General features: G+C 38.6%; 1 long non-coding RNA gene across 1 annotated transcript; it reads right to left on the bottom strand.

Annotated features, from left to right (window-relative positions):
• Positions 1–2,029: 2,029 nt before the first annotated feature.
• LOC124113294 lies at positions 2,030–65,439 on the bottom strand. Its single transcript, XR_006857750.2, has 3 exons — positions 64,817–65,439; positions 18,920–18,998; positions 2,030–2,197 (listed from the first exon to the last, which is right to left on the bottom strand). It is a non-coding gene; the product is annotated as an uncharacterized LOC124113294 (long non-coding RNA).
• Positions 65,440–103,683: the final 38,244 nt, after the last annotated feature.

Here is a 103,683-nt window from a genome sequence, read left to right on the forward strand (position 1 = left end):
ATGTCTCAAAATCACGTTTTGCACGTTTTCAACAATGCATGATTTGGAGAGCTGCGTTCGAAAATCTGCGTTGTGGTTGTGGTCATGTTGCATTTGGGCGAATGTTTTCTGCGGGGGTTCAACCCTGTACCAGCTTTTTTGCTTTTTATACAACTATTTTTAAAGTGAAAACTTTCTTTTGCCCGGTAGTTTAGATAGATAGATAGATAGATAGATAGATAGATAGATAGATAGATACAAATTGCTTATCTCATTGGAAACCTAGAACATTATAGCTACATATTCAATAATGCATAACAGAGGTGTGGAGAAAAAAGATGTAATCACGTTTTGTGTTTTATTTTCGTTTCATGTAGTGCTGCGAAGTAATAATGTCTATATGTACATGGCTATTCATGCGTCTACCTTCAATCCGTGTTTGCTGTATTAGGTATTGAATTCCACGATCCACAGAATAGACCAACTGTATATAACACAGAAATAGATCATATATATATACACGGTTTCACGGGGGGAGAGAGGCCAACCCTTTAGTACTGTCCATATTTGTCGGATATATGTGCGATTGTGCCATTCCTTTGCTCACATATTGGTAAAATGACAGGTCTTAGTTAGTACTCTCTTACATGCAGTGTAACAAAGAAACAAACTGACATCACTTACGGCTTGATTAGATTTCCCCCACGCTCCAAGTTCACACTGCATTTCCTACGCTATCATTGATTGCATTAAAGGGAGCGTGTCGAATGATGTCATTACTTTATGAATACACCAGCAAGAAATGATCCCTTCATTGCAGGAAACAGCCCTATCGAAGACGCAACAGAGAAGCCTGTACAATATGCCATAACATTAAGTAATGTTATTGAGCTTTCAGTGTGAAGATAGGGATATAATCCCCGAAAAGCTAATCCCTGTAAGTTTCGGTTTATTCCAGACATAGTAAACATATTTTATACATTTTCCCTGAAATGAAAATCATTGGTATATTCTTTGTTGTTTTCTTCCTTCCTTCCTCAGTAAAAAAGAACGGAATTGAATTAAGAACGCTCTTTAGCATGTCTTCGCTAGGCGAAATTTGCTCCAGTTACCTTTCTCCATATCAATCAAATCATACAACTCATGACGATGCTTGTAAAAAAGCACAAACCAACATATTTGTCAAAGGATTTGTTTCTTCATGATTTACTTGATTGGCACTGAAAGGTGCATAACAACTTTCCTTTTGAACATTTACCTATATTGCGTCAACTCTATCTTACTGGTGATCACTGTTAGAAAGACTATGCAAAAGCGTTGAATCATTCATGGAATGCCAAATGTATCCCTGTAACATGTATAGTCCATAAATTACAGTATATAGCTACAGATGCGAAATGGGGATTACCTGATGTACCAGATGTCACAGATCATGCTTTGGCTCTGTGAACAATAGTCGGAAATGTCGTTACAGTGTTGATAGGTACATTAAACCTGTGTGTTTGATGCATAGCCTTGACACTTTCACAACGAGCAAGGCGTCCTGGAATGGATATTTCAAACTTAAATCGTGAAAGTTTAGAACAGTGAAGATGACTTGGAGAAGGTAGCTATGGTGTCATTACTGCGATAATTCAAATGTATTATCTAGGTCAGTAAGTTTGTAAAGAGTTTAAGGTATATAGAAATAGAGTACGATATATCTTCACCCCTCCTATATCTTTCATTTGACAATGAGAGAGCGGTGTGAATATTTACTTATTGTGTAGGGGTCTGTTTATACCTGTCTATGTTTTATAACGTATAGCTCTCATAGGCATATATATACACACACACACACACACACGCACACACGCACACACGCACGCACGCGCACGCGCACACACACACACACACACACACAAACACACAAACACACACACACAACCCTGGTTACACTGGTGTGTTCACTTCATCATCGCTCGAAGAAACGAACAAGGAGTTTATGTAAGACTCGACAAATTCTGCACCATGGTGAACCACATGTTGATCAACACTTCAATATTCCGAGAAACTATCTGTCCATGACAAAAGCTAGCAATAAGTCTAGAAATCTGAGTATATGTTTATTTTCAAGTAAGAATGAACGTATTTGTACTCACTCAATATAACATTTGAAAGAAAATATCTCGACTCCTGTAACCATGTATCCCCACTTTCCTCCTCCGAAATTCCTCATCTGATAATGGAATCAAAGTATACAACAAGCCATTACTAAACAACAACTAACGTTTTAACGTTAAGGTAATAGGCCGTGGGCTAGGTATGACCCACGAGCACCCCCCCCCCCCCCTATCCAAACCCAACCATTTTTTTTTAAAGCCCATAATGATACTAAAAATGATTTTGAATGTTAACAAGAAAAAAGTTGGGACGAACTTGTTGTTACAGCCTTTCAAAGTATGGTACCCTATATCGCGTTTTCGCCCGGTTTTGCCGTATATCACTTGGGGGTATGATTACGTTTTGGGTTGTCATCACACTAGTGATCCACTGATCTTCAAGTGTGATATACCACTGGAAGTCATATATAAGTACCTCTCCAATGAGGTTTCAATAGTTGGTATTGAGTGAATATGGACCAATCCATGGCAAATCGAACGTCATATATCCCGACAAAACCAAATTCTTCTCGCAGAAACCTTTAATCCGGTATATGTTCTAGGTACGTGTGCCTGATTCCACTTTAATCGTCTAACACGTGTTCCAGTACATCTCTTGAAGTACTTCTTAACATGTGATGTTACCAGGTGAAAATCTTTTGCACAATTTGGAACAAATTTACTCTTATAATATCAGAGTAGGATACCCAATATTGCATTCTCGGCTTAGCTACATCGGAACAACGCTTGGATGTATGCTCAGGATTTGGCTTGTCATCTTGTGTGTTATTCACCGATCTCGATGTGTTATATACCACAGGAAAACATATATAAACACCATAATTTGATGTAGGCTGATTATTGATCTACTTGTGGACAATCAAACAGAATACTTCTTGACAACTCTGATATCACTCACTTTTGTATGCATATAAGAGGTTCACAGTATAATGCTCGAGTCAATTTCAGAACTTTGAATGAAATGGACCTATGTGTAACATATCCAAGATGGCAACCATAAAGCTGTGCAAAAAACTGATCATAATGTTAATGTAATTTCAGCAAATATACAAATCAATTTCTTGGACGCTGGCTTGATATTTTGACAAATTTGGCCATATCAAGTTGAGTTTCAGATTCTTTAGTACAGCTACTAGTTAAGGTGAATTTGCAGGGGGAAGCACCGAAGGTGAAAGACGAATTCACTTACTAACATTTAATTCATACATAACTTAGCTACTTAAGTTTCCAATTTACAGAAAATGTCCAAATGCGAATCGTCCAAATCGTATATGAATGGCTTGAAATGAACAGGGACCATGCATTCACAGAAATAAAGGATATTCCAATTACATACTTAAGATTCTCTTACAGAATACCCAAGTTAATATATATGGAAATGTCCCACCTTGTAACAATGTCATCACCGTGATTATGTGTCTTTTGAGGTTGAACTGTTGTTACTGAGACCAACATCTTATACAACCGGGAACAACTCGAAGACAGCTTTGACATGTCAACCTAAAAGGAAACGTATCCCCAGTGATCCAGAGCCTGTGTGCATCATACATGTACCTGGCTTAAAGTATGGCCCAGTACAACGTCTGAGCAAAGCCATAGATCCCGACGAGAAGATCGAAAAGCTGAAGGAGAGATCAAACGTAGAAGGATGGCAGAACCTCCAGAAACGCCAAATCAAATGGAAGTGTCATGTTCAAGCCTGCCGGCAGTTCTGGAAGAAACCCATGGCTATCACAGAGAATATTATCAGCATTTTACAATGAACCTTGACCGTTTGAAACAACCTGAAATTGAATCTTTGGAACTAGCTGGCCGCCCAATTCGGCGTCCATCCTATGAGCCCATCATCTTCCAACCTGAGTGCATCTTTTGTACTTTGTATTCATGAAAAAAATTCAAGTCAAAAGGAAGCTGGACAACAGAAGGCCTCACAAACTTCAGTCGGGATGGATGGCAGCATGTCATCGAAGTAGCTCAACGTCAAAACGATGAGCCTCTCCTGCTGCGGATCAGATGGAAGGACCTATTTACCTGTAAAGCAAAATATCACAAGTCGTGCTGAACTTGTTACAAACAGATTCCTGAGAAATGGCGGAAGCTCACAATCGTCTGAAGTTATCAAAAGCAAGATACTGAAAGAGAAGAAGATCTACTAAAGATGCATACCGATAGTCTTCAGGACACTGCTCACCCAAACCCAGACTACAGGAGTACAAGGTTAAAGAAGAAAATTGAGAACTACGAGCCCTACCAAGACAAATTGGCATTTTGTCACATGGGACATTTCCAATCATTCATCGTGTACAACAGATTGATGTTGACTCAGCTGTACGAAACGCCTACCAATTAGGTTCGACTGACACGCTTGCACTTTTCTTCTTTAACTTGGTACTCCTGTAGTCTTCTCTTGCAGTTTCTTGCTGTTGATAACTCCAGACACTGATATCATGGCTTTCTTGTGTGCCTCTTCTATTTGATACTGTCTAAGTTGTTCCTACGGTTGAGAGCTCCGCCATTTCTCAGGAATCTGTATGTAACCAGATCGGGACGCCCTGTGATATTTTGCTTCACAGCCAAATGGGTCCTTCCCTCTGGTCCGCAGCAGGAGAGGCTCATAGTTTTGACGTTGAGCTACTTCGATGACATGCTGCCATCCATCCCGACTGAAGTTTGTGAGGCCTTCTGTTGTCCAGCTTCCTTTTAACTTGAATTTCTTTCATGAATACAAAGTACAAAAGATGCACTCAGGTTGGACATTTCTGGAGGTTCTGCCATCCTTCTACGCTTGATCTCTCCTTCAGCTTTTCGATCTTCTCATCGGGATCTATGGCTTTGCTCAGACGTTGTAGTGGGCCATACTTCAAGCCATGTCAAAGCTGTCTTCGAGTTGTTCCCGGTTGTATAAGATGTTGGTCTCAGTCACAACAGTTCAACCTCAAAAGACACATAATCACGGTGATGACATTGTTACAAGGTGGGACATTTCCATATATATTAACTTGGGTATTCTGTAAGAGAATCTTAAGTATGTAATTGGAATATCCTTTATTTCTGTGAATGCATGGTCCCTGTTCATTTCAAGCCATTCATATACGATTTGGACGATTCGCATTTGGACATTTTCTGTAAATTGGAAACTTAAGTAGCTAAGTTATGTATGAACTAAATGTTAGTAAGTGAATTCGTCTTTCACTTTCGGTGGTTCCCCCTGCAAATTCACCTTAACTAGTAGCTGTACTAAAGAATCTGAAACTCAACTTGAAATGGCCAAATTTGTCAAAATATCAAGCCAGCGTCCAAGAAATTGATTTGTATATTTGCTGAAATTACATTAACATTATGATCAGTTTTTTTGCACAGCTTTATGGTTGCCATCTTGGATATGTTACACATAGGTCCATTTTTATTCAAAGTTCTGAAATCGACTTGAACATTATACTGTGAACCTCTTATATGCATACAAAAGTGAGTGATATCAGAGTTGTCAAGAAGTATTCTGTTTGATTGTCCACAAGTAGATCAATAATCAGCCTACATCAAATTATGGTGTTTATATATGTTTTCCTGTGGTATATAACACATCGAGATCGGTGAATAACACACAAGATGACAAGCCAAATCCTGAGCATACATCCAAGCGTTGTTCCGATGTAGCTAAGCCGAGAATGCAATATTGGGTATTCTACTCTGATATTATAAGAGTAAATTTGTTCCAAATTGTGCAAAAGATTTTCACCTGGTAACATCACATGTTAAGAAGTAATTCAAGAGGTGTACTGGAACACATGTTAGACGATTAAAGTGGAATCAGGCACACGTACCTAGAACATATACCGGATTAAAGGTTTCTGCGAGAAGAATTTGGTTTTGTCGGGATATATGACGTTCGATTTGCCATGGATTGGTCCATATTCACTCAATACCAACCATTGAAACCTCATTGGAGAGGTACTTATATATGGCTTCCAGTGGTATATCACACTTGAAGATCAGTGGATCACTAGTGAGATGACAACCCAAAACGTAATCATACCCCCAAGTGATATACGGCAAAACCGGGCGAAAACGCGGGGGGGGGGGGGGGGGGGGGGGTGCTCGTGGGTCATACCTAGCCCACGGCCTAGTTGTCATCTGTTTCTGAACTGAATATTATGCTTATAAAGATAAGTAAAAAAAACATTAAAAAGGGACTCTGGTATTCTTTCAGGTTTGGAGAATCAATCAGTTCATTGTGAAAACATTTTTAATTTCTTACATAAGTTACTTTGATCTTGATAAGATCAAAATAGATCCAAATTAAATTGAGGAGGATTAAATTAAGCAGTCTTATTCATTTCAGCCAGTCTGTCTAAAATCAGGTCCAATTTTTCAGGCAATAATAAATGAATGAAAATTTAAGAAAAAATATGCCTTACCTGAGTGAATCAGTCAATATGCATAGATAAACTTTCATATTCATATAAATATACTTTATACTACAGGTGTCTTGAAGTACTGTTGAATGAAAATCAGGATACTTAGGATAGTGTGTGGGTTTGTATTGCAAATCGAGTAACTGAGTGCTCAATTGATGCATGGTAGATGTTCATTTGGCCTATTTCTAAAAAAAATAATGTAAATTTAAATATTCAGATGCAACTTTAATTTTGATATAAAAAGATACATTTAAAATCAGTTGTTTTATTATTGTGAACGTTATTTCTTCTTAAAATTTGTAGAGGCACGGATGTATACTTACTATATAGATCATTGGTAAAGGCCTGTCAAAGATGTCTCTGTGCTGCAAATGTTGGCGTATCACTAATTTTATTACATTGAAGTCCATGGTAGTATTTGTTGAGATTTGAATGCTTGAATTGTTGTGGGAAATAACACAAAGGCTGATAAATAAAATGAGTTTGCATTATTTCATCGATGCAATTTGTTAGCCCAGACCGACTAATGCCTCGCTGTTTTCTGACGTAGAAAATACCGTGGCAATATACCATTTTTCATGACGTTTTTCCCGCTATATTCCAAAGTGACAATTCGTCTTGTAGTTGAAGACTCAACAAATGTTCATATTATAAACTAATAATCACTACAAAATATGTGCTAGTTAAAAATATTCAGTTGTAAACGACCGTTTTTGAACGCAGGGGCAACAGGATAACTCTTTAGCTTGGCTCCGTCTCTACATGTCAGTAGTTGTCGCAGCGCGCATTGATCCGGGAACCAGACCGGAAGCGACAGTTTGGACCGTCGCTTATATCATTTCAAAAGGAGAGTTATTGCCCTTTGGAACAAAAAGATCGCCCATTAACGTCGTCAAACACACTGCGTTATAATGTTACAAGCGCACATGCGAATCATCAGAAATGAGGTCATGATAGATCCATGTTTAATCATATAATACACCCCGCTTCGTTATTAATTGATCTCAGCGATTAAACGCGTAGTCATCTATAGCGTAAGTGAGTGAGTTGGGCTAACAACGCTTTTGACGGTATTCCAGTTATATCACGGCGTGTCAGCTTAATGTGGGACGAAAGCCCGGGGTAATGCAGGTCTCGGACGTTTACCACTTCGATGAAACCCACGAGCACGGGTATGGTGCTGACAAACCTAGAAACATAATCGGGGCGGACCGGGATTCGAACCCACAATCATAGGTTTCTGGCGTGCCCAAGAGACGCAACTCTGCACAGAGAATCGCGGCGCCTTAGACGACTGGGCCACCCTAACGAGTGTTGATATATTTGATGACAGACCGCCGTCATATAGCTTGAGTGCGGCGTTAACAACAAACAAACAAACAAATCTTTCTGAAAAATACCATTAGGCATCACTGTTGGTTATTAAACTCTTAGTTGTCAGACAATGTTTGTCAAATTCACTCAGTTCACAGGCAAGAAACAGAGCGTGTTCTTGACTAAATTATGTTACTAGTTATATGTGTACAAATCTACATAAATGTTTCTGTATAATCAAAAGACTTCGAAAATCTGCATAGTGACATTGTCAAAAGTCACGTGATTTTGAAGCAGCCATTTTGAAAAACTGTGCAAGTAATTTACAAAGCAGAAATTTCTATGAACGTTGTGGTTCATCTCGACGTTTTGACGTCAAATTTTTAAAGACACGAGCGTGAGATTTTATTCATCATCCAACATCATTCTTCCAACTTTTTCAGTTTGTAGACAGTAACAAGTAGAGATTGCTGCAGAGCATCAATAGCTCCCCGCAATATAATGTTATGTGCAGAGGAAGGAAGTGTAAGCTATGGGAGGAGAGAATTTGTGTTAAGTACAAATTGGTTGTTATTAATGTACTTATCTTTGGAAAGCACAATAAAAGAAACAGTGTCTTTAATTGGCCAACACAAAGTAAACCCAGGCAAGAAAACTGGGCCTGTCAGGCAAAACTTGATATATACCCATTATTAGTACCAATAAATAAAAATAAAATCCTTTATAGATAACACAACAAATGTCATTCTAAAGCATGCTTTTGCAGCAAATATCAATATTTCTGGTCAAAATGTCGGTTGGGTTAAATAAAGCGAACTTTTAAAATAGTAAACACAAAAAAAATTAATGAATCCACTCTAAATATACTTCAATTCAAATGTAAAAATTCACGCAATCATTAATGGATTCCCATTTATCTAGCAGCAAGTTAGGAACATACAGTTTGGTCACGTTCTCTATAAATATTGAGAATTATCTTCCATATTGTAAACACAAAGGCCATAGGTCACTTTTCTCAAAACTTCGTTCAAGTAATCACAAACTAAAAATTGAAAAAATTGTAGATATACAAAAAACAACAACCCCATTTGAACAACGTCTCTGTGAAACATGTGATGTCTCAGAAGATGAACAACATTACGCACTGTCTTACATAATACAACCAAGAAAGAGAATCACAAATAATCCCCAATCATGATAAAGAATTTTGTACACTCTGTTAAAAGGAGCAGATTCTTAATAAGTTTACCAACAGTTATCCAGAAACAACTTCCAAGATCTGTTAACATATCAACAATTACAAACAAATTCCTTGTACATGTATGTACAACATTACCATAGTTTTGCTCAATTCTCATATTGTTTCCATATCATTATAATACACTTGTTTTAGAAATTAAATTGTTATAATGTACCTCTTTTGAATGTTGATCATGAATGTTCCTGTGTTTTTTAATTGTCGTTTATTGTGCATGTATTTTGTAGTTTGTGATTGTGTAATATCGCCACTGTTTCTTCATGGAATGTTCCGCAATACATATCTCATCTAAAACATCTTTGTTGTATAATAGTTTCTTACAGTTGTTTACGGAGGGCATGGTTGGCCCAGTCGCCGAAGGCGCTGCAATTCGCTATGCAGAGTTGTGTCCCTTGGGCACGCCAGAAACCTATGACAGTGTGTTTGAATCTCGGTTCGCCCCGATTTTGTTGTCAGCACAAACCCTTGCTCGTTGGTTTCACCAAAGTGGTGAACGTCTAAGACCTGCATCACTTCAGACTTTCCTCCCACATCAAGCTGACACGGAATACTATTCAAGACGGCGTTAATCCCAACTACCTCACTCACACTTGTGTATGGTTCCGTTTGGTTAACTGGGTTTGTGTTGTGATTGCTTCCGGCTAAGATTTGAAATTTGTTTAGAAGAATGTTACTATGTTCAACACAAGCATCGTGAAGATATCATGCAACCGTATTATCTTTTGGGAAAATAATTGCAAACTACAGACCAACCTGTTGATTTCCTATGTATCCAGAAGCAAAGAACATATACGGGTGTATGATCTCTGCTGAATGTTATTTTTTTTTTGCCAAAGCAATAAACCATGCACAAACGTAAACCGCCGCATGAAACGGTATGTACCATACATTACATACAGTGAAGTATTTAAAACAATGTTGTGCTCAACTATGCACAGCAAGCGCCATACATGTGATTATGAAGACAACTAATAAAAAAATTCTCATATCAAACCCGTTGTTTTACATGTGTTGTTTATTGAACAAAGTCATACTTTATAGAAGCCTGTTATTTAATCGTGTTGAACAATATGTTGCAATAGCAGTGTGAAAGTTGAGTGCGCGTGACAGGCTTGGCCTAAATTCCTTCCTGGAACGTTTCTCGATGGCTGCCTGAATAACATACGATACATTGCATAGGTAGTGCGCAATTGAGCTGTTCGGGTAAGGGAGATAATCACTCACTTTCAGTGATACAGCTTGAATAAGATACGATGTACAGCAATGCAAGGTCATTGCGTGAATTTATCACTTCTATACTACGCCTATAGCTAAAGGAGATAATCGCTCAATGCGCAATAGTTTATTCTTACAAAATATAGACCGGTTAACTTTAGCGAAATGGGATCATTTTTAGCTCTTTTAAAAACCAAGTGAACAAATTTCATGGGTTATCAGCATTACGAAAAGTGACTAAGTCTCAGAATAGCAAGACGATTTTGAAGTATCTCTTATTGCTGGAAAAGATAAACATCAACATTTCACGCACACTTCACATGATTTGTATGTTTCGTTTCGGTAACTGTGTGGCTTGAAATTTCAAAGAAACCAACATGTCGACTTACATGCTACAAAATTAAACTCTCCCGTATACTTCCCCGCCTTAAGGGCGGGGAAGAATAAGCATTGTCTTAAGTGTAAAAAGTACTACAAACAGCTTCAGTGGCAGAGCCATTGGTGATGTCATGTGATTGTGACGTCATGGTAAGCAATGACATCACAATGGCCCGCAAAGCATTGTGATGCCATTTCATTGCAGCCACATCTGCAATGTAGATATCGGTTGATCTCACCCAAGCGATATCTCATGTGGGAGCCAGTTTTGGATGATAAAACTTGATAATGCCCTCATATTGCTTAACCCTCTGGATGCCAGAGGGACATATATGTCCTTCCTCTACAACCCTCACTTTGAAGTCGAATAAAATTCAAAATACATCACCCACACAAATACACTTCACAGTTTTGAATAATTTTGGAAATTCCCTGTTCTGGGATATCATCCACTGGCATTTTAGGCCAAGCAACATTACTGAAAATGACCTCTGAAAATTAGGTACATCGTAAATGTCGCCATTTTTTACACATTACTAAATCATCACTCACGGCGTTATTTACAGCATGTTTTGAAATCTAAATTTAGGATATTTACTCGGAGAAATGAATTTCAAAAATATCATATTAGTGATCACGGGTATCTGTCTTTTATGAAATCACCAATGATCATTCCAAAACGTCTCCGATAACCCGAGAATCGTTTCGAATGTTTTGGAAAATACGCAAACACGAACGCCGAAGTGAACTTTTCGCCATATTGGATAGTGTTTACAAAATCACGTTTCAGGTACACCGGTTATGAGGCGCCTGTAACATCGCGTATATTTCAAACTTAGCTGCCATACACACATCCTTGAATTCCTCATACATTTTAGAATCAAATGACCAATGGTCTTTGTCATCAATACAAAGTGGCTGGATGAAATCAAGCAAAATATGTTAGGTGTGAAAACGAACGCTGTGCTCGAAAAACTGCACTTGTTTGAAATGTAAACAAAGCAAAATACAGATTTTACACAGTGTAGCATTTTCTCCTATTTTGAGCTATCCATTCGTCTATTCGTTCAAGACATTGGCTCAACATTTTCAGAATATGCACGGGAAGAGAATAGTAGGAAAAATTAGGGAATTTAAAATAGATACATTGCAATGATTTGATATTTTCAACAGAAATTGTCAAAGTTACCATCCCGTGTGACGCCATGACTGACGCAAAATCACGCACAACGACAACGGTATTTATCGGAATTTCTGCCTATTTCGGTTCTTTTCAATGAAAATTATAACAACAAGTAACAGTACATAGATTGTCAGAATGTTTCTGATTACTTACATGTCACATTTATGTATATGCGATCCCTGAATCAACGAAAGTCCCCTCGTAAAATCCCGCGTACTGTTGACAGTGAACACGCCATTTTGTAAAAGTCGGTCACAGGTAGTGATGTCATACGTCAACATTGTTGTACATATTTGGTAATTTCTTTGAGTTGAAGGTCCTTGAATGAGAGTGCACACGATCATTGTATCATGCTGTTTAGAGTTTCAGTTATGATGTAGATTTTGCATATGTTTTATACATTTTTCACATAATTAATTTCCCTTTGGATATTTGTCAATGTTCAAAATGATATCATACGCAGATATAAGCCACAACATGTATGAACGAACCTTTGATAATCTCCTGTTTGTTTGAACATTGTTTACATAACAATTGATAGGGTTTTAGTGTCGAATACGATATTTCTTTCCTTTGGACAAGTGTTACGAGATGAAGCGTAAAGGTAACTGCAGCATGTACGTATTTCTTGGGATGTGTAAAAGTCAATATCATAAGTCCATATAACCAATGTCTTTGAATAGCTGTTTCATTTTATTTTATAACTAAAACTGAATAGGTCTCTATTACTTTAACAAAATGGATAATATTTTTCGTAAAAAGATATGCACACATTTCTGAAAGAATTGTCTCGGTCTTGGAATTGTTTTTTTTCTGTCGTTTGATACACAGAGCCGTGATATCTAACGATTCGCCAGGTGCGTGTTTGCCACAAACAATTTACGCATTATTCCTCTCGTTTTGCATTATATAATCAATGGGTTCATTCTTTTTTTAATATTGTGATCACAGGATATTAAACTGTTCACTTTATTTCTCCAGGAATTGTAAAATGTATAAAAATAAAACCCATGCCAAGTACCCTAGCTGTTGGTTCAACCGTATACGATTATCCTGACAATTCTATACCAATAGAGCTTTCTTCGCATCTTTTAGTGTGTAATTCTGAGACGAGATGAAGAGAAATAATAACAATATCTGTCCAATATTGAATATAATTTGGTTGTTTTGAAATATTCTTTTGGGTATTTCATTACGTAAATTGATGCCAAACAGGTGCGTGTCTTGTCCAATTAAGACACACGATAAACTAGCTAATTGTTTCCATATTCAAGACATTATTTAATTGGTGAAAGCAGTCATTTTATGTTGTGTCGAAAAAGCGTGAAATTCCGTTTTACACATCGAGATTTTCCATATCTTGAACGAAAATTAGGGGAGATATATATTAATCAAAATACCAGAGTCATCTTTTTCCGACGTTATGAAAGTCATAAAACCAGTCATGACGTCAAATAGAACGGTGTTATTTCTTTGGATATTTCATTACATTTGATGATAAGGCTAGTGCTCCATTAATAATGGTGCAACATTAGTCAAATTACACTTACACATTCAGGAGAATGTTGGAATCTAAGGACTAAGTTATAATTTAGATAGGGCCATCCATTTCTCTATTACCTCTTTTTTTATGAAGCACGATTTCATCGTTTCTTATGGGTTTTTTTTACAACTAAACGTATACAGTTTCTTTATCGATATTTGTGTTGGAATAGTTTAGTTTCTCGTGAACAAAACACCACGAAAATAGATTATCCTTACCCACAGCTAATTCTCACCAAGTGACCTGAGTTACAATAAACTAGTGCTAAGCTTAGCGGAGTTATGCCCCCTTTTCTGTGTACGTGTGTAACCTCTCTGTCGCCTTTTGACGTCATAGAGAAAAATCAGTTTCCCTCATTTACGGCAATCTATTTTTGGCATTGCATGTTTGTCGTTATACATACGCATATAACTCCATTTGGTATATAGTTATGTCGTTCAGATATTAGGCAGTATTTTGTTCGCTCACAGATTCCGTAAAGCTTGTAAATATAAAAAATCGTCGCACAGTACTTTTATCGGTGTACGATAAAAAGCGGAGAAATTTACTGTTTTTCAAGGCAGAAAAAATTCTCGGGCAACACTTAGAAGTGTATTTTTTTAAAACCGGTTCAATATTTGCAGTTAACTTTACACCATCAAATAGGAAATTTAATATTCTCGACCTCTGCGTAATTTTATAGCCAGAGGTAGATCCAGTGCCGCGTGAGCGCAATTCTCGCACAACCTTCACTTTTCCGATCTTAGGAAAATGTGCGTCAGAAATAAAACTCGGCATCCAGAGGGTTAACGACGGGCCATTACTACGCCCGTTGTTAGTTGACGTCATTTGACGTTCAATAGTGACATCGTCTAGTTTGTTCTATGTCGTTTCCATATTTGTAAAAGTTGGTCAGTGACATTCGTTCTTCGTTAATTGCAGTAAATGTTTCAAAACCGATATTGCATAATTTAATTTGATAACAAATGCTATCCGTTTGAGCTATAATCACGCTAACGCTATTTTTTTTAGGGCATTATCATTTGCAGAAGGTCTTGGTCTTTTCAACTGCTCTCCTTCGTCGGGCAGTTAATGGAAGCCCTCGGTATTCTGTAGAAAAATAGTGTTACCCTAATACTATTGCCGCCAAGTTCCTGGAACTATACATACTTATTCATATCGCTATAATGTATGTGCCTACTTTCTTTGCTTGATGAAATACTCCAAACACGTAGCCCTACTGAACACGCATTATGCATGTGAATCGCACCCTTCGACAGTAAACAAACTCTAACTATTAATTTATTGCGGCCTTGCCATCTACATGCTGGGCAAGTGCGTGATTTTGGCTTATGGACACAAAAGCACGAGAATGCGAGATCGCGACTTTGGTCAAGTGTCGCGATCTCGCGTTCTCGTGTTTTTGTGTTAATTGCCTATACACTTATATGTAACTGTTTTCAAAAACGCGAGAACGCGAGATTGCGACATTGGTCAAGTGTCGCGATCTCACGTTCTCGTGCTTTTTTGCTAATTGTCTATACAGTTATATGTAACTATTTTCAAAAACACGAGATCGCGAAAACGCGAGATTGCGACATTGGTCAAGTGTCGCGATCTCGCGATGTCAGGCAAGTTTCAGGCAATTTTTTAAACGGCTAATATTCAGTTATTTTACAAATTGACAGAAAATCGGTCCATTTATGTTATTGTTATTACGAATTTCCAAAAAAAATTTATGTTTTAATTTCATCACCCAGTGACTGAAAATGATAGGATTAACAGAAAACGAAATTCAAAGTACGTTTCTATAGTTTTGGCTTCTAATACTAGAGGTGCGGTCGGGTAGCATAACATATACCCCTACAGGAACAAGAGGAACAAAAATGATTCTATCCAATGCAGCAGCAAATGAATGAAAACAAAATGCAAATATCATAATTACGACCCACCAAAGTTGTATGTATAAATTAGGGAGCTTCCTAGTTCGAGGAATGTATCCGTGAATATTCACATATAGGAACAATGTCCCATACGTCTTCAGCTGTACAAATAAACTTATTCGACGTTGCGTGGCTCTGCTACAATCAAATTTTTAAAAATATATGTATAGCGTTCCTGGATATTATAACCCGTGTTCGTTTCTCAACTGATCACTAAGTTTGTTTCAGATGTTTCGCAAAGGTGTCAAGTCTCATCGGCCAGCTAAGATAGCACATGTGACAATTATGTTCATGATGTCCATGGTTCTTTAAAAATATCCATGGAGTTATAAAGCAATGAACAATCAATAAACGTATTATCGGCTGACCCTTTGAACCAAGTATGTTGTTTTTTCATCGGCACTTCACGCCATGATATGAGTGTATTCCGTCTGCTTTAGTAAACATACACATGTAAACAATTACTTTTGACAAAGCCACTGTGCAAGATAACAGTGATTAATCAATGAACGTAATTTCTGTGGAACTTTTGATGGCGAGGAATGATCCGTTTACAATAAAGTAAATGAACTGATCAGTCCTCTTGCTGGGCTGCCACGTGAATATTACATAACATACATTTCACCTCACTTCAAACATGGATTCAGATGAAATAATTACCCCACAAGACATGCCAAATGGGAACCTTTGTCAGGCAAGCTGAGTGGTGCTTCCACTAACTATACCTGTAATAAGTTTATTCACTGAGCTTCAAGATAATGACAACAAAGACACAGGTGTAGGGTAATGCCAGAAAACGTTTATGACAACAAGAGATAGCAATAGTATTATCCGCGCAATCCAAAATCCGAAAATGCATCCACTGCTTGGATACAATTTTTTAACTATTAAACTATGACCATCTGGGGTATTTCCAAATAACGACATCCGATGAGCTTCCATCGTTCTTTTTGTCCGTTTGTTTAGGCTGAAAAAAATAATTAACATGCGCCCTTTGTCTGAGATTCATAGATTACAGGTAACCAATCAGTGTTCTTGAAGACGGTAGCCCAGTCTCTTGTCACGCTCAGTTGCGTCAGCGATCAAATCGACTCACGGCAGATAGTGACCCCAAGCTGGCAAGAATATTAGTGCCCCTTTAAACTGACAAGCCGGAATATAACTGAAATATAAATACTGTTCAACACGGTGTTAAGCCAAACTCACTCACTTATTCAGAGCCATGCCGGTCCCTCAGGCTAGATATTTGTGGGGTACTTTTCCAGTATAAGCATGCCTTTCATTTGGATGTTAAGGCCGCAATAAATTAATAGTTACAGTTTGACTGATTTTTTAAAAAACATGGGAGACGGGAGGCATTTTATTTTTAACGTTTTATTTTGTTCTTATCGACCTACTTAAGGCGTATGTGTACAACTGCTGTCGAGGGGTGCGATTCACATGCATCATGTGTGTTCATGAGGGCTACGTGTACGGAGTATTTCATCAGGTACAGAAAGTAGGAACACTCATATTAACGATACTTCTATTTCTAGGAATTTGAGGTGATTAGAATAATGTAAGGCAGGATGTTTTGTTGTAAGGCGGGAGCAAATGAAAATCTATTAATTAAAGTAGCGAATATGGTGTCGTATAAAAAAGCATCGGACAATATCATTTTATCCGAATGCTATAAATTCGTCTGTGAGAATTTTATTTTAATGAATATTCTAGCCGTGTATAAAATTGCCTCATTGAGAAACTCACTGGCTTGTGATTATTTCTGTAACTGACAGTGTAGCCGCGAATATCTGCAATACTGCTGATGCGGCTTTTAGCAATATTACTCACTCACTCACTGACGGTGATAGTTTTGTTACCAGCTTTCGGACACATTAATGTTTCCACTATCATTGGACATTCATGTACACAATTTCTTTTGTTAAATTATATTGAGCATGTTGAGGGTTTTAATATAAAGTACATAGGAAACTGTCACAACGGGAGATGACTCAGACTTTGTGTATGTAAATTACATAGCATTTTCAAGCTAAAGTCATAATTTTGATAAATGCTACTTTGAGAATGAAGAGAATGAAAGAAGCATGACCAAAGGACTACTAACTTGCGAATGCGTCTTGACCTATGATATTACGCATGCGCACGGACAGCGTCTAAAACGCGAGATCGCGAGAAAATGAAATGTCGCATTCTCGCGATTTCGTGTTATTGTGGTCTTATTTGACAAGTCGAGATTGCGAGATTTTGCATCATGTCCAAATGTTGTCGCGTTGTCGACTTTTGACAAAACGTGCTATGTACCAAAAACACGAGAACGCGAGATATTGGCCAAATCTCGCGTTCTCGCGATCTCGTGTTTTGGGCATATTTAGCTCGTTTCAATAAGTCGAGATCGCGGGAATGCGAGATCGCGAGAATGTCCCTTACAGTATTCCATAAGAATGCCAACGCTACTCGTCCAAATATTGAGTATTGTCCATCCTTGCTTTTATGTGGCTAACACCATGAAGAACCAGGTTTTGCTTCAGAAGTTTCACCAGTTTTTTCAACGTGAAATAATAAGTTAGTCGTTGTATGGCTGCTAGTTGTGAGCACGTGGAGGGATAGCGGAATTCCATTTGTGTATGCGTGTGAAATGAGTAAACACACACTCTCTCTCTCTCTCTCTCTCTCTCTCTCTCTCTCTCAGACCCGCTGTAGCCCGGATGTTTACCGTTGTGACCAAAGGAAATGGCAGCCGAGGGCCGCGATGCGTCCGACATTCAAGACGTAACCCTAAAAATAGCTACATCACAGCTGAGGGCACCACTGGCATTAATCTTATGCAGGTCGTGACCCCTCCTACGTGCGATTTTTAAACATTATTTCCCGTATATAATGCCTGTCGACACATGCTTTTCTGTAACAGGAGTGGCATTGTTAAAGCGTTTGCAAAAAAATGTGCATTCTTTGCGCTGAAATAGCGAAATAATTTTCTAAATGATGATCCAGATATTTATATAAAGGCATAGTTTTCTAAACCTTATTACGTTTTTAAATATAATATTAAATGTGTGTTTGTACATACAGCGCTCTTTTAAGCGATGTATTAAACTGCGGACGAATAAATCACAAACATGTATAGGTTCTGTCTGTTCGTGAAGTGTTCCTTCTTAGTAATTGTACAGTATTCATGTAATCAGAGATCATAAAAAGTGTGATTAGTTTTAATTTATTTTTCCAGCATGAATTTTGGCTGAATTAGTAAATCTTATAAGTAAGAGACAATTTCTTTATTCAGGCTTTTCTGCTGGGTGCGGTATGATTTGACACTTGTGAGTGCTTTTTGTAGGTATGTCTCCTGTTTGGCCATTTAGCTTTATTGGGTACTAACTGTTGGTGTAATGAAAGTTTGTTGATGGTGAATTTGCCTTTAAGCTGCAAAAATAGCTTATATTATGTAGGTAGGAGTAAGTGGACAAGGTACCCCAAGGACTTTTATAAGTGGACTTCTAAAAGGTATTTTTATGATGTTATTAATAAAAATGTAGGTTTATTGATTCTAACTTACTTAGGATTCTTCCCTCTTATGAGCAGGCCGCAAAACTGCTCTTCAATCTCTCCAGGAAAAAATGATGATAGGACTGGATCTGGAAAATTAAATAAAATGTATTGTAACACAATTGAAGAAGCTCGTTCTTTAACCTGTATTTTAACAAACTATCAGTTTGGTTTTATCAAAACATAGGTTTTCAATTCAACCAGTACCTATTATTACCAATAATTAAATACTTTTATACCAAGTTCAGATGTTGGGGGACCCTGCGAAATACGTACCCAAAGTGAAATGTTCGCTGAATAAATACTAGCACGTTGATTTTCAATTTTTCAAGGCAAAAATTAAGTTATGATCAAGACAGTAACTTTAAAGGGGCATTTGCTGTAGGAACGACCGCAACTCTTGTGGGCGGAGCTTATACGAGTGATCTGACAAGTCAATGTGACGTCATGATAACACAAATTTCATTTGTTAATGCGTAAACGGGTGACGACATCTAAACACACATCCACGTGGGCCGTTTGACAAGGGCGTTAGTTTTAAGGGTAATAAATATCCCTCAAACGATTCTCAGACTTTTCAACAAACGCGTCTTTGGTTTCAAAACCTACCTGCCACGTCGTCTTCACATCTTCATAAAATGTTACTGTGGAATGTCCACGATTTGCGTTTTCGTTCAAGTCCAACACGAACAAATTAGTCCTGCGTTTGTATTCTCTGGACGAGAACGAAACACGTTTGCAGTGATGAATAAGAGCAGTGCAAATGAAACATTCACCATAATATGTGTCACGGCACCAAACGTAATCCTGCGTCGTACCGTCGGTATATAAGCAGTTTCCGTCACATGATTTCATTGCCCAGTAGCAATCTGATTATTGTGTGGTATAACTGTTGAATGCAAGTGACCAAAACTAAACATATAAACTATCCAAATATATGTCTTTCTGATTGAACTGAAAGAATCTTGTCGCTAATACTTGTCCGAAAGCTCCTCGTGCCGAAGTCATTCTGTGCGTCCCCGTGACACAGATTTTTATTCCCTGTTGATTCCTTTTGTGACATGTCAAGTATCATTTGCATAAGGTCATCCATATTTGTATATGTGTGTTTCTCATCTCCGACCTCAGCTAACATGAGAACGGGCGGACGAAATCAAATATAAAATTTAACAAAAACAAATGTCTTTCAGTAATTGTGTAAGTTATTTTAAGGCATATTTTACAAACAATTTAAAACACTTGGAACTAGTCTATAGATTAAATTATGTATGACGAGAGCCGCTGTGCTTCGGAAACGAATGTTTACTAAACAGCTGACGAAAGATAAAGTTGACCTGGTTCTTTGCCTAGGTTTGAATATAGTCAATATTTCCGATGATAATTATACACGATAATGTATTTTCTTGTCTTTGAATGGCATTTAGAAGATATGCATGGTTTTTATTTTATTGCACTGTGTATTTCTACTTTCTAAACTTTTTTTTTGCCCCTATTCCGACAAAACATTTTCATGTGACGCTTAATATGTCTGAAACGTTGTTCGAGATGATCAGGGGGGCCTTGGTCATTTCAATTTTTACACAGATGAATTTATTGTGGATAAATTTCCAATTCAAGATGACATCAATCCGGCTGTCAACTCGAATATACAAGAGGGCGCCCCTCTTTCCGTCCTGCAAGTGCAACAGAAACTTTGACAAATTCATTGCCTATTCTAGGGATTAGTGGATCACTGTCACGGCCAGATTTCATTTTGAGACCAGATGAAGACGAAAACGTCTGTTCACACTGCTTTTGTCAACCATTCGAGGCAATCGTGGTTGGGAATGGTGCCCTGCGAAGTTGCAGAAATTCGTCGATTTGAAAACAGCGCTACAAATATTTCTGGACTGAGCTGAATAGACAAAGTGTTTGGAGAGATCCTAATTACTTGGACTTGAAGAAACGGATATTAAACGTAGCAGCAGATGAAGGATTGGTGTGGACAAACGGGAAGTGATGTCAGAGTGTGTTTTAAAACTTGTGCGCGAAGTGTATTCAAATCCACCGAACACAAAATACATGGGACACATGTGGATCTAATGATCAAACTCAGTTCAGTGTGTGTGTTATGTGAAAGAAGAAATCCATAATAAAAATTGTCTTGGAATATGTGTATATGAGTTTTCGTTTATCGTGAGTACAATATTATCTAGATAGGCCTAATGTAGGTCAAAACATCCAGTATATTTCGTTACTTATTTATCAGTTATGTGCATTGTTAGGCTGATATACGTGAAACATTCATATATTCTGAGTCAAATTAAAAACTTCACATTTTTAAAAGTAATCCCATATATGATATACAACGGACAAATGTATCAGAGAAGGTAATTTTTAATAATTAATGTCCAAAGAAGGATTTTAATTAACGGTGGTAACCATAATTTGTTCCAAGCACCTGCGGTATTCGGTAATAACATCAACAGTTTAAATCATAAGTCCCAAACACGAGAATCTGATGGCACACAAGTTCAGTAGCGTGTATGGCCACCATGTGCGTTGACAACTGCCACACGGCGCCTCCGCATGGACCTTGTGATGCTTGTGAACACATGATTGGGAAGACGACGCCATTGTTGCTGCAAAATAGTGCCAAGTTCTTGCAAATTCTGTGGTTGGTTCTGGAGAGTGTGCAGACTTCTGCCAAGAACATCCAAGTCGTGTTCGATGGGATTGAGGTCGGGAGACCTTGACGGCCAGTCCATGACGTTGATTTCCGTATTCTGAAGGAAATTCCTAGTCAAAATTGCTGTGTGGGGTCTGTCATTGTCGTGTTGGAAGATCAAACCGGGTCCATGTGCTGCCATAAAAGGCAGAAGTTCTGGTGCCAGTACCTGGTCGCGGTAAGCAGCAGCATTGAGGTTGCCACGGATGACAAGAAGCCTGGAACGTGCATTGCCACAGAAAGCACCCCACACCATGACACTTCCGCCTCGAAATCTGTCAACTTCCTGTACACAACACTGGGCGTAACGTTCATGACGGCGCCTCCACACCCTCGCCCTACCATCAGCAAATCGAAGATTAAATCGGGATTCATCACTGAAGACGACTTGATTCCAATTCCTCTGAATCCATCGTAAGTGTCGCTGCGCCCACAATTGACGTTGATGTCTGTAATTGAGTCAGAATTGGCCCGCAGTATGACCGTCGTGCTTGAAGGTGAGCAGTTCTCAGACGGTTTCGAAAAGTTGCGCACTCAGTCTACCCCTAAACAGTTCATTTCTGGTTGATGTAGCCGTCAAAAATCGGTTACGGAGGTGACGTAAGACAATCTGACGATCCTCTGCATGTGACGTCACACGTGGTCGACCTGGCCGAGGGCGATCAACGGTGGCACTCGTTTGCTTGAAGACGCGTCTGTAAATCATTAACAGTCCGTCCACTACAACCCATCGTCCTTGCGACTTCAGCTACGGTCGTTCCCGTCTGCAACATGCCGATGGCACGTTCACGTTGCACATTTGAAAGGCGTGGCATGACAAATGGCCGCAAAGACTTTTGTTTTCTTGTGTTTTTCTTTTTTTGTTAATGACTGCTAACAAGTATGGCTGAAAACACGTGGGGTATTATGGCCACGTGACCAGTTGCACGTGAAAAACCACTCTTGCCACTATAGTGCTGTGCACATGATTTTGATCGATTCACCTGCACAAAAACGGCTGTTATCTGAAGACAATACGTGGCCATTACTGTTTAAATACACAATAAGGGCCCACAATGATAACTGGTCAAAATGTTAAAATTTTAGGATTGTGAAGTTTTTAATTTGGTTCAGTATGTTATTGTCAAGCCAAGAAATATTGGCTCAACTTCTGATGCTTCAAATTAGGCTTCTTCCTAAACACTAGATTAAAAAATCTGTGCAATAACAAAAATTTTGAAAATATTATCTGATTATTGTGTGGTATAACTGTTGAATGCAAGTGACCAAAACTAAACATATAAACTATCCAAATATATGTCTTTCTGATTGAACTGAAAGAATCTTGTCGCTAATACTTGTGTAACGAACGTCAATTTCGTATTTATGTATCGTTACTGTTAATTAACCGAAACTGTTGTTCTGCTGCTGTACTGCCGTAAATATATACTAAACAACAACACAATCTGACCAGAAATGCATCGCATGTGTCACATGTTCACATGACCATATGCTTTGCTATTTATAGCGCAACCCTAAATAAGCTCCGCCCACTGTGATTGATGCAGACACTCAAACACCACCGATTCGATTTTTTATGATAAAACTACAGACGTTTTATTGAGTTATATCTTGATCTGGAGACATTTCTGGTATTCAAGGTTTGTCATTCAAGTTCATACGAAGTTTGACGGTCTTTGGTGATCTTGTTTTTGTACGGTTTTCAAAAAGCTTCTCTCGACACTCGGTTGTGTTTATGTTGCAAGTCATTGTTCGAAACTGAAACACCCCCACCTTGCGGGCTATTTCCATCAGGACGCGCCGTCTTACTTGACTGATCTCTTGGATACTTAGAGAACACCACGCTCATGAAGATCTGAAACTCAGCTACTCTTCAACATCCTTCAGTATTGCCTTGCAGTTTTACATATTTTCTTTGTGATAAACGCCGAATTGTGTATTTTGTGGAAGAAGAAAATAGTGTTTTTTATATATATTTTTTTCGTTTCATTTTAAAGGTTCATAAACAAGCTCCCCTTATATCCCCTGGCATGTGCTTTTCCTTGTACACATAAATCCCTTTTCATTTTGGCAACATTCTGTTACACTCAACTTGTCTCCGCCGCTGAATGACGTGAATCAGCACGGGGTTACCAGGATATTGTATTTATGCAAGATTCTTCCTCGGAAAGTATCCTCGACGACGCCGAAGTCATTATCACGGTTCATGACCGAACGATCGCTTTTCTGGTCAAGCCCGCGAAAACGGCCGTCTGATCAGGCTCGTCTGAGCTGAAAGGACTTGCGAGTAAAAGGATCAAAACTTCTTTTTCTGCACTCTTTATTAAGTCATACCTGAGAGTTTTTTAAACGTTTATATATAGTCAGACTTAGAGGTTGAGTAATTGTATTGATATCATATCTATGTAAACGTGTAAAAAAGTTATCTTAGAGATGATAGAGATTTAATGTGCAAATATTTAGGTACAGGTTTCAAGTACTGGTTAATAAATGATGAGCTGAATTCCAGAATCAAATTCAATAAGTTTTATTATTTAAGCTCTGGAGTTCGTTTGTATTTATTTATCAGTATATTGAACTCAAACCGAAACTTGTATGCTTAACAAAGCTGTGGGCACAAAGGTCGCGCCAACATAAACTACTTACGTACCTCGTACCTCGAAAAGATATTTAAGGAAAAAGTCGGAAAAGAACTTGGCGATAACATGCAAAAAATGATGAATGTCTGGAAAAGAACATGATTTTATTTTTTAGATATTTGTTATTTTCTGAAAACGAAAACAAATGGCACATAATAAACTGATCTTTACTGCAAACGTACATGTTCTCATGCGCGATCGTGCCACCCAAGTCACACATAAAGAGACATTCCGTGCTGCATGCCAAGGAGAGTATGTTCAATTGTATTGGCTAGTTTGTTTTCATTAATCATAAAACACAGATTGACGAGCAAAGAAACACACTATGCCTGTGTGTCAATGGCCAGGTTTTTATTAAAACCCCGTGCGTTGCATACGTATATAACATGGACCGCGGTCAGTTCGTGTTTTTCAGACGTATATAGCTAATCGGAACACATTGAGACTGCGCGTAGGCGCTGAAAATGGTGATGGTACCGTCGTAAAAGATAAGGCCGTTGCCGACGCATTAGGTAACCGATTCTATATTCCCCTAGACTTTGAATTACTAGATTCCCACATGCCCTTTTATCAAGCATCCCTAGGCGATAGGTTAGAATACGAACTCACTTTTAATGACTACGGTAGAGTAATCAGAGCTGGTGAAGATGCTAGCTATTCCATTGACAATATCTCGCTGGAGTACGATATGATAACAGATCCCGAATTAGCCAGACAAATTCGTAACCATTATACAGGAAGTTTAGCCATTTTGTATGATTGCGTGCTGCGACACCGAAAGATCACGAGGGACAAAGAAGATACGATGTGGAATATTAATCTAAACGTCCCCACGAGGTCGTGGAAGGGTATTTTAATGTTGTTCGAGGACCTCTCCGATGCGTTTAAAAGAAATACTGAGAAGTTCTACAATCCCAAGATTACAAAAGTAGAATTGACTATCGAGGGCGTGCCTATTCAACTATATAGCCAAGGAATGCTAGCGTATCACCAGTGGGATGAGATTAAAAAACTTCCTTCTATAAAACGAAGCCCGGAAGTTATCGCGGTCGTGAAAGATCTGTCTCTCGGGAGTGTATTGATGGGTGAATACCTTACCACGAAGTACGCGCTATGGCTCGACATGCGAACAACGGATGATGACCAACTACACGGCAGTGGGAGGAGAATAGAAAATGCTAGCGAGGGTGTCACTATACAGATAACGAAGCTCCAGGAAACGGCTGGTAAATTAAACATATATTTGTACGTGATTATGGACGCGCAACTTAATATACAGAATGGACGATTCGTGCAAGCAATCTATTAATAATCTTTCACCTAAAGATCCGCACTGCGCTATCATATGCGGGCAAACGGGCTGTGGAAAAACAGCTTTTATTCTAGATATTTTACAAAGTCATTATATAAACATAAAACATACCTATCGAGAGATTGGGTAATGAATGATCCCTGGGTGCACAGAGTTGATCCGGGTGATCGTCTACAAGACTGTTTACAAGTATGTCACGAAAAATACAAAGAAGAATCAACACTTTTCGAGGAATGTTTACATGAAAATGATGTCATTTATACCAAGTTCGAACGAGATAAAGTCAGAAAACTGTTATCGGCAACGAAGCACTGTAAACTCGTATTAAAAACCGATCAACCAGCTGCTTATGCAATTGCTTAGCAAAATTATAGCAAAATGTAGCAAAAATGTAGAAAAATGTAGCAAAATTATAGCAAAATTATAGCAAAATTATAGCAAAATGTAGCAAATTGAACATTAGCGGTTAATATGACATAAACTGTGGTTCGAAATCATCATTCTTTCGCAACAGTTCATTATTACGGGATGTATTGGATATGCCATATTATATTATGTTAGACTTAAATATCTCCTTAGGTATTACATTATGGAATGCGACGAACTCATCGAACAAATGCTCAAAGAATCTGATGCAGATCAACAAGTTACAGATAAATCTTTGAATAAACATAGAGAAAGACTCGCGGCTTTGGTAGCCGGTGGAAAATGTTCCCAATATTTGGGGGAAAATTATACCATCGAAAAAATTGATAACATGACCGACAAAGAAATTAAAAAACTGTATGCGCGTTATGAGTCTAGACTGGGAGCTACCATGACTAAAACGATAGGGTCGGCAATGTTACAACTATACACAGTCGTAGCTAGTACGTTTCTCCCTATCCCGGCAGAACATCGCATGTATTTATGCGAATCTCTAGAGAAAGACCCATTCATCAAACACGCTATAAGCTCAGTGAGCTGTTAGTTTTATCATAGATACGGAATGTTCTTAGCTCCGTTCACCACAGCTTTAATAATGGCTAGGTATTGTCTATTTAAACATACGTGCCCACTTAATAATAATGGAGACTCAACAGGTGACACCACAACAGATTGTGAACGAGGAAATAACTGCACAACCACAACAGATTGCGGAACAACGAGTGAATGAGGAACCACCACAAACACAGATTGCACCACATGTGAATGAGAAAATACTATAAGCCAGAGTGACAAAGAATCCTTTGAAAATCGCAGCTGGGAGGAAGGGAGGACTGGCGAGGAAAGCGAAATTAATAAATAATTCAAATATTAATCCGATTAAAACATGGGCACTAGTAGGAGTTGCTGGTATAGCGGCTGTATGGTTCTTTTATAAGACCGGAGAAGAGAAAACGTCACCCCCAATGCAACAACAAGTTCAATTAGAGGTTAGCCCCCCATATAATGCTATAAGAAGCATGACTACTCCAGTAACAGACGGTAAAATGTTGGTAAACGCAACGTATCATTCAGCGGTGGTCACCGGCTTGGCCATTGGCTATGCCTGTATAGCTAAAATGATTACTAAAGCCACACCTCCCAAGCTAGATTTTAATGGATATGATATCGGAATGATGGTTCTGGATATTGGATTATCTATGGCAACGAAGGATATACTCATCAAACAAGGGCTTATCCCGGAAGACATAATGAAGTAATTAATTAAACATTTGAATATTTTATATTCATATACTATGGCATCAATTGCGATGATGGTCTGTGGAGCTATTGTTAATGCTCTGGATTTTTCGGGGAGTAATTTTTTCTTTTCTAGTATGAGAGGTTCGGAGCAGGAAAGACATAATAAAGCTTTAGAACAACTAGAAAAAGCTCAGTCACAATGGGCCAGAAATAGGACATTAAGATTAGACTTTATTCATGAAGAACTGCGTAAGGAAGGACATTCAATTCAAACGTTTAAGGATGTCGAATCTGCCATGCACGAATACTTCCTCGTTTATGGGAAAAAAATTGACCCAATACCGAGACCAACAATGAGTCAGTTTTATACACCGTCAGAGGCTCAGAAAGACCGCGAGGTCACTTTGTGATAATGGGGTTATCTGCTGTATTGATTTTCAGCTATACCATGACCACGCATAAACCATGACCTAGTTAGGGGAGTCAGAGTGATAGCTAATCTATAAATAGCGTTGGCTGACTGCCTAATCAATATCTCACCAGTGTAGATGTGATTTGCATTTAGACAAATGATATGATAGATGTATAAACCATGAATCATTGCAGATTTACACTCATGGGTAAAAAAACTCGATGTAACCGACGCTGTGTTGAAATTTACTGTGGCATACACAATTATTACATCAGGCGCGGAAACATAAACTATACGTGTTCTGAATGTGGGATAGGGGTCAAAAGTCGTTATGTAAGGAACACGGTGCTGATAGGGTCAGGAACCAGATTTTTTATGCTAGGAAGAGAGATTACATCAATGAGAGGAATAGGTTGGGGAGAATACGTATTTAGATATATGAAAAAACAACCAATTAGACATTTGATTCATTTTGTATATACCCTTCAACCACAATGGTTTTTGTCAGAGCGTTGAAGGCTATGGCAAAGCAAAGTGGTCTTTGTGGATATTCTCGAATGAGAAAAGCTGAATTGATTACCTTACTCGGTTTGGAATACAACAAACCCCAGACTGTTAGAGAACTCAAAGCTCAAGCGAGAAACAGTGGGCTGAGAGGTTATTCTCGAATGAGAAGAGCTGAATTGATCGCTTTACTAGATAATAATGATGTTGAACATAATGATAATGTTGATATTCAACATAATGATGTTGAGAATAAACAACAAGAATTAATATTTGTACCCACATCCTCCGGCGTTGGTAAATATCTAAGAGGTTGGAAGATGGATATTAATTCCAACATGGATGTTAACAATATTAAGCCCATCATATCGAGTAAAATTAACGAGGAGTTAGATGATTTACATAGTATAAAATACCAGCTGACGATTAAAATGTTATTGAGTAAAAGTAACACAGACGATAGCACCGAATATACCGAACCATATTTCCGAAGCAATCAAGAAGTTATAACCGAATCCGATACTATAAATGCATCATTAGATACATCAATTCAGAGGTTCGGGTTGGGGTGTGGATAAAATCGATAGTTTATATTTAGATATAGCAAATTATATGCCCTTCAAAGGTGGATCTTATATAGATTTACCCCCGTATTATAAGAAGAAAAAAGCCATAATTAATGTAAAAAATAAATCCGATGACTGTTTAAGAATGATGATAAGATCTGCATTGTTCCCCGTAGATTCTAAAATTGCAAATAGACCTTCTAGCTATCCCCAAAACGATGGACTCAACTTCGATGGTATAGACGAACATACACCAATATCACAAATTGATAAGGTGGAAAAGCAAAATAATTTAGCTATAAATGTTTTCGGACATTCTAAAGGAATTGTTGTACACAGGATAAGCTCCGCTCCGGAACATATCCCCAGAATCAATTCATTTCTGATCGAAAAAGATGGTAAATATCATTATACGTGGATAAAGAGTTTAAACAGGCTATTATACGATCAAACAAAACATAAGGAAAAGAAATATTTCTGCGAAAGATGCCTACATGGGTACAACAGACAAGATCTATTAGAAGTGCATAAAGAAGACTGTAGATGTGTTGGACAGAATGCTATCAGGATCGATATGCCTAAAGAGGGAAAAAATATATTAAAATTTGAACATTATTGTAATCAAATGCCAGTACCATACGTAATTTACGCCGACTTCGAAGCGCTTATCAAACCCATAGAAAATACTGAACGCAATACTGATAATAAAGATAGTTTTATGTACAAAACTCAAGAACATATTCCTTGTGGGTTTGGATATATAGTTGTAAGGTATGATGGGAAAACAAACCAGCCCGTGATTTACAGAGGTCCCGATGCAGGGGGAAAGTTCCTAGAATATTTACAAAATGAAGAGAGAATAATCAGGGAAAAATTATCGTGTAAGAAACCCATGTGTATGACGAGGGATGATTGGAGGGCCTATAAGAAGTCAACGAGTTGTCATGTTTGTAATAAACCCCTGGATGGGGATTCCGTAAGAGATCATTGCCACATCACTGGTAATTATCGGGGAGCCGCGCATAACGAGTGTAACTTGAAACTAAAAATGAATTCTCAAACAATACCCATCCCCGTTGTGTTTCACAACCTTAGGGGATACGATTCACATCTCATTATGCAAGCTATCTCAAAGACTGACGGCGGTTTAATGTGCATTCCTAATAATATGGAAAAATACATATCGTTCTCGTTGACTAAACCTATACATTATAGGGACAAGGATGGGAAATCTAGAATGAAGCAAAGTAATGGGCTTAGATTCATAGACTCCGTACAGTTTCTGTTATCTTCCCTGGACAATTTAGCTAATGCGAACAATCCCGATGACTTTGCGATAACAAATCAATATACCGATAAGATAACTCGTCATTTGTTGCTGAGAAAAGGTGTATATCCTTACGAATATATGGATGATTGGTCTAGATTCGAAGAAACTGAATTACCACCCCTCGAATCATTCTATAGTAACTTAACAGAATCTAAAATAACAGATGCCGATTATGAACATGCTCTGACGGTCTGGGATAAATTAGGTTGTAAGAATTTAGGCGATTATCACGATCTGTACTTAAAAACCGATGTACTGTTACTCGCCGATATATTAGAGATATTTAGAAAGACATGTTTAAAACAATACGGCTTGGACCCGGCTTGGTACTATTCCAGTCCCGGACTATCGTGGGATGCATTGTTGAAGAGGACCGCCGTAGAACTAAAACTACTCACAGATTACGATATGCACTTGTTTATTAAGAAAGGATTAAGAGGTGGTATATCGATGGCAGTGAAAAGGTATTCTAAGGCTAATAATAAATTAGTGGAAGGATACGATCCGAGTAAACCCGACACGCATAGATTATATCTCGACGCTAACAATTTGTACGGATGGGCTATGAGTCAACCTTTACCCACAGGTGGTTTTGAGTGGGTCGATGAGAATGATATCCATAATAATGATGTGAATAAAGGGTACATACTAGAAGTTGACTTGGAATATCCAAATTCATTACATAAAGACCATAACAGTTATCCGCTAGCTCCCGAAAGATTAATAGTTAATAAAGATTGGATGTCGGAATATCAACGCTCCTTGATGGGTAATACAAGGTTAGCTAACGTAGAAAAACTCGTACCAAATTTGATGGATAAGACAAAATATATAGTTCACTACAGAAATCTCCAGTTGTATCTATCGTTAGGTATGAAACTTAAGAAAATACACAGAGTTCTAAAGTTTGATCAAGCCCTTGGATGGAGCCCTATATAAAGTTGAACACAGATTTAAGAAAGATAGCTACCAGCGATTTCGAAAAGAATCTGTATAAGCTCATGAATAACTCAGTAGTTGGTAAAACTATGGAGAATCTAAGGAAGCGTGTTGATGTTAAATTAGTCAGATCTAATGAGGAAGAAAGACTGAGGAAAAATAGACAGTCCGGCTTTTAACAGAAGCAAGATATTCGATAACGACTTAGCCGCGTTGCATATGCAGAAGAGTAATATAAAATTCAACAGACCGGTGTACGTCGGTATGAGTATTCTCGACTTGTCAAAACACTTAATGTATGACTTTTATTACAACGAACTTAAGAAGCAATACGGCGATAGATGCGAGGTGTTATAAACCGACACCGATTCTTTGTTGATGGAAATACAAACCGAGGATGTGTATAAAGATATAGCAGAAAAAATAGATATGTACGACACGAGCGATTACCCAAAAGATAATCCACTGCACAGCGTAGTAAATAAAAAGGTGTTAGGTAAGATGAAGGATGAATGTGCTGGGACCCCTATAGCGGAGTATTTCGGATTAAGACCTAAGATGTATTCTATAAAGAAGTCCGATAATGGAGAGATAAGAAAAGCTAAGGGCGTTAAGAAGTATGTTGTAAAAAAGCATATCAAACACGAACAGTATAAAGGATCATTATTCAATGGTAGAGCGTTCAAACACGAGATGAACTCTTTAAGAAGTGTCAATCACAGGATATATGGATTAAGAATGAACAAGACATCATTATCCCCCTTAGATACAAAGAGATGGATTGATAAGGATGGGTGTAACTACCTATGCTTATGGTTATGGTGGTAATACCGTACCGTTGGGAACTATGAACAACTCTTCTCGTACAAATGCCCTACCCAGTCCATCTTGAAGATAATAAAGAATAGGCTCTCCTTCTTTCATAACCAATAGACTAATGTTATATGTCTTAAGAGACCAAATCGGATCTGTTGCGCGACGTAGGCATCCTTCGAGGTCACCGGCCTGGTATAAATATCTTACACTTACTCTATGCGGAAGTTTTCATTCTTTGCCTCTCCTCGGTGCTGAAGATTCGGAAGTCACGGATTTCATTTTAATAGCATCGGATGGTTTCTTCCCGATTAATCTCGTTACTTCATTATTCAGTGCTGATACAACGGCTGATAATCGTGTCACCCATTCGGTTGATCTCAATCACTCGGATTTCATTTCGATCCCATACTGATAGCCAAACAAACGTTCCGCTAATGTCCTGTTAAATCTTTCGACGATAGCTTGACTGCGGTGGGCCTCTCTTTCACCACGCCTGATTTCGACATCGTGCTTTGTTAACAGTTTAGTTACCGATCCCATAAATTCGCGACCAGGATCTACTTGAAATAGCTTAGGCCATTTTAGTGGCCCGCGTTTATATATGCGGCTCAGTGCATTAGCTACCTCTGTTGATTCTTTCCAGGTTAATGGCTCAGCCTCTTTGTATCGACTAGCCACATCCACTACGGTTAAAGCGTATTTATGCGTTTTGCGTCTTACCTTATCGTGGGGAAGAAACAAGAAGTCAGCATGATGAACTTCATTCGTTGTAAAAATATCAAACTTCTTCCTCGGTATATAATGCGGTGCCGGTAAATATATTTTCCACATCGCTTGTTTCTTTAACCAATCCTTGGCCACATCTTTAGATACCTTAGCCGCGGTGGCTAATTTTTTTATTGCTCCTATACCTTTCCAATATCCTCGTGGGCTATAGTAAATTTTATCCATTATTAATTAATATTGATGTTTCTTTTAATACGACTTATGACTATCATTGAATCGCATGATCATTTTGGCATAAAATATCCCCCCTGTAGTAGCAGTATAGGTATATAAATCTGGCTCCAGTGGAGTTTCGGCAGAACCCCCATTACCTATACTACTCCATATGGCAAAGTTTAACTGGTTCTGCCAAAATTGCATTGGATTGTGAAACCAATCATGCACCATTTTATCGCTAGTTGCCGTTACCCTGTACTTTTCAAAGATATCAGGGAATTGAACAAAAAAATTAGCACCAGAGGCACTTACTAAAATCGACTGATTAGTAATGTAAGTCGATTTCATATTCAAGTTATGATATAGTATCATTATATATTTAATATGTATATCACACTCCCGGGAATAACAAATGGTCCCGTCTATTCAACTGCTTCATACTATTGATAACTCAGCTGGTCAACTTGAAGTCTCTCTATGCGATGTAACGTATGACCGGCAGTGGACCAATATAAATGCTGCAAGAAATCATAATAAGATATGGATAAGTGTAGATGTGCACACTATACCTGATGGGTATTACAGCGTATGCTCCCTCAATGATGAAATTTTGAAGCCTTGGGAGTTAGTCTCACACAAAATGAGTCGAATGGGATGCTGATTTTAAGTGCTGGAGAAAAGCAAGTAGTTCTTGTCCAGCGCTTAGCAGAAACACTCGGATTTGTAATAGCAGAAGAAAGAATAGCGATAGAAATAAAACCCAACAAAACAGGGCATGGAGATAAATTACCCGATTTAGTTCCCTACAAAGAGTTGTGACTATGCTGAGAGCTATTCCAGTCAAAGATGAAAAATACAATAGCGGTAGAACAGAATCTTTCTCATCGTTACAATATAAAAAATTAAAGCCTGGTATTATTTCAGATCTCAAAATTTCTGTATTAGATTTAAAACATCACCCTTTACATATAGGATACTTGAGTGTAACACTCCATATTATAAATAATGGTTGATTCATTAGGCCCTGGAACAAATAACCTTAGACAATGTAATACAATTGCACTTTCCGATCTTGGAGACACGGAAGGAATCGATAAACCCGGTATCGATGGCAAGTTATACGCTTAACACTTACAAGATAATGTATACAAGCGGAAAGAAGTTACATTCACAGGTAATCTAGGAGATTTAAGCGATGTCGACGTTAGTAGACTCAATAAAAACACTTCGTAAATCTTACTCGCAACAATGATAATAAATGGACTATAATCGAAGAAAAAATCGAGCGGTTACTGAATATCGTCATTACCCCACCATATGTGATGATAGGTAAGGCACATAATTTAACTAAGATAATAAATAGTGTGATAGTACTCGGGGCTTATATCCCATCAAAACGAAAAAGTGTGTTAGTCTCTCCCCTGCCAGAAAACCCAGGTCATATGTTATATAGTCGTTCGGCAGTAAAAAACGTTAGTTTAAATTTGGTTACTGAATTCAATGATATTAAAGATAACTTGAGTGCAATACCTAATCTTTCTACGCTTATTATTGAAGTCTTGTTTGGAGATATACCAGTAGATGCCTTCGAAATATTACCAGGTCTATCGATTAAATGGCTTAAGAAACATGAGCGTCAACGCTGCAGTATTATTTATATGGGACCATCACCCGTTGCAACCCTTGAGGGGGTCCAAATTATTAAAAGTGACAACATTTCTCTTACTAAGATATTTATGCCATATAATATACATATAATAAGGCTGATGTATACTCTCAAAACATTGAAGCAAGACCAATTAAAGACTATTATATCATATAACAATATAAACTATGAGTTTATATCCAGCGCTCAATGAAGCATCTGAAAAGATGGATACTGTTGATGGATTTTGATTACATCAAATAAGCAACATAAAACATCGAATAGAGAAGGAGAGGGAGTTGAGACTTGGATTGTATAAAAAGTATCGCAGAGCCGTGAATGCTCTCGACAGAGTTGACACCGTGCTAGTAACAGCTGGCATGGGACTCGGTGTAGCCGGTGTTGGTTTATTATCAACTATAATCGCTGCGCCTATCGTACTTGGCATGGAAATAGTGGCTGGAGTCTCAGGACTCGCAGGAATAGCGATAAAATGTATTTCTCGTAAGTTGCAAAAGAAAGCATTAAAACATTATAATATTCGGATACTCGTCGAAGCAAAGTTAAACAGCATTGAGGACCATATTTCAACAGCACTGGCTGATTGTAAGATATTCGAGGAGGAGTTTCATTTAGTGCTGTCAGAACTCACCAAATACAACGCAATGAAGCAGGAGATTCGATCAAATTCTCGTAAGACCTGTGGTATTAGCGAAGACGAGAAAAAAAGTTTATAGAACAAGGGAGGCAGCAAGCGCGTCAATTATTCCGTGCCAAAACCAAAGAACTTGTTGGAGATTAAAAATAGATTGCTTACTATCATTAGACCGCACTGCATAAAAAATCATACATTCATTTAAACAAATGCTTACATAAATATATGATAATGGAGAATTACAAACCAACAAAGGAAGAACTCGAAAAAGTTATCGAAGCATTTATGCTCAGGGACAAAATTATCAAATGGAGAGAATTACCACAGGGTATATATTATGTTAGTGATGTCAAACCAACCAAATACGGTCATCTATTGTTTCTTTCCAATTACCAAGAAGAGTATATAGTCTGAACGAAGAACTTAGTAAAAATGTTGAATATCACTTTGTTCAAAATAATGGTATATGTATGAATAAAAATAATAGAGAATATTTTCATTACAATTTAGTTTAGTCTCATCATCGTTTTTGTACTAAAAATTCCCTCTATGTTATCATTGATTGGCCTCAGGTAGTGGTGAGCTAGAGCTAGTTTAACTTAATCTCACGATGATCGTTTAATCGCATCATCATTTTGGCATAAAAAATTCCCCCTGGAGTGGTGATATAGGTATATAAATCTGGCTCCAGTGGAAGTGAGCCAGAACCATCATTACCTATACTACTTTCAAAATTCAAGTTTCAAATCACGTCAGAGATATATCTTGAGAAAAAAAAGAATTAAACTTCCGTCGAGTATGAACAAAATTAAGATATAATTGTCATGATTTGAATATCAGAGCTGCCAGATGTTCCACAGTTCCTGAAACAGAAAGTACCACATGCTTATGCTGTAACCATGTTACAGAAGACGAATATCATGTCTTACTGATTTACCCGGAATACAATAATATAACAATGAAACATTTACCCCAGTACTTTGTTATCGGGCCCTCTTATGAAAAGTTTCTGATGCTGATAACGATAATCCCAGAGTACAACAAAAGATATATTTATACCAGCTGCAACGAAACTTCAAAATATGCTTTCATAAGTAACAAAAGAGACAAGAGATACCGTTACGCAATTCAAGAACTTGCTACAAGGAAGGGGAGATACTGGGGATTCACTGGAATTAATATAATGGAAGTTATGTTTATTTAATCACAGTCGCCTCAGGCTTGGCTGCAGCGATCTCAACGTAGATCAGTATTTTGGATACAAAAACTTGTTCCTGTGGAAATCATACTAAACATGCTTTACATTTCTTTGTTGTATGTACAAATAACGGTGTTCTTCGGATTGAAATGTATTTTTAGAAACATTGTTACTCTTTACAAACAGTGCTTTGAGTAAGGAAGATCAAATGCAATTATTCTATTCTATTCAAAACTTCAAATTAGAAGCTGACAGATTTTCAATTAAGTAAATGAATTGATTAATATAAACTGCAAGTATACTTGTTACATTCAACCTTAACTGACATAACAATTGCATTATGTATTATGTGTCATGGTATTAACATAAACGATTCGCTTGTTTACCTATCCATTTTCAGATTCTTTTATAAATAGATGTTTAAATTACATAAATAAACATAAGTGTATAATTACTCTCGATGTGATATCATGTATGATAATAATATGACTAGTACTGCAATGCAAATAAAAGATGAAATTAAAAAACCTCCAAACCTGATCATTTGTTTCTGTTATCAAAAGGACTGTCTCATTTAATCTAGGCCTGAAGAGAGCAGACACTGGCAATACACATATTTATCAATGCACTATATTATACCGTGTGCAGATTATTACACCTGTGAGTGGAAAGTTTGTTAAATCTTAACTTCAAGATGCTGCTTCTGCCAGAGGATTACAACATTCGCCCAAAACCGTCCAGGTATGAATCTAATAATTAAACTGGACATACGGTTATTATTTTAGAAGTAAATAGAGATTATTACCTGTGTGTCTTCCCGATTCATAAATTTCATATACTAAGAATAAACAAAATATCATCAATATTGCAATGCCCAAATCAATTCATTTGTGTGACTAACTATGATATTTATATTTGTAGATGGACTTTGAAGATGCTGCCCGAAATGCTGTCATTGCCATATTCGCGTATGAGTGTAAAGGTTACTATTTTCACTTCACACAATGTATATGGAGAATAAAACAACTGGAGGGACTTCGGGTAGCCTACAGGATACATCCTGATGCCAGATGAGCTACGATGCAGAGCACGTGTTGTAGACTTTGTGACCACCAACTAGATCGAAGCTATATATGCTATCAGTGGAACCACAACGACACGGACGGTCCAAGGACCAACAATCACCTTGAGAGTTGGCACAGTTTCATTAAGAACTTGGTTCCAAGGCCCACACGTCAATCTTCTAATTCGTCAACGTCCTCAGATCAGAGCAGAAAAACAACCAGACATTACTGCTCCAATAGCAGACACTGGCAATACACGTATTGTATCAATGCCTCATATTATACTGTGTGCAGATTATTACACCTGTAAGTGGAAAATTTGTTAAATCTTGGCCTTGGACATCACCCAAAATGAGTGTCTGTCGGTCATGTACCTACAATCTTTAAATAAACACCACACTATTACATTTGCTCCCCGCCATTGATTTTATGTCAGGCACCTTGTCGCAACACCTGATGCTTTCTCCACCAGTGTGCTCCTCATTTCACACCACCTGATGTCTGATCTCAAGACATGTCTGAATCACAAAATAAATGAACTTATTAACTGGTAGCTATATAAGAAGATGATGTGACTCTACATCAATCTGATATGTATGAAATTCAAACACAATACGGACAGCTTTACTGAACTAAATTCGTGATTTGGCTTAAACATATGGTGTGTTTTTTCAAAGTGTGATTATACCGCCTGCATGATTATAATTGTATCAACTGAACTGAATAAAAATAAAATAAAATTGTCTTTAACCATCTCTCATAAGATGCAGAAGGACGTCCCACGATTAACTAATTTATCTGTTCATCTGGGAAGAGGTAACAGGTGCAGGCATGATCTTCTAGAGTGATACAACAACACATTATATCTGTGGATAACCAGATGATAGAAGACTATTGATTGTGCGTCACACACGAGTAGGAATCACCTTCAGGAAATCTAAACAGTTAGTGGAATATGTATGCACTAATGGTACCAATAAAGTGTAAAGCAACTAAGGCTTGCAAGTACTTTGTGGGATACATTTGGAACTGGCACAAATAAGACTAATTAATGGTGTTACAGTGGTTGTCAATAATGTACTTATAATGTGTATCAACCTCTGTACTGAACCCATATGCAAATATAAGTGAGTGGGTTAATATTTGACGTCACATCAGCAATATTTCAGCCATATCGTGACGAGAAGTTATACATTAAGAATGCATATATTTAGACTAAGTAAAACCTGTCATCGATGGACAGCTAGAATATCACAGATTAATATTTAAAACTAGCATACAACCATAAAAAGATATCACTATAGGTAACAATACAATATAAAAAGGGCTATAGATCGACAGCAACCGAAGGTAGATCACTAAACTAGGGACCATGGGGACTTACAGTACCTACGTACCTTTGGTACCTGCATGGATACCAGCAGGATTTAGGCAATCCTTTCAGTGGCTGGCGATTGTACGCAATATTAGCCACAATTAAAATTACAAATATTTTACTTTAAAGGAGTAGTAAGTATACATATTCTTTGAATGGCATGGACTTACGACATCCTCTCAAGGGGACAATACTTTTTCACTTCTTCAACACCTTTCGAGGATACAGCCACTAACAAACTCAGATATAAGTGCATTCTACCAATTTTAAAAGGTCATTTATTTTATACAAAATATATTATCAAAATTTATTTAATAATTCTATTTAAAAAAACAACTAAAAAGATCCCTTATGGATGAAACCTTGAAATAGTTATCCCTTGTGATGGAAAAAAACTTGGAAATGAATTGAGGCAAACGCCCTCTCAATCCAAAATCAAGTCAATCTATTGAAATACCATGTTTCCGTGCAGTGTTGTATGCTTTTTGCTAAATAAAAAACGATGGAGAATGCATGTTGGTTATTAATAACTGATTTTTTTACAAATGACTCTAATCGGCCTAAATGGTCAACAGTACATCGATTTTTCCGATAATTTAATTATTCGATTCCAAGTACCATATCAGTCTATTGTTGACCGTGTGTTCCATGGTTTTGCAAAGGCAGCTGGTCAAGGGAATAGGTCTATAATGGGAGGGATCAGTATGATCCCGTCCAGGTTTAGATATTGAACAACTATGGCATCACGCCAGGAAGATGGGCATTTTCCTAACGTCCAGGTTTGATCCAATATTAAAAGTAGGGTTTGTAAACATGATTCTGGTAAGTGTTTTGGAGACTGATAGTGTATATTGTCAGCCCATGAAGCTGTATCGTGAGCTTGGCCGAGGGCAGTACAAAGCTCATGGATTGAAACTACAATTTCAATTGAAACTGTATTTCATTGTAATCTTCCCCATTATCTGAAGTAAAGTTAATAGATATCTTTTCTTGCTGAGCTTGATTGTTTCTTTGTTTGTTTGTTTAAACGCCACACTCAGCAATATTCCAGCTAAATGACGGCGGTCTGTAAATAATCGAGTCTGGACCAGACAACCCAGTGATTGACATTATGAGCATCGATCCACGCAATTGGGATCGAGGACATGCTTCAACCAAGTCAGCGAGCCTGACCACCCGATCCCGTTAGTCGCCTCTTACGACAAGCATAGTTGCCTTTCACGGCAAGCATAGGTTGCTGAAGACCTATTCTACCCCGGATCTTCACGGGTCCGATATGTTTGGAATTAGGTTCATAGTTCGTTGAGGAAGAATGTTTAGCCAGAGCTTCACCGTGTTTATTAGCAAAGTCGGATTTATCAGTAAGTGGTACATCCTCATTATTGAGATGGTTGATGCTGGATTTGGAACCCTTACCTTAAATTTTCTGAATCATGTTCCATATTTTAGACATAGGCGTACGTGGATTGTTTTTTGAGACTTACGTTTGCCAACACTGGCGTTTATTTTGTTTAAAGTACGCCGTGCTCTAGCATTTAAAATTTAAAAGGTATTCAAATTTCTTTACAGATGTGTGAATTTGCAAGATGACTTTGAAATACATTCACCAGCAATTTTGTTAAGTTCATCAGCGAATATTTGGTCAGGATCAGTTGTTAATTAGTTTGAGGACAGTATTTCAAACAAAGGCCAGTTTGTTTTTGTAAAGTTCCATCTTGATGATGACGGAACATAAGATGGGGTAGCCGTTTTTAGAATGGTTGGAAAGTGGTCACTTCCACAGAGGTCATCGTGGACTGACCACTCAAATTCTTTGGAAGAGTCTGTAATGGACTGTATGTACCTGTTCCAGGATGTAAATATGTTTTAGAGTTATCATAAAAAGGGCACAAAGCATTGTTGGAAAAATATCTTCTAGACTCTTCCCCTTGGTGCGTGTATGATCACTACTTCATTGTGGATTATGTCCATTATGATACAGGGCTTAGGAAGCTGGTCATATAGCGCTTGCTAATCGAGGAATATAAAGAGAACATACAAAGTAAAAAAACAATGTGTAACGGCTTGGAGAGAAGTATAGAGAGGAACAGACCTGTGGATGATACCTTGCCCCAACACTGAAGAACCTCCAGTGGCCTTAACCCATGGAGGTGAAATGATGTCTGTTGACGATTTTGTCGGTATATTTCAAGTAGGTTTCTTGAAGAATATGTCTGTATTTAGAACACCCATGATAATAGCTATACCTTTTTAACAAATGTTATCATAAATATTCAATACTTCGTTAAACGTCTCACCTTATACAGAGTGTACTGCATTTATGGACAGTTATCTACAAGCTTTAACAAAAAGATAGTATGTACCATGTAGCACATGTACACCTATCAAATTCCATGTTAGAAACGATAAAGACGTAATAACAGTGATGCATGGTTAAAAGGCCAGTCTTGTATTTGAATATGCACATAATCGTGTTAGTGGTTGTAACTGTTGACAATCTGGTCATACTTATTCATGTTTTTATATAGTCTCTGCATCTAACGTCCGGGTACAAAGTATTTGTCACAAGACACCATAGCATGATCGATAAATTCTGAGCCTCACATAGAAGGAGTTGCATGATAGTGAAATGACAGATCAACCATCAACGGATAATCAAGACTGGTAACCCTCTTGCATTGACATATTTTTTTTATTTGCTCAAGTCTTTGCGGATAAACCTTTTTGACATGTGATGTACACGGCAAAAGATTTCACTTTTACGCAATTCATTCTACGTGAGATGCAGAACTTATCAATCAACCCTCGTTCATTAATCATAGGATCTGTTGCTTATTGCTTCTGCAACTTTTTTTGACCCAATGCTTTGCCTTTGTGATTGTAAGTCCAAAACTGTGTTTAAATATAATTTACAGACTAATTATTGATCTTGTGTGGTCATTTATTACTTTCACACTTTAGTTATGTACATACCGATTTCATCATATTGCTAATGAAATAGGCATTTCCCAGGAGACAATACATTCCATTATCGTACTGACTTTGGCAATCAGCTCGTTGGGTTCGAGTTTTGGGCATCTGATATAAACGCACCAGGCACACGCCTCGTGATAATCTAGCTGTTTCTTGCAATGATGAATGACTTAAGACTTCCTCCAAAGAAGGCAAAGACTTTCCCACAAGCAGCTGGAAAGGTTATGGTCTCAGTTTTCTGGGGTGCTGAGGGTGTCGTCATGTTGGACTATCTTCAGACTTTAAATGTAGCATAAGAGGCTGCACTTTTGAGGCATTTACGGTATGGAATTTAGAATAAAAGACGTGAGAAGCCGAGAAACGGCGTGCTTTTCGATCAGTGAAAATTCGACAGTTCACAAGTCATTGTCATTCCCATACGTACTATTCACCAGTGTGGTTTTGAACTCCTTCAGTAACTACTTCATTCTCATATTCTGGTTCGTTCCATTAGACTTCCATCTTTTCCCAAACCCGAAGAACGCTCTAGCTGGAACTCATTTCGAATCAAACGATGGTGTCAGCGCAGCTGTGGATTACCTTTTTTCTATTAAATTCCTCCAAAATCGTTACCAAAAGTGTACAAATATAAAAACTTATTATGTTGAAAATAAATCAGTTTTAAATCTGTGTTTTGCAGTCTGTGTGTGAGGCTCAGAACATATCAGACACCCCTTGTAATTGTCCTAGTTCAATCGAACATGTTTTTTTGTCCATAATCCCATATACAATTCTTCACATTTGATATTATGATTATCACAAGAAGCTCAAAATGAATACTTTTACTCAACATAAATCTAAATCTGTGTTCATAAACAAATTTTAAGACAGATGTCCCAATCAACCTTCAAGAATTAAGCCTCGCTGGTGTAACGTTGAACCTTCGCGATGTGCCATCTGCTGATGGTGGATGAGAAAGGCTATCGGTATATTGCCTAAGACATCCACACGATATCACAACAAAGCGATATTACGACATTGTTCCATTGCGATACGATTTAGCGATATTTTGATACAGCCACGAACGAAATAGCGTAAACTAGCAACGATAAAGCGATAGAACGACACGTCAAAGCAGCAGTAAGACACGTAATGGCGATAACAGAACACGACACGGCTATAAAACGACATGAAAGGATGAAAACACGGCCATGGTCACGCGATACGGGGTGCGTGTGTGCGTGTGCGCGTGCGCGTGTGTGTCCTAAAGGGGACATCGCTTTATCGACTTTTACGGCCGCGAGAAAGCAATAACACGAGACAAGAAAGTGAAAACGCAAGACGAGAAAGGATAACACGAAACGATAAAGCAAAAACACGAGACGAGAAAAGATGGAATAGTAAAGAGATATCCTGAGAAAGCATACTTTGCATGGGAGACAGAATGTTGTAACATTTAGTTAATAATCATTTCGACTGACCATTTAAAGAAGTCATATCCTGTATGTTACAGTGTAATATCCTTGGACAATGTTTATTAACACGCTTGTGAGGCTGTAACTCAAACAGGCAAAAGTGATGTGAAAGCCCTCTAAACATCATTTACACTTTCACCGAAAAAGGTAGAACCTGATCACAACAGATTAATAAATAAAACTTTTTTATTGCAACAATATATTTCTTTTCATGTAAAAATAAAACAATAAAATGAGAACATGAGCATTCAAACATAATAAAACAAGTACAAACATGACGTGTATATGATTAGGAATATTCTGGAATGTCCGAGTTGCATGATCCAATTGCAATCAATGGGTTTCATTAATGTGTACAAAACAGATTTGAATGAAAAACAAACATCTAATGTATGTTGATAGTGACAGTTACTTTGTCCATGACCATTTGATGACTAGAAACATTGAAGGTTGCAACAAACATAAACTGGTAATAGAGCGTGACAAACTCTGCATTAAATATTATTTAAAAATCCTCTCTGAATGACTTATGAACTCTCAAATTTTATCGTAAAATAAATTTAAAAATTAATCACACAAAAATGTTGACAGATTTACATTTTTTGTGAGCGTTTGGAACTATTCAAGCTTATCCAAAGGATTCATAATATAAATACTAGTTGGGAATTAAGAGTGACAAACATTGTATTAAATATTATAACATATCACCAAATGAATAATGAACTATCAACTAACAACCTTTAAGAGAAAATTAACAGAGAATGTGTATTGAAAATTGCCTTTCCATATGCACTTATATAAATAAGATTTGTATATAAAATGGTCGTACTATTGTTCTGTTTTGAAATCTGTACAGTTATTATTATTTAGTGAATACAGTGTACTTAGAAAAATTAACATTTTATCCATATGTCACTCTCATAAAAACATCCTTTCAGTTCTTATTTAAGAAGAAAACACCTCAGTCCCTAAAAACGAAGTGCGTGTGTTCGTGTGTGCATGCGTGTGTGTCTGTTCATTATTCCAGCTTTGTGACGCTGGCCGTTTAATCCTCGTGTCTGGACCAGACAATCCATGAAGTCGACCTCCATATCATACTGGAGAACTATTCTCACCATACTAGGAAACCATTCTAACCCTGAATCCGCACGGGTACCAAATTCAGTATCCATATATGTAAAGCATGAATGTGATGTCATTTTGTAACTCTTTGCCTGAATCATCTGTTCGCAGAAACGTCGGCGGATGAATAGAAGCAGAAAGAATTGCAGTCAGGTGTAGACATATAGGATATATGTCGTAGAAAACCTTCTCTAACATTTGGTAAGGTACCAGAAGTATGGTATATCACGTGACTGACTCCGTGATGCAACGGTTGCTCATGATCGCCTCGTGCGGCAAAGGTGTACATCGTCTGCAACAGCAGACAATTAAGAATTGCGAACGAAATCTGACCAGACAGTACAGAACCGCCTACGTCGGTCAGGTTTCAGAGCTAGACTGCATATAATGGTGCTAGCCCATTGAAATGCCATGCAGATTAACACGGATATCCTATTGAGACAAATATTACTGTCCGATCCGACCAGTCCTTGTTTTAACCCCTTGCAAGGTAACGAAAAAAGGAAAACATACAATTTTATGGACAACAACATCTGGTTTAGTTCATTTAACGACGTTACGATGTAGATTCTTACATCTTTGTCGAGGAGTGATACAAATCATTAATCATTCCAAAAGGCCTGAGAATCAACTCTCCAGTAAATTCAGCAGCTGGCCAAATCATCCTTCACACTGCATCCCAGAGACTTGTTACTGAGAGAATCAAACATCACCGCGGAACCAAAGCTACCACTTCTGACCTCTACAACACCCTGCTCAGTGCCCAGAGCTACAAACTACTCCACAACGACCCATCGCAATTCCAGAACAGCTAAACCTTCAACGCCAAGAGCCGCGGCCCCAGTGTAGCCAACCAACAATACTTCAGTTTTATATCGGTATAAGAATTAACATCAAAACGTCGTTGAAGGCAATTAACCAGATGCTGCTATCCATAAAGTTGTGTTTTCTTAATTACTCACCAACTTCTATAAAAGTTAGGGTAACGAAAGTACCGTCTTTTGACTTCCTTTTGTATGATCGAATCTTCTGCTCTCCGGGCAGACGCTCTATCCACTACGATCAACAGCATCGACGGTGGTAGTGATTTCTCCCAAACCGTTCGAACAAACCAAGTGCCAACTTAACAGTCCACAGCTATTGTCATGAAATCCCACAGCCGCACGTTGTTCCCATGATGAGCCACGATAACGCCATCTTTCAACACCACAATCTAGACAATGTTAGCATGTATAACAGTAATATTCATATGGATTCACTATGTAGTGGTCCTCAATATTGAAAGCTTTCATTCTATCGAACTATCATCGTGAACCGCAGTCATAGACAATAGTTTGCACTACAGGGTGATTGGGCTAACATCCCCCAACTTGTGGTCCATATTCTCATGTGTCGTTCATGGGCAAGAGATTTAAGGCGGTACTTGGGGCTAATTGTGAACACATGATATACTGAGTTATCATGATCTCCACATTGTCATTTTCCGTGTAATATCTTCATACTGGACACTCTTGAAATATGTCCTCATTCGTCAAGCGTTTGGACGTGCAATACACATGTGCTGCTTCCAACACCCAGACTTGTTATGCATTACATTTTTAGGGGGATATGTGTTTTTGTCTTTTTCGTAATAAATAGAACTGTTGTTAACTGATTTATGACTTTACATCACAACTATAAAATGCTTCTAGAACACAATAGTTTCTTCTATGATCCACATTTGTAGGATTCGGTGATGATTTCTATATAGTCCAATTGTTCAGTCGTCTCGCCAATAAATAACAAACACATTACTTATGGCCTTGTGGCTAGGATGGACGAATGTGTTATGGAATTACAACAATTGTGCTGCAGTTAGGATATAGCGATGGCCCTTCTCAGATGCCGTAGATGATAATAGCATGGAAGACTCTCCTCTTATTTGTGACTGTTATCCTTAAATAGACAACAGAAGATGCCTACATATCACATGAACAAACTATCACAGTTTGCAATAGTCTGAACACCAACAAAAGTGTTCATATGTGCGTGGCGCTCCTTGCCATAGACTGACACACTGCTGCCACTGCTGAAATAGACACATACGACAATATCCTTTATATGTTTCATGTTAGGGTGTACATAATCACATTATTCATCAGGTTTCTACCGTATCCGTGGTCTAATGGACGGAACGTCTGCCCATACGAAAAGATGTTAAGAGATAGTACTTGCTGTTACCCTGCCTGGCGCTCGGTATAAAAGGGATAAAACAAGTAGTGATGAGCCTGGAGTTAGTACACAAAAAAAGCAATGGGGTAAAACTGCGGCATGATATCTCAGTGGGCTGGCACTATAATAGCGGCATTTGTGGGCACGAACGCACGCACGTAGCTATATAAGTGCAATAATGTTGAATGCGCCGCTAAAATGCCATTTCACTTCATTTCACCTTTAGGGCGGTAGAGCAGCCTAGTGTTAAAGCGTTCGCTCGGCATGCCGAAGACCCGACTTCACTTCTCCACATGGGTACAATGTGTGAAGCCCATTTCTAGTGTCCCACGCAGTGAAATTCCTGAAATATTGCTAAAATCGGCGTAAAACCATACTCACTCACTCACTCACCATAAATATTCCAAACAAAATGGGAAAGGCAAAGAGTGGTAAGAAAGAATCGAGATTCCTGTCTACTGGCTTAATTCAATGATGGATTTAGAAATGAGATTGCATCTTCAGTTTGTTACTCTTGGAAATGAATTGTTTGATAGGCATTACTTAAAAGTTATACTTTTTCCCACCTCTGACGTGCGATGGGAAGTATGTAGGCAAATTGGGACCACGATTGAATCCTCGTTCCTGCCTTGGACTATCGCATACAGTTTACTTTGTATTGAAGATTACAGGCTGACTTGAAATTCACCTCCCCAGAGCAAAGTCCCCTGAATACATTCGGTTTACTTAAAACCTTTTCTGTTATCCAATCAAGCTATAAAGTGATTATTTTAGGGATAATGGGTGGTACTTAACTTGTATAGTGAGTGTGGAAAGGGGCTTATTCATCTCCTAATATGTTTGTTAACCAATGCTCAACTTGAACTTGGTGCTCTCCCTCCGACCTGAAAACACATCTATCGGGAATTGGACACTAACCTTATAAGACTGAACGAACACATAAGAACTGGTAGAAAGAAATCCTTGCATTCCTCAGATGCAGCTGGTCATCTTATTTAATTGTAAGGAACATTAAAAGTAATGGACAAGTTATCAGTGAAGAGAATTTAAACGTATTCATCGGTGTATGAGTATATGTACATACATGTTTCAAAGTATATCATGATATGTGAATAATAATGGATAAAACATTATAACAGACAGTGACGGGTAAAACAGGTCGAGGCTTATCATCATTCATGCACTTAGTCAAGAGCATCAGACCGCGAATTGCTATAATAGTACTGTAGGTAGAATTGGATGAAGACTGAAGTGGACGACAATCGTGTGTCAGCCTATAATAGTACTACAGGTAGACTTGGATGAAGACTGAAGTGGACGACAATCGTGTGTCAGCCTATTATAGTACTACAGGTAGACCAGGATGAAGACTGAAGTGGACGACAATCGTGTGTCAGCCTATTATAGTACTGTAGGTAGACTGGGATGAAGACTGAAGTGGACGACAATCATGTGTCAGCCTATTATAGAACTGTAGGTAGAACGGGATGAAGACTGAAGTGGACGACAATCGTGAATCAGCCTATTATAGTACTGTAGGTAGACCGATATGAAGACTGAAGTGGACGACAATCTTGTGTCAGCCTATTATAGAACTGTAGGTAGACTGGGATGAAGACTGAAGTGGACGACAACCGTGTGTCAGCCTATTATAGTACTGGAGGTAGACTTCGATGAAGACTGAAGTGGACGACAATCGTGTGTCAGCCTATTATAGTACTGTAGGTAGACTTGGATGAAGACTGGAGTGGACTACAATCATGTGTCAGCCTATTATAGTACTCTAGGTAGACTTGGATGAAGACTGAAGTGGACGACAATCGTGTGTCAGCCTATTATAGTACTACAGGTAGACTTGGATGACGACTGAAGTGGACGACAATCGTGTGTCAGCTTATTATAGTACTACAGGTAACCTGGGATGAAGACTGAAGTGGACGACAATCGTGTGTCAGCCTATTATAGAACTGTAGGTAGACCGATATGAAGACTGAAGTGGACGACAATCTTGTGTCAGCCTATTATAGAACTGTAGGTAGACTGGGATGAAGACTGAAGTGGACGACAACCGTGTGTCAGCCTATTATAGTACTGGAGGTAGACTTCGATGAAGACTGAAGTGGACGACAATCGTGTGTCAGCCTATTTTTTAGTACCTCAGGTAGACTGGGATGAAGACTGAAGTGGACGACAATCGTGTGTCAGCCTATTATAGTACTGGAGGTAGACTTGGATGAAGACTGAAGTGGACGACAATCGTGTGTCAGCCTATTATAGTACTGGAGGTAGACGTGGATGAAGACTGAAGTAGACGACAATCGTGTGTCAGCCTATTATAGTACTACAGGTAGACTTGGATGAAGACTGAAGCGGACGACAATCGTGTGTCAGTCTATTATAGTACTACAGGTAGACGTGGATGAAGACTGAAGTGGACGACAATCGTGTGTCAGCCTATTATAGTACTACAGGTAACCTGGGATGAAGACTGAAGTGGACGACAATCTTGTGTCAGCCTATTATAGTACTCTAGGTAGACTTGGATGAAGACTGAAGTGGACGACAATCGTGTGTCAGCCTATTATAGTATACAGGTAGACTGGGATGAAGACTGAAGTGGACGACAATCGTGTGTCAGCCTATTATTGTACTACAGGTAGACTGGGATGAAGACTGAAGTGGACGACAATCGTGTGTCAGCCTATTATAGTATACAGGTAGACTGGGATGAAGACTGAAGTGGACGACAATCGTGTGTCAGCCTATTATTGTACTACAGGTAGACTGGGATGAAGACTGAAGTGGACGACAATCGTGTGTCAGCCTATTATAGTACTAGAGGTAGACCAGGATGAAGACTGAAGTGGACGACAATCGTGTGTCAGCCTATTATAGTACTGTAGGTAGACCGGGATAAAGACTGAGGTGGACGACAATCGTGTGTCAGCCTATTATAGAACTGTAGGTAGACTTGGATGAAGACTGAAGTGGACGACAATCGTGTGTCAGCCTATTATAGAACTGTAGGTAGCCTGGGATGACGACTGAAGTGGACGACAATCGTGTGTCAGCCTATTATAGTACTACAGGTAGACTTGGCTGACGACTGAAGTGGACGATAATCGTGTGTCAGCCTATTATAGTACTACAGGTAACCTGGGATGAAGACTGAAGTGGACGACAATCGTGTGTCAGCCTATTATAGTATACAGGTAGACTGGGATGAAGACTGAAGTGGACGACAATCGTGTGTCAGCCTATTATAGTACTAGAGGTAGACCAGGATGAAGACTGAAGTGGACGACAATCGTGTGTCAGCCTATTATAGTACTGTAGGTAGACCGGGATAAAGACTGAAGTGGACGACAATCGTGTGTCAGCCTATTATAGAACTGTAGGTAGACTTGGATGAAGACTGAAGTGGACGACAATCGTGTGTCAGCTTATTATAGAACTGTAGGTAGACTGGGTTGAAGACTGAAGTGGACGACAATCGTGTGTCAGCCTATTATAGTACTACAGGTAGACTTGGATGACGACTGAAGTGGACGACAATCGTGTGTCAGCCTATTATAGTAGTACAGGTAGACTTGGCTGACGACTGAAGTGGACGACAATCGTGTGTCAGCCTATGATAGTGCTGTAGGTAGACTTGGATGAAGACTGAAGTGGACGACAATCGTGTGTCAGCCTATTATAGAACTGTAGGTAGACTTGGCTGACGACTGAAGTGGACGACAATCGTGTCAGCCTATCATAGTACTGTAGGTAGAATTGGATGAAGACTGAAGTGGACGACAATCGTGTGTCAGCCTATCATAATGCTGTAGGTAGACTGGGATGAAGACTGAAGTGGACGACAATCGTGTGTCAGCTTATTATAGTACTACAGGTAGACTGGGATGAAGACTGAAGTGGACGACAATCGTGTGTCAGCCTATTATGGAACTGTAGGTAGACTCGGATGACGACTGAAGTGGACGACAATCGTGTGTCAGCCTATTATAGTAGTACAGGTAGACTTGGATGACGACTGAAGTGGACGACAATCGTGTGTCAGCCTATTATAGTAGTACAGGTAGACTTGGCTGACGACTGAAGTGGACGACAATCGTGTGTCAGCCTATGATAGTGCTGTAGGTAGACTTGGATGAAGACTGAAGTGGACGACAATCGTGTGTCAGCCTATTATAGAACTGTAGGTAGACTTGGCTGACGACTGAAGTGGACGACAATCGTGTCAGCCTATCATAGTACTGTAGGTAGAATTGGATGAAGACTGAAGTGGACGACAATCGTGTGTCAGCCTATCATAATGCTGTAGGTAGACTGGGATGAAGACTGAAGTGGACGACAATCGTGTGTCAGCTTATTATAGTACTACAGGTAGACTGGGATGAAGACTGAAGTGGACGACAATCGTGTGTCAGCCTATTATGGAACTGTAGGTAGACTCGGATGACGACTGAAGTGGACGACAATCGTGTGTCAGCCTGTTATAGAACTGTAGGTAGATCGGGATGAAGACTGAAGTGGACGACAATCGTGTGTCAGCCTATTATAGTACTACAGGTAGACTTGGCTGACGACTGAAGTGGACGATAATCGTGTGTCAGCCTATCATAGTACTGTAGGTAGACCGGGATGAAGACTGAAGTGGACGACAATCGTGTGTCAGCCTATTATAGAACTTTATGTAGACTTGGATGAAGACTGAAGTGGACGACAATCGTGTGTCAGCCTATTATAGTGCTGTAGGTAGACCGGGATGAAGACTGAAGTGGACGACAATCGTGTGTCAGCCTATTATAGTACTACAGAAAACCTGGGATGAAGACTGAGGTGGACGACAATCGTGTGTTAGCCTATTATACTGCTGCAGATAGATTGGGATATAGACTGAAGTGGACGACAATCGTGTGTCAGCCTATTATTGTGCTGTAGATAGATTGGGATATAGACTGAAGTGGACGAAATCCATGTGCTAGCCGTGTGCCCCACCCTGTGTGGGTGGGTGAGACCCACAGCACGGACACAACGCCTACTATACATACTAACCTACCGTACGTCAAGTTGTGGAAATCTTCAGAGAACACTGATGCTACATTCCTACCCACTAACTACTCTTCAATTTCCCCGCAGTCAGACACACTTTATCATATTAAACCTAGTTGAGAGTTGATGTCCTGTGAGTCCTGTCTTGAAATAGTTTTTTGGCACGGTGCAACACGACAGCGAGTCGCACTGATTATAGTACAGGCGTTGGGACGTCCACCATTAACAATTACGGTGCAAGACAAACGAGGAAGTTTAAAGACCCTTCGCCAAATAAACCTTTCACGTGCTTTAGTGTTATTGGCCTCTATTCATCAAAGAAGTTGATTTTGAGAACACAGTGACTTTTGTTAATTTCTCAGCGTCCCCCAAAAATGATATTTCTCCCAGTCACCAAAATAGCAACAGTAACTGTCAGCTCCTACGCAAAACAAAAGCGTCCTACACTGCCCCAACCATTGCAAATGTTATTTAAATCAACAATCCAGAAAGAGCTACTTTCTCAGTATCAACATTCCATCTCTCATCATTATAACGTGTAGGTATCAGGGCGGTGGGGTAGCCTAGTGGCTAAAGCGTTCTCTAATCACGCCGTAGACCCGGGTTCGATTCCCCACATGGGTACAATGTGTGAAGCCCATTTCTGGTGTCACCCGCCGTGATATTGCTGGAATATTGCTAAAAGCGGTGTAAAACCATACTCACTCAGTCACTAACTCACTGTTGGTATCACCAAATGTTTCATCATTCAAGACGCCCATCTTCAAATATACATTGGTACCAGAAAGAAAAAACACGAAATGGTAATTGTAATCAATAACGTACTGATTGCATCTGTCCCCCAGTCACATGTATTGTAGCGTGCCCTTATTCATTTTGAAGCTTAATAGGTTTACTGGGAACACGATATATATAACAATGAACAACCTGGAGCAAAGCTAGTGGTCATTTTGGAAACTCTTCCAACGTTCTGGTATCTTCAACCCTTATAAGCGTTTAGGCACTACGTAACAGACAATCACGCGTACCTCAGTGTCAGGGTGCTTCCTACTCAGTGTTAGCACCTTTAGAACTCAGCACCATATCTCTTCAGGTTTCGGGGGCACGGGTGACCCAGTCGTCTGAGGTGCCGCAATATGCTATGCATTGTTGCGTCCCTTGGGCACGCCAGAAACCTATCAATGTGGGTTCTAATCCCGGTAGGCTCCGAAAATGTTTCTCAGTTTGTCAGCACCAAAACCCGTGTTCGGTGGTTTCACCAAAGTAAGAAAAAACTGAGGCCTGCATTACTTCGGGCTTTCCTCCCACATCAAGCTAACACGCCGTCAAATAACTGGAATACCGTTCAAAGCGGCGTTAAATCCAACTCACTCACTCACTCACTCAAAATAAACGTAAATCATGATCACGCGTGACCTCTGTCTACGGACACCTGAGATTAGTCACGATACCATTCGCCGCACTCGTCCCGTTCCGTATTCTACAAGTGGTAAGGAATGCGCCGATATGGCGCAAACAGAAAACGGCTCCTGGCGTCAGACGTTGTGTACGCATGAATGACAAGGTATTTAATAAATTTTTTGGTGATTTTGTGCCTTAAACGTGTTGGAGGGAACACTGCAGGAATAACGTGGAAGGCTTTGGCACCGCTACTGACGCCACGAGGGTGAGTCAGCGTTTGAATCGTGTCTTAGCTGTTTCCGTGGCAGTTTCTTCCAGCCCATAAATTCGACATCAAACTACTTCATCCTGATCTCTCGACGTTTGTGTGAAAAATGAATGGTACTGACAATGTGGAAACAATAAAACGAACAAGAATATCCTGACAGGTGCATTTATATGCACGCTTCGGGGCTTCGGCTTCAATGTCAGCTCGTATCCATCCTTCATTTAATTGATTCATTGCAAAAGATGTCCCACGGTAACTAGATAGTGTTCGGACAGACAACGTTTTGAAGTGTGCAGCGTCAAGAAATAAGTATCTAACTCTCTGCATAATACATAATGATGAAAGCTACTGAAACCAAACAATAAAATATGGATATTAGTTTTCAATAGAATATCTTTAGCCCCATGAATTTAATTTATTTTCAAAAACTGACATACGCCGCCTCTCAATGACAATGTGTGTATAGATGATAAATCACTGAGAGGATATTATGAGCCCAGCGACCATGTTGCTAGGCTGACGGGCGTCATGCATAGCTTAGTGTTCGGGCACCTATACAACAGGACATCATGCATAGCTTAGTATTCGGGCACCTATACAACAGGACATCATGCATAGCTTAGTGCTTGGGCACCTATACAACAGGACATCATGCATAGCTTAGTGTTTGGGCACCTATACAACAGGACATCATGCATAGCTTAGTGTTTGGGCAGCTATACAACAGGACATCATGCATAGCTTAGTGTTCGGGTACCTATACAACAGGACATCATGCATAGCTTAGTGTTTGGACAGCTATACAACAGGACATCATGCATAGCTTAGTGTTCGGGCACCTATACAACAGGACATCATGCATAGCTTAGTATTCGGGCACCTATACAACAGGACATCATGCATAGCTTAGTGTTTGGGCACCTATACAACAGGACATCATGCATAGCTTAGTGTTTGGGCAGCTATACAACAGGACATCATGCATAGCTTAGTGTTCGGGCACCTATACAACAGGACATCATGCATAGCTTAGTGTTTGGGCACCTATACAACAGGACATCATGCATAGCTTAGTGTTCGGGCACCTATACAACAGGACATCATGCATAGCTAAGTGTTCGGGCACCTATACAAAGGACATCATGCATAGCTTAGTGTTCGGGCACCTATACAACAGGACATCATGCATAGCTTAGTGTTTGGGCAGCTATACAACAGGACATCATGCATAGCTTAGTGTTCGGGTACCTATACAACAGGACATCATGCATAGCTTAGTGTTTGGGCAGCTATACAACAGGACATCATGCATAGCTTAGTGTTTGGGCACCTATACAACAGGACATCATGCATAGCTTAGTGTTTGGGCACCTATACAACAGGACATCATGCATAGCTTAGTGTTCGGGCACCTATACAACAGGACATCATGCATAGCTAAGTGTTCGGGCACCTATACAAAGGACATCATGCATAGCTTAGTGTTTGGGCAGCTATACAACAGGACATCATGCATAGCTTAGTGTTCGGGTACCTATACAACAGGACATCATGCATAGCTTAGTGTTTGGGCACCTATACAACAGGACATCATGCATAGCTTAGTGTTCGGGCACCTATACAACAGGACATCATGCATAGCTTAGTGTTCGGGCACCTATACAACAGGACATCATGCATAGCATAGTGTTTGGGCACCTATACAACAGGACATTATGCAAAGCTTAGTGTTCGGGCACCTATACAACAGGACATCATGCATAGCTAAGTGTTCGGGCACCTATACAAAGGACATCATGCACAACTTAGTGTTCGGGCACCTATACAACAGGACATCATGCATAGCTTAGTGTTTGGGCAGCTATACAACAGGACATCATGCATAGCTTAGTGTTCGGGTACCTATACAACAGGACATCATGCATAGCTTAGTGTTTGGGCAGCTATACAACAGGACATCATGCATAGCTTAGTGTTCGGGCACCTATACAACAGGACATCATGCATAGCTTAGTGTTCGGGCACCTATACAACAGGACATCATGCATAGCATAGTGTTTGGGCACCTATACAACAGGACATTATGCAAAGCTTAGTGTTTGGGCAGCTATACAACAGGACATCATGCATAGCTTAGTTTTTGTGCACCAATTCAACAGGGTATCATGCACAACTTAGTGTTCTGGCACCTATGCAATAGGGCATCATGCATAGCTTAGTGTTGGTTGGGGCCCAGCCATCATCTAGTAGACAAAAGAACTATAACTCGTTCGGGCCTTACCTCATCTGATAGAGTCGTATTGCTTCGTTCTATCCAGTTGCAATTTGTAATATTTATTCCCGCTCTCAATTAAAAACTGCAATGAAGAATCATTTCATCTTCTGAATTTTGTAACAAACCAAGGCTGATCATCTTTAACACCCGTAGTTTTTACCTTTCTCGTTGTAAAATCTGCAGGTCGACCTACATCATCTGTAAACATTTCTATTGCTTCATTTACAGCTTACAAAGCTAAACTGCCCCCTTTAATCTAATAGTTATGTCACCAGAGAGAATATTTTCCCGAAACTTGCTAGCACAATCACTGTCCCATTTGAACTTGAAGCTGTCTTGCCATTATTTGTTGGTAACTTGATATCACAGAAAAAACGTTTCATATTCAAAATCGCACATAATGTCACAATAATCTATATTCAGTGCTGACATTGTACCATTGTCTACAACATCCAAGTATCTTCCGGTGCGTTCATTAAAGTCTCCTCCAATCAAAACTGAAACACTTCTACGTTGTTGTTTCACATCAACTAGGGAGTCTTTATAAATAGATTTTCCACAATGAATATTTTTATCTTTATACCAGGATGAACTTTCCGGATTTGTATAAATAGATCTTAAAAGTACACCCATATTTGAATTTAGAAAATGTTTATCAAGAAACACTAATAAACAATTGGAGCATATTTTAGAAACCTTTCCATAATGCATAATTGGTTTTCTAACTAAGAAAGAAATACCACCTGAGAGTCTGCCGTGTGTCGCAGCTCTAACAGCATTAGCGCTGAAATATACAAAGTCACTAAAAAACACAGAAAGATCATAGTTACTGGTCTATGTTTCGGAGAGTCCTCCAACATCAAAATTGTAAATAGTCGCTATCCGCTGTTTTTGACAACAATCCGTTTACATTCCAGAAAAAGAATAAGAATAGATCATTGTGATCTGACGGCCCCTGGTCACATCCCTGTCTCCTGTTCTGTTTGTACCCTGGACGTAATCTTGGTCCGTTATCCTGGTTAACCCCTTTTCTAGTCTCACTCAGGTAACATAGTTTGTCATGTTGATGATTGTTCAGATAGTTGGATATACCAATTCGTTCGTCCTTAGGTTTTCAACGTAGAACAAATGCCCAGACTTTGTCCTTATGATATAAGAATTTCACTATCATAGGCTTTGTCTTCACAGGTTTGTGCCATTATTACCATGATCTGCAACAATACAATCAACAGTTAGATCGTCATCACTGACAGCAATGCACTCATTTAGCAAGTCGCACACACATTTCTGTTACTCTGAAGCAATGTCCTTGGCCTTTTCGGGAATATGACGATATTCAGCCTTCTGTTTTGTTCTTATTTATCAATCATGTTCTCCAACACATTAAGTTTATCTGTTACCATGGAGATGAGATCGTTGCTGGCAGTGAGTGTGACAAAAGAAGCCTCTAAACTTTCCAGTCACTCTGCAGTGTCATCTATATCAACACGCATTTTATCTTGCCTGCATTTAGCATCAGCAATATCGGATTGTTAGGTCACTAGAGTTTCATTAATCTTGCGCATACCTTAATTAACTCAGTAGTAATGTCATTTCCCATGCGTCAGATTAAGCTCAACATTGCCTGACAGTATGATGAGGATCCAGCGTGAAAACTACAAAAAATGTCCTTGTTTCGAAGTCGGTGATTTGAATTCATCCAGTGTGTGAAATCATCCCTGAATATCCATTGGAATAGTTGGGTAAAAGTACGACTAACCATGGCCACACTGGATAGAATCAACATCACAAACATAAACCTATAGCTTGTCTCTCCACCCATTGTCCACTGTCCATACGGTGTGTACTTGCCGTGGCTACCTCCATGACAGAAACTCCGAGGTTGACGATTTTGATATATCCCAATTCTAAGTCTCCAGAGGTCGATCGACATACCCATTTTGATCATGCGATTGATACGTTGGATCACATTTATATTCGGCCTCAGAAGATTTCGGGGAGAGTAATTAAAGCAGACCAAAGAGCTGGGTGTTGAACATGACTGCTCGCATTTCAATCGACAACAACACTACAACAACTCGCGGCCCAACCATCATTGAACAGACAACAACACTATAACAACTCGCGGCCCAACCCTCATCGATCAGACATCAGAACTATAACAACTCGCGGTCCAACAATCATCTAACAGACAACAGAACTACAACAACTCGGGGCCTAACTATCAAACGCACAAACGAAAAACCTAACAAATCGTGGAAGAAAGAACACATCTTCAGCTTAATGGTTTAGAATATGCCCACAATAGCGTTCACTATGTTCCGATTATGGCTAACTGAGTACACGTTGCATTTACACAATTTCTACGTGTCATGCGCACTAGTATTACAACAAAATTCTATCCCTTTCGAAACATTTGAAAATAAGTTCATAACAGGTAGTCGCCAACACCGAACCTTACCTAAGACGAAGCTTGACCTTGTACACATATTCACATGAAACTTCATTCAAATCGGGGTCACGAGATAGTTTTTTTAATTATACGCAAAACATTATATACCCCTTTTGCCACTCAACTGTTGGGTGAGTGAGTGATTTATCATTTAACTTATACATTTATAATAAATATAGCTTTAGATTGAATAAAATATATTGGCGATGGACAGCATAATAACTAGAGCATCATAGTTTCGATTTTAAAAGTGGTTGAGAACATTTAAAAGAATTATTTTGCAACAACACAATAAAAAAATGGGCTATAGATCGCCAGCAACCAAAGAGAGGCCACCATACTAAGGCCCGCGGGGACTTCTACCTGCATGGTTCACCAGCAGGATTTACACCATCCCTTCAGCTGCTGTCGATTGTATGCAAGTTTAGCCATCAGAGTAAAATGACAAATATACTACTATTAAAATTCTGGCATGCATAAAATATTTTGAATGACGTGGAATTTACATACCCTCTTAGGGGGACAATGCTTTTACGCTACTTCAACCCCCTTCGAGGGTACAGCCACTAACAATCTAAGTTACTAATTAGCACAACCAATGTATAAAATAATACACTTTGTACATTAAAATTACAATAAAAGTACATCAAAGCACAATGTTAAATAACAATTAACATCACTAAAAAGGTCCTTAAATTGTTTAATAGGCATTACTTAGAAGTTGACAGATGACAAGATAGACACAATTTTATGGATAACAACGTCTTTAATACTGTGAAAAGGGACGTTTCGGTATAGATCTTTATACCGTTGTCAAGCAAGAGTGAATGAAGGACATATATATATAGTAGGTGGAGGATTAACAGTAACGACAATTACATACATGCGTGGGATAACATTGGTAGGTGTTGACAACAAAGGGATGATGCTGTCACAACACGATGGACAGAACACATAGGTGGAAGCCAATAGGGACATGAAGCCAATAAACAGGATAAGTGAATATTGTTTGATGAGTTCATATGGCGGATTGCTGGTGTTGATTGGGCGGGATGTTTCACCTACGTAAGATTGTCCACAGTTGCAGTCAATTTTGTAAACTACACCTTTAGGCTCTTGGGGTTTGGTTGTGTTCTTGCCGTTGGCTCTTAGCAGGGTGTTGAGGGAGTTGGAGCTGGTGAAGTGGGTGTCGATGTTGGCTTGAGGTTTGAGGAGGCGGCTGATGGTGTGGGAGGCGTTTCCCATGAACGGGAGGGCGATGCGGAAGGGCGCTGATTCGGGTTTAAGGGTCGCAGGTCTGGAAGTGGTGTCACAGCTTTGTTGAGTGCTGCTTTGCAGCAGCATCGGGCATTGGGTTACCAATGCTACCAACATGGCTTCGTAACCAACACACGAATATGTCATGTTGGCCAGATACAAGATCATTAAAAAATTCAATAATTTCTATTAAAGGAGGATGTTTACATGACATATATTAATAGCCTGAAGGCACGAAAGAGAATCTGAGCAACTTATGAATTGTGAATGTTTAGGTTGTTTATTGATATAGTTTCGTGATGTTAAAAAGGCGTTTGCTTCTTATTTGAATACGGAACTGTTGTTTGGTAATCGTGAAGATACTCCTGGATCCAATGACAGTGGCAGTAGCAACTGCGCCACCATCCTTGGATCCATATGTAAAAAATGTCATATGTGTTTCTTGAACGATTGTATTCTGGTTTATGAATTAGAGTTTAGTGAATGTCAGGTTGACATTTGGCCTTACCATCTGCCAATGTGGCTATGAAAAGGTTGAGTAGGAGCTACATCTACAACTACATTGCAGTTTAATATTAGAAGCAGAAATGACAGATTTGATTCCGAGTGGTGGAAAAAGAGATTATTCCTTGCCGATTAGACACGCAATTGAAAGCTAGATTTGACTGATCAGAATATAATTTGCTGATGAATTGTGAGGATAATTTCAGACGGCGTTGTTTAAGGTGTGGCTCATTCGCCCCCACATACTGTGAATAGGATTAGTGCAAGTTCGAAGGGCTCCAAGGCAAAGCCTGAGGCCTTGATGATGGATGGTATCTAGTTTTCGCAAATTACATTTACATACTCCACCAAAGACGATGGAGCCGTAATCAAGTTTTGAACGGATCAGTGACCTGTATAAGTGTAAGAGGGTTGTCTGATCGCCTCCCCACTTTGAATTAGATACAACTTTCAAAGAATAGAGTGCCTTCAGACATTTAGCTTTAAGTGATTTAATATGTGGTAAGAAAGTTAACTGGCTGTCACAGATGAGTCCCAAGAATTTCGCCTCCTTAACAATTTTGATAGGGGTAAGTAATTCAGGGTCTTTATGTGGCTTATATTTTCTGCAGAAATCTAAAGTTAATTTTCGATTTAGAAACTTTAAACCCGTTTTCAAGGAACCACTTGTGTTTTTTGTGAAACAGATTTGCAACTGCCCCTCTATTGTATGCATATTGTTACCACGACAAGAAATATTAAAATCATCCACGAAAAGTGACCCATCTACTGAATCACTTAAAACCTTGGACAGACTTTTTATTTCAATACTAAATAAAATGACAGACAAAATACTGCCATGCGGGACACTCTGGTCCTGATTATCATGGTCAGACAGGATTGTACCCACGCGGACTTGAAATTGCCTGTCTGTTGAAAACTGTGATATTAAGTTTAAGTGAACGACCTTTGAAGCCAAAATCATGTAAATACTTTAAAATGACATGCTTACACGTAGTATCGTATGCTTTCTCAAGATCGAAGAAAATTGATACTGCTTGTTGTTTATTTACTATAGCATCTTTATCAAAGGGTTCTATCGTACTAAATGATCAATAGTACTTCTATTTTTACGGATACCACATTGAATATTTCTGAGAAGATTACTGGTTTCCGGATACCAAAATAATCTCATTCACCATTCTTTCCATGGTTTTGCAAACACAACTTGTTAAAGATATAGGGCGATAATTTGAGGGATCTGTATGACCCCGGCCAGGTTTTGGTATGGGGACTACAATGGCATTTAGCAACGAAAGAGGAAAATTCCCTGAAGTCCACATTTGGTAAAACATATCCGATTTATCAGTTATTAAATTGTCATCGTCTTTAAGATGGTCTACTGATGCTTTGGAACTTTTGCCTTTTAATTATTTTTTAATGCTCCATGTTCCACACATTTGACATGGGGGTGCGTGAATTAATTTTTGAGACATAGTTCCTTCACGATTGGCGCTTATTTTGTTTGTAAGTACGTCGTGCCTTGGCGCTTGTAATTTTCACATTATTCAAGTTATGAACACTAGGATGCTTGCGGAAACATGTTCCCGCTTTCTTCCTACATTTCCTTGCTTGTTTGCAGTTATTAACAAACCATGGTTGACGAATGTGAAGATTTGCAGAGGACTTAGGAATTGTTTGGTCAGCAATATTAATTTAGTTGAGCCGAAAACAACTGGATGGGACCTTGCCCATTTCTGAAATTGTCAGGTTTAATTTTTTCATTGCATAATATTTCCTTACAAGGACCAATTGGCCTTTGTAAAATTCCACCGCGATGAAGGTGGGTCATCATCCAGTTTTATAGCTTTTGGGACAGCAGGAAAGTGATTACTTCCACAAAGGTCGTCATTTACGGACCATTCAAATTCATTCTAAACATCTGAATCTGTAAGGGACAGATCAAGGGCAGAATAGGTTCCAATGGCAGGATGTAAATCGAATCGTCATTAAATATACATAAAATATTATCAGAAACAAAATCTTCAATGACTTTCCCCTAATTGTTGGTACTTGCACTTCCCAATAGAGAGTTATGCGATTTTAAATCGTCCAAGATGATGCAGGGCTTAGGAAGCTATTCATATAGCTTCTGAATATCAGACGTTTGAAGAGCAGACGAAGGTGGAATGTACAAAGAGCACAAAGTCACTTTTATGTCAATCGTACTGCACAAGCTTGAAGATAAGTATGAAGTGAAATAGGGCTGGGGGGTTCACTCCTTGTTTCCCCAAAACAGTAACTCCTCCAGTCGCTTTATTACCCGGCGGAGAAGTGTACTGACGCAAATACAAGTTGTCGGTCTGCTAAGATATGTCTCCTGGAGACAGATTGCTGATGGCGCGCATAGTTTTGGCATATAGCTGTAACTCATTAAGAAATGTCTGAATTAAGTGATGTGTGTTACTGGTGAAGGTGGAGTAACACTCCTGTCTTTCTCTTTGGGAGAGTGTGCACGTGTACGACCACCACTGTGTATGTGAGGGGATACTTCCATATTCATATCCTCGAGCGACCCATACTTGCTGTTGAGTTGTACGCGATCTTTGAGTGCTTTTGACACTCGGTCAGTTTGATTGTTCTTTATTTAACTTTGAACATTATTGAATGCTATTGTTGGGGGGTTGTTTCAGGCGATGTTGATGTAGATGCTTCCTGCGTTGATATTGGAGCACTATCTTTTAGGTTGATGAGTTTCGATGTTAGAAACTTGCTTTTGCGTGTCTCCTACTGTCCATGACAGATCTGTCTGACAGTGAACTGATATTGTTTGAACCGTAACTGGTTTAACTACAGAAGCATAAGAATGTCCTGTAGTATTAGCGGGTGTGACTGCCTTTGCTTGTTTCCTGGCATCAGAGTGGCTGATGTGTTGTTTATATGTAATATTTTGTTAACTGTTTGATTGAAACTTATATTCACTGCAGTCAGCTGAAGAGGACATATGATCGCCCTGACAGTTTCAGCATTTCAATGGCTGAGTGCAGGTATTACTGTCATGAACCATCTCACCACATTTTAGGCAAGTAGCGTTACGTGTACAGGAATTCTGACCACGTCAAAATTTCTGACATTTGAAACAGCGAGCAGGCCGTGGGATGTAGAGGTCCACAGGCATGGGAAAACAACCAACTTTAATTGAACTTGGTAGTACTATATTATCAAAAGTAAGAAGATACGTGTTGGATGGAAACGAACGGCCATCTTTGTGATATGTGAATCGTTTTGCTTCCATCACACATTGACTGTGAAGTCCTGATAGCATTTCGCCAATGGTCTCAACAGCTGGACCGATCGCGGTCACGGATTAAGCCTTTGCTGAAATTAAGGGTCTCGTGTGCAGAACAGCTGACAAAGAGATCAGCTAGTTTTGAAGAAGTCATCAAGTTGATGGCTTGTGTTTTTCTAGTACATTCTATCAAAAGAGCAACAGAACGTAATTTGCGTACATCTTTCAACTCACCAGCTTTACCTTAAAGTCCTTTTTCTAAAAGAAATGGTCACCCTTAGCTTCCATGACAAGTATCCCTTTCCGAATACAATAATTTTGTTACTGTTTCATCATCAAATAAATCAAGTTCAGAATCAGATTCTGATAGTTGCTGTTTTGGTTTTTGAGAACAACTAATGCAAACCTGTTCCCTGACCACCCCGGAGAGCCAACCAGGGCGATGCCATATGCAAGCGGTATTCCAGCAAACTAACACCATAGGGAAACAGGAATGCTATACTCCTGCAGAACAAAATAATCTACCAGATGAGCCACCGCCTTCGGGGCACACGATCCTGGGCAAATTAGACAATGAAGAATGATTTAATGTTAACGAAATGTGACGAAATGAAGCCATTTACTCATTTTGTCCAGGCTGTGCTATCAGCCTCTGGTTTGTTAAGTTTCAGAAAATATATATGGTTGAAAAGTTTGTACATTCAGGTCGAAAAGCCAGAACCATCCAGTTTCAAGTCGAATACAACCTCCGTAATAATGTGCCTCATATAATATTTTGTGGAACAAAATGTTCGAAATATGAACTGGAAAATTACGTTATGAACTCTCGTTTAGAACGTCGTGTGTTCAACACGATTTTCTGTTTATATTCTCTTTGTGACCTTACCCTCCACTTGAAATCGTCACTGACATAAAATAAATGAAAATGAAATAAATAAATTAACTTTTATTTTAAAGATTTTTACTTATTCAATATAGGGCGGTTGATTGATCGTTGGTGATTTTGTATTTCTCTTTTCAAATATCAGGATGTAAACTATGAATGCTAAATGGGGTGAGTGACCCACTTGTCCGGGAGTCAAAGAGGGGCCCTGTTCGATATATTAATTACAACAAAGATGCCATTGTTATTTGCACTCACAATAACAAGGCCTTAATATTTCATTAATGCGTCTGTGCAGACATGTTGACAGTGCCCTAGTGTGAACATAGTTTGCGCAAACAGATTTGGAATTGTCATTTGTATATACATTTGAATACAACATAATGCTACAGTCATTTGTTCACGTTCACGTTACGTACAAACAAAGCTGTTGAAGTTTCTATGGTAACGAATGCTCGTGTAGCATTCTCTTTACATTCTCAAACACTGAACAACATTTTTCTGTGCATAGCTCACTGCAATGTCGTCATCCAGTTTTGATAACTGAGAGTCCATCACATCTTCATGCTTCTACAAAGTTTTGTGTGTATGTGTTCAGAGTATTGCGTTATTTGCAAATAACTACACAATGGAGTATTTGTTGGTGGGGGACGAACTGCAGTTTTGGCCTTACGAGTGAAAACCTGATCTTTGAGTTTTATAATCGAAAACATTGTTCATTATATATATATATATATATAATGAACAATGCATGCTACGTGTAAAACGACATATCTCAATAATTACCCCGGACGCGGTGATAGAGAAATACATTACGGTATTTTCCCTCCATCCTGTTTATACCTCAGGCAGTGACAATGAAAATGTAAAAATCAATACTATACCAGGGAATTCCCGTGACGAGGCGTTCACTTCGCAGCTCTTGAGGTCGTAACGCCCCTGTTGGTAGTTAATGTGCAATTGAGGGTGACCTCCGGAAGACTAAGAAGACAAGAAAGCATGTTGTACTTACTAATGTTACTTTCAGCACTGGTGTTCCTTATCCTATCCAGCTGAGCAGGGACCATACACTGTCATAAAGTTCTGGACAATAAAACCTCTTTGCGATTTATGCAAACAGAACTAGAACGCAGATGTAATTAGATAGACAACATGTTAATCCAGCCAAGTCTGTGACAGCGACGTTGATCAATACTGCAGCTTTACTTTAATAGGATCCGATGCAGAATAGTCTCACTCTTATAGTCTTCCCACCTATGTCCGCCTAAATAACTCCATAGCGGAATCATATTTTACAGCTTTTCCTTCTCATATCAATAATACCCGTCTGAATCGTTACATTCCGAACACTAGCCTCCATTAAGCAGACGATCACTGTAGGCAGGTTGAGTCACACGCCGGTAGTCTCCCGATATAACCATCAATGGCCTTGTATGTCCCCGTGGTTATGATATGTGGGGAAGCAATAAACAACTGGGAATGATGTTCCTGCATTATACATGGGGACATGATCAGAATGAGTCAGAAATCTAGATATAGCGGTATCTTCACGAAGTCGGTGAACGAACAATCTACATACCGTGCACACGTGTACGCAGTCTTTATATGTTGAATAAAGTACGTTAATGAATATATTTACGTAGTTTAGATGTCGTCGAGTCAGGGTAACACAAACCGGTATGAGAAAATCACGAGAAACGGCCCTGCTATCGGGGTCCGATGCACACAATCAGTCAGATTACATTCGCACCAACCATGCGAGTTCAAATAGCTGCATGTTCGATATTCCATGGTCAGCAATATAGTCCATCAGACCAGTTACGTGTACACAGTAATACAATAATACCGCTTTGATTTGAGATATTGCTGTAGGAGAGTAAGTGAGTGAGCTTCACTTCTACTGTTGAGCTACTTATCCGTTTCGAACAGCTGTTTAGATTAGCAAGAAAGTGTATGTCTTGAAGCAGTGAAAAATACATAATCTTTATCTAAAAGAAATACATCGAATATTTGCGACGGTTTCCAACTCTCAAAAAGACTGCTTGATAAACTGTGTAAATAAATAACCGTGGCCAGACAAGGATTCAGATTCTATATTTCCGCAATGTTCACTTGACCTGGTACAATCAATTTATATACAAGCATAAAACAATATTATTCGACCATAAGACGACTGGGCTGACATGTTTGGATTATTTACATAGATTAATGTTAATCTGTGTTAAAATTTAATTGCTTATGATTTTGGAGTACGCAGAATATACTTCAGCATTTATTCATTTCTACAGCATGTAGCATGGCGACAATTAGTGTTATTCAAGGCACCAACTGTTTTTGAGGTAATCCCATATCAAGAGTTTTATGCAACCATTTTTATCGTCACAAGACAAGGACCGTGCAAACTCCGGAAGCATTATGAGAAATATCGCAGAAATGAAACCAGAGCAAGTACAACCGTACGACATTATGAAAATGGTGTCGAATATACTGAACATGTACCGTATAAAGAAAACGCGCGCGGGAAATACAGACAGGAACGGGGCAAATAGTGTTTGATAGACTACATTTGTCCCTTTTTTGTCGTATTAGAGAAAGGCGAGAAACGATGCACTATTAGACGGAGGGATCAAGCGGTGGTGGTAACGTACGCAATCGGCATCATCAATCGGCATCATCGGGGACTTAGTGTACTTTTAAATTTAGCTCATGTCAACTGAAAGTTCAATTCAGTTTGTGGTGTGTCGCGTTATTCCTCGTCTGTCCACCCCTCCTTGATGAAAAACTTTGTGACCTCTCCTTCGAATCCACAAGACATATGGAGCTGTCATACATCGATTGACCAAAGCTGCCCACACCTACTGAACCCTTGGGGTGTGGTACTCTAAGTAACGTCAACTTTAAAGAAAATTGGTTTTATTGATTCATTCAGTCATGAATAAAAATATATTAATGAATATCATTAAATAGGTATTGATTGTACATGTACTTATGTATTCTGAAATGCATCAGGGAAATTAACTTTCGATTGTTTGATATAAATACTTTTGAATCATTAATGCAACTTTGATGTTGATTTTGCGTCTCACGTGTTCTACGCGTTATTTTGAACTTCCCGAATGACAGATTTGTCAAACAATAAAAAGACTTGTTAACATCGCGTGGTTATGGGTTACAGCAATTCACATGCCGGTTGTGTTTCTCCTGCAACAAAGTAAGAGGCAAACATACAAGTGCAAGGAGAGATTACAGTTTATTTTAAAGGGGCACTGATCTAACGGAATTCCCCGGACTGGTTGTTGCCTTTGTTATTGTTTTTTTCCCCGTGAGTACCCGGATGATACGCAACGCAACTGAGCGTGACCAGAGACTGGGGTACCGTCTGCAAGGACAGCTAAATAAACTTGGAGGCTGGAGGCAATATTTGTTTTACGCATTTTTGCATAAACACTGATTGGTTAACCGTGATCTATAAAGATTTCGACAAAGGGCGCATGTTAATTAATTTCTTCAACCTAAACAAACAGACAAAAAGAACGGCGGAGCTCATCGGATGTCGTCATTTGGAAATACCCCAGATGGTCATAGTTTAATACTAAAAAAAGTATCCATGCAGTGAAAGCATTTTCGGATTTCGGATTGCGTCGATAATACGATATCTACTCCCTTGTTGTCATCCACGTTTTCTCGTATAACCCTACACTTGTGTATTTGTCGTCATTCACTTGATGCTCAGTTAATGAATTTATTACAGGTACAATTAGTGGTAGAACCACTTAGATTACCTGACAAAGGTTCCCATTTGGCATTTATTGTGTCTGGGGTAATAATTCAATCTAAATCCAGGTTTGAAGTGAGGTGAAATGTGTGTTATGTAATATGCACGTTGCAGACCAGCAAGAGGTGAATGATCAGTTGATTTCCTTTTTTTGTAAATCAACGGATCGTTCCTAGTCATCAAAGGATTAACAGAAAATACGTTGATTGATTAATCACTGTTATCTTGCACAGTGGATATGTCAAAAGTGAGTGTTTACATGTCTAGGTTTACTAAAACAAAGGGAATACACTCATATCATGGCGTGAAGTGCCGATGTAAAAACAACATACTTTGTTCAAAGGGTTAACTGCTTATACGTTGATTGATTGATCATTGTTATCTATCACTCAATGGATTTTTTAGGAACTGTGGACGTAATGAAAATAGTTGTCACGTGGGCTTTCTCAGCTGACCCTTGAGACTTGACACCTATGTGAAACACCTGAAACAATCCAAGTGATCAGTTGAGAAACGAACACGGGTTAAAATATCCCAAAACGATATATAGCTTTTAAAATATGTGATTGTTACAGAGACACGTGACAACGAATAAGTTTCTTTGTACAGCTGCAGACGAGTGGGATATTGTTCCTTTGTCTGGATATTCATGGATACATTCCTCGAACAAGGAAGCTGCCTAAAATTTATACACATAAATTTGGTAGGTTGTAATTATGGTATTTGCATTTTGTTTTCCTTCATTTGCTGTAGCATTGAACCGATTCGTCCTTGTTCCTCTACGTCTTGGTTGGGAAATTCTTCAATGCGCGATAGACGTTGTTTTCACAGGCCTTTTCCTTTGTAAGCGTGTATATATTACCTTCAATTTGTAAAATGTGATTCTCTCAGGCAATTTATAAAATGTGTAAATATTTCAGTCATTTTGACTAAAAAATCTGTCCAGATTGATTAAGACGATCAAAAGGGCCTACAAACATCACAACTGATTATTATGTAGGATTAGAAGCCAAACAACATAGAAATGTACTTTTCAACGTAACATTTTCAGTCTCTTGGTGATGACATTAAACATCAAAATGTTTGGAATTCGTTATCATAATAATACAGATGGAAATGTTTTTCAGTCACTTTGTAAAATAACTGAATATTTAGGCGTTTAATAAATTTGAAAATGTTACACATTTTGACAGTAAACAAATATACACACTATATAAAAGCAATGCTCAGGTGAAATATTTACTTTGTATTGCAAGTCAAAATAGTGTAAACGAAAATCGCAAAATTACCAAGCAAGTGTTTTATCAAAACTTCGTCACCATTACCGATGCTACCCACAAAGATACCTACATTTCCTTATTATCTCGAAAACTGTATTTCATTTTGTTGATCAATGTGACCATACGCCCTTATTACTACCCATACAAGTGACTAATGCGCTTACGAATGGCGCAGCAGAGGTCGCGAACTAGTCTAGATTTCTGCTATACATCCGGGTACTCACTGGGAAAAAACAATAACAAAGGCAACAACCAGTCCCGGGGAATTGCGTTAGATCAGTGCCCCTTTAAGATGGCATCGCCACGCTCAGATTGATCTTCACTACCGGAGGGCCATAGCAAGTCGTAGGTATCGTTGTTTCAGCGTCCTACTGCATTCTTGGATATCTTGAGAGTCTGCTGGAGAACTCTAGAAGTGTCTGTCTGTTTCGCCAAATCACCTCGCTATTTATGCAGAATTACGACTTTTATCCGCATAAGGACCGTTTCCCAGCCAGAATGTGGAAAACATTTCGGTATTGTCGACTGACTAACCGGTCACCTATTGCTTTGACCAACGGCCAGTCCATAAAGCGAGGTTGGCAGAGAGATAAGACTTGGTCAGATAACGATATTCCAATTCGGGTTGTCAACAAGTTGTTTTGGTCAGTTCTTGACCCTGGGTAGTGACTTCTGTTAATCTTCAGCGAAACAGGAGTTGTGTTTTACTTCTCCTTTCAGCCATGTTCTATTATATATCTACGGTTTGCATTTTATGCGTCATATTTCGGGTACCGCACTAAATTTGTTTGATTAAGGCTAGTTACCCCAGGTTGAAACTAGTCAACTCGCGTTGCACAATGTCGAGATATCAGCATATTTAGCATATTTTGAACAGTTTTTAGCATGTTACATTCGATAGAATCCCAGAAGGGACATTGTCTCACAAAAAGGGTTGATGTATTAGGTAAACAGACATAAAAAAACATTATTGTGAAATATGTTCTTAATTTAACAAGCCAAGCACTCTAAGTGTTTTTCCTCAATGGGATAGCATGAGTGTAACAGTATTGTTGAACGCCGCCTTGAACAGTGTTCCAGTTATATCATAGTGTATCAGCTAAATGTGGGATTAACTCTGCACAGGGAATTGCGCCTAAGATAGGCCACCCTTGACCCCGTAACCGACAGTCACTTCACTGTGTGTCCGTTTCATTAGTGAGGAAAGCCCGAAGTGATGCAGAGTATGGTGCTGGGATTCGAACCCACGATCATAATTAGGGACCGGTATTAAAGGAAATACAAATACAAAGAATTTGATTTCTGCTGGCAAAACACGTTGGTTGATGAAAACGACACCGACAATAACGATGCATTAAATAATTTCTTTGAAAACGATCATAGAATTTTTGTATGCCATATTAGAAAAAAACAACCCATTTTGCCACTTGTAGTTTGGTTTTAACTAAACAGGACCGCAGAAGTTTGAAAAGGAATAGAACTATTTCTGATCATGATATTAATTCACTGACTACATATGCGCCTGATTGAAAGAAAAGGGCGGCAACTCGACATATTTTCACCTTAAAAAATGTCAAAGAAAAAAGTAATGTGAAAACAACTTTAACATATCTCTTCTCTTTCACTTCAGCCCTGTAAGTCATGGCTCCTCTGAAGTTATAGTAGTTATATAACATTGTACATTATGTAAGGGAGAAACCATCTCAAACTGCCGTTTCTTCAAAACAATGTACGAACCCCGAAAGGAAAAGAAAGAGAATGTATTCATTCTTTTGGGATGTTAGTATTACTTAACCTCTTATTAATCGGTGCAATAACATTATCATGAAAATTATTTAACTTCAATGAAATAATATGGTGCTGGGTGTCTGTTGGCTAGTTGATAAACTGCATACTGCGATTACATTTTCTAAATAATTTTAAGTATATTTTCAGTTAAGAACATAACAATGTATACGTAAATTAAATCTGTACTGCATGGTAATTAAGGGTAAGAAACTACGTGTATACTAACTGTTCCCAGTTCTATCATCAGACATTTTGTCCGACGTTGTATACCTTAATAAAGTTTGTCCATGTTTTCCCTTGTTGTCTTTTTAGTCAAATATTTGATACCAAATCAATTTGAATCTCAGCTATATTGTGTAACAGTTATATATTTCTCGTTAGTTTTCAGTTCCTTTCTGCTGATTGACTTGAAAGTTAGTGTAAAGAACCACATGTAAGTAATACGTATTGAAGCTTTCAAAATTGTTTTCTTTCCGATGGGCCAATTACTTCCGAAATCGGCCCACTGACGAAGGTTATTGCCGGATAAGCCGATTAGACTCAGGATGTTATAGGGCCATCTGTCGTTCATTATGATAACTGTGGATGTGAATGTGTGAACTTCAGCGCTTAGTGTCCGTGTTTCCTAATTCTGACATATTTGTTGTTCATTGATGTTTTATCTGGTTTCTGTGTTCATACTCTACTGTTAATATTTCTTTCTAAAAACTATTGCGTATTAGTAACATATATTTGGATATAATCATGACTGTATGACCGCCCATACACGCTTTTGAAATGTGTGTAGATAAAGAATCCAGTGTAACTGTTATACGTAGGAATACATCGCATTTGCTTGTGAAAACATCTGACCTTACACCACTTGAAAACATAATAGGATAATTCAGTAGGTTGTTTGGAGAAATCCCCGTTTTGAATGACATTTAACTTACTCATGTGATTAATGACTTAAGGCGGAAATACGACCATGAAAATTGACTGAGAAAGTTTACATCATAGAAATTATTGAAACATTATCTAGCAATTTTCTTTAGCTTGAAGTGATGGAATATTAAAACAACGCCAACGCCAGGTTTGAACAACACATCGACAGTACACTCATCACATCAGCAGAATCCAGAAGCTCGACAACTCGCTCAGTGGTCACAGTGCTCGTGAAAGAGAAGAGTTAAATGCCAAATTATCTGGTGCTTCTAAACTTTACTCTACCCATTTTTTTATAATTTTAGTGGTGTTGTTGTCAGAATGTTGGATGTCCCATCCTAACCGGCAATTTCGATTATGAGTGAATGAGTGAGTCTGGTTCACGCCGCTTTTAACAGTATTACAGTTATATCACGGCGTGTCAGTTTAATGTGGGAGGAAAGCCCGAAGTGATGCAGGTCTCAGACGTTTACCACTTGGGTGAAACCCACGAGCACGGGTATGGTGCTGACAAACCTAGAAACATAATCGGAGTGAACAGGGATTCGAACCCATAATCATAGGTTTCTGGTGTACCCAAGTGCACAGCGAATCGCGACGCCTTAGACGACTCGGACACCCGTACCCCGTTTCATTATGGAATTAAAAGAAGACTCTAACAAAAAATAATAGTCTACAGTAATCATAGCTCAAACGCCAAACGTTCTCACCGGAAGAATGAGATTAAACACCAAATATAGAAAGCGACAGTACTTTAGAATGAAGGGTGTAATTTGACATGTGTAATTGACATGTTCAGAAAGGTGTCTACATACGTTATTTGGCAGACATCGTATTACTTTTGTGGATTTCTCAATTGCGGGATGAACTTTACACATTTTAATGAGGTAAACACCAGTAGATCGCTGGACAAATCGTGCCGATCTCTGGAGCAAACTGTAACAGTAGAATATTACAAAGATAAATTAATTGATGTTACAGCAATAATGTACATAGTTTTAACACACACCGGGAACGGGAAGGAGGTGAGGTGAAATTGGGTTAAACGTCGGGTCCAAGATTATTGCACTAATATAGCGACGTTCTTGCACGTGTGTGTGTGTGTGGCTGCTTGTACTAGTCCGGACTGATGCCGATTTATAGTGCTAGCCAACTGAAATACCATGCCGCAGTTTAACATGAATACCCCACTCAGACACAGTATACTGACTCCGAGCCGACCAGTCCTTGTTTTAGCCCCTTAATGTCGAGCGCCAGACAGGGTAACAACAAGTACCATCTTTTAACGTCTTTTGGTATGACGCGGCCGGGGATCGAACACCGGACCTTCCGCTCTCCGGACGGACGCTCTACCACTAGACCACAGAGGCGGTGGAACAAGAAGGAATATCACAGATATAGGTTAATAATATTCCGGGGTTAATTGCCTGCAGTTAGCCCTTACAGCAAATAGAAGAATGAAACAATTTGGATGAAGACAAAAATAGTACATAAAAATACATACATGTTATAACACATTATGTACATGCATTAATAAAAAGCGGATGCTTTCGTTGATATCGCCTACTTCCCTAAACTCTTGGCTCGCCTTGTCTGCCAGGACATACAGTATTCTCCAGGGACGACGACATTCTGCTTCCATGAACCCATGCTAAACTTGACCTTTTGTTTGTTCTTTTTTATATTGTTGTCTAGTGCCACGCTTAGCAATGTTCCAAAACATATGACCCTGTGCCCCCCTAACCCCTCCCCCTCCCATGACCTCCTTGTCAAATTGTATCCCCCATCCTCAGGAACTGTCAGATTCAGAACCTCAGCAATAGAGGTGACTGCCAACGCTAAGTAAGTAATAACTGACCTAATGAGATACACTGGAACTTTTACAGTGCGTATCAGTTTATCTTTATACTTGATACAGTTTGAGGAATTACGAACCATCATCAGCTTCCTGGGTCAGACCTAGAGTGAAATCTAGACCTATCGACCATATCCAGTCTACAGTTCAACAAACTAACGTCAAGACCAAGTATTGGTTCTTTACCACTTAACAAATATGTAAATTAACAAATAACTATCCCAAATATAACAGTCCCTTGATCATATTACGATTTTTGGATATTTCCATGTCTTCGTCAAAACAAAACTATAACGTGATTTGAGAATATGTAGGGGAAGATATGAGTTTATGTTTTCAGGTGAAGTTAGAATATCAGTACAGTGTGTGAGAATTACGGAGAAGTCCGCCGCGTTGGAGGGTTATCTCCTCATAGGACAACCTAAGGTGAGGTATTTCAACCATCCTCAATACAATAGGCGACTAACGGTATCGGCTGGTCAGGCTCGCTGACTTGGTTGATGCATGCCATCGTATCCCTATTGCGTGGATCGATGCTCATGATCACTGGGTTGTCTGGTCAAGACTTGATTATTTACAGACCGCCGTCATATAGCTGGAATATTGCTGAGTGCGGCGTTAAACAACAAACAAACAAACACGTAATTAATCTTAATCCACCCATCTCTTCTTCCGGCAAGTAATGAACTTCTTGCTAGATGGGAGGTTCTTCCCGGGAGTATATAACTACACTGGTTGGCCAACCTTGAGTCAAAACTCTGTCGTTTCCTTTTCTTCCGTATTTCGGAAGGGGCTACGTCGGTCAGAATCAAAGGCATATTGAAACCTTTCCCTGGGTTACTCTACATAATTCCAACATAATCGTCATGCATCTGGAAGTTTTCTGTGATGAATTGGACTGGTTGGAAACTTTTCTACCCAACTCAGATTTATTTGGTGGAAACCAACTGACTCGTGTCTGAAAGGTGGGAAAGGGAAGGTGTTGGTCCCATTAATAAGACTTGAATATGTTTAGAGTCTTCTTCATCCCTATGTAACCTCCAAAAGGAGAATTATGGTTGTGAGTGAGGATGAGGTGATGTCTACTACATGTTGACCTTACGATCTGACAATGCTTCCTCTGGCATGTTTGTTCCACAATCTCCCTCTGTCAAATAGACAACCAGTCATATTGTCCCCGCAGAGCCTCACGCGTTATTTAAGTTCCAGACACTTACTCCCAGTATCAGCCGACTTGGTGACTGGAACACAAATGCTTTGAGGTGAATCAGTTCTTCTATCAGTTTCAAAAGTAGGTAACCAAATCATCTGTAACTTGATCCTGTGGCCTGCAAAATCAACATGTTATGAGTTGATTCCAAAGTTGAAATGCGACATTTAACGCAGAAATCGGTACATACAAAACTATATTGTGAATTCAGTAAATAACCACACAATCATTAACAATTTTTATTGAAACACACAGATAAGGTTTTCAATAATAAAATGCAATACAGTGGGTCAAATATGTGACAAATATGTAGCAATAAATAACAGGTCCTGTAATATTTTTAGCATGTTTATGCGCCCATTACAGACTTGTACATCTCTGCAACATCAAATGCTCTCGTCAAGGACTCAGAGATAGAGATCTTTGTCTAGAGCATCTATCGCCAGTCTTTCCGGTAGGTCATCATTCAAATCAGGATATGCTTCCTGTACTGGACCCTTCTCTGAAATCCGCTATTGATTCCCCATGGCTTTCTATTTCGGTTGAGTTGTTGAGTGATAATTAGTTTATTTGTGTGTACCACAGTGCACAGTACCGCAGTTATAATTGTGAATACAATGATGTACACCGTCTGGTCAACATGGAGTATGAGACACATAGTAAAACAAATTTATTATACACATTTAAAGAACAGTGATAACAGCATATCAACACACAAAAACATATAAAAATTAAGGAGCCAAATGGGACTTAGGACGTCTAAACATTCTGGATATAAGTGCAGCGAGGGCCCGACATACATCAGGGTTGTGCATTATATATTGTAACCAGTCGACTGGTGATAGCTGTGGAAAAGAGGGATGTAATACTGTCACATCGTTCCAAATGTCGTACCATAAAACTGAAAGAAAGAGTACAAGAAGTCAAGTCAAAAAGTGAATTTCACCCTCAATGCTATAACTATTACGTAAATTACACATTCTATTTTCTAAGGGGACTTTTGGATGTGAAAACTTTCCAAAGTCGATTTGCAATGACAGAATGCCTGATCGTAGAACTCATAGCATGATAAAATTCAGCTGTTGAAATATTGAAAATAACCAATTAAATGAAAATCCAATTGTCAGTTGCCAAGAAGTAATTAAAGAAACAATACAATTATACCAAGACTTTCTACAATGTTGAGACCATCTGCTAATGGCACTAAGTATTCTTACTTCATCCTCAGAATGGAACCGGCGTCCAAACCGTCAAATTCCAGGTCTTTGTTTTGTTAATGGAAGAGTCCAGCTCATGCCACCTCTTGCTAGATTTTGTTAAGGCACGATTCTAAACAGCATTAACACAGTAAAACTGCCTTATTCCCCAAATCGCCGATCCATACGATAAAATAGGCAGAACTAAATTTTCATAAAGTATATTGTAAACGTCATACGTTAAACAACCAGCGGACATTTCATGCAACCAGAGGCGAAGATATTTATAAGCATGGATATAATCGATGGTTTTTTTTGCAAATAGTAAATACAAAATCCGGATATGCGAAACAGTAAGGGCGATAATGTAAAGCTTAGTTTTCTAGGTATCAGACGGACAGACAGACAGTTTATTCAGTAAGAAGTCCATAGGCCCATAATACAGACAATGGTTGGTTGCATGAACTACGCATGCCAAGGAAGTAATCGATTTTAGTTTCTCTTAGCAGCTGGACTTTATATAGATATAAACATGTGTTATATACAACGTCAAAGTTTTCTGATGAAATAATTTCAGTGAAGATGTTACAGTTTGAAAATTCATATACTGTTTAAGATACAAACTTCTAAGGGCTGAATAACGCTCACATACAAGTAAAACATGAAATTCACCTTCAATAAAAGATATACCATTTTCTATACAATATTTACATAATCGTTCAGTGTATGGGACATCTGTGTATCTCCCCAAGTCAACTGCAAGTTTAAACTTGCTACATCTGCAACGAATCATACATATTCTCAGATGTACTGGTATGGGGAATGTCAGATATTTTTCTACATTTAACAGGGATTTAAAATGTTTATAATAAAAGGTATCAGATATACTGTTGATAAAACTACACCATGATTGCTTGAAAAGATGAATAAATATCTTCACATTGTAAACATCTTGAGTTAACCATACATATCCAAAACCTAATTTAAACAAGATGTTCTTAATGTGAGTAGCCCATGTGGTGCAAACAGAATGGTCCAGTGATTTGAGCATTAGATAGCATTTGCGAGGCAGTCTGTGCTCGTCCAAACGCAGTAGCCTGCACCAGTACTTGATGGCCCTTTCGGTATACACAAGTTGGAGAGGGGCTCTTCCGCACTCTCCTAAAACCATTGCATTGTTTGTTGTTTTACTTTCTTTTAGAAACCATTTACACATTTTATTCTGTACGTCTTCAATAACTTTTCAATATGAGATGCCCCTTACTTCTGCGCCTTGACAGACAATAGACACAATCTAGGTATCAAGACAGCTTTGATCTATAGAACAAATTACTGTCAGGCCTCGATATTGGGAATTAACTATTGGGAGCTAGCCTTTATTCAAGCAAGTTTGTGTCAAGTCATATCATTAAAAAACATGAATTCTAATATAATAATGACATACAATGCTACTAACGATAATAATATCCTGATACAGTTTTAATCTAAGTCTTGGAATAAAAGCAGTATGTGTTATTTTGGACTTTGTATGATGAATACGCACAGAATCATACAAAGGAAGCAACATTTACAAGAGTAATAACGGTTATGACATATTACGTTAGTTTACAGATAAATTGAGTAATAATAACTTTTTAATAGAGAATGTACACTACAAACTGCATGGCAATTCTTTGTGTTGTATGTCGCGCCTATTTGGGCAACTACGGTAAAGGATTTATGACTATCGTTAACATTAATTTGATAAATGAAAATAAATACGTAAGAGCATGTACGGTAAACTGCGCAGAGTGTTGAGATGAGGAACATGACATTTACTTCGGAAAAGACGGTAAACGTTCATATCTGTAGTTGTTTTAGTTATACTTTTCACAACATAAAAAATTCGGCAAACACGGAAGTAAAAACTTGATCCGCATAAAGATACGAATGCACGCGGCAGGAGATATAGTCCATTTAATAGTTTCAGTCGTGATGATCGTATGGTGTATACGATAATGTATCACGACGGCGGTGTTGCTATTGATTACACGCATTTCACACACACACACACACACACACACACACACACATATATATATATATATATATATATATATACTGACTCCGAGCCGACAAGTCCTTGTTTTGGCCCCTAATGCCGACAAGTACCAACAAGTACCATCTTTTAACGTCTTTTGGTATGACGCGGTCGGGGATCGAGCCCCGGACCTTCCGCTCTCCGGGCGGACGCTCTACCACTAGACCACGGAGGCGGTCCTATGATCTAGGAACCGTTTTGTGACTAAATTACATGTACGCTACGCTTCTGTGAAAAATGTTTTTGTTTTGTTTGTTGTTTAACGCCACACTCGGCAATATTCCAGCTATATGACGGCGGTCTGTAAATAATCGAGCCCGGACCAGACATTCCAGTGACTGACATCATTAGCATCTGTTCACGCAATTGGGAAACGATGACATGCATCAACCATGTCAGCGAGCCTGACCACCGGATCCGTTTGGTCGCCTCTTACGACAAGCATAGTCGCTTTTGCGGCAAGCATGGGTTGCTGAAGACCTATTCTACCCAGGATCTTCACGGGGATGTGATACACTGGGTATTCAAGCAAGGAAAGCGACTTTTCCTGTGTTAAATATGATAAAGAAATTCCCATCTCTCCCATTTTCTACTGCTGCTAAAATATTTGATTCAAAGATTGCTCCTGTTCTTTTTATATGGTTTGGGAATGTGCCTATAGAAAAAGCATTGAAAAGGTTCAACGTAATTTCTTAAAAGAACATCAACAAGTACTTGTTTTAGATTACATGAAACAACATATCCGTATGCCTGTTACCATATGTTAAAAGCATTTGACCAAAATAGTCAAACTAACTGGGTTTCTTATATAAGACAATTATTGTTTCAAACTGGGTTTTCATATGTGTGGTTGTCTCAGGATTGCGGCGATATGAAATGCTTCATGGTTATATTCAAACAACGATGTAAAGATATAGAATCTCAGACGTTTACCACTTTGGTGAAACCCACGAGCACATGTATGGTGCTAGCAAACCTAGAAACATAATCGGGGCGAATCGGGATTCGAACCCACAATCAAAGGTTGCTGGCATGGCAAAGGGACACATCTCTGCACAGCGAATCGCGGCGCCTCAGACGACTGGGCTACCCGTGCCCCCTTATAAAAACGTAGTGGAGAAAATTCAATTCCAAAATGTTACCATGTGCAATCATCTGTTCCAAAATTTATCAGAGTTCTCTCTACCAGAAATGATTCTGTTATTTAAAACCTTTCCATATATTTACAAAGACATGTACCTATGAAAATACAAATGTAAAAAATATGAACGTTTGTTGTTGTTTGTAAAATATGTGCATGTTCATAGCATATATTATTCATGTAAATTAACTCTGGGCCATGTGGTCTTCATGTATAAATATACTATTTCTTATTCTTCTTGTTTTACAGTCTGAAAAGAATGTCAAAACAAGTACATGATTCAATGATTCAGCAGGTGAAGGATCAGGGCCAACCGCCTTAATGTCACTGGTGTAAAACAATGCTTCATATGTCGCATGCATGTCCAACCCTTTACGTACCTCAGCCAGGTGATCTTCGTCAAGGGAGATAATTCCTCCTTCCTTGTTACCAGGCATTAGTCTTTTTCTGTCTTTTCTATATTGGGTGTACGCAAGTAATGGGAATTGGCTTTTTCGATGAGTTTAGGCTCCTGTATTAGAATGACATGTGATTGTATCATCTGTTTTCTGACGAGTGCATTAATTAAGTTCATTGCCGTGGCTCTAATGGCCGTTTGCGTCCCACTTACCAAAACAAATCCATGACTGGTGAGATTATCGATCATTGAGTTTTAGGGCATACCCTATTTTGAAACTGTTCTTGTGTTTCTTATATTTAAGACGCTCTTTTACCTGCTTGTAATTTGGATGAATACCATGGCAATTAACTCTTCAAATTTGTTTTGATCAGAGCCTTTTGTTCACCATGAGCTGGTGTTTTCTTTGCCTGATTGATATGTTGGTTATGGATTGTTGTTGTCGCTTTAGGTGTTTAAGAGGTCGCCTTCCGCCCTAGCAATTTCGACTGACCTGGCCTTCTTTAGGACTGTGTGAGTTGGGTACACATATATATTGTGAGTTTTAGTATTGGTCAAAATTTCTGTTTTTGTAGTGAATAAGATTTCTCCTTTCGTATTGATATGATTTCATTTTGGAGTTTTAGAAATTGGTAGAATATCTTTGGTTGCTGTCTGTATACGTTCGCGTAGCTGACCAGCTCTCAGGAACAGTGTTAGTTTTGCCTTCGCTGTGGCATCTATTGGGTTAAGATCTACGACGGATAGCGCATCTGCAATTCTTGCTAGCCAGGCTGGGGCATGGACTTGGCATTCCAGTAACAAGTGATCAATGGATTCAGGCTGATTGCAATTTGGGCATCCATTGTCATAGAGCTTTTTGTCACTGAGCTTGAGGCGTGAGATGGCTTCTTCTTTCCTTTCATTTGAGTGTGAGTATGGCTTTTTGTTGATCTTGGGTTGAATTTTGTATGGCCATCTGCCGATCTTGCTTGCGTCCGATTGGGCTTGCCCTTCTAATTGTGTTCTGGGTGTTCTGTTTTCAAATTGATTGTCTTGGACCAAATGCATTGATAGCCTCAAGATTAACACCAATAAGGTTTTGTTTGCCATTAAAAACTTGCAGTTTCACTTTGTAAATATACCAGTTAACATTTTATTTAAATTGTTTGATAGTAAGATAAAGCCCATTCTTCTTTATGGTGCTAAGATCTGGGGTTGCAAAGCTAGTCAAATTGTCGAAACTTTTCATACTAAGTTTTGTAAATTTGTTTTTGGAGTTGGTAAATATGTATCAAGCACAGCAATATTAGCTGAATGTGGAAGATATGGTTTGTATGTGGATTATCATATGAAGTGTGTTAAATACTGGTGTAAACTTATTTGAATGAATGATGAAAGATATCCCCGACAGTGTTATTTGTTAATGAAGAAGCTGGGTGAACTTGGGCAACTCATGTTAAATATTAACATTTAATATTTTAATATCGACATTTATGGATTTTGTTATGTGTGGCACGAACAGAATATTGGTGATGTTAATTGTTTCTTGCAGCTGTTTAGACAGCGTTTGTTGGATTGTAGGCACTCGTGAAGAGCAACCTCCTCGTGGTGAGTGCTGGGTAGCGCTAATAGCTCTTCCCCCGTGTGGAACCGGGGCAGAATGTTTCCACAGCACCCCATTGCTGGTCGTAAAAGGCGACCGAATTGGGCAACCTGTTTGCCCTGGGTTGCGTCCCTGTGTCGGTGGAGGAAGGAAGTCTGGTGTTTGAGGGCACTGGAACCAGGAACAGTGTTCCTTTTGCCCAACACACCACTTTGACCCTAACTTCACCTAGACGGCTGGTAGAATGGGCCCGGTTTTATCAATCGGCTGGTCACGCCGTGCCCTGTGCATGGTCGCCCTCAATTTGAATATTTAAGTGTATTCCACACTGTACGGAACATTACATTCTGAATGTATTACAACTTTGCCTAGAGTCCTATGCCAGAAGGCGGTGGCTCATGGGACAATCTGGCTTTATTGACCTCCAGGTTCTTATAGCCTTCAGATATCTGTATAGGGCAGAACCAACCTGACTTTTATTCTGTTTGGCTTTCTTAGCTACCTGTGTTGGTATTGCTTGAGTATAGCACCCCTGTAACCCTAGTGTTTGTAATTGGTTTCCACTGCAACACTGTCCTTGTTGTCACTCGATGGTGGGTGGGGAGCGGGGGTGTTGAATTTATTTTCTTTCATCATGGATTCCCCACAAATCACTGGTTCTCGTTCCAAAAATAAGAGAAGACACGTTGATTTAGTTTCATCTTCTGATGATGAAACTTCAGTTACAAATGTTGATTCATGGCCTCGATTTCTGGTTATAGAAGGTGTTAATGGCCTGCCACTCAAGATAAACCCTTTTGTTGTTTCAAAAGCAGTTAAAGGTATATGTAGTGATGTTAAGAACGTCACTCGTTTACGGTCGGGTTCTCTACCAATAGAATAGAATGTGAATAGAATGTGCCAAGTAACAACAGTCTCTAAATCTGCTCAAGGCACATCATTTTGCAGATACTGAGATTGTTGTCTCAGAACGCAAGTCACTAAATTCATGCAGAGGCATTGTTCGTGATCGAGCTAAATGTCTGTCTGACATGTCTGAAGAGGAGATTGCGATGGAACTGAAATCTCAAGGAGTGTCATCGGTCAAAAGATTCACCAGAAAAGATAATGACAGAGTAGTAAAAACTAACACTTATCTTTTCACTTTTGCACTTTCAAAACTTCCAACAAACATCAAAACTGGATATTTTAGCATCGGGGTGGATGTGTATATACCAACTCCCCTCCGTTGTTTCAAGTGTCAACGTTTTGGACATGGAGCCAAGTCTTGTACCTCCTCTCCAATTTGCTCCCGCTGTAGTGGTAAACACGACAACACCAATTGCACCAATGCCATCATGTGTGTAAACTGCAATGGTGACCACATGTCAGATTCCAAGTCATGTCCAACATTTGAGCGAGAATCAAAAATTGTTAAAATCAAATACACCAATAATATTTCTTTCTCTGATGCCAAGAAATTGGTAGCAGACCAGGCTCCAACTACTCCTTTTTCGAAACCATACTCTGTCGCAGTCTCTTCTTCTATCCAAAAGGTAAATAGTGCATGTCAGACAGCAATTAGCTTGGTCAAAGACCAACAAACAATGCTGTTCCCACTTGAGATGACCATATCAACAACTGAAACTCAGACTGATACAACATCTACCTCTCAGTCTCAGCCAGCAGACCTCCCTCCAGAACCAGATCCAGATCCAGAATCTGATCCAGAATCTGAACCTGTGCCAGTATCACGTAGTAAACCAACAACAAATGTTCGTTCAACTACAAAAGAAAGAAAACAACACAAAAGAAAAGAAGCAAAGGGCCTTAAGCATATCGAGGTGCCTGCTTCAATGATAGATCCATTAGAGGTTCATAACCCCTTTGTTTTTACTTTGTGTTCATTGTATATACAAACATCGTACCCTCTCAGACAGTCAGATCTTCAGGCACTGTATGACCAACTCCCTAAGCCCTGTGTTATCATGGGAGATTTGAATGGCCATAACCCGCTTTGGGGTAGTACTGACAGCAACACTAAAGGAAAATTGCTTGAAGATTTTTTCTTAAATAACGATCTGTGCATTTTTAATGATGGTTCTCATACATATCTACATCCTGCAACTGGAACATACTCTTGTCTGGACTTGTCAGTGGTAGATTCTAATTTACTTAATGAATTTGAATGGTCAGTCCACGATGACCTCTGTGGAAGTGACCATTCTCCTACTATTTTAAAATCTGTTACACCTTCTGATGTTCCTCCATCTTCGCGTTGGAATTTTACTAAAGCCAACTGGGCATTATATGAAGTCCTTTGTTCTAACAAACTAAAACCTGAAGATTGTAGTGATGATCCCGACTCTATACAACTGTTCTCTGATGAACTAACAAAAATAGGTGATGAATGTATTCCGAAGTCCTCCTCAAATCCTCACATACATAAACCATGGTTAAACAATGATTGCAAACAAGCTAGGAAGGCACGGAAAAAAGCTGAACAATATTTCCGACGCCATCCAATGGTCCATAATCTTAATGAATTTAAAATTGTAAATGCGAAAACCCGGCGCACTTTCAAACGAAACAAACGTCAATCTTGGCAAAATTATGTATCCAAGATAAATTCACGGACGCAAATGTCCAAGGTATGGAACATGATTCAGAAAATAAAAGGTAAGGCTACTAAATCAAGCATCCACCATCTTAAAGATGTGGATAAATTATTAACTGATACATGAGATATTGCAAATAAACTTGGTGAAGCTCTGGCTCACCTTTCTTCCTCGTCTATTTATGTCCCTCAATTTCAAAAATACAAAAAGTTGCAGGAAAAGAAACATTTACATTCTAATTCAGATAATGGGGAAGATTCCCTTTTGATAATATTTGATAAAATCTGGACGTCAGGAGAATTTCCTTCGTCATCACATGAAGCTATCATTGTTCCCATACCTAAACCTGGAGGTGATCATACTGATCCTTCCAATTATAGACCTATTTCATTCACAAGCTGCGTTTGCAAAACCATGGAACGCATGGTCAATTATAGATTAACATGGTACTTGGGATCAAATGACTTAATAACAAACATTCAATGTGGATTTCGTAAAAATCGCATTTAGTTCGATTGGAGTCATTCGTTAAGAATGCCCTTATAAACAAACAACATGCATTGTCTATCTTTTTCGATCTAGAAAAAGCATATGACACTACATGGAAGAATGGTATTTTAAAAGATGTACATGATTTTGGTTTGCAAGGCCGTTTGCTCAATTTGTATCCAAGTTTTTAACTAACAGGCAATTTCAAGTCCGCGGGGGTTCAACCCTGTCTGATCAATATAATCAGGACCAGGGTGTCCCACAAGGCAGTATTTTGTCTGTCACTTTGTTAAGCATTAAATTCAACAGTTTAGCAAAGGTTTCAATTGATGGATCGTTGTTTGTGGATGACTTTAATGTTTCTTGCCGTGGTAAGAACATGCATACGATTGAGAGGCAAATGCAATTGTCTTTAAATAAAATCCAAAAATGGTGTCTAGAGAATGGCTGTATATTTTCAAAAACTAAAACTAACTGTATTCATTTTTGCAGAAAATATAAACCTCACAAAGACCCAGAACTAATATTAGAAAACACCCCCATTAAAGTTGTAAAAGAAGCGAAATTTTTGGATTTAATTTTCGATCACCATTTAACCTTTTTACTACATATAAAATACTTAGAGAATAAATGTCTGAAAGCCCTAGATTTGTTAAAAGTTGTCTCTAATTCAAAGTAGGGAGGGGATCAGAAAACCCTCCTCCAACTATACAGAGCTCTTATATGCTCTAAACTTGATTACGGCTCCATCATCTATGGTGGGGCTTGTAAGAGCAATTTAAAATTATTAGACACCATTCATCACCAAGGCCTGAGGCTTTGTCTTGGAGCCTTCAGAACTTCACCTATTCACAGTTTGTATGTGGAGGCTGATGAGCCATCCCTTAAACACCGACGCATTAAATTATCTTTACAGTATATCTCTAAATTACATTCTACTGAATCCAATCCAGCATATGACTGTGTTTTTAATCCTCTGTACAAAAATCTCTAAAATAAAAAGACATCTCTTATTCCACCACTTGGAATAAGAATACAATCTGATGTTTTTGCTGCCCAAATCAATCTTGAAACCATAGCCCCCACTCGGCTGTTCACTTCTCCACCATGGCAGTCCGTGAAGCCCGAGGTAGACCTAACATTAAGTAAACTAAAGAAATCCGACACAAATCAATTAATTTATCAACAGCAATATAATGAATTACGAAGCACGTATGATACTCATAAATCTATATTTACAGATGGATCCAAGGATGGTGACGCTGTTGCCAGCGCCACCGTCATTGGATCAAGAACTATCTCAACCAGATTACCAGATAACAGTTCTATTTTCACAGCAGAAGCAAATGCTATTTTAACGGCTCTCAAATACATCAACAGCCAAATTAAACATAAACAGTTCATTTTTTTTCAGACTCTCTTTCTTGCATTCAAGCTATTAAAAATATGTCTTCCACGCATCCACTTTTAATGGAAATTGTTGAATTGTTTAATGAGCTTGCTACTGGCCAATACGACCTCGTTTTCCGTTGGTTACCAAGCCATGTTGGAATCACTGGTAATACAATATCCGATGCTGCTGCAAAAGCACTTTTGCTCCCATACACTGATTACAAGCCACTGATTAGATCTTACATCCGTGATCTGATGCAACAGAAGTGGGACACCCAAGTAGGTATCAATAAATTACATGAAATAAAACCAACTATTGGTTACACCTACTTGGGATGTCAGTCCAGATTTGAAGAGGTCATTATACAACTATGTCGTATTGGCCATAGCAGGTATACTCATGAATATCTCTTGAAAGGTGAGGATCCTCCATTTTGTATCCCTTTTGATAAGAGAATTACAGTCAAGCATGTCCTGCTTGACTATATTGATTTTGCCATCACAAGGGATAAATATTTCAAATCGTCATCTATCAAGGATCTTTTTAGCAGTATCAATTCTCGTTTAATCATTGTTTTTTGAAGGAAAAAGAGTTGTTTGCAAAGTTTTGATTGTGTCTTGTAAAATATAAATGTTTTATGATTGGTAGATCAAATTAGCAACTGAGATTGTTGGTGGCTGTATCCTCGAGGGGGGTTAAAGTACTGTAAAATTATTGTGATCCTGAGAGGGGACGTAAGTTCCACTTCTTTCAAGGTAAATTTAGAACTACCGTGTTTTAACCGTAGAATGTGTCATTTTAAGATGTTAGGCTAACTCTGCCAATAATCGCCAACACTTGAAGGGACGATGTAAATTCTGCTGGGGTCCATACAGGGAGCAAAGGTACTGTAAGTCCCCATGGTCCCCAGTACGGTGATCTCCCTTCAGTGGCTGACGATTTCTAGCCCATTTTTATATTGTGTTGTTCACTCATACTTATGACTTTTATATCTTCTCAAACTAGTTTTAAATCGAATCTGTGATATTCTAGTTATTGTACTGTCTTTCGTTGACAGCTTTTTATTTAGTCTAAATCTATGTATTATTAATGTACTTCTCATCACGATATGGCTGAAATACTGCCGATGTGACGTTAAATCTTAACTCACTCACTCACTTGTTGGATTGTAACAGAGTATCCAGATGAAAATTTATGAGTCTTGTAAATTAAGGTATTATTCACACGTCAAGATATTATTGGATATGGAATATTATGTTACAGCTTTCAGAAATAGCGACCATAGACGTATGCTGTGTCTGTTGAGATTAAGTGAATTGCCTATATAGAGTAATCTGGGCAGAAGAGAGGATATTGTTTATTCACAACGCTTTTGTCGGCTATGTAACAATGGTTGTATTGAAGATGAAGTCCATTTTGTGTTTCTCTGCCCGGTTAACGCATCATTAAGACAAAAGTATATTCCTGTAAGATTCTATAACTGTCCATGTATTAATACTTTTTGCAATCTCTTAAATAGCCAAAATGACTGTATACGCAGAAAAGCAGCTAAGTATGTGAAGGAAGCTCTAGTATTCGGTACAAAGACCTAATATTATACCCTAAGTATTGTTTTCAATGTAAATTGTCTCAGTTGTGTGCTTCTATATATAATTGCAATGTACATGGGCCTATGGCATCCCATACATGAATAAACATGACTAAGTTGCCTTTCTTGGGCTATTGAGGCTTTGATTTGGCTTTTTATCTCCAGTTTGCTGAAGAGAATAGTCTGTATCTCCGCTTTGTCTGGAACTAGCTTTGCAAGTATGTCCATGGTTTAGGGTTGTTATTGTTGCTGTGCTTTAAGTGTTTAAGAGGTCGCCTTCTGCCTTAGCAATTTCGGCTGCCAGTCCCTCTTTGGTACCATTGTTCTGGTCACAAGTGCAGTCAGCCATGGTAGATGAGGAGCCAATGGGGGCATTAACTATAGTATGTCAGTGAAGACATGTAGGGAAATATCATATATAAAGTACATATAAAGTTTGATTTTCTACAATGTTTTAATTCCAATTTCATTTAATGAAATTGGAATTTGGATAAGTAAACAAGCTCCACAGTTACGGGGGAGCATGTATAGTGAGTGCACTCAATTCAGATAATGTAAACGATGTTCACTATATCTATATCTCAGTTTACTCATATTGAACATTTCAATAATTAAGATGCTTTTTTGACAGGTTGATCAATGAAACTGTATATAAATATTGGAAACACCAAATAGCTTCAATGCAAAATGACAAGTGCACTCGTGAATGTGGAGTTTACCTCCAACAGTCGTGACGACCGTATCCTTGTGTGCCAAGGTTAAGTACAGAGTTGGCAGCAAACAAAGGAAATGCTGCATTGCTACATGTCCAGCTACCATCAACACTCCAACGATCTCATCATACCCAAGAGCCATGCATCTTCCAAACGAGACCAAGATCGTTGTTGATAAGTTTCTGGCGACAGCATACCCATTCATTCGTGAGTTAAATGGTATGTATATTATATTACTGTTAGATGTTATTATGTATCTTATCTTGGACCAATCTTCGCCAGCTAGCTGCTGCTGACATCTTCTACTGTGATGACACATTTAGCACCTGTCCTTGTTTGTTTCTTTGTTGTTTAACGCCGCACTCCGCAATATTCCAGCTATATGACGGTGGTTTGTAAATAATCTGGACCTGGACCAGACATTCCAGTGATTGACGTCATGAGCATCGATCCACCAAATGGGGATACGATGACATGCATCAACCGAGTCAGCTAGCATGACCACCCGATCCCGTTGGTCGCCCCTCAGACAAGCATGTCGCCTTTTCCGGCAAGCATGGGTTGCTGAAGTCCTATTCTTCCCCGTATCCTCACGGGTCTAACATCTGTCCTAAACTCTTAAGCCAGCTTTATACCAAACATGCTTTTGTGGGTAATTTTTTTTCTCCTCTTTCATATCCCTTGCTCCCAGACTAGAAACAATGTACATATAACTTCTTCCAAACCTTGAAACTCAAGTCTTCAGAATTCAACCCTCTCCTCAGACCAAACGACATTGCCACTGACTTTGGGATTGCTGCTCCACAAGCTGTTGGTGAAGTGTTCCAGTGCAATCTTAGGGGTTGTATGGTCCATGTTAGACAAGCCATGTGGCAAGGTGCTCGACGATTTGGTCGACTATCAATATTTTCCACTGATACAGCTGTAAACTTTGTTGTTAGACGAGCTTCTGCTTTGTCCAATGTGAGACTATGTAACTTTATGACGTGTGGCTCATGCTCTTGAAGAAAATTACCTTGGAGATCCATCAGTGCTAAGTTTCACTGACTATGTGACAGAAGAATGGGTTGAGTAGGATGGCAGATCATATGGAACCCCTTCAACACCAATGGTACCAACCATGTAGAAGGTTGGCATGCCGAGATGAACAAGAGTGGGCATTCTTACCCACACTTGTTTAAATTTATCAACATCCTGCAGAGAGAACAAGCCCACACTGAAATTGCCATCACCCAGATCCTGCATTCATTGTAACAGATTGTTTGTCCAAAACATACTGCAACAAACGGAACTTTTGTTTCAACGATTGAGTAACAAGTTTGATTGTCATTAAATCTATCATCTATCTACATGATCAGACACTACCAGTGTTCACCCTAAGTTTAGCCTGACATACCCACTTCTACTACCAGAAATACCATGCATCTTCCAAACGAGGACAAGATCGTTGTTGATAAGTTCCTGGCGACAGTGAATGACTTGGACAAAGACACCATACCCATTCATTCGATATACCAAGAAGTCTATTACCAGAAATGCAGTGAGCTGGCAAAGTTAGAATAAACCGTGTGAGTAGGGTACATATATCTATTGTCAGTTTTAGTAATGATAACATTTCTGTTTTTGTATTGATAAGATTTTTATTTTCGTATATGGATAAAGCGGATAAGATTTGATTTTATATCTTTGGCTGATCTGTATTTGTCGGATTGTAGTATTCCACTTATATACCCGAAGAGCGACAAAAGCGCGCACGCTGGAGGAGGCCACCGCCAACCCAAATAGGCTTTTGAGTGTTTCTCAACAAAATCTGTCTATTTTATTAGGATAACGAATTCTAAACATTTTAGTTTAGTTTCATCACCTAGTGACTGAGAATGACAGGATTAAAAGAAAGCGGATAAGATTTGATTTTATATCTTTGGCTGATCTGTATTTGTCGGATTGTAGTATTCCACTTATATACCCGAAGAGCGACAAAAGCGCGCACGCTGGAGGAGGCCACCGCCAACCCAAATAGGCTTTTGAGTGTTTCTCAACAAATTTTAATCTGATACCACGGATTAGAGTATTAACTAGCTTAAGTACTTTTACCATCACAATAATGTGAAGCATTTGTACTTCAAAATGATTGTTTATATACACTAAAGGCTTAAGTGTTACTAAACAGGCCCTGACAATTCTTTGTGAATTGTTTTTTCTCCCGTGAATACCCGGATGATATCTGTGAAATCTCGAATAATCGCGACCTGTGCTACACCAAACATAAGCGTTATTGTCGCTTTTATCAATAGTATAAGGGCAAGTCGTCACATTGATCAACAAAAATGAATTGCAGTTTTGCCTTGGAATTAACGGAGACTATAAAATAACCTGGAATTAATAATGAAATGAAGGCATCTTTGGAGTTCGCATCGGTAATGGTAACGAAGTTTTGACAAGTCACTTACTTGTATCCCTCGATAATCGTTTACACGGTTTTGACTTAACTTAAAATATGATTTCACCTGAGCATATATCATGTGTATATGTTAAGTGAATGTCTTAAATGACTGAATTTTCACTAAGGCAATTTATAAAACGCCTAAATATTTCAGTTATTTGGCAAATTGACTGACAAAATCTGTCTATTTTATTAGGATAACGAATTCTAAACATTTTAGTTTAGTTTCATCACCTAGTGACTGAGAATGACAGGATTAAAAGAAAGCGAAAATGAATGTACATTTGTGTCTCAAAAGCCGTTTGTTAAATAACACCCAACGAAGGCACAATGTTATTGGGATACTGAAAAAATATATGCATTGAGCACCTGAAATAAACTACTACGTCGTGCATTGCTTGAGTGAAAGAACTAATATAATGTTCCGAAAAGTATCAATCTGACAGTATAGCTATCTCATTCGCAACAATGGATTATTTGGTCATTGAAGCTAGGGTCTCATGCAGTGTATAGTTTAGTAATACAAATTATTTCATGACCAGAGATAATAATAATTACCTTGGCTAATAATTAGTAATCTAATATGATCCCTGTCTTTATATTAGTAGGGGGCACTTCCTCTCCCCAGAAGATGTCTAATTGGTAACTACGTTGTAAAACGTGTTTAATCCTTGTCCGATAATTTAAACGCGTTTTGATGCCTAAATATGTTTGTATCCTAAATTTGTTTTGGATTTGTTTAGAATGAAAACGTTTTAGAGTTAATAATATGTTAAATGATACAATATACTGATAACAAAGTACATTTAATGTTTAAATTAATTTGGGTTGGATGCTATTATCAAATAAGATTATGTGATTGATCAGTTACAGACTTACATGGTCTCACACAACGATCGGCATTTTATTGCACTGTGATTACATTTGCCCAAGATGATTGTTACAACAGTGGATCTGCTGTAAATGTACTGACGCGCGAAAGGGGAAAGACACCATTAAAAAATTTCTCAGTTTTCATATACAGTTTTATGTACAAGATATTTTGAGATTTGGGGATAATTGAGATCCTGCCATGTGTTGTATGTGTTAAAACGTGTTTAGTTAAAACATAAACAGCCTCTGTTCCTTTTGGGACTTAAACATACATCCTAAGCACCTGTTTTGTACCTTAACACATGTGTACAGTGTATAAATGTGGTAACATCTTACGGACACGACACTTAGCAATTCAGTATTGTAGCAGATAACAGAGCAAGAAACAAAGTACTTCATATATAATATAATATGATATATTTGAAGGTCATATTAATAATTATACAGTACATTTGAATCCGAAGGGTATTATCTTCAAGTAGTACATTCTGTTCATGAGTGTACATGTACATGTTTAACTCATAACAGAGCATTGATACAGGAAATATGTACCTTTCACTCATGTTATCAACTTTAGAAAATATAAACACTTGAGAGAAAAAGGAAATAACAAAGACTAAAACAAATACTATTGTTATAATAATAGTCCATTACATCATATCTGATATTGGTGTCGAATACTTTTAGCAACACTAAAACGACTCATTTCTGGTGTTACTATTAAGTACTCTCTACCGCCTGGTCATACCAAACTGTAGCTACAATAATTTTATGAATGAAGAGTGTACAATACTCCAATAAAGAATTGAACATATACTGAGTCAAATTAAAAACTTCACATTTTTAAAAGAAATCCCATATATATATATATATATATATATGCTTCCATAAAAGGCAGAAGTTCTGGTGCCAGTACCTGGTCGCGGTAAGCAGCAGCGTTGAGGTTGCCACGGATGACAAGAAGCCTGGAACGTGCATTGCCACAGAAAGCACCCCACACCATGACACTTCCGCCTCGAAATCTGTCAACTTCCTGTACACAACACTGGGCGTAACGTTCATGACGGCGCCTCCACACCCTCGCCCTACCATCAGCAAATCGAAGATTAAATCGGGATTCATCACTGAAGTCGACTTGATTCCAATTCCTCTGAGTCCATCGTAAGTGTCGCTGTGCACACAATTGACGTTGACGTCTGTGTAATTGAGTCAGAATCGGCCCGCAGTATGGCCGTTGTGCTTGAAGGTGAGCAGTTCTCAGACGGCTTCGAACAGTTTGCGCACTCAGTCTACCCCTAAACAGTTCATTTCTGGTTGATGTAGCCGTCAAAAATCGGTTACGGAGGTGACGTTAGACAATCTGACGATCCTCTGCATGTGACTTCACACGTGGTCGACCTGGCCGAGGGCGATCAGCGGTGGTACCCGTTTGCTGTAGACGCGTCTGTAAATCATAAACAGTCCGTCGACTACAACCCATCGTCCTTGCGACTTCAGCTACGGACGTTCCCGTCTGCAACATGCCGATGGCACGTTCACGTTGCACATTTGAAAGGCGTGGCATGACAAATGGCCGTAAAGACTTTTGTCTTCTTGTGTTTTTCCTTTTTTGTTAATGACTGCTAACAAGTATGGCTGAAAACACGTGCGGTATTATGGCCACGTGACCAGTTGCACGTGAAAAACCACTTTTGCCACTATAGTGCTGTGCACATGATTTTGATCGATTCACCTGCACAAAAACGGGTGTTTTCTGAAGACAATACGTGGCCATTACTGTTTAAATACACAATAAGGGCCGGGCCCACGATGATAACTGGTCAAAATGTTAAAATTTTAGGATTGTGAAGTTTTTAATTTGGTTCAGTATACTTCATACAAATTATGCATCTGGGTCATTATCAAAATTTGTAACCCTTTTAGGCCTGTTGAATAAACAAAAATAAAACTTGAAAATTCCAACTTTTAGTGATTTAACAAGAAACATCTTAACTTAACTAATAGTAACTTATGTCAACACAAAGAAACAGTAGATATTTATCGCCTTGGTGTAACCGTTATAGTTTTCTTTCTTTCACAGAAATAAAAAATAAATACAATATTTCCTCCAGTGTATTATTGTAAAACTAATAATTTACCTCTGCCTAGGAAAGAAAAACAATTTCACTTTTAATATCTTCACGTTTTAAAGACTGGATCATCACTCTTTCTGAGAAATAAAAATTGATAATTTTCTCTTCTCTCTGACTCACACATTACCAAAATGATCGATATAATTTCAATATTCTTTGTTTATTGACCATGTTCTTTGTACTTGTTTGTTTACCTGAATACTTTTCAGAATTTCCTCTGGTAACACCAAAGACAAAATGGTTGCACCAAAGACAAGCCAGTTACACCAAAGACATAACCATTACTTATAGTGACTTTTCTTTCACGTCACAATAATCTATCAGTAGAAAATGATGCACTATAGTTGGGAGTTGCAGATTTGCAATGACACCAGACATTTTTGTTTCATGTTTTCTTCTATGTTAAGACAGCATACTTGTGGTATCACCAAGTACATATTAAGTAACACCAAAGACATGAAGTGTAGTGATTATAGAGGGACCTAAGTTAGGGTGTTTTCATAAATTTCAGTGTTAATATGAGCTAAGAATTGTAATTACAACGCGACAAGACATGTTTTACCCATTAAAACTTACTTCAAAGTTATTACTTGCTGACTTGTGGTAACACCAAGGACATATTAAGTATCACCAAAGACATTTAGCTTCATCTAACCCTAAGTTTGAGAGTTTTAATAACAATATATATTTAAGTGTTAACGTGATTAAATTTCAATGTCACAAGACATGTTAAGCCATTGCCCATTCTAAGTTAATAATTGCTGACTTATGGTAACACCAAGGACATATTAAGTAACACCAAAGACATTTTATCATGATTCAGGTAACACCAAGGACAATAACACGAAACACATATTTTCATTTAACATGAAATAAAAATACAAAAGATTTCTTCCTGTACAGTAGCCCACAACATTCAATATCAGTGCATTCAACTCTTCTAATTAGCATGTAAGGATGTTTTGTAAATAAAATAGTTTTCTTTATAACAAGGTTACACCAAAGATATGGGTGTTTTATATGATGATGCTTGGGGTTACCTTTTTTCCAGTTTGAATAACTTTTTCTTCAGTTGACTAAAAACAAACGTTTATCCATGGAAGACGGGAATACATATAAGGGAGCATTCATTTACCTTCTTTCTACAAAAAGATGGATAACTCTTAAACCCAATTTAGCAAATGATAAGTGAGTGAGTGAGTTGGGTTTAACGCCGCTTTTAACAGTATTACAATTATGTCGCGGCGTGTCAGCTTAATGTGGGAGGAAAGCCCGAAGTGATGCAGGTCTCAGACGTTTACCACTTCGGTGAATCCCACGAGCACGGGTATGGTGCTGACAAACCTAGAAACATAATAGGGGCGAACCGGGATTCGAATCCAAAATCCTAGGTTTCTGGCGTGCCCAAGGGACGCAACTCTGCACAGCGAATCGCGGCGCCTTAGACGACTGGGCCACCCGTGCCCCCTATCTAAATATAGAAACAAAGAGGAGGCTGATGTTTATTTTAAAGATTCTAATCCCATTAGTAAAATAACAACATAAAAACTCAAGTATATGACATAAAATCTTTAGTATGTTCACTGAAAAGTCCATTCGGTGTTTATTGACAGTGATATTTCAACAATTTCAGACTATATACCACGCCACAACAATCAAATTAGGCACTGACAAGGCAAAGGTTTGATGATATATGTTAATTTGGTCCCCCACTGAAATATTAGGGATGAAAGGTAAGGGCTATCTCAAACTTTATGAAAGACAGAGATTTCTGACATAAAAAGGGGACATATTTTGATAATGACCCATCTACAGTAGCATATAATATTTCTTTCTCATTTGTGACTGTACGTATAGTGACGGTACCACGTTTTTTTCTGATTACGTGTCTGGTATGAGTGAGATATACATTTGTACATGTTCAGATCGTATTACGCTACAGCATGAATTAGTCACCTCCAATCAAATTAATTATACTTAGCATAATTGACACGATCGTTAAGTTTTGTCATGCTTCTTACTCTGAAGGTTTCATACTCAAGAAATTCAGGACACGATGCTATGTTATGTTACTATGTTATTTGCCCCACTGTTTTCATGAGGTCATGCGTGTTGCGCGTGCGCTAGTGCATGCGTGAATAAGTGGCCTAAAACTTAAGCATGTTATTGTCATGACATTGTAGGTATATTCATATAAATCAAAGTATGTTGATTTATCCTTAATTAAATATATATTAATAGTTTTATTTATACAACAGTGCATATATTTTTTGATACTTAATTATAATATTCTCAAATTATCTTCAACAACGGAAATCCTTGTATTTACAAGTCGAGACGCACGGCATAGATCATATATCACGACACGAGTCGGACACAGCAAGATTCCCTCAGCAAACTCATTTACCTGAACCTTAAATTGTGTAATTCGAATAAAGCATGTTGCATAAATGTGGACACGGCCCTTCTTCTCCTGGCCAGGCGTCAACAAGTATTCTCACCCAAGCGCATGTTTTAACTATCTTACAAACTATAATTAAAATCAACTTTGTTCGGCAATACTAAGATTATCGTTCCATTCCATTGTGTCAGATAGCTTGACTACCATACATTACTCATTCTTATGAGATGTGTGGTCATTAATGAAAATGAGCCCAGGTAAATACAGAAAAAGAGGGTCTACTGTTACTAACTATGCTGAACTCAATGGTCTATTTCTGGCACATATTCACATGTGATTAAGGAATTCTAGGGTAGGCAAGAGGTAACTAGATAACAAGTCTTAACGAAACCTATCTGCCAAACAAATGATAGTTCGTTAATAGGCCTATCAACTGCATTATTCCAACAGAGATTACAAAAGTCACCAATCAGCGCAATGTGTGTTCAATGAAGGAGCAACAGATCTTTGTATACTGAATAAGCAGATTGACCAATGTTAAGTTGTATAACTAATTAAGATAATGAAGCTACATTGCCGCTCATAGCTTCGAGGAAATGTCCGGGCTCTCTCTCCATTGTTTTGTGTTTAACAAATATTCATATGTATTCGCTTGTTTACCAATCTATTTTCAATTTTTTGTGAAAATAAATATGTTTAAATCACATATATACACGCCTAGAAACGAAAAGGCTTGCGAAAATAACGACTTAGTGTTGTCTGTCTAGCACCGAAAACATGCAAAAGAAGGAACCAGAATGATTCTGTTCAATGCTCCAGCAAATGAATGAAAATTAAATTCAAATATCGTAATAACAACCGACAAAAGTTACATGTATAATATTAGGCAGTTACCTTGTTCGAGTAGCGTATCCGTCAATATCCGCATAAATGAAAGACATCCCATTCATCTGCAGCTGTACAAAGAAACTTAGTCGATATCACGTGCTTTGAAAAAGCCAATATTTATAAGATATATATATATATATATATATATAGCTTTTCGGGATATTATAACTCGTGCTCCTTTCTCAAATGATCACGTAAAAAGTTTGCTTCAGGTTTTTCACGGAAGTGTCAATACTCATTGGTCAGCTGAGGAAGCACCATTTTCATGATGTCCACGGTTCTTTAAAAGAAATAATTGACTTAGATAAAACAATGAGCAATCAATCAACGTTTTATCGACAAATCCTTTGAACAAAGTATTTTGTTTTTACACAGACATTTCACTCCAGTTCTGGGTGTATTTCGTCTGCTTTAGTAGACCTATATTTATAAACACTTGACAAATCCACTGGGCAAGAGAACGGTGATTAGTCAGTCAATGTATTATCTGTTAATTCCTCTCTTGCTATTATTGCATATTACATAACATGCGTACACCACAGCAGACCTGGATTTATAAGCCAATCTTAGATTGAATATTTGTTTGTTTTTCTTTTACTCCGCACTCAGTAATATGACGGCGATCTGTGAATAATCGAGTCTTGACCAGACAATCCAGTGATTGACATCATGAGCTATGATCTCTCTGTTTAACGCCGTACTCGGCAATATTCCAGCTATGTGACGGCGGTCTGTGAATAATCTAGTGATTAATACCATGAGCATCGATCGACGCAGTTGGAATGCATCAACCAACCGAGCCCGACCACCCGATCACGACAAGCATAGTCGGTAGTTATGGCAAGCATGGGTTGATTAAGACCTATTCTAAGCCGGATCTTCACGTGAATGAAAACTTTGTCATCATATCTGAGTGGTGCTACCACTAATTATACCTGAGGGGGGCACGGGTGGTGCTGCGATTCGCTGTGCAGAGTTGCGTCCCTTGGGCACGCCAGAAACCTAGGATTGTGGGTTCGAATCCTGGTTCGCCCCGATTATGTTTCTAGGTTTGTCAGCACCTTACCCGTGCTCGTGGGTTTCACCGAAGTGGTGAACGTCTGAGACCTGCATCACTTCGGGCTTTCCTCCCACATTAAGCTGACACGCCGTGATTTAACTGGAATAATGTTAAAAGCGGCGTTAAACCCAACTCACTCACTCACTCACTAATTATACCGAATGACGACAAATGCACAGGTGAAAGGCTATACCATGAAACATGAATGACAACAAGGGAGTAGTATTAAATGTTGTATTATATGCAATTTAGTTGCCCTTGTTTTTATTGTGCCCCATTTTGCATGGAGTGCAGAAACGTAGCCCTTCCCCTGCGTTTCGATTCCGGAGCATAACTCATAAACCATTCAATACTAGTATGCATTCATTCAACTTTGTTCACACATCAGGCATACACGGAGCTGCCATGGTGCCTTGTGCTATTCAGAAATGTTTGGGGTTTGGGGCGTTTCCATGTCAACAAGTTGGACTTTTAAGGATGCCATTTCATCACCTGAGGGATACCTTTCATTGTTGATCTCCACTGACTTTATGTCCGGCTATATAAGCTTGGGTGCTGTTTGGAAAATCTGGACGGTTCTTCTCAATGTCTTTCTTTTTGGGTTGCTGATAGAAGTCATGAAGAATGGTCTCCAAAATGTTCATGCAAACGCTTCTTCGTGTAAGAATGGTTGTATACTTCAACATCTGTTTCCTTTAAGATATCCTTCATGTAATTCACCATTTCAGTAATATAGAAATCTGTTCATCATCATTTTCCTCAAGGAAGTGTGCTACAGATTCAAACGCTGCTGTCCTTTCGAAATCTTCTGGTCGTCCCTGTTTTGACTTCTTGGCAGTGTCTTTAGCTTTGTTAAATTGATATGGAATTTGTTTTCCGGTCCTGAAATTGACACTACATGTCTGATGGTAGACTGCATGAAGAGCAGCCGAGTTCGTACATCATGTGACCAGTTGTCTCCACGTTCATTGCATGAAGCTTCAACTGTATCTTGAAAATCCTTTGTTTTCACAGGATAAACATCATGACCTCTCTTCTTGTCATGTAGATTAACAACCCTAGCACAGATTATGCACTGATGCTTAAAATTAAAGTTAGTATTGGGTGAACGTAAAATCATAGACTGTATGTTCTTATTGCTGTCAGTTCTACAACTGTTGAATTTCTTATTTTGCTGAGGATTACAATAATTTCGACAGCAATCAACATGAACAATATGTCCTGGTTTGGTGTGGATGGTGTCGCAACGTGCTCGACTTGCTTCATTTACGCCTTTGCTGCCTTTCTCTCGTAGGGCAACTGAAGCTCCACATGTGTCTCCCTGGATTTGCAGCTTGCATATTTCACAAACATCAATGATGCAATGTTTTGGTCCTAAAAAAAGTATTAATTAGTAGCTTCTTTTCAAAAAGGATAATTTACAAATAATTAGTTTTACTTGTGTCAGATTATAAAATGAGGATCCTAAAAGTTTGAAAACTCATGACATATAACAAGCTTCTATCTTTAGCCTATATCTTCAGGGTCAAATTAAAGCTGAATTACTGTAAATTGTGTAATATTGATTACATGTATGTTGAATTACTGATTTTGGTGATCTATTAGTCATTATCCCCAATGAATCAAAAACATGTTGTGATTTGTTTTGAATTTTCTTTTTAAACACATAATTGTCTTAACGCCAAATGTACAAAATATAGTTTTGTTGTAAATCATAATAAATATGTTTTAACTAGATAACAAATTAAATTATCATATGTATTTGTTTAAACTTTAAAATATTTAATTTAAAACATTTCCTCATAATTATGGTAATTGTCATGTAAGTATGATTATCAAAAATATATATTTACACTTTCAAAGAATTGACATACATTTAAATTAAGATTTTTCTAAAGAAAAAAAACATGCTTTGCTTAGGAAAGGGTATTAACAAAAGCTTTAATGTAAAAAATATTATGGTGGATTGTATGCATGATATATGGAAGAGTTTGAATTTCACTCATTTCCACATAAAAATTATGGTGGAGCAACCTTAGATCTCTGGTAATTAACCCCCATGTTTCCAGTTCTTTGACATGAGTAAATCATAATACATGGATTTTTACCAGTTAAAAAAACTTTATGATGTACAATCTTTGCAGCAGGCATGCTTAACATGAAACAAACAATATTATACTCTTGTATCTATACACATGCACAAAAGTTAAGCGCCACCATATTCATAGTCTCTTACTTTCACGTGTGGGAATCAGAAATACGAAATATGATGATGTATGACTGAATTAGGCTTCCATAGTTTCATGAACCCAAATTTGTCCAGATACCACAAGGAAAGCGTGCTTTACGTGTTGCTGCAGTTCCCCTACCCTATAAATAGTGAAATTCAAGTTTCAGACACGTGGTTGCATTTTGCTCCTGTGTGAGATTCCCCTTCCAATAGAGGTTGAAAATCAGCTATGGTGAGGAGAAAGTTAACGAACGCTGAAAGTGATAGGCATGAAAAATGCTGGCATGTCATGCAGGGCCATTGCAAGACAAATGGGTCGTCATCACAGTGTTATCACTCGTTTGATTGTCAAACATGGTCAAACCAATGATGTCAATGACAGGCATAGGTCTGGTAGGCCAAGAAAGACCTCTAACAGAGAGGATAGACGTCTTTTCAGGATAGTCAGACGAAATCCATTTGCCACTTCAACAGATTTAAGACTGCAGTGGAAAACCCATCAGAGACTCTCGACGATGACCGTAAGGCGTCGTCTCAGAGCGGCTGGTTATAACGCCAGAAGACCAGTAAAACGCCCTCAACTGACTGAGAGGCACATGCGGAATCGTCTGATATGGTGTCGTGCCCGTAGTCGATGGAACGTGGCCAACTGGAGAAGGATCCATTGGTCTGACGAGTGTCGAATGCTGCTACGAACTGTTGATGGTCGAATACATGTTCGGAGGCAACGTAACACTCGTTTTGCACCAAGGAACATCCAGAAGACCTTAGCATGTGGCGGGGGGTCTGTCACACCTGGTTTGGTCTGGTGATATCATGACAGTTACATGACAAAAAAAAGTTTTTCAATGTTTTCTAATCCTTCAATTTCTGGTCTTCAGTAAGATTCCTTTCTGCTCATATTCTTTTGGAGCACAAGATAAACTTGCTTTTGGACAACTTATACATCACATGAGGTTTACATATACGGCTTATAACAATCGTACATCTCGTTATAATAGTCATCATTAAGTACCAAAAGTAACAGCTCACAAATATGGTGGGTGGCGCTTAACTTTTGTGCATGTGTATATAAAGAAATACCTATAATTCTACCTGATTCATAAATAGGAATATCAAGTACAATGGCTTTAGAATGAAAAAAATATTAGTTCAATATTTTCATTTTTGGACACATGTTAGACGTGACATTTCAGGTTCATACAAAATACAGTTGTATAGAAAATAGTTTCCAGTAACAACTTCCTTTCCTATGCCATAGTGATCTTCGGTCCATAATTCCAATTAATTAAGTATTTCTTTTAAAAAGCATCATATAGTAGCAGAGATAGTCAACATATTTCATTAAGGAAGATGCAAGGCATGTTGATCAATATTTAAAAGGTTAAAAGTCTCCCAAATAAATATTGTTTTAGATGTATATAACTGTTCTAAATATATAGGCTTGATTAGGAAAGTAAATCAGCTCGTAATTGTGTTTCGGAAATTACCTCCTTTGTACACATGCTGAGAAAGCTTTATTGGATATTTACGCATGCTGTTTTTATACATTTGAGTTTTTCATTTCTGTACGCAAGTTAATTGAAAGTAATTGGGTTATGAATATTTTTGGGAGTATTTTACGCAAATACGCTGCTTATCTGTAGCTCTGAATTGAGACAATACATAAAATATAATTTGTCTAAAGTAAGACAATTATTAGTTTTAGCAGGTACACTTTATCAAGAACAAAACAGTTTTATTTTCTCTAATTATTTATCAAGAGACTTTGATAAAATAATTATTTTTGGAAAAGTTCTAAGTTCATCGATGTCATAACGGGTAAAAATTGCATATAAATAAAAAATATTTTTTTACTGTTTTAAATTAAAATTTTCAGATTTATATCAATATAAAGATAACATTATAACCTTTCACTAGATACTGATACCAAATTAAAAACTTCACAATCCTAAGATAACAGCCGTTTTGTGCAGGTGAATCGATCAAAATCATGTCCACAGCACTATAGTGGCAAAAGTGTTTTTTCACGTGCAACTGGTCACGTGGCCATAATACCGTACGTGTTTTCAGCCATACTTGTTAGCAGTCATTAACAAAAAAGGAAAAACACAAGAAAACAATTTTTTTTTGTCATGCCACGCCATCAGCATGTTGCAGACGGGAACGTCCGTAGCTGAAGTCGCAAGGACGATGGGTTGTAGTCGACGGACTGTTTATGATTTACAGACGCGTCTACATCAAACAGGTACCACCGCTGATCGCATTCGGCCAGGTCGACCACGTGTCAAAACTGTGCAGAGGATCGTCAGATTGTCTAACGTCACCTCCGTAACCGATTTTTGACGGCTACCTTCAAGCACGACGGCCATACTGCGGGCCGATTCTGACTCAATTACACAGATGTCAACGTCAGTTGTGGGCACAGCGACACATACGATGGACTCAGGGGAATTGGAATCAAGTCGTCTTCAGTGATGAATCCCGATTTAATCTTCGATTTGCTGATGGTAGGGCGAGGTAGTGGAGGCGCCGTCATGAACGTTACGCCCAGTGTTGTGTACAGGAAGTTGACAGATTTCGAGGCGGAAGTGTCATGGTGTGGGGTGCTTTCTGCGGCAATGCACGTTCCAGGCTTCTTGTCATCCGTGGCAACCTCAACGCTGCTGCTTACCGCGACCAGGTACTGGCACCAGAACTTCTGTCTTTTATGGCAGCACATGGACCCGGTTTGATCTTCCAACACGACAATGCCAGACCCCACACAGCAATTTTGACATGGAATTTCCTTCAGAATGCGGGAGTCATCGTTATGGACTGGCCGTCAAGGTCTCCCGACCTCAATCCCATCGAACACGTCTGGGATGCTCTTGGCAGAAGTCTGCGCACTCTCCAGAACCAACCACAGAATTTGCAAGATCTTGGCACCATTTTGCAGCAACAATGGCGTCGTCTTCCCAATCATGTGTTCACAAGCATCACAAGGTCAATGCGGAGGCGTTGTGTGGCAGTTGTCAACGCACATGGTGGCCATACACGCTACTGAACTTGTATGCCATCAGATTCTCGTGCTTGGGACTTATGATTTAAACTGTTGATGTTATTACCGAATACCGTAGGTACTTGGAACAAATTATGGTTACCACCGTTAATTAAAATCCTTCTTTGGACATTAATTATTAAAAATTACCTTCTCTGATACATTTATCCGTTGTATATCATATATGGGATTTCTTTTAAAAATGTGAAGTTTTTAATTTGACTCAGTATATATTGCTTAAAAATAAAAAGTTTCAAGATATTTCTTTAAAAAATAATTCTAAAAAACAGTTCATTTATTGGTATGTTCAAAATTAACCTTAATTTTGATAATGCTCCCAACCTCAGATATTTTAAGGGGCGGTCGGGTAGCCTAGTAGTTAAAGCGTTAGCTCGTCACGCCGAAGACCCGGGTTCGATTCTCGACATGGGTACAATGTGTAAAGCCCATTTCTGGTGTCCCGCGCCGTGATATTGCTGGAATATTGCTAAAAGCGGCGTAAAACCGAACTCACACTCACTCAGATATGTTAAGACTTTTAGTATGTAAATACTCGGGTATTTCTGACTTAGAAACAAAACGATTTGTTGCTGTTGCAATTTGTTTTGGGTTCCCCCACTTTAGGCTCTAAATCTCCTGGCCTAGTTTCATTTTGGCGGTTTAGGCATCTGTCATAATGTCAGTTGCAATCACAAACCTGGTTTGGTATAATGAGGTATATGGCTTTTACGTTGTTTGATTTTTTAAATATTTAAAAAGGACGGGGCATATTGATGCTTTTTATCTTCTTGATCAGTTTAC

This window comes from Haliotis rufescens, unplaced genomic scaffold (assembly GCF_023055435.1).
Source record: "Haliotis rufescens isolate VD_foot unplaced genomic scaffold, xgHalRufe1.0.p SCAF_7, whole genome shotgun sequence".
In the NCBI taxonomy this organism is placed as follows: domain Eukaryota; kingdom Metazoa; phylum Mollusca; class Gastropoda; order Lepetellida; family Haliotidae; genus Haliotis; species Haliotis rufescens.